General features: G+C 38.3%; 12 protein-coding genes, 1 long non-coding RNA gene and 1 other non-coding gene across 20 annotated transcripts in view; 9 read left to right on the forward strand and 5 right to left on the reverse strand.

The window, feature by feature from the left end:
- The window catches only part of LOC109061398 (interferon-induced very large GTPase 1-like), a 17,735-nt gene extending 11,496 nt beyond the window's left edge, over positions 1-6,239 (forward strand). For both annotated transcript variants that reach the window (XM_042719401.1, XM_042719402.1), the window contains exon 5: positions 878-6,239. In XM_042719401.1, coding sequence (XP_042575335.1) covers positions 878-5,671 — 4,794 coding nt within the window. In that variant the 3' untranslated portion in view covers positions 5,672-6,239. The remainder of the gene's footprint in view (positions 1-877) is intronic.
- Positions 6,240-9,035: 2,796 nt separating this feature from the next.
- On the forward strand, positions 9,036-15,031 carry pick1 (protein interacting with prkca 1). Of its 2 annotated transcripts, none has more exons than XM_019112623.2 (13): positions 9,036-9,206; positions 9,379-9,498; positions 9,806-9,917; positions 10,295-10,423; positions 11,179-11,245; positions 11,352-11,441; positions 11,631-11,684; positions 11,768-11,830; positions 12,093-12,226; positions 13,092-13,184; positions 13,301-13,351; positions 13,850-13,994; positions 14,079-15,031. In XM_019112623.2, the coding sequence occupies exons 2-13, from the start codon at positions 9,458-9,460 to the stop codon at positions 14,324-14,326; spliced, it is 1,227 nt and encodes a 408-aa protein (XP_018968168.1). In that variant the 5' UTR covers positions 9,036-9,206; positions 9,379-9,457; the 3' UTR covers positions 14,327-15,031. The 2 variants fall into 2 exon arrangements, with proteins under 2 accessions (XP_018968168.1, XP_042575371.1); XM_042719437.1 differs by having other exon boundaries at positions 9,385-9,498.
- Positions 15,032-15,647: 616 nt separating this feature from the next.
- trnar-ccu lies at positions 15,648-15,720 on the forward strand. Its single transcript has one exon. It is a non-coding gene; the product is annotated as a tRNA-Arg (tRNA).
- On the forward strand, positions 15,661-25,475 carry plbd1a (phospholipase B domain containing 1a). The gene is made up of 11 exons (XM_019112622.2): positions 15,661-16,004; positions 17,055-17,277; positions 18,258-18,341; positions 18,495-18,633; positions 19,636-19,776; positions 19,849-19,993; positions 21,048-21,248; positions 21,720-21,860; positions 21,968-22,153; positions 23,690-23,796; positions 23,869-25,475. The coding sequence occupies exons 1-11, from the start codon at positions 15,941-15,943 to the stop codon at positions 24,043-24,045; spliced, it is 1,608 nt and encodes a 535-aa protein (XP_018968167.1). The 5' UTR covers positions 15,661-15,940; the 3' UTR covers positions 24,046-25,475.
- A 214-nt stretch (positions 25,476-25,689) lies between these two features.
- On the forward strand, positions 25,690-30,806 carry LOC109099063 (tumor necrosis factor receptor superfamily member 13C-like). Of its 2 annotated transcripts, none has more exons than XM_019112626.2 (5): positions 25,690-26,321; positions 26,480-26,528; positions 27,468-27,572; positions 27,647-27,823; positions 30,120-30,806. In XM_019112626.2, the coding sequence occupies exons 2-5, from the start codon at positions 26,513-26,515 to the stop codon at positions 30,341-30,343; spliced, it is 522 nt and encodes a 173-aa protein (XP_018968171.1). In that variant the 5' UTR covers positions 25,690-26,321; positions 26,480-26,512; the 3' UTR covers positions 30,344-30,806. The 2 variants fall into 2 exon arrangements, with proteins under 2 accessions (XP_018968171.1, XP_018968170.1); XM_019112625.2 differs by having other exon boundaries at positions 25,708-26,321; positions 30,117-30,806.
- Positions 30,802-53,572, reverse strand: gucy2ca (guanylate cyclase 2Ca). Its single transcript, XM_042719408.1, has 27 exons — positions 52,848-53,572; positions 51,822-51,934; positions 51,298-51,365; positions 49,299-49,517; positions 49,099-49,217; positions 48,823-48,919; positions 48,633-48,747; positions 47,821-47,959; positions 47,611-47,693; positions 46,726-46,837; positions 46,558-46,639; positions 46,035-46,137; positions 45,877-45,939; positions 44,231-44,302; positions 41,254-41,358; positions 41,068-41,154; positions 37,024-37,156; positions 36,426-36,563; positions 36,070-36,158; positions 35,246-35,337; positions 35,002-35,160; positions 33,875-34,067; positions 33,576-33,750; positions 32,449-32,547; positions 32,272-32,366; positions 32,056-32,132; positions 30,802-31,168 (listed from the first exon to the last, which is right to left on the reverse strand). Exons 1-27 carry the CDS (start codon positions 53,041-53,043, stop codon positions 30,994-30,996), a joined length of 3,198 nt encoding a protein of 1,065 aa, XP_042575342.1. The 5' UTR covers positions 53,044-53,572; the 3' UTR covers positions 30,802-30,993.
- A 7,169-nt stretch (positions 53,573-60,741) lies between these two features.
- LOC109108375 (phosphomannomutase 1) lies at positions 60,742-70,293 on the forward strand. 2 transcript variants are annotated; one of them, XM_042719447.1, is made up of 9 exons: positions 60,743-60,792; positions 60,967-61,067; positions 62,552-62,669; positions 63,634-63,710; positions 63,858-63,949; positions 64,044-64,143; positions 64,871-64,946; positions 67,449-67,564; positions 67,785-70,293. In XM_042719447.1, the coding sequence occupies exons 2-9, from the start codon at positions 60,984-60,986 to the stop codon at positions 67,905-67,907; spliced, it is 786 nt and encodes a 261-aa protein (XP_042575381.1). In that variant the 5' UTR covers positions 60,743-60,792; positions 60,967-60,983; the 3' UTR covers positions 67,908-70,293. The 2 variants fall into 2 exon arrangements, with proteins under 2 accessions (XP_042575380.1, XP_042575381.1); XM_042719446.1 differs by having other exon boundaries at positions 60,742-61,067.
- On the reverse strand, positions 60,944-62,552 carry LOC122136434. The gene is made up of 2 exons (XR_006154127.1): positions 61,800-62,552; positions 60,944-61,650 (listed from the first exon to the last, which is right to left on the reverse strand). It is a non-coding gene; the product is annotated as an uncharacterized LOC122136434 (long non-coding RNA).
- Positions 70,294-71,129: 836 nt separating the features above from the next.
- On the reverse strand, positions 71,130-77,461 carry LOC109107943 (cold shock domain-containing protein C2-like). 2 transcript variants are annotated; one of them, XM_042719455.1, is made up of 4 exons: positions 77,271-77,461; positions 75,229-75,476; positions 73,263-73,385; positions 71,130-72,073 (listed from the first exon to the last, which is right to left on the reverse strand). In XM_042719455.1, exons 2-4 carry the CDS (start codon positions 75,405-75,407, stop codon positions 71,911-71,913), a joined length of 465 nt encoding a protein of 154 aa, XP_042575389.1. In that variant the 5' UTR covers positions 75,408-75,476; positions 77,271-77,461; the 3' UTR covers positions 71,130-71,910. The 2 variants fall into 2 exon arrangements, with proteins under 2 accessions (XP_042575389.1, XP_042575390.1); XM_042719456.1 differs by lacking the exon at positions 77,271-77,461 and having other exon boundaries at positions 75,229-75,622.
- A 771-nt stretch (positions 77,462-78,232) lies between these two features.
- LOC109107942 (DNA-directed RNA polymerase III subunit RPC8-like) lies at positions 78,233-81,994 on the reverse strand. Its single transcript, XM_042719453.1, is given in 7 exon segments — positions 78,233-78,613; positions 79,048-79,279; positions 79,393-79,456; positions 80,985-81,071; positions 81,266-81,332; positions 81,335-81,364; positions 81,544-81,994. Coding segments are annotated over 7 exon segments (642 nt in total). The 5' UTR covers positions 81,655-81,994; the 3' UTR covers positions 78,233-78,562.
- A 1,120-nt stretch (positions 81,995-83,114) lies between these two features.
- On the forward strand, positions 83,115-88,468 carry LOC109068514 (protein Tob2-like). The gene is made up of 2 exons (XM_019085297.2): positions 83,115-83,351; positions 85,315-88,468. The coding sequence occupies exon 2, from the start codon at positions 85,572-85,574 to the stop codon at positions 86,721-86,723; it is 1,152 nt and encodes a 383-aa protein (XP_018940842.1). The 5' UTR covers positions 83,115-83,351; positions 85,315-85,571; the 3' UTR covers positions 86,724-88,468.
- Positions 88,469-89,991: 1,523 nt separating this feature from the next.
- On the reverse strand, positions 89,992-95,662 carry tefb (TEF transcription factor, PAR bZIP family member b). Its single transcript, XM_019085296.2, has 4 exons — positions 95,409-95,662; positions 94,129-94,479; positions 93,139-93,359; positions 89,992-92,183 (listed from the first exon to the last, which is right to left on the reverse strand). Exons 1-4 carry the CDS (start codon positions 95,524-95,526, stop codon positions 91,968-91,970), a joined length of 906 nt encoding a protein of 301 aa, XP_018940841.1. The 5' UTR covers positions 95,527-95,662; the 3' UTR covers positions 89,992-91,967.
- Positions 95,663-97,505: 1,843 nt separating this feature from the next.
- On the forward strand, positions 97,506-104,673 carry LOC122136428. 2 transcript variants are annotated; one of them, XR_006154121.1, is made up of 2 exons: positions 97,506-97,817; positions 104,492-104,673. XR_006154121.1 is itself a non-coding variant. In XM_042719403.1 (2 exons), exon 1 carries the CDS (start codon positions 99,253-99,255, stop codon positions 103,801-103,803), a length of 4,551 nt encoding a protein of 1,516 aa, XP_042575337.1. In that variant the 5' UTR covers positions 99,224-99,252; the 3' UTR covers positions 103,804-104,093; positions 104,492-104,673. The 2 variants fall into 2 exon arrangements, 1 of the variants encoding a protein (XP_042575337.1); XM_042719403.1 differs by lacking the exon at positions 97,506-97,817 and adding an exon at positions 99,224-104,093.
- A 14,407-nt stretch (positions 104,674-119,080) lies between these two features.
- LOC109074878 overlaps positions 119,081-142,691 on the forward strand; it is a 23,746-nt gene continuing 135 nt past the window's right edge. The window contains 23 exon segments of the mRNA XM_042721108.1: positions 119,081-119,248; positions 119,396-119,459; positions 120,348-120,483; positions 120,485-120,759; positions 130,685-131,074; positions 131,152-131,223; positions 131,497-131,889; positions 132,378-132,761; positions 132,851-132,931; positions 134,053-134,487; positions 135,575-135,964; positions 136,046-136,117; positions 136,375-136,767; positions 137,254-137,637; positions 137,727-137,807; positions 138,082-138,201; positions 138,274-138,458; positions 139,784-139,941; positions 140,109-140,354; positions 140,581-140,743; positions 142,298-142,350; positions 142,352-142,398; positions 142,474-142,691. The exon segment at positions 142,474-142,691 is cut by the window's right edge and continues 135 nt beyond it. Of these exon segments, the coding sequence (XP_042577042.1) occupies positions 119,408-119,459; positions 120,348-120,483; positions 120,485-120,759; positions 130,685-131,074; positions 131,152-131,223; positions 131,497-131,889; positions 132,378-132,761; positions 132,851-132,931; positions 134,053-134,487; positions 135,575-135,964; positions 136,046-136,117; positions 136,375-136,767; positions 137,254-137,637; positions 137,727-137,807; positions 138,082-138,201; positions 138,274-138,458; positions 139,784-139,941; positions 140,109-140,354; positions 140,581-140,743; positions 142,298-142,350; positions 142,352-142,398; positions 142,474-142,577 (4,614 nt within the window). The 5' untranslated portion in view covers positions 119,081-119,248; positions 119,396-119,407 and the 3' untranslated portion in view covers positions 142,578-142,691.

The raw sequence follows: 142,691 nt of genomic DNA on the forward strand, positions 1-142,691 counted from the left end.
TGAATAAAGAGGATGGTATTCAGGATTTTAAACGAACAACGCCAAGAGCTCACGGAAAAGCGTGCACCTAGTTCGGAGTCATAACCACGCCCCCCGCAATGTGACTCTTTAGTTTGTGATCATGCTGTGCTCATTTCATTCAGAGTTTACACTCATTTGCATATCATACAATATGGCTAAAAATTCATATCAGTTCTGATTAAATGTGGTTTTACACTACTTTTTATTGTCTGAACATGACAAGGAAGCTGTAATAAAAACTTGTTTTCATGACAAATTTTAAATAATCAGTCAAACTGGTTAAGAAATAATAAAATGAATATGTAACAGTACATATATTTAGCAAAATGCTCCTATCTGGAGTTATTTTCCTAGCTGACTAATGAGATTATAGACACTGAATGGCTTTTTTGAGGAAAATTTTACCTTACGTGACATTATTGTTTTCAAGTTGTGTTTGTAACACTGATTGAGCGATTACAAGAGACATGATTCATTTCAGTACACTCTTAAAAATAAAGGTCCATCAAAAGGTTCTTCAAGCGATGACATATGAAGAACCATTTTTGGTTCCACAAAGAACCATTCAGTCAAAGTTTCTTTAAAGAACCACCTCTTTCTTATCTTTTTATAATTTGAACTTTAAACTTTAACTTTAAAACCATGACATCTCTGTTCAACACATGACAAGGAATGAGTGAAAGGGAATCAGTACATACACAAAAATCAATGACTCATGAGACTACTTTAATTAACACATCTGGAACCGATCTTTAAGAGGAAAGCAAACAGAACTAGTTTCAAAGTTCAGTGTCATTTTCATAAAATCTAAGAATGGTCAGATTTGAATGATTGTAAATTTTGATTTATTTAACAGGGAATAAACAAGGACTTGCTAACAGAAGTCGGAACAGATGAATCCCTACAACAAGAGACTGAAAAAATGGGTCTTCTTTTACACAGACTTCATCTTGAAGTAAGGCACCACAATAAACCGAGAACTACAGATGTTCTTCAGTTGACTGCACAGTCACTACATTCACAAGAATCTTGTGATAAGGAGGAGGTGATTCAGACTTTTATACAAAAACTACTGATGATGAACTACAGAGCAAGATACATTAATGTTAAGGCCAATAAACAGCATCATGCACAACAAAGACACAATGAATCTAAAGATCAGAGTGATGTTTTTGATGATATTTTAAAAGATACATCTTTGTCAAACAGAGGAACAATCCAATCTGAGCGAATCCACCCGATGGATGTTCAGATGGCTGTGTTTCATTGTGCTGATGGTTTCCTGAAGCAGCTAATGGTGACTAAACTGTCCCAGTGTCAGTACGCTCTCCCTCTGCTTGTTCCTGATCCATTCACACAGCAGATTGAGTTTCCTCTCTGGACATTCAGACAAATCAACAAGAGCTGGAAGAAGAGAAATACTAACAATGAGACCATCAGTCAATCCCAGCCGATCTACAAGGCACAAACTCCAATGGTGTTTTTCTTCAGGTTTGGATCTTTGTCTTCATCCAAGTCTCAGCTGATGAACAGTCTGATCAATGAGAAACACAACACGTTCTTCCACAGGAACTGCCCAGGCAGCAGCAGAACCAGAGTCCTGATGGATGGAGTGGTGGAGATCGCCTGGTTCTGTCCCTCTGGAACAAATGATGATAAATTCACTGACTGTGTTGCCTTCTGTAATCTACACGGTGATGCAGGAGACCATGAGAAACAGCTGCAGATTCTCACTGAAATGGCCTCAGTCAATGTTGTTCTTCTACCACGACTGGACAGGAACGACGGACATGCAGCAAAGATTCAAAACCTGTACAAAGACAGAATACCACTCATTTTCCTTTTTACAGAAGATGAATCTGAAATAAATGAAATGAGAGAAGGTAAAATCAAAATTGGATTGAAAGACAGAAATCAGGCAGATGTATCTGAAGAACTCAGAAGAGCCATAACAGATTGTCTTTCACAATCATCTTCCACTTTCAGACTTGAAGATGTGACCAAACATTCAGACATCAGAGTAGATGAGGAAGATGACGATGATTGCAGGAGAGGAAGAGAAGCAGCAAAACAATTGATGAGTTTACTGGAAAAGAAAAGTCTGAGAGAAATCAAAGACTCATTTCTGCCTCATCAGGGGAAACTGTGGCGTCAGTGGAGTAAGAAAAACAAAGAACTACATCGACTTCGAGGAGATGAGACAGAAATGGACATAAGTAGAAAACAAACAGAAATTAAGAAAATCCGCCAACAGCAGCATGAATCTGACACCAGCAAGTTCATGACATTTTTTATTAATGAAATTCAATCAGATACTGCAAATAAAAAAATATATTTTCTGAAATGGTTTGAAATCCTCCTGGATGAATATATCTCTGCGGACCTTTCTGCTATACATAACAAATATGACAAAAAGTGGTCAACGGTTGTAAGACTGAAAGAGAATTATGATAAATCTGAGCAACTGATAACTGAGCAAACTGAACTGGATAGAATATCTGAGGAACTTCAAGCTGCAGCCTTGGGTTTGGAGCACATCATGAGGGAGATCGGTCAGATCTATGAATCATGTTCATCAGTGAAGAAGAACAAGAAAGACCTGCAGGTTCACTTCTCTTCTCTCCCGAGTCTTGCAGCAGAGATGATGATCTCTGGATTTCCACTGGAGCTGATGGATGGAGATGCTGCTCATGTTCCTCTGATCTGGATCTCTGCTGTTCTAGATGAACTCATCCAGAAACTGGGAGACCAGAGAGTCTTTGTGCTGTCAGTTTTAGGAATTCAGAGCTCTGGGAAATCCACCATGCTGAACGCCATGTTTGGACTCCAGTTTGCCGTTAGTGCTGGCAGGTGCACCAGAGGAGCTTTCATGCAGCTGGTCAGAGTCTCAGACGAGATGAGAACACAGCTGAACTTTGACTACATTCTGGTTGTTGATACTGAGGGTTTAAATGCTCTAGAACTGGCTGGGAAATCATCAAGAGATCATGACAATGAACTGGCCACATTTGTTGTAGGTCTTGCAAATCTGACCTTGATCAACATCTTTGGAGAAAATCCTGCTGAGATGCAGGACGTTCTTCAGATTGTTGTTCAGGCCTTCATGAGGATGAAGAAGGTCAGACTGAATCCCAGCTGTGTGTTTGTGCATCAGAACGTCTCAGACGTCACAGCAGGAGAAAAAACAAAAGAAGGAAGAAGACGACTACAGGAGAAACTGGATGAGATGACAAAACTTGCTGCTGAAGAGGAAGTGTATGATGCTGAATTTTTCAGTGATGTCATTGCATTTGATGCACAGAGTGATGTAAAATATTTTGCTCATCTCTGGGAGGGAAACTTACCAATGGCACCACCAAACCCAAAGTACTGTGAGAATATTCAAGAACTAAAAAAAAATATCATGTCTCATGCAAGAAAATCAGATAAAATGATGCTGTCCCACTTAAAAATATGTATTAAAGATCTTTGGGAGGCTTTACTGAATGAACGATTTGTTTTCAGCTTCAGAAATTCTCTGGAGATTTCAGCCTACAGGAAACTGGAGACCGAATACAACAAGTGGTCCTGGAGTCTACGCAGTGCCATGATGGAGACTGAGAACAAACTGCACAACAAAATAGAAAATGAAGCAATTCATGAGGTTGAGGAAACTGATCTTAAAAGAGAACTGAAGAAGACAAGTGAAAAAGTGGAAAAATCAATGTCAGAGTTCTTTGACAAAGACAAAGACAAAGATATACTGATTCACTGGAAAGCATCATTTGAAATCAAAATCAAAGATGTTCAGGAAAATATTGCAAGAGAAACAAAGAGAAAATTAAATGAGATTCTTCAACAGCGCGACTTAAAGAAAAAGATTGATGCTCAGAGGACCAATCATGAAAACACTCTCTATGAAAAGAGCAAAGAACTTGCCTTAAAATTAAAAGACAAAGCAAATGATAAAGAAACTCTAAAGAAAGAGTTTGATTTGTACTGGGAACAGTGTGTAAAGAAGATCATCACAGACACTCCTCAAATTAAACACATTGACATATTGACGGATGTAAAAAGGCTTCTCAGTGACGTACATCAGGGATATCTCCCTCTAGACCACAGGAAAGAGGGCACTGAAGACAGTATTTTCAATGTGTTGAGGTTTTCTGAATATGTTATTATCAAAAGGTCTACAAAAAAAGTAATTACAGATGCTGTAATGGATGCTAGCCAAACAGTAAATGCATCATTTGGACATGCTCAGACTTTGTCTCCAGAGGATGAAGACAAATTAAGATCATTAGTCTCTCACATTGTTCAGCAAACAGACAGAATGATTCAGTCATTTAACATTTCAAAGATGGGCTACAACATCAGCACCATTCAACAACTTATAGATTACATCAATAAGAGAGTAAAAGAACATCAGGGAGGATCAGTGAAATATGTGTTCAAGAATGAATTCTTCATGGTTTTGGTTCTTTCAATCTTTAAGAGAGCAAACAAGATGATTGCTGACCAACACAGACTGTTTAGAGAAGCAAATGATCCTGTTCTCTATTTGAAGAGGAGAAGGGAAGAGTACTACAGTATTTTTCAGAAATACTGTCAAGGAGCTGCTTCAGCTGCCATTTTTGGAGAGATCATCTGTCAGAAACTTAAAGAGCCCATTGAGCAGAGTGTCTACAAGAAGACTGCCAGAGATCTGGCAAGTGAAATGAGATCAAACTGTGAATCACTGAATGGAAACAGATCAAATCTGGAGAAACACATCCTGAAGACACTGGCAGAAGAGGAGGATTTTGAGAAATACATGAACTACATTCATGAACCTACGGATCACTTCAAGAGTTTCATCAGAGATGAAGTCACTCAGTACATCACTGATAAGTTCAGTGTCAGTGTTTTACCAAAGATGAAGGAGAACATTGAACTCCTGCAGCAGAAGATCATGAAAGCAGCTCATGAATCTACTGAACATGTTCAAGAGAAGAGTGGAGATGTTGGTTTGTGGTTGAAGAGTTTCACACAGCGGCTCTCAGATGACCTGATCATCTCTGAAAAAGACCTAAGTGGAGTCAAACATGATGATTTTTATGATTTCAGCTCTCTAGAAGATGTGATAAGACAAGAACTTCCTGCTATAATGTCTGACATCAGCAATAGATTCAATACAAATACTTTTCCAGTAAATCTGGACTATAAGTTCAGGCCAGGTGAGCTTCTGATTGATCATTTCTGTCAGTGCTGTTGGGTTCAGTGTCCGTTCTGTAAAGCCATCTGCACCAACACCATAGAAAATCATCCTGGAGATCACAGTGTTTCCTTTCATCGTGTCAGTGGACTAAACGGAATATATTACAATAATACAGATTACCTGTGTGCCCATATCTGCACATCAGCAGTAGCAAGCAGCACTCTCTTTTTTTTCCCCAATGAATCACAAAAAGTCCTCTGGAGAGATTACAGAACAGCAGGAGAAGATTATGCAAAATGGAACATCACTCCTGATCTCTCTGAACTGCCCTACTGGAAGTGGTTTGTGTGCAGATTCCAGAAAGATCTGGAAAAAAAATATAGTAAAACATTTGAGGGACAGGGTAAAATTCCAGCTGAATGGAAAAACTACTCTAAGCAGGATGCTTTAGAGAGCTTGGATAAATACATATAATTGAATTTAAAGTGAAACTTTAAATCTCAGTTCACACAACACAGCAAATAGAAGAATTCAAGTTGTGTTGTTTTTTTTTTTTTTTTTTTCTTCTTATCTGTTGCACAGTCTAGTATCTGTAAAGTGACTTGTGTTAAAAGAATAAATGTTGGAACAAAATGCTTGAGTTTTGAGAAAATAAAGTTTGTTCAGTAATTTTAATAAATGACCTCTCAGTGATGTCATAGAATGTCTGTCTTTATTAATCTTAACACACCAACCAAGATTTGTTTTTCTTCTTCATTAATTGCCTCTTATCCAACACATAACAATTAACACAGTGCCATGCAGTGTCTTTCTAGAGTGACAGGCACAATCAGTGGATATCATCACATCCACTATGCTATAGTTTTATTTTATAACACATCTTTACTTGCACTAGTATAACATTTAAACTCAGTGCTTATGTTTGCACTTTTTATACATTTAATACAAATAATAAACTAAAAAGACATTAACATTTCCATATTGCTATACTTTTAGCAGTTTCTTACAGATTTATATCAGGTTTTTTAATGTGTCTTATAAGTGTGAATGTATGACAGTTTGATGTTTGCGTGTCTATGTGCGAATCAGTGTTGCAGTCATTTGTTGTGGACAATGCAGTTTAATCAGACAAAGCATTGCATAGATTCAGGTCTTTCACTTCTTTTTAGTCTTTAACAGATCACATCTGTTCCATCTGTAGATTTGTCTGCCATCTGTTTTCATAGCATAAGGTCCTGGATTTACTTCTTGCATAACTGTGGCCTTCTTCTGACAACATCATCCCTTACCAATGGTTGTAGATGCTTTGCAGCCCTGTCATACAGAACTTTTGTCTATCTCTCAGTTGCTTGAGTTTTTGTTTAATTTTCACACTCACTTTTTGTTCTGAACAAGACAGCAGTATAGTGCAAAGTTTCCGATTCATCAGTATCTCATCTGGGACCATGCCGCACTCTAACAGAGAGGTTCTTGTAATTGAACAGAGCAAGGTAAGAATCAGACTTGCTGTCAGCAGTTGCTTGAGAATGTGAACTCCTTTCTCAGCCTTAACTAAGCATGTTCTGGACATGAAGTGGCATATTTGAAGTAATATTGCACTGAACTCTTGACACTTTTTGCTGCTGAAACATGGACCTTTTGTTTTGTTTCCATGTGCCATGTGTCCTTCATGTCTATTGTCTAACCCCACCCACTTTGTTACCTGGTTATTGGTTCATTTGCCCCACCTGTGTTTGCCTCATTACCCTCCTCATTTGCTCCCTATTTATTCTCCTTGTGTTTGCAAACCTGTGCCAGTTTGTTGACAAATGTTTCCTGTGTATACCTTGCCTGTTCCTGTCCTGCCAACCAATCAAGCAGCTGTGGCCTAACGGTGAGAGATTTGGACTTGTAACCAGAAGGTCGCAGGTTCGAGTCTCGGTGCTGGCAGGAGTTGTAGGTGGGAGGGAGTGAATGAACAGCGCTCTCTTCCACCCTCAATACCCATGGCTGAAGTGCCCTTGAGCAAGGCACTGAACCCCCAGTTGCTCTCCTTCCACGCTGGATCTATAGCTGCCCACTGCTCCGGGTGTGTGTTCACGGTGTGTTCACTTCTCACTGCTGTGTGTGTACACTTGGATGGGTTAAATGCAGAGCACCAATTTCGAGTATGGGTCACCATACTTGACAAATGTCACGACTTTCACTTTCACTTTCACTTTCAAGTTGCCAGCCTGTTTCCCCCTACGGGGAAAATATAAGCCCTATTTCCTCCTGCGATTGAGTCCTATAGTTTCTATGCAGTGATAGCCTTCATGAATCAGTGTAGTAATTAAATCTGTATTTTGGTGTGTGGGTGAAAATATTCAGATGTAACCCCCTTTGTAATAGTTGACATTTTCATAAGTGACTAATTTAATATAACTTTTTTTTTTTCAGTAACTGTAACAGATCGCAGTTACATGTGTCATTCTTGTGTCAGCTCTGTTGTGTTATATCACCTTGTATTGTCTATATAACAATAAGAGTAATATAACAATAAGAGAAGAAAAACAACAACAAGCCTGGAGGACAGAATACACATGATGAGCATAATGCATCACAGCAACAGAGGACCTAAAGCTAGAATGATTACTGAACTATAATTATAAGAAAAATAGGATGAGAGAATATGTGTGTAATCAATGCATCCAACCACACTGGAAATCCTAAAGGAAATTCTAATTATTAGGTTACTTAAAGGTCGCAACCATATGTTATCAAGTGAACGCCATTTAAAAATGGTACCGTTCAAATAAATATGCATGTGGATATGGCAAAAATAAATAAATTAAATCAAATTAAATTAAATCCTCTCCTGATGTAAATGTAACTTCCTGCGAATTAATGCAGCCTCCTCATCTACAGAATTTATAAAAAGACATGCCATTTTTGTCACATTTACCATGTCTGCATGATGAAAATGAAAGTGGTCCAGTGAGAAAAATAATCTTGTCTGAAGTTTTAATATTGTGGGCTCTGGCAGCTAGCTATACTGTTGGCTAATCAAATCTACAACAGGCTTAGCTAACTTTACGTATTTAGATGGGAGAGCATGAGAAGAGAGAATAATTAAGTTGACTTGTCTCTGAGTTTAAGATGTTACGTTAGTTATCTTACCCAGTAAATGACCTGTTTCTCGATGATACAACCTCGCTCGCTCTTCTGTCAGACTGCGGCGGCAGTGGCAGGGATTCCGGGGAAACGGAGTGGGCGTGGTCAACCTGTGACTTCCATCGAGAGTGACCAATAGAAAAAGGCATTTCATCCCGGTGGGTAGAGACCGCCCACTGAGAAACAGCTTCACTCGCAAGCAAAACTTTTCAACTTGCAAACAAAAGTTTTAGACCCGCAAAAAAAGATGGCAGAAAAGAGAGCCACATTTGTGGTTTCACAATGAAAAGTGTTTGAAGCGTTTGAAGTGCACAAAGAAAAATAAAGATTTTCAAAGATTTATATCCACTGCAAATAATTTTGTTATCAATTTCTTTATTTTTGAGCCTTAAGTCCAGCAACCAAATATTGATAATATGGAAGTTACTGCGTTTTGCCTTGGTGTGACTTCTCACTTTTCGCAGACAATGCAAAGGCAGCAGAGTACAGTAACTTCAAAACAGGGGTAAAAATCAAAAATCAAGTTTAAGCTAAAACAATTTTTAATGTAGATCATGTTCGTTACTTTCATATAATTGGCAAAGTTCCAGCGTCCTATAATTAATCTGGCTGGACAAATAAAAAACTTTCAAGTCATTTTTTCTCGAACGAGAGTCTCACTCCAGTCCAGCAGGAGGCAGAAATGCGCTTTTTATGATGATTTTCCTGTCACAGAGAGAAAAAAAGAAGAAAAAAAAAAAACATCCTGCAGATTGGTGTTCAGATGCAGCAGCTTAATGTTTATCGAATTATCTTCATAACTCAAAACTAAAACATTATTTTAATATGTTCACGTGTTAAGAGCATCTTGACACTTCAGCTGTTCGTCAACAGAACGGTAAGAGACACACCTGCGTTATTAATCCGCATAACACCTGTCGCTAAGTCATAATAATAACAATAACAATGACAGTAATAATAACGAGCAGCTTTAAAAGTGAATATGTCTCAGAGTGTGATGTTGGTACAGATTATTTAAAGTTGGTTTTATTAATGCTGCTGTATTTCAGTAATAGAGTTCACCATCTGAATGAATGAATGAAGAGAGTTTGATCGTCAGATCCACATTAAACACGATCAGAGCTGATAATGTTCACAGACATGGACTATGAGCTCGAGGAGGACAAACTGTGAGTAGCACGAACATCATCCATCAATAACAAGCAGAACGGTAATATTCATTTGTTTACATGATGTCACATCCTGTGAGGTTTGTAAAGCGGGGAGGAAATAGACAGTCACACTTATAAATGTCTGAATAGCATTGCATGTTATACACTAGTGTGTAAATGCAATAGAAATAAATTGAATCTAACAGAAAGAATGCAGAGCAAGCAATCCAAGCAGAACATTGAGGCATCGTTGTGTGATGAGATGAGTGTGTGTGTCTTCATTGACAGTCATGTGTGTGTGATTTTGTGCTGTGTTTGTGTCCAGTGGGATTCCCACAGTTCCTGGAACAGTGACTCTGAAGAAAGACTCACAGAACCTGATTGGGATCAGTATTGGGGGCGGAGCTCAGTTCTGTCCCTGTCTCTACATCGTACAGGTCAAACACTCACACCCCATCATCATCATCATCATCATCCTGTCAATCACTGTGTCGCATTCAATGATGATTGTGTCTTATAAAAGCTATAGAATCTTCTTGTGTTTATAAGGCCAGATGCATCTGATTTTTATTTGTGTGGTTTATATCGTTGCATACATTTAGAGTGCATTTCAGTAGGAAAGTTTCTGAAGAGTTGAGAATCTTAAAAATGTTCATACACACAAATTTGGCGTGTGCATATTTAGTGAATGATACCCAGCATCCGGTTCTCATGTTAAAGTGTTCAGGAAAAGGCTTCAGTCTATCATGAAATACTCTTTCCATTACTCCTTTTATTAACTGAAGCTCATTTGAGGTGATTTTTGTGTGCTCAGGTGTTTGATAACACCCCGGCCACTCTGGACGGCACTCTGGCCGCCGGCGATGAGATCACAGGAGTCAACGGCAAACCGGTGAAAGGAAAGACTAAAGTAGAGGTGGCCAAGATGATCCAAGCAGTGCAGGTACAACATCTAAAACAGTTTATTCCTATAGCGATTTTCACTGATTCAAAGTTTTGTAATGTTAATGTTTCTGATGTCTTTATAGTCACGTTGAGCAGGTTAGAGCTGGATGAAAGAAGAGTTTATATTAGCAGACGATTTTAACAACAACAATCACACAACTCTGCACTTATTTGACATGATTTTAAGCGATTATTGACGCATAACAGTGTTTAAATTTTTAAGTAATCAGTCGATATCAGTTCAATCATTCTATCTTTGGAAATTTCTTCAGATTTTGTCGTGATGTAGTTGAAACTGTTATCATTTTTACATTTTGATTGACTTAAAGCTGCAATTTTGTCAACTTGATTGATTCAAATTCGACATTTAGAAAAGGAAAAAGGAAAGATCAAACTATAATGCTTAACAGTATTGTTAAGTATTACATTTGTTTATCTTTCGTTTGTTGCACTTAAAACATATTGCATGTTAATTTAGTGAATTTCTACTTTCCTTTGAGTTTTACAGTGTTAAATGTAGGTCTTTAATATGAATAATTTCATATGACAGTCTGAACTGAAGTCAAACATCACAAGAGTGACATTATCTGTATATCAACATGACTCTGAAATAATACTGTGACTGATATATCGTCAAAGTGAATAATATCTTATCTCAGATGCTTGTTTGTGTAAAGATCACATGATCTAGACTGGTAATTGTTTTGTAACTGAAAGGTTTATAGTAAGGATGAATGTGTTTGTGATCTGCAGGGTGAAGTCGTGATCCAGTATAACAAACTGCAGGCTGACCCGAAGCAGGGCAAATCTCTGGATATTGGTAAAAATGACCAAACTGTGCCAGCTTTGTGTGTTTGAAGGGATGCAGAAGTGTGTTTCTCTCTGATGAAGTAGCTCGTGTGTGTGTGTGTGTTTGTGTGTGTCAGTGCTGAAGAAGGTGAAGCATCGTCTGGTGGAGAACATGAGTTCAGGAACCGCAGACGCTCTGGGACTCAGCAGAGCCATTCTGTGCAACGGTCAGATCATATCCTCTGTTTAACCACTAATGCTAAACAACTACAGTACTCAGAAATACAGCACTATGAATTATTTTTTCACCTTGCACTAATGAGAACAAGTTCTGTTGCATGACGCAATCTGTGCTTGATGTGTGGATGTAATGTGTGTGTCATGAGAAATCAAGCGTGTGTGTGTTTGTGTTGTAGATGGTCTGGTGAAGAGGCTGGAGGAGCTGGAGAAAACCGCTGAACTTTATAAAGGTGATTCATTCGTACTGTTACTGCATTAAACCAGTGACTGAGAGAGTTTACTCTGGACATAATCTGTGTTTGTGTGTGTTTAGGACTGATGGAGCACACGAAGAGACTGTTGAGAGCTTTCTATGAGCTCTCGCAGACTCACAGAGGTACAGTAGATTTCATCTTTATTCATCATATGATTCGGTATAGGCTGCTATAAAGAGTTTCTCCTGCTGAAAGTTCATTTTATTGACAAAAAACCTGGTTTGTTTTCAGAATAGACTGGTAAAACATCCCTTTTGAGAGTCTAGTTACACACACACACACTAATAACATCAGGCTGTTTGGTAGAATAATGCAAGCTCTGACCAACAAAACACTCCATAAAAGCATCAGATGTGTGTTAAAATGTTTGTTTTTCTCTTTCAGCGTTTGGCGACGTGTTTTCCGTCATCGGTGTCCGTGAGCCGCAGGCCGCCGCCAGTGAAGCCTTCGTGAAGTTTGCTGAAGCTCATCGAAACATGGAGAAGTTCGGCATCCAGCTGCTGAAGACCATCAAACCCGTAAGACAGCAGATCTGAACGAGTTTGCATTCTTACGATGAGATTAACTGTGTAGAGTAACTGTGACATGCAGAAATTAAATATAACATATATGATGTAGTGCTGTCAAACGATTAATCGCGATTAATCGCATCCGAAATAAATGTTTTTGTTTACGTAATATGTGTGTATACTGTGTATATTTATTATGTATATATAAATACACACATGTGCATGTATATATTTAAGAAAAACATATTGTTTATACATTAAATGTATTTATATATAATATCAATTATATGAATATAAATGTATACATGTAAATATTTTCAAAATAATATATACTGTATGTGTCTGTATTTACATATATACACATAATAAATATACACAGACAGTACACATACATATATTATGTAAACAAAAACTTTTATTTTAAAAGCGATTTAGGGATTAATCGTGATTAATCGTTTGACAGCACTACTATGATGTGAAACAACTAAAAGTAACCTAAATAAAAACATTACAATAAGCAAAAAATAAATAAAAAATGTTTACTAAAAGTTATGTTTAACTGTATGTGACCATTAACTGTTGTCAGAGAGACAGACAGACAAATTTGTTGTTAAATGATATATTTAACTTAAGATATTAACTTAAAATCTCAGGGGCACTTAAAAATGATTATTTTAGCTCAAAGTGTTTTGGCTGATGAGAACGTCCAGAAATCCCTGATCTATACAGTGTTTAGAATGTAGAGTAACTGAAACATGCATAAGAAACATTATTTATGGTGGAGAACAGTTGAAAACAGTGTGAACCCTTGTGTAAAGATCATATAATGAGACAAATCTAATAAATAATAGAATGCTGTCTGTTTGTCTGTCAGATGCTGCATGATCTGAACACGTATCTGCACAAAGCAATTCCTGACACCAAACTCACCATCCGCAAATACCTGGACGTCAAGTTTGAGTACCTGGTATGAGATAGGCCAGAAGATTCACTCATCCTTGTCTACTGAATTGAGATTACATTAACAGGGGGATTTTGAGAGCGTTTATGTTGAAGTTGATTGATGTGTGTTTGTTTATCCAGTCGTACTGTCTAAAGGTGAAGGAGATGGATGATGAAGAGTACAGCTGCATCGTAAGTTCACTCAGTCTCTCCACTCATCATTTACTCATTAACTAACCAATAGTCCAACTGTCTAAATCACCAGAGAAATCAGCTCAAGGTCATTTGACTTTTAATACACTGTTACTGATTAAACCTCCTTAACCTGTTTACTGATAGTAATGAGTGTTTTGGAGGTGGAGGATCTGTTTCAGTGTTGAACTTTGACCCTGATACAGGTATTTGACCCTGAGACCAATTTTTTTTTTTTTTTTTTTTTTTACTGTAAATCATGTGCAAATGATTATACAGAAAGTATAAAAGTTAAAATGCTGCAACCCTTCTATACATAAATGCATATTGCGTAATATTCCATATAACATGTTTAGTATGTATTGTTGTATACTAACTAAAACCAGGTTTTACTATATATATATTAATGTTAATTATGTGATAATGAGTGATTAAAAAAGTAGTAATAATAAGATATGCTTGCTTGCTTATTTAACCCTCTGTGTTTGTGTGTTTCAGGCGTTAGGAGACCCGTTGTACCGCGTCAGCACCGGTAACTACGAATACCGCTTGATTCTTCGCTGTCGACAGGAGGCTCGCGCTCGATTCGCCAAGATGCGCAAAGACGTTCTGGAGAAAATCGAACTCCTGGACCAGAAACATGGTTTGTTCAGTTGAGAAGAAACGCATCAGAAAGCATCACATGATCTGTTTTACAGCGGTTTAACCCTTTCCATTCTCCCTTCAGTCCAGGATATCGTGTTCCAGCTGCAGCGCTTCGTCTCAGGGATGTCGCGCTATTACGACGACTGCTACGCCGTGCTGAAAGAGGCCGACGTGTTCCCCATCGAGGTGGATCTGTCCCGAACCATGATCAACTACAGCGGACAGAGACTCTCATACGAGGACGAGGAGGAGGAAGAGACGAGCAGAGGAAGAGAGGAAGACGCTCTACAGTTTGAGAACGGAGCCGAGAAACTCGTCGACGACGAGTGAGTGAGCGAACGGATGAACGAACGAGTCAATTATCAGATGAAATTATAAATCAATCAGTGAAGGGAAAGTATCTCATTGTGACAGAAAGAATACAGATGAGAGAGTATGTTCAGTGCAAGATGATTGATAAATAATATGAATAACAGCAGTATATATTACATATTTATAAATGATATTTAATATTAAATTTCTATATTTATAAACTACACTTTCAAATCACTGGTCAGACAGAAACGGAATCACTGGTTGCCGTGTTACATACTTCAGAATAGAATGTTACGTTTGGTTACTATGGTGACAGAATTTAAACTTTTAATCAAACATTCTTTTTTTCGAGTCTTTGCACTCTGTTTCAGAACATTTCAAATGAACGGGACCTGAAGTTGAGTTGTCTGTGGTTTTACTCTTCTGTGCCTTTGAAACACTAGATGAATGTCTTTAAGCTCCAATGATCTGAACATTTTAGGGTGTGTTTTTTTTTTTTTTTTTTTTTTTTTTTTTTTTTTTGGGGTGTTTGGGTTTATTTAATTTAACTCAGCTGTGTAATTGAGGTTTATGTACGTCCTAGTAAGATTAAATGTCTTGAAGGTTAGAAAAAAAGTTTGATGAAGAAAAACGCTTGTGAAACCTGCTATGTGTGAGTAAAAATGTAAATCAAACTTGTTTTATGGGCTTTCTCATTAAACGTCTTGAGTTTCAGGAATATTTGTGGTGTTTTCCATCTTCTTTCGTCTCAGTGATGCATGCCTGCATGATGAGCAGAAGCTCAGAACTGACTTCTCGTATTAACACTATTAGTTACACTTATATTATTAATGGGTTAAAACCATAGACTGTATAAAACAGGTTAAAACACTACACCCTTCATGAGCCAAATGAGCTGTACATGCTTTTTTTTTATTTATGTTGTTTTATTATTATTATCAGGCTTTGATTTGTTTTAACTTTGTATTCGAATAAAAGAAAATTAAACTAATTTAATCCTTTTAAAAAAAATAATAACACTTGTTTTAAGGGTGTAACTAGTTTACTTTTCATTTAACTAATTTAAATTCAATCGGTCACTAGTTCATATTTTCATTCGCCATTTTAGTGCTATGAAAACTTACAAGTATGATCATAAAAACAAAGTTTTAACCTCCAAAAAAAGTGTTCATGTACACAGTTTATTTTCAACTAGCATATTGGTAGTTTAATAACATAATTTATTAAACTAGCGACTTCGCTTCCGCGTCGAGCAGCAGCAGCAGTCACGTGATGCCTCACTGGAGTCTGATTGGATGCCTTTATAAGCGTCTCCGCCCAGATTGTGGTATCATCCGCCCCAGTGGCCTAATGGATAAGGCACTGGCCTCCTAAGCCAGGGATTGTGGGTTCGAGTCCCATCTGGGGTGAAGCTCGCTTTTCTTTCTTCGATGTGTGTCGGTGTTTAATGTCTCATTCAGTGTGTGTCAGTCGCGTCTTATAAGCGTAGATTCACGTTATCTCGTGTGTATCCCTGAGGATCTCTCCGGGATTTATGTGTGTTGTTTTGTCACAAGGAAGCTCTTTGCCAGCGGACTTCCCACTTTATTTTCAGTTTCTGCGCTGCATGTGACTGAACATCGACAAAACATGAAGAACGGCAGCATTTGTGCGTTATTTCTCGCGTGTTTTGCTGCAGCAGCGAGAAGCGACAGTAAGAAACTCGTTTAGTTTACCTTCACTTTCATAAAGCTTGTGTTGTTATATCGTGAAGTCAATGTTTTATAGGTTTAAATGGCCATATGTTAAGTGCAAATCCGCGTCTAGTCTCTTTAAAACACTTTGCTTTTGTGTTGCTCATAAGTGTGTTTTAAGTGAGTTAGAGAGGAATTGACAGACGCTGCAGGTTTGTCTATTATTATAATGATCATGTTCACGAGCAGACTGGAGAAGCACGTGATCCTGTAAACTCAGTCTGAAACCTGATATGTGACTGCAGTTACTTTACGGTTACTTAACACTGAGATCAAACTGAGGATATATTTAACCCACAGAATGTTATTGATGGAATAGCAATGCACAAAAATAAAATCAAAAAAGGAATTGTATGAATGAATGAATGAACTATGCATTTGCAGACGCTTTTATCCGAAGCAACATACACAAGATTTATTTAAAGTAATGTTTTTGCCTTCTATTTGAAGTAGCCATATGAAAAATTGAGAAAACTTTAATGTGCAAATGTATGCATCATAGCATAAAGTTTATTTGTTAACATTATCTATTTTAGTAAACATTTACTAACAAAGAAAAAATACTTTTAAATTATTTATTAATCAGTTAATTTCAGCATTCAGTAATACATTATTAAAATAAAAAATATTTTAGTATCTGTTAATATTTAATTATATAAATGTGTGTGTGTGTATAACCTTTGTTTTTTTATAAATATATAAAAATATATTGAAAAATATAAAAAAAAATATATTGAAAACAGACTTACTGTGTTTTATTATTTTATAGCTTTTATTTAAAATGCACTTAATGAATGTAGATTCACTTAAAGGTTGTCTGGAATAAAATATTAGATTTTGAGTATTAATTTCATATTTCACATCCTGAAAAAAGTTCCTCTTGTGGTTAAAATGGCATACAGTATTTTTAAGGAAGTAGCAGACGCCCACATGAGTCATAAGAATCACAACATTATTTATGTGCTTCATTTTCATATAATGTTGTGTGTTTCTGTGTGTGTTTAATCCAGAGCTGCTGAAGGCCACGGCGTACTGGGACTCGACCCAAAAGGCCGTTCTGCTGAAGCAGGGTGTCCTGGACCTGCAGGGCGATGCGTACGGTTATTATAACGACACGCTGTCGTCGACGGGTTGGGGCGTGCTGGAGATTCGATCCGGATACGGACAGACGGCGGAGCCGGACGACGTCACCATGTTCCTGGCGGGATATCTGGAGGGTTTCCTTACTGCACCGTGAGTGTCTGTAACACCAGACCATCTTCATCTTCTCAAGCCTTCATGCCTTCAACAACCTTTTTCATTTAAATGTAGTGAAAGTCAATCGCTTCCTAATTTGTATTCCAAAAACCATATCCTGCAACCTTATTGTTTCCTGTTTCTGTGAAGTGCACTTTTTTTTTTTTTTTTGCACTAAAAATGGTCAGTTAATTCAGTTATTCATGATCATTTAACACCTCCTTTCTGACCCTAAAACTGACCTTGACCTTTCACACACTGAGTCCGAAATTTTAATATTTTTCATTTTTTCGCATTCATGATACTTTCCAATAAAAATGCTTGCTATGGATGTGAAAACGCAGAGAATCGAACCAGATCCATTTTTTTTTTCTGACGGACAAAAGTTTTGGAGGCAGTGTGTAAACATGATTTACACAACATAATGTATTTATTTTTTAACATGCAAAAATTTCTGACAATAATTTCGACTCCAGTGTGCAATGACTTTTACTGTTAAACAGACTGTTTATGCTACAATCACACCTAGTCAGTCTATGTAAATATATGACTGTGTTTATGTAAATGAGCCCTCGGGGGATTGGCAAGCCTTTTTGTTTTTTCTTGAGTTTGATATGAGTTGAGACAAGTCAAATTAAGAAGAATAACTCACTAAAATGACTGGAAATAAAATTACAATTTTTTTTTTTTTTAAATAAAAACTAAACTAATAAAAATTACAAAAACACTAAAATAAAATTAATAACAGCTATATAGACATTTAAAAATACAAATTAATGACAGGAAAATTACTAAAAATTAAATATATATATTTTTTTAAGTATATAAATAAATATTGTATATTATATATAATAGTGTAAAATTATGTAACTATTAGTTATAGTGATAATATAAAATAATATAGCATTTAAATAATACTAATAATGTATTTTTATGAGTGAGTAATAATAGTGACTATTGTATTATGTGTGTTTCAGGCAGATTTTTGATCATTACACCAACATGTACCCGCAGCTGATCAAGAATCCCAAAACGCTGGTGGCCGTGAAGCGCTTCATGGCGTGAGTGACGCTCCTCTGTGTGTGTGTGTGTGTGTGTGTGCGTGTGTGTGTGTGTGTGTGTGTGTGTGTGTGTGTGTGTGTGTTCATCAGCGTTTGTTTTCTCCAGACAGGACGTGTTGATGGTGTGTGTGTGTGTGTGTGTATGTGTTGCAGTAAGCAGGACGACTGGTCTCGGAGTCAGGTGAAGCGTAACACCACTGATCCTCTGTGGATTCACACGGGTCTGATTCTGGCGCAGCTGGACGGACTGCAGGCCGGAGTCACCGACTGGGCCAAACAACACGGGAGGACGGTGAGACGAGGAAGAGCAGCTCATCTTCACATACTTTTCTCTTAGTTTTTGTCTGTTTTATTAGGGCTGCATTTCTTTTATTTTTTTCCTATTTCCTACTTTATAGATCTCTTTAATATCTACAGTAAAATATATTTACTCTATTTCCTTAATTTTTTTTTTCACATATTTTACTTAAAAATTACATATCTTAAAAGAGTCTCTTTCCTTTATTTTCCTTATTTATTTAAATAAAAATGAGTTAAACTTTGAAAAACAGTTTCTACAGGTCAGATTTTTCCTCTTTAGATGTATTTGTTTTATTAAGTACATCTTAAATATCTTAAAAGAGTTTTTGTTATATTAAGTCTCTGTTTCCTTTATTTTTCATATTTCTTATTTTAAAAAGGACTTAATCATCTAAAAAGGATTTGTTTCCTTTATTTGGCTTATTTCTCACTTTAAAAGTTACATCTAAAAGTTTTATTTGTTTTATTCAGGCTCAATTTCCCTTTTGTATCTTTCTTACTATAAAAGAGTTAAACGGTTAAAAAGTACTCTATTGTTCTTTTACTAAGGATCTATTTTTCTTTTCCTCCTATTTCTTTAAAAGTGACACAAACGTTTAGGAAGAGTTCTTATTTGATTTATGAAGGCTCTGCTTCATTTATTTTACCTATTCATTACTTAAAATTACTTAAACATCTTAAAAGAATTCCATTTGTATTATTATGGGTTGGTTTAAGGTTTTATTTTTTTATTTTTTGTAAGTTTTTACTAAAAGTCATTTAAACGTAACAACATTTAATTGTCTTATTTCTTACATTAAAAACAGCATAAACACTTAAAAAGAGTTTCACTAGATTATGTGTAAAAACAATATCAAGTTTATTTAAGTGAAGGTTTGTTAGGACTAGTCGGTGTGTTTGTGTTTGTATCTTGTCTCTCATGTTAAATCATGTTGGCATCTGTTGAAGCTGAAGCTGGTTTTGATCAGATGTTTACTCGTGTGTATCGCTGTAGCCTTTGTCCCAGTTTGCCATTCAGTTCCTGAATGCGGTCGGTGATCTGCTGGATCTGATCCCCGCGCTGGTTCCCGGCATGACTTCCAGCTTGAAGCAGTATAAAGCTCCTCCGATGGGCCACTGCTCTGCGCTCATAAAGGTACCAGACATCGTGATAACTGACATCAGAAGACAGTGGATGTGATGGTTTCTCATCTGTGGTGTGTTTCAGATGTTGCCTGGCTTTGAGAACCTGTTGTTCGCTCACTCCAGCTGGTACACATACGCTGCCACCATGCGCATCTACAAACACTGGGACTTCAGACTGAATGAGCCGCATACGGCCACCGGAAAACTCTCCTTCAGCAGCTACCCTGGTATACACATTCATTCATTCATTCATTCATTCATTCATTCATTCATTCATTCATTCATTCATTCATTCATTCACTTACTCATTCACTTACTAAATCATTCATGCATTCACTCACTGTCACTAATTTAATACATTGAGTCGTTAGGTCATTCATTTGCTCATTCATACATTAGTTCCTTAACTCACTCGCTCACTCATTCATTCACTCACTCATTCATTCTCTTGCTTATTCATTCATTCGCTTATTTATTCACTCATTAATTTGCTTGCTTGCTCATTCATTCATTCATTCACTCACTCATTTTCTCACTTATTCATTCACTCACTTACTCACTAACTCATTCATTCACTCACTCACGCATTCATTCATTCATTCTCTTGCTCACTCCATTCACTCACTCACTCACTCACTCATTCTCTTACTTATTCATTCATTTATTCACTTACTCACTCATTCATTCTCTCACTTTTTCATTCACTTGCTTATTCATTCACTCACTCATTCATATGCTTACTCGTTCACTCACTCGCTCTCTTATTCATTCACTTGCTCATTCATTTGCTTATTTATTCCCTCATTCATTCTCTTTTAATTCACTCATTCGCTTAATTACTCATACATTCACTCACTCACTCACTCAGCAATTGTCTCACTCAATTATTTGCTCAGTCATTCATTCACTAACTCATTCATTCATCACCCACTTGCTTACTCAATTATTAATTTGCTCACTCAAGTATTTGCTTATTCATTTATTCACTTGCTCATTCATTCACTCACTCACACACTAATTTTTTTCACGCACACATTCATTCATTCTTTCGTTCACTCATTATTTAATTCACTCACACACACACACACTCACACACACACACTCACACATTCCACTCTTTTTTTTTAGTTATTTTTAATGTACTGGTTTTAAAGTAGTAGGGCAGCTTTGTGTGGTATAATTTTTTAATATTGAAATCATATATTTGTAAAGTAGCATGCAGTGTGTAGAGTGTAGCTTCTGCAGTATGTGAATGGCTGATGTCTGTGAGTGTGTGTTCAGGGTTCCTGGTGTCTCTGGATGATTTCTATCTGCTGGGCAGTGATCTAATGATGACTCAGACCACCAATAACGTCTTCAACACCTCGCTGTTCTCCTACATCACTCCTGCCAGCCTGTTCTCCTGGCAGAGGGTTCGACTGGCACACGCACTGGCAAAAACTGGAGAGCAGTGGGCCAAAACCTTCTCCAGATACAACTCTGGTCAGAAATCAACATACACTGATTTTCAGTTTCTAATGAAGCTACTAATCAGCTGACGTTTGATTTGTGTTTTTGGCTTTTGTGACTGTTCGGTCTGGACTGTGTTTGCTCTGGTGCTGTCAACCAATTAATCACATCCAGAAAAAAAGTTTTTGTTTACATAATATATATGTGTGTACTATGTATATTTATCATGTGTATATATTAATACAAACACATGCATGCATATGTTTAAGAAAAAAAAAATGTTATGTTTATATATTAAATATATATAATATAAATTATATGAATACAAATATATACATGTAAATTCCTGTTGTTGTTTGTTTTTAGATATGTTCATGTATGTGTATATACACAGTACACATATTATGTAAACAAACATTATTTTGGATGCGATTAATCGCTTGAGAGCACTAGTTTGCTCGGTCACGAGGGTTTCTCTGATCCTGTGCTGTATCTGTCTCTCAGGGACGTATAATAACCAGTACATGGTTGTGGACCGGAGTAAAGTGCATCTGGGTAGCAGTCTAGAGGATGGAGCGCTGACTGTAGTCGAGCAGATCCCGGGACTGGTGGAGTATTCAGACCAGACGCAGACGCTGCGCAGAGGTCAGACTGCAGTAGACTTCACTTTCATTTTAGTTTTGACTGTGGGGTGAAATGAAACCAGGACATGTTTGTACATCTACTACTGTGGTAACTGTGTGCATCTGCAGGTTACTGGCCTTCCTACAATGTGCCGTTCCACCGCAAGATCTACGATCTGAGCGGATACGAGGAGATGTGGAAGAAGTATGGTGAGGACTTCTCATACGACCTTTGCCCTCGCGCCAAGATCTTCCGCCGTGACCAGTCGTCCGTCAGCGACCTGAACTCCCTCAAACACATCATGAGATACAACGGTAAATAACAGTCGCAACATTTACTAACTCCTGATGATGTCACTACTAGACTTCATTTCTTTGTTACCAAATAAAAAAAAAATTATAACCATTCTTAAAGAAAAAAAATTAGATGACCAAGGCTAGCCACACACTAGGTGATTTTAAGACTGATTTTAAGCCTGATATGCACCCCTGGACGATCGTGGGGTGTGGCCCAATTTGAGGCTTGTAGTAAGCAATTTATTTTTGTCAGAAAAAATCCTCTATTGTGTGGTGTCATTAAGATTATGTAACTTTTCCCGATCGAGACGGAGCATCCCTGAACTCAAATCGTAAATATTCATGTTTGATATTTAGTCTTGACCGGGCTGCCTCTGATCAGGGGCGCCGCTACGGTTTCTGGGCCCCCTGGAAACCATATTCTCTCGGGTGTGGTAGAAATCACGAATGCAGTACAGATCACATTCCTCTTGGTAAATCACGAGTAGAAATCCCCCTCAGTAGAAATCGCGAGTGTGTTACCCTTGGTAGAAAACGCGTTTCCCCCTTGGGGGGATCCACTCCATCATCGGGCTCTTAGAATCATCCAAACCGAGTCCCCAGTCTTCGTGAGATCTTGTGTCACTGTGTCACTCTGGTGTGGTCTTCTAATCGTTTAGTGTGTATGTTCAGACGATTATAAGGCTAAAAATCGGTTGAAACTCTCTTCATGTCTGTGGTCTCCCATGGTTTTAAAATCAGTTAAGATTTGAAAATCGTCTAGTGTGAAGCCAGCCTAACTTGTAAGACTGGTCTAAACCTTTTACGCAACCGGCGTATGATTTAAGATTTATTCACACACACACACACACACACACACACATAAATAAATATATATTATCCAGTGTCATCTTTCTTTGTTTTTTAATGTCTATAGCATTTTTTCTTTCCAGTTAGAATTTATTTTCATATTCAAAGTTAAACTAAATGAAAATGAGAAAAGATGCAAATAAAATTAAATATTAAAAAGTCTTTTCTTTTTTGGTGTATTTTCCAATTTCATTTTCTTCTGTTTTTTTTGTTTTGTATTTTTTTTTCTCTTATTTTGTCTATAGGTTTTTCCGTCTATGTCTATTTTTTTATTGTTATGTTATTTTAGTTATGTAATTTCTTAATGGTATTCATTTATTTTTATTTTATTTTAGTTATTTTACTACAAGTTAAATAAAATAAAATTGAGAAATGTTGCCTTTGCAGTTCGCTGAAATTAAATAAGTTCAGGTAATTTGAATATTTTACTTCAGTTAACATTTATTTTGTTTTTACTTTATTTTATTTTGCTTTGTTACCGACAATAATGCTAGTTGTATTTACTATAAATTGAATTTATTATAACTTACAATTCACAATAAAATATGATTTAAGTTTCTACAGAAATGAATAAAAGTTGTAAAAACAATGCATAAATATAAATATAGTTACTATATTTTGGTTCATTTAGTCTTTAAATATCACACAGTAAAAGTCATTATTTTACTGTTTGTATAATGAATCATCTTGTCAATCTGTCCTCAGATTATAAGAGTGACCCGTACTCGCAGGGCGACCCGTGTAAGTCCATCTGCTGTCGTAACGACCTGCAGGAGAAACAAGCCAGTCCCGGAGGATGTTACGACACCAAGGTCAGCTGACTGCCTGTCATAAACCAATCAGATTGAGTCTCAGCTCCTGATGCTCTGTTGCTCTCCGGTCAGGTGACAGATCTGCACTTGGCTCAGGAGTTCGTAGCGGAGGCGGTGAACGGCCCGACCACAGATGGAGGGCTTCCCGTCTTCTCCTGGGGGGCGTTCAACAGCACGTCCCATCAGGGTCTTCCTGCGAAATACAACTTCAGCTTCGTCCTGATGCAGCCGCAGCTCTTCCGCCCCTGAGGATCATGGGATTTCACATCTGATTCTCTGTTAGATATCTGCACTAAAACCAATCTGAACCCTTGAATCTGTTGAATCGCTGTGTTTTTTTGTTTTTTGAGCCATAAAATCAGCGTTAAACTCTACAGCTGCCATTTGACAATCAGTCCAGGACAGTTTACATCTCTTTTGATTGACTGATAGATTGAGTAAATCGTAATGCTTTAGTACTCGTTTCAACCACAAAAGGTAAAAAAAACATTAGTTGGTAAATTATTGGCATAAATAAAAAAAATAAAAAATAACAAAAACTTGAAATTGATATACTCAAGTCAAAATGATGTACTAAGTCAAAAATGACATACTAAGGTGTAATTATGTGGTAAAACGTCGAAATTTTAAAACAATAATTTGAAATTGAGATAACAGGTCAAAATGTACACAATAAGTCATACTTTTGAGGTAGAAATTATGACATACTGAGCTGAAATTGAGATACTATTCAGTATTCATCTCATAATTATGATGTTTTAATTCTGACTTTTTAACTTCATAAATATGACTTGTCATTTTTTTCCTGACACTTCACCTCAGGAATGTTACTATGGGTTTCCATAAATTACTGCAACACAGAGCATGTTAAAGTGCCCCTATTATGGATTTTTGAAAATTACTTTTCATGCAGTGTGTAATACGGCTCTAAGTGAACGAAAACATCCTGAAAGTGCACCGTGTATAAAGTTATTGCCTTTCACAAGAAAGAGTCGACTCTGAATCATTGAAACGAGTCGTTTTAAAACGAATCCCAAGCCGTTTCATGTCTGCCCACTTGTTGGTCTGAATGAAAAAACTAATTAATTCTTTGCCACTAGGTGCCGCTTTTGGAGCGGTAAAAACAGCTGTTTCCCCGGTAACACTGTACACTTCCTGTTTGTATACAGTGTATGTACACTACACAAACAGCACTGCACTCACAAACGCTGCTTTATCAGGCATTACATGCATGATGTAATGAAAATGAGACCAATCGGTTGGGAGTCGTTGAGCAAGTGAGGTAAAAATAAATGCATATTATAAGAAAATGAAAGTATTTTTTGACCATGCATGCATTTCAACCTGTACGGGACTCCCAAAACCAAAATATGAACCTTTCAGTACCCATAATAGGGGCACTTTAAAACGAGGACGTCAGTATCGTCGTAATTTTGATGGTAATGAACAACACAAACAGAAAAACAAAGTTTCTGATGTAAATGTCAGCGACAGGAATGTCTTGTTTGACGAGTCCGTCGCTGTGATATTTCTTTGCTGTATTTTCAGATTTCTTCTCTCAGGGAAGGTGACTCAGAAGTGCCTTTGTTTGTATTCGAGTGTCTTTTACCTTCAGCTTTGAATGTCTGTGAGCATTGCTGTCAATCAGGATGTTTGTAATCTGTGCCGTGTGATTTTTTTTAATTTTTTTTTCTCTTTGATTTGACCAATGAATGAATGAACAAGCCTCATTTCTCAGTCTTGAGTGTTTTTGTTGGACACTGGACACCACTCTCAGTAACAGCTGCAAATGTGTATATATATATAAAAAAAGCACACCTGATAAAATATTTTAGAACTCAATAACTTGAAAAATATGTTGATTTAAGATTTTACATACTTCGGTGAGTTTTTTAAAGAATTTTTTTTTTCATGACTTTTCCAGGTCTAAAAATCACACTTATATTATTCCCTCATATACATCTTGATGTTTAACAGTTTAAGCCTATTTGAAAACCTTGTTTTGTCTTAGCTCTTTATCTTTCGATGCCATCCGACTATTCTCAGTCCTTGCATGCCATGGTCTCATGGAAGGAATTATGAACATGAAGCCTTGTCTGTTCACAAACATCTTCCAAGTTTATTATTACATCAACAGATTATATGGATGTATTCCAAGGGGTGGTTCAGGGATTTATCCAATAAGAATTATACACTACATCTTTTATGAATGTAAGGGAAAAAACAAGTACATATAAGGAATACATTTGGCAAACCAAAGGATTTTCAGACGGGCCGGTTCAGGCCGGATTCAGTGAACCCACCAACTGGAGGGCCCTTATCCCCTTGTCCTCATTTGAACATTTGAACTCATGAGGAAATATACATATATATATACGCATGTGTGTATAAAAAAAAGGGGGGGAGGAGGGAGCGAGACACAGAAGACAAGGAGTGAGAAGGGAGGAGAGAAAACAGACAGGCAGACTCACAGCAGAGAGTGTGATAGTCTTATTTTTTAATCTTTCTAGGTTGCAGCCCGCAGGGTGAGAACCGCTGTATTATTAGACCAAATCCATCTGTGTTCTTTCTCCATCTGTTGACATTGTTTCCTCTTTCTCTCTGTTTAACTTCATTTCTTTTGTTCTGCTCTAATTTCTCTCTCAACCTCTTGACCTCTCGACCTTCTCTTTCCTCACAAAAGACTAGAAATGATAGAGTCGTGATGGAGAGATGAATGACTGAAACCATCAGTGAGTATAATGTATTTTGTCTAATGCATGTACACAGCAGTTTCATTTTCATGTTTCATTTTTGCACTTCAACATTTACTCTGCTACAGTAAATCATAAGTTTTCAGTTTTGGTTTTTAAACATTTCGATGAAAAGGAAAGAAAACTTTTTGTGGTGAGGAAACCGAAAAAGTCTGAATATGATGTTAATTTGTATTTCACAGGCTGATTTTAAGGCTTTTGTCAGTTTTGACTTTTATCTCATGATTTTGACTTTTGTTGTAATTGCATTTTTTCATGAATTTACATTTTTGACATCTTTTATTTCATAATTACAATTTTTACATTTTGACAGTTTGACTTTAACAACTTTTTTACTCTATTTTTTTATTTTTTTATTAAAAATTTTATTTACCAAAGCATGACCCCCGCAAACATTAAAATAATCTGACAGACCAAAATGTTTCGGCTTTGTAATGCTAAAACAACAGACGTAGTGTTGAGAATGAAGACAGTCAATATTGTGATTATTATGTTGATAGTTACTATGATTCTCTTGTGAGAACTTGAATAGAACTGACTTTCTATTCACTAAAAATATCCAAAACACCAGCCGATTCAAACACATCATTTAGAAAAATGGCAACAGTGAGAAAAGATCCCACAGATACAGACACTTGATCTGATGAATTCCATTCAGGCATTTAGACATGAACAGATGTTTTTTTGCAGCCACTGATTGTACTTGGTTTATATTATCTATCTTGAGAAGTAGTGCAGATAACAACACATGGATAAAAATAAAGTTCAGTTTCCTTCTGCTCGGCTGTTTCACTCTTTGTCTCTCTAGAGATTCGGTCAGTGATTCATTCTCTCCGACATCACAAATGAAGAAGTGAAACAGTGTTGTGTTTCTCTCACCTCCCATGATCTCTCCATCTCTGCCTTTATTCTCATCAGTCTTATCAGTAGTGATGGAGAGGAGAGCATGTGATCCTGGTTCTCAGTGGGATTCTCTGCTCAAGCATTGCATCTCCCACAGATCCCTGGGACTGACGCCATCAGGTGAGTGACACTCTTGAGAAGATCAGTGCAAGACGGCGTGTTTGATGTTGAGTTGGATGCTTTCGTTGCTCTAGCGGTTTCTCCGCCGGTCCTGGAGCCGGTGCTAAACACCAGAGGTCTGGATGAGTCCTGGTCCTCCATCAGTCCCAGCGTGTGGATCTGTGTGGGGCTGGTCGTGAGTGTGTCCGTTCTGGTGCTGCTGCTTTGGTTCATCATCTACAGACGCCACAGCAGGACCTCACAGAGCACAGGTAAGCTCCAAGACTATATAACTCACTTTCATTGTGAATCCCTTTCAGATTGCTTTTTGTCTGGCCGATGAACAAGAAAAACACTGACAGCCAATCGGAATCCATTTGACTTTAAAGAGCTCCTTATCAGAAATGTCCTGCTTATCACATCTGAAGTCGTAAATAATGTAGCTTCATTCTTGCCGGTTTCTTGGGGAAATCTTAATAAGCCTAAATATACTGAAGATAACTAGTTAGTCAATATCTGTCAAATAAATGCTGTTTTGGCTGTGTAAAATAACTAGCTTATACATGGTTATTTATATAGCCTACCTAAATATACGACTGTAATTGCGAGAGAAATATGAAATTGTTCAATTGGTAATTTCCAATTACCTTTATGAAAATTAAACATGGTTTTACTACAAAAAAAAAAAAAACTGTTTTACACTTTTTACAAAAAACTACACTTTTACTACCACGGTTAATTTTTATAAGGGCAGAAAACTCGTATTTTTACTAATTCCGATAGCAGGTAAATCAATAGACAGCGCTAAGAATAAACATAACATTATTATGCTCTAATGCGTATATAATTTACAGAATTTAAAGCACATCAGTGAACCCGTTTTTGTAGGACAGTGGAACGAAAACTACAAATCGCATATTTTAAAGTGACACACCGTTGTAGCTACTAGACGTGATCACAACAGTCAGACATCTAGCGCACATTTATGTAGAAAAAAAAATGAAGGAAAAGCAGCGCGATGGAATGCAAAACACGTTTTGTTTAGTAGCCTAAATGAGTTTCTAACCAATGATACCTCACGCACACACTTTAGTAAGTTTCGGTTCCTCGTTGGGGTCAAGAGAGTGGTGAGGCGTCTTCAGGGACGGGCCCATGTCTCATGTCTCCTTTCCACACACACACATGCATCCGTTACCTCAGGACGCAGAACACAGGTCTTAAGCTAGTGGAAAACCCAACGACACTCCTGTTTGCTAAATTTAACCCCTGCGGTTTCAGATTTAAGCAGGAGGTCAGTAAGTTGAGTGTTTATTACTGTTCATCACCCGTCTATGTGGTTGTGATTCAATGGTGTTATTCTGTGGTCAAATATTTGTGACTAACAAACGTAAGCTATAACTGAATTTTGCCTTTGAATCAGTTGGTTTCCCTGATGTATGTCGCTTGATCATTCCAGAAATGTTTTGTGACACCATATCTGTAAACCTGAACCGACCTGAAAACTCCTCACTGAAATCGTCGACCACACAGAACATTACTTTACTTTCTACCACGCTGGGTTTCCATTGTAATGTCAACTTTAAAATAACTTTAAGGACGTTCACATGGAAAACACAAGGTCATGTTTTCGCTGAACAACTCTGGACACAGTCTTCTAAAATGTGCAGCTCTTATGTGAGACGCTACAAAAAGTGCATGTTCCTCTAGTGCATGTTAACATGGAAAACAATAGAAAAACAATAGAAAATCAGTGGAGTGGGATTTTCTTTTTAAACAGTCCCTTATAGACTTCTGTATAGACTTCTGTATGATCTCACTGCACACTGACATCATTGAGATCAGGTGTGAAATCTGAATCATAATGGGACCATGATTCATAAGATAATAGGGTTTTTCTCGTCTGAGAAAGAAACTTTGAGTATTTTTACGAACATTTATCCCACTCAGAACTTAAAGATGGCACTCAACTTTATACTGTTTACATTAACAGTATGAAGTTGACAAGTGCCATCTTTCAGTGTTATCCATTAACTTTATAGCATTAGCTCAACTAGTCAGTCAGTACATTTACATGGACAACAATATTCCGATTTTAACACGATTAATACTCTGATTAAGAATCTACCATGTAAACAGATATTCGATTGCCTTAATCCAGCTAAACTCATACTCTAAGTAATTAAACACAAATCGAAATAAGACATGTGGAGTATTCCTATTTTAGTCGCATTATAGAAGTGCAGTATCGACATGTACATGCATTAATCACACTATTACCATCGTGTAGGACTTTTTGCTGCATTTTGCGACAGGATGCCGTTTTGACGGCAAACAAAAGAGCATGGCTTCAAAAAACGCCGTCGTCTGTTTGCATGTATGTAGCATGACAAAAAATTAACTGCACTTGAAGCTTTCTTAAAATAGAAAAAAATTACATTTAAATTTACATAAGGTAAAGTTTGATCGCAATATTGCCAAAATTATTATTTATTATTATTATTTATTATTATTAGAATTATTATTATAATCGCATTAAGAGGTTAAGAGTGTTGTCTATCTGTCCAGCAGGTGAAAAGGATTCTACGCCTCACACCCCGACAACCACAGAACAGGAAGAGGAAGCCGTGTCACCTTGGCCGCACATCAATAGCCAAACACAGGAAGTGCCAATCAAAGAGGGACCCTGTGGGCGGAGCCTGTGTAATGGATGGGCAGAGCACGGGCTGCCACTTCCTGCCACAGAATTGGGAGACTCCGCCCTCGTCACCACTAAAACCGGACAACCTGTGTGAGTCTGAAGAGTAATGTGAACAGCAGAATTAATACAGAGGGCAAAGAATCCAACATACTAGTTGTACACTTGATATGAATCCAGCTCGTATTCATATTCACTTCAACCTCTAGACCTCATGAAAATAAAAATGCAGTTCTGTGGCTCTCAGTTCATGATGTTGTCAGAGAACTTAACATGGAAGGAGATGCAGAAAACGATTCACCATCAGTGGCATCCGTCAGTCCTCAACAAAACCTTTTAAAGATGAATATTTTCTTGTGTATATTTTGGGAGATCTCCAGTACACAGATGAGAGCCATATTTGTTCATTAATGTTTACTTGGCTTTGTGATGAGTTGCTTATGTTCTGCTTGCTTTGGATAAAAGTGTCTGCTAATTGCATAAAAACAGATGTATGAATCCCCCCCCCCACTGATTGTTCATTAATGAGCCAGTTTGGTTAATAAACCATCTAAATAAAATACAGTTTGTTCTTTTATTGACTATGTGAGTAAGAAGCAGTTGTTTATGAAGTCATATTATACATTACATACATCATTCATATTACAATAAACACACATTCCGAATGAATAAATGATAGAATAAACAATCAAATCTAAGGAGTTAGGAATACAGTTAAATACATACAGGTGTGTGTGAGTGTGTTTTCTACAGGTATGTTGTGGGGTCGTTCAGGTGTAGGTATTCGGGCTGCCCGTCGCTGCTGTGTCTCTGTGTTCTCCGCTGGCGAGTGGAGAGAGTTTTTCGCCGCTCGTTCCCGCCTTTGTCCAGCGTGGAGACGATCCTCTCAGCCAGATCCTGCTGCAGGCGCTGGAAATTCTCTCTGAGGGGCAGAGAAAATCAGAGTGCCTGTGAGTATTACTGAGCTTACACATATGGAAGCTTGTTTCCACCACGGAATAAAAATATAAAACGGTAATTGTTCATTTTTATCCGACAATGATGACTTTTTCATCAGAATTCTCAGTTTATGCCTTGCCAAAAAAAAAAAAAAGGTAATTGTAACTTTCTTCTATTGTGAATTCATATTTCGTAATTCTAACATTTTTGTTTCTCAGAATTCTTAGTTTATATCTTACAGTTATAACTTTTTTCTAAGAATTCCAAGTTTACGTCTCACGATTCCTTTTTTTTTTTCTTGGCTAAAAAAAGGTTATTGCATGTTAAACTTGCACTTCTGACTTTTTTTCCTCAGAATTCTCAGTTTACATCTCACAATTCAGTTTTTGTTTTTGCCATATAATTAAAAAATGCTAATTGTGACTTTTTATCTCACAATCCAACTTTTTGTCCCGCAAATGTGAGTTTATATCACATTTGCTAGTTAACAGCTCCCCATCCCATTTTTTTTTTCAGAATCCTTGCAAATGCGAGATATAAAGTTGCAAAATTCCTCCTAAACAAGCTTCCATATGAATAAGTTTAACGGTATTTTGATTTGATAAAACTACAATATATTTTGTGAAAGGTATTATAAAAATAAATAGAGGGTAGAACAAAATACACTCTCTGTTCTTTCTTTTGGCTTATTTTTATTGGTGGAGCAAAAGAAGATATTGTGTCTGAAATGCTATGTTGTATTAAATTAACATCAGTTGTTGTGAATGGTGGCCTTATGTTGCGCTGATAATAACTCCAGCATGTGTAAAAGTTTTACTGATGTATTCTGGGAGTATTTTATGATCACATGATGCGTGCTGGAAGTCTTACGCTGTTGGTGGTATTGGCAGGTTGTATTTCTGCCCGGTGACTCCAGTCAACCAGTACGTCATCTCCTTCCCTTTACCCTGAAACGCAAACACACACGCTATGAGTTTCTGCTTTTATTTTAAACTCATCATTAAGAGTTTGTGATTGTCCAAGAGGTACTTAAATAAGAGGCTGTGATAGGCTGGAAGGTAATATAAGAGCCGACTCTCCTCTCACCTTCAGGTATGTTTCTCCTCGGTGCTCACACTCAAATTGACAGTCGGTTCGCTGCAGGATCTTGATGGTTGACTCGCTCACGTGAATTCTCAGAGCTGGAAACACATCAGTTGTTTCACTCAAAGAGTGTGGGTGTGTGTGGGTGTGTGTATGTGATTGTGGGTGTTTTCATCTTACGCAGGCCTGTAGACTCCATGCGTGATGCTGTGTTGACTGTATCTCCAAACAGACAGTAACGTGGCATCTTATTACCCACCACACCAGCCGCACATGGACCTACACACACACACACACACACACATGACTAGTGAGAGTAAGTTAGTGACTACACCGACTGCACATTATTATCTTGAGTCTATTTACCATCATTTACAATTTTATATTTACAAAAAAAGATTTTCAAGCTGATGTTGCTGGGCAGTTGCTGGGCCTCGCTATGTGCTTGCCAGGCACTTGTTAAAGCAGCACTATGTAGTTGCTGGGGCATTGCTATGTGTTTGCTGGTCAGTTGCTAAGGCATCACTATGTGGTTGCTGGGGCATTGCTTTGTGTTTGCTGGTCAGTTGCTGAGGCATCACTATGTGGGTTTGCTGGGCAGTTGCTGGGGCATTGCTTTGTGATTGCTGGTCAGTTGATGAGGCATCGCTATGTGGTTACTGGGGAATTGCTGTGTGTTTGATGGGCAGTTGCTGGGATATTGCTATGTGTTTGCTGGGCAGTTGCTGAGATATTGCTATGTGTTTGCTGGGCAGTTGCTTTGTGATTGCTGGTCAGTTGCTGAGGCATCGCTATGTGGTTGCTGGGGCATCGCTATGTGGTTGCTGGGACATTGCTATGTGTTTGCTGGGCAGTTGCTGGGACATTGCTATGTGTTTGATGGGCAGTTGCTGGGACATTGCTATGTGTTTGCTGGGCAGTTGCTTTGTGATGCTTGTCTGGTCAGTTGCTGAGGCATCGCTATGTGGTTGCTGGGGCATCGCTATGTGGTTGCTGGGGCATTGCTGTGTGTTTGCTGGGCAGTTGCTGGGACATTGCTATGTGTTTGCTGGGCAGTTGCTGGGGCATTGCTTTGTGATTGCTGGGCAGTTGCAAGGGTCTTCTGGGTGGCTAATTGTTTCAGAATGGCAGAAGCTTGAAAAGTCAGTATTTGACATGATGTAGCTTGATATTTAAATGGTTTTTGGTTGTTTTTAAGCATTTTGACTTGTAGGTGTCACTGTCACCATCCTCAAGATGTTATGGAAATGATTCTTAGTAAATTATACAAACATTGTCTCTTTATCCATCCTCCCATGTGTATGTACCTGAATGTATCCCAATACGGATCCACAGTGGGATTCCCGGCAGGTGTCTGAGCTGGTACGTCCCCATGAACTCCAAGATGTCCAAAGCCATGAGACAAATGTCCACTGCATGTCTGTTTCCGTTGCGTCTTGGCAGACCAGACGCGACCATGTATGCATCACCAATGGTCTCCACCTGAATACAGCAGCAAGTTCTGGCTATTTATTTTAAAATATTAATTTAGAAATATTAAAATAAAAACAATTGTCTGCTAGCTGTTATCTCTGAGCATCTGAACACATCTTGTGTTTTTGTGCACCTTATAGACGTCATGATGGTCGAGAATGCTGTCGAAGTTCTTGTAGATGTCATTCAGCATGTCCACCACCTCCATGGGTGTGCTGTGATGGCAGAGGGTCGTGAAGCACACAATGTCGCTGAAGTAGATAGTGACCTCGTCGTACAGCTCTGGCTCCACACGACCCGTTTCCTTCAGAGAGCGAACCACTGGACTAGAAGAGAGACAAAACAAAACCTTTCTGGTTTATGAGGGTTTATTGCATCAAATCAGGGTCACGTCTGCCACTTGCCTAGAAACACACGATGAATACCAGTTGCTATGTGGTTGCTGGGCTGTTGCTAGGGCATTGCTGCGTGGTTGGTTGTACTGGGTGTGAATGCTGTTTATTTGTCATGATTTTGTGGTTGGTATGTAATTTGTAGTTTGTATTTGGTTGTTGTGTTTATGTTGCATTGCTATATGTTTGCTAGGCAATTTGGTAAGTTTTCCTGGGTGGTTGTAAGATAGATGCTAGGGCACCACTATGTGGTTGCTATGATGTTGCTAGTGTGCCATTCAAGGTTGCTAGGCAGTTGCTAGGGCATCACTATATGGATCTTGGACAGTTGCTGTGGCATAGCAGTTTCAAGGGCATTGCTATATGGTTGCTAGGCAGTTGCTAGGGTGTCCTGGGTATATGTCAGGGTGTTGTAAGTCAGGTACTATGTCATTGCTATCTGGTTGCCAAATTTCAAGGGCATTGCTATACGTTTACTAGGCAATTTGGTAAGGTGTCCCGGGTGGTTGCTAGGGTATTGTTAAGCAGTTTCTAGGGCATTGCTGTGTGGTTGCTAGGCATTTGTTGGGTGGTTGCTAGGCAATTTTACAGCATTGCTATACAGTTGCTGAGCAATTTCTAGGGCATGGTTATGGGGTTGCTAGGAAGTTACTAAGATATCCTGGGAGGTTGCTCAGGTGTTGCTAAGCAATTATTAAAATGTCCTAGATGACTGCCATAGTGTTGTTAGGCAGCTGCTAGTGCTTCTGTGTGATTGCTCTGTGTGTGTGTGTGTGTGTGTGTGTGTGTGTGTGTGTGTGTGTGTGTGTGTGTGTGTGTGTGTGTGTGTGTGTGTGTGTGTGTGTGTGTGTGTGTGTGTCTTTCTGACCCCGGCAACAGCATGAAGTTGAGCTGGTCGGCTCGGTCTCTCTCGGCCTTATACAGAGCTGTCCTCTCCTCCACCAGGTGCTCCAGGTTCCTTGAGTACATCTGCAGCCGCCGGATCAGGTTGTCCATGTAGCTGGCGTTGGCCTGGTTGTGAAGGTTACTACAGAAACACAAAGCAGCACATCAGCACATGTCCACGAACACCAAACTCGATCAAACGCGAGCTTCTGGCGTCACTCACGCACCTAAAGATCTTCCCCAGAGCCCCCTCGATCCGCTTGAAGTCCGGACGCTTCTCTGGATCTTCCTCCCAGCAGCTCTTGATCAGCACGAACAGCTACAAAATAAATGTATTTAAATTTAAATGTGTTTTATATTTAATTAAAACCTTATATTATATTACATTAATATATTATATTAACCATTATTTAACCAGGCAAGTCACTTAAGAACGAAGCGTTTAAAGCATTTTCACATTTCAATATTATTTTTTTTAAATTTGCAATTAAATTTGACAACGCCTCATAAATGTTGTTTTCATGCTCTCAAATAGTTTTTAAAATGTGTATTAAAACGGCAATCAAATCTGACATAAAAAGCCTCATGAATGTTTATATATATATATATATAGTTTTATAGTTTTATATATATAGTAAATGTCAAAAAAAAATCACATTTTGATAACGTTTCAAATCAGCAATAAAAACTGAAATGAAATGCCTCATAAATGCTGTTTGTTGCACTCAAATAGGGTCACATAAACATTAATTTTTCTCATTTCAAATGAATAAAATTTGACGAGAACTATTATATACATGATGTTTCTTATGTTTAAAAAATACTAAAAAAGTGTTGATTTCAGGTTGGTTTAGCCAATGCTCATGTGCAGTTATAAGTGTGAGTCTCAGATCTGTTGCTATGGTAACAATAACTTTTAACAGAAACCGCAGTAACACGATTGGCTCTTTCATTTAGAAGGTGGGGCTTCCTTTGCTAGAGCTGTCATATATGAGCATTCCAGCTTCTGAACCATTTTTTTTATAACATACAGAGTCTCTTGTAACAGTACCTCTGCTTCAGTCTCTCCAACAGACTCGAAACTCAGATCGGGTCGGAAGACGTTCGGTCCCCGCGGATACTGAACACGATACAATTTCTCTAGAGGAGAAAAGATGATCAGCACACACAGAAAGAGCAGGGAAGAGCATTTATACAATTGATTTATACAGTAAAAATCAGACATGCTGTTCAAATGTTCCTCTAACTCAAAACAGCAGAGCAAAGTTAGATCCCCACACAATGCATTAGTTGAAACACAAGTCATTTTGCACACAAGCATCGGATAAATGTATAAATGTTCAGATTCTATATGTATAAAATACTCCATCTTTGGGATACAGGTGGACTGAATGGATGTGTTTGTACCTGCGGTATCGGAGCAGCAGCACGTGTGAAATGGGCTCTTCCTGAGAATGATCTCCTGCGAGATGATGGCAAAACTATAGACGTCACCCTTCTGAGAAATACCCTGAACACGCATGTGCTCCGGCGCCGTCCACAGGTCTGGCAGGACAGACAGACTTCAATCATTCATCTCTTGACATGTGTAGAGACTCTGAACATGAAATTAAATCTGGACATCACAGCAGCTATGAAACCAGTCATAAGTAGCACGTATATATTTGTAGCAATATCCACAAATACATTGTATGTGTCAAAATTATCGATTTTTCTTTTATGCCAAAAGTTATTAGGGTATTAGGTAAAGATCTTGTTCCATGAAGATATTTTGTACAATTCCTACTGTAAAAGTATAAAAACTTAATTTTTGATTAGCAATATGCATTGCTAAGAACTTCATTTGGACACTTTAAAGGTGATTTTCACCTAAAAAGGACAATTTGCTTTGGGCAAACTATTGCCTTAGTTTGAGATATATCTTATAACAATCTTGATTATTTCTGTAGCTGAACTGTATTACGTGTCTCTCATGCGCAAAGAAACAGGAAGTGACATCACTAACCTTTCCCGGGCGTGAGGATGGTGTTGCAGCCGAAGTCGGTGATCTTCACCACCATGCGATTGTCCACCACGCAGTTGGTGGATTTCAGCCGGCCGTGAACACCAACGTTACTGGAGTGCAGGTATGACATGCCCTGACCAAACAGCCATGGCAATGACATCATCAAAGGGCAAAGGTCAAGTGTGTCCAATCACAAATATAACAATTGTTTCCAAACATATGGAGGACTGTGTATGTCCTATAATTAATATTATTTTATTTTTTTATAAATATTGTTGTATACTTTTTATCTTTTAATATATTTTTTTTAATTTTTATTTTGAGATGCTCACACTTAAACTAAACTAAACTTAAACTAGCTGAAATAAAATAAGTTTAGGTATTTTAATGATTAAACCCTTACATATGAATTTTGAATTAGATTTTATTTGTATTTATTGGTTTCATTTTAGTCTTTGTAATTTTGTTATTTTATTATATGTTGTTGTTTCACATATTATATTGTTTTTATTATGTTTTATTTTATTAGTTTTAGTTATTTGAGTACTTCAACTAAACATAAATGAGACTAACTGAAATAAGAATACATTTAAATAAATATAACAAAAATAAAAATATATAAAATTATATTTTATTTCAGGTAATGTTAAAGTATTAAAATGTTTTAATGCTTTTAGTTTTAGTTAATGATAACAACCCATATGTGTATACATTTAGTATCACTAACATGCTATCAGAGTTTTTGTTAATATTTAGGATTAGGTTTTATTTTAATATTTTCTGTTTTCATTTTAAATTTAGATTTTTTAATCTAAATTTAATCTTTTATTAATCAAAATGTTTTATTAATATTGTTATTATTGTTTAAATATTATTATATAGGTTTTTTATGTTGTTGTTGTAATTAGTTTGTTATTTTAGCAGTTCTATATATATATATATATATATACACACACACACAGTGCAGTCAGAAAGTATTCAGACCCCCTTCACTTTTTCAATTTTGTGATGTTGCAGCCTGATACTATAATTTTTTTTCTTTTCATTAATCTACACTCCGTACCTCATGATGACCAAGTGATTTTTTTATTTTTAGAAATGTCTGTAAATTTATTAAAAAGCCAAAAACTGAAATATCACATTTACACAAGTATTCAGACCCTTTGCAACAACACTTCAAATTTAGCTCAGGTGCCTCCCATTTCTCTTGATCATTGCTGAGATGTTTCTTCACCTTGATATGAGTCCACCTGTGGTAAATTAAATTGATTGGACATGATTTGGAAAGACACACCTCTCTATAAAAGGCCTCACAGCTGACAATGCATATAAGAGAGAAAACCAAGCCATGAGGTCAAAGGAACTGCCTGCAGAGCTCAGAGACTGGATAGTATCGAGGCAGGGATCTGAGGGAGGCTACAAGTTTCTTTTTGCTGTGCTGAAGTTTCCCAAGAGCACAGTGACTTCCATAATTCTCAAATGGAAGAAGTTTGGCACAACCAGGACTCTTCCTAGAGTTGGTTGCCCAGCCAAACTGAGCAATTGATGGAGAAGGGCCTTGTCTAGACTGGTGACCAAGAACCTGATGGTCATTTTAGTTGAGCTCCATGATCATATATGCAGATGGGAGAAACCTACAGAAGGTCAAACATCACTGCAACACTTCACAGATTTAGGGTGGTGTGGCCAAACTCAATGTTCTCCTCAGTGAAGACATGTGAAAACACACTTTGAATTAACAAAAAAGCACCTAAAGGACCCTCAGACTCTGAGAAACAAGATTTTCTGGTCTGACGAACCTAAATTCTAAGCATCATGTTTGAAGGAAACCAGGATCTGCTCATCACCTGCAGAGTACCATCCCAAAAGTAAAGTGTGCTGGTAGCAGCCTCATGCTGTGGGGCTGTTTTTCAGCAGCAGTGCCCAGTTGCATAAAGCACCTTGAGTGTAATTTTCCCTTAAATGAAAAACACACATAAACCATATATTGTTGCAATCATGAGTTTATTGTGTTTACAGTTCTCCTTTTTGTTCAGTTAGGTTACTTCTATGCATCCGGTTTGGACTTTCAGTGCGAGAGCGCCCGCCAGCTTCGAGTATGAATGAAACACACACTGCATGAGAGTTTAGTGCTATTAATGTTCACATCGTTTTGGATACGAACAAAACGTCAGCCATAGACTATATTTTCTTTTTGTATTTAAATATATATTTATTCACACTAGTACCTGAAATTATGAAAGATTTTTATTTGTTGTCCAAAGATGAATAAAAGTCTTATGGGTTTGAACTGACACAAGGGTGAGTAAATTATTTTTCAGAATTGTCAGTTTTGAGTGAATTATCAGTTTGAGTCTGGTCCTTCTCTTTCATATTTGGTTTTCTTTTTTGTTTTCCTTATCCATGTTGTATTGTTTTCAATGAAAACTTACACTGCTATCTGCCTTAACAAATAAGGTGACCATGGCAACAGTCAATTTTTTTAATGGCAAAACCTGGGTCACTGTCGTGAAATACTTAACGGTTTCCCTTTGCTAAGGGACGTGTTTAAGGGATTATATGCAACACCCTTAAGTCATTTCCTTAGGTAAGGTAAATCACGCCTTGAGTCTCATACTTAAGGGAAAAACTTAAGGTTCTTTATGCAACCGGCCCCAGGGACTGGGAGACTGGTCAGGGTTGAAGAAAAGCTGAATGGAGCAAAGTATGGAGATATATTCAATGGAAACCTGCTCCACAGCACTCAGGACCTCAGACTGGGCCAAAGGTTCCCCTTCCAACATGACAAACACCCCTAAGCACACAGCTAAGGCAACACAGGAGTGGCTTGGCAGTCTTAAATGCAATAACTAAAATAATAATTTTCCTAAATAACCTTTCTTGTCGGCTTACCAACAGTTTAATATGTAAATAGAAAGAATTCATTTATTTGTCTTACCTGAGTTATTTTCCACTTTCTTTTCTTCATGTTTTCCTTGGCTGCATTCATCACTCTAGAACATTCTTTTAGAGCTCCTGGGATGCAACCTTATTTTCTTCATGCATGGGGAATGCATAAACCTAATTGTAGCCTATATGTTCAGTTATATTATTGAAGGGGATCATGATTTCGATGTTTAAATGCTGAAAATAGACTCCTGATTTTTTTTTTTTTTTTTTTTTTTGCATTTTGAATTCTATTATCACAGTTAAAAAGAAATTTTGTTTTAAGGAATAATACCCTTTAAAATCCTATATGGATTTATATTTTAGTTTAATTTTGTCAGCTCTGTTTGTCTGATTAGGTACAACTTTGTGAACGCCCTAGAGTGGCCCAGCCAGAGCCCTGACTTAAACCCTATCGAACATCTCTGGAGAGACCTGAAAATGACTGTCCACCGATGGTCCCTATCCAACCTGACCAAGCTTGAGAGAAAGAAAAGGAAGAATGACAGAAATTCCCCCAGTCCAGGTGTGCAAAGCTTGTTGCGTCATGCCCCAAAAGACTTGAGGCTGTAATTGCTGCCAAAAGTGCTTCAACTAAGTACTGAGTAAAGGGTCTGAATACTTATGTCAATGTGATATTACAGTTTTTTCTTTTTGGTTAATTTACAGACATTTCTAAAATGCTGTTTTCACTTAGTCATTATGAGGTACAGAGTGTAGATTAATGAGAAAAAAATTAATTTAAACAATTGTAGTATCAGGCTGCAACATAAAATTAAACAAAAAGTAAAGGGGTCTGAATATTCTCTGAATGCACTGTGTGTGTGTGTGTGTGTGTGTGTGTGTTTGTGTGTGTGTGTGTGTATGTATATATATATATCTGGAAACACACGTGTGATTTAAATCAGTCTTTCTGGGGTTTGAACCCACAACCCTTCAGTGATCTTCTGAGCTCTTTACTCATGTCTGCATCAGATGTTTTTCATGATTTTTATGTTTCCATTCACTGACTCATCTCTGATCATCATAAAACCATCAGTGAGTGTTAAACTGTGTTTTTATGGATGCAGCAGTAAAAGACAGCATATGCTCCGTGTACATGATGAAACACACACTCACCTTTGCAATGTCGTACATGACAGAGATCTTAAACTCCAGATCCATAAAACTCTCATCAGGATACGAGATCTTATCGTTCAGCACGTACTGAAGGAACACACACACACACACACATACACAAATGAGTCATGTGATGATGGATGGGATGGTTCAGTCTGTGATTTATGAGTGTGATGATTGTTTTACCCGCAGCGATCCTCTCTCACAGAACTCAAACACCCCGAAAACACCACAGTCGAACTTCGCCGTCCCGTAAAACTTCGTCAGATTATAATAATCAATACGCAACAACTGAGAGAAAAAGACACAAGCTTTGTTACAGATATTAAGGTGACCATATAATGTGTAAAACAAAATAATTGACTGAATCTCACAGATTGCATCCAAAATAAAAGTTTTTGTTTACATAATATCTGTGTGTATAGTGTGTATATTTAATATATATATATATTTTTTTTTTTTTTTTTTTTTTTTTTTTTTTTTTTATTAATAAACACATGCATGTATATGTTTAAGAAAAATATGTAATGTTAAATATTAATGTAATATAATATGTAGGTCAAAAGTTTGGAAACACATACTATTTTTAATGTTTTTGAAAGAAGTTTCTTCTGCTCATCAAGCCTGCATTTATTTGATCAAAAATACAGAAAAAAAATGTAATATTGTGATATATTATTACAATTAAAATAATTGTTTTTAAATTTATTATACTTTATCATTTATTTCTGTGATGCAAAGCTGAATTTTTAGGATCATTATCACATGATCCTTTAGAAATCATTCTAATATGATGATTCATTATCAAAGTTGGAAACAGTTCTGCTGCTTAATATTTTTTCAGAACATGTGATACTTTTTTAGGATACTTTGATGAATAAAAAAAAGAAGCTATGTTTTTAAAATATAAATATTTTGTAATAACAATATACACTACTGGTCAGTAATTTGGGGTCAGTAATTTTTTTTTTCTTTCTTTTTTTTTAAATAAAATCAATACTTTTATTCAGCAAGGATGTGTTAAATTGATAAAAAGTGATAGTAAAGAAAATATATTATTAGAATATATATTATTAGAATCTTTTTTTTTTTTTTTTTTATAAATGCAGTTCTTTTTAACCTTTTATTCATCAAATATATTAGACAGCAGAACTGTTTTCAACACTCATAATAAATCAGAATATTAGATTGATTTCTAAATGATCATGTGATAGACTGGATGTTACATGTGACACTGAAGACTGGAGTAATGATACTGAAAATTCAGCTTTGCATCACAGGAATTAATTATTTTTTTAAAGTATATTCAAATAGAAAACTATTATTTTAAGTTGTAATAATATTTTACAATATTACAGTTTTTTCTGTATTTTTGATCAAATAAATGCAGGCTTGATGAGCAGAAGAGACTTCTTTCAAAAACATTAAAAATAGTAATATTTCCAAACTTTTGACCTGTACTGTATATTAACCCCTTAACTGTCACTCACATTTTTGAACATAGATGTGAAAGTTTATGACGTGAATATAAAATAAAAGAATATAAATATCTAAACGTATATACATGTAAATATTTTCAAAATATATACTGTATGTGTGTGTATTTATATATACATAATAAATATATACAGTACGCATACATATGTAAACAAAAACTTTTATATTGGATGCGATTAATCATTTGATAGCACTTACTATTAGTAAGTATACTACCTTTAGAATTTTTTATATTTCTGTATAAATATGACCCAAAACATAATTTGATTTTCACACAAATCCTGAAAGTAGACAAAGAGAATCTAATCAATCAAAGGAGACAAAAATATATACTTTGTCATCGCTTTATTGAAAAAAATGATCCAGTGTTAAATATTTGTGAGTGGCAAAAGTATGTGAATCTTTGCTTTCAGTATCTGGTGTGAGCCCTTTTTGCAGCAATAACTGCAAGTAACATTTCTTGTAACTGCTGATCAGTCCTGCACAACGGCTTGTATTAGTTTTAGCTCATTCCTCAGTACAGAACCACTTCAACTCTGTGATATTGGTGGGTTTCCTCCTACTAACTGCTTGCTTCAGGTCCTTCCACAAAAGTTTAATTGGATTAAGCTCCAGAATTTGACTCAGTCATTCCAAAACATTAGCTTTGTTCTCCTGTAACCATTCTTTGGTAGAATGGCTTGTGTCCTCTCTGGAGATTCAGTTCTCGGGCAAATGTCCTGACATTTTCTTTCAGAGTTTGCTGGTATAATTCAGAATTCATGTTCCATCAATGATGGCAAGCCATCCTGGACCAGATGCAGCAAAACAGGCCTAAACCATGATACCAGCACCACCATGTTTCACAGATGGGATGAGGTTCTTATGCTGGAATGCAATGTTTTCCTTCTCCAAACATAACGCTTCTCATGTATACCAAAATGTTCTGACTCATCCATCCACAAAACATTATTCCAGTATTCCTCTGGCTTGTCCACATGATCTTTAGCAAACTGCAGGTGGACAGAAATGTTCTTTTTGGAGAGCAGTGGCTTTCTTCTTGCGACTCTGCTATGGACACCATGTTTGTTCAGTGAAAAAAAAACACCTCTGAACAGATGGTTCTCGAACTAATTTCACCTTCAAATTAACAGCTAATCCTAGAGATTCACATACTTTTGACACTCACAGATAAGTAATATTGGATAATTTCCCAGAATAAATAAATGACAAAGTATATATTTTCCATCTCAAATATTGTTTGTTTGGGTTCTCCTTGTCAACTTTCAGGACCTGCATGAAAATCTGAGATTGTTAGGATAGCACAATATTTGGCCGAGATACAACTATTTGATAATTTGGATTTTCATTGATGTATGGTTTGTATAGTGGTAAGAAAATAGTATTTGAAGTTGTGGAATTTGAGTTATTATCTATGTAATTTACTAATCAAAAATTAAGTTTTTATTTATTTATGGTAGGAAATTTTTAAAATATTTTCATTGAACATACTTAATATACTAATGATTTTTGGCATAAAAGAAAAATCTATAACTTTGACCCATACAGTGTTTTTTTGCTTATTGCTACAAATATACCCCAGAGACTTAAACTGGTTTTGTGCTCCAGGGTCACATATATACTTTTTTATTAAACTGAAGTATTAGAGTAAAATTAAGGATTTTACAGCATTGAGCTCGATGCGTTGCTCTTCTGAGAAGTTTCCATCAGTGTTTCTCAACTCCTTCAGAATGACGGGCTGTAGAAACACACACACATAAACACCCATAATATACACACACATGAGAGGACACACTAAGGGAGGGGGGTGATCTTATATCGTGATTGATCTATCGAAGATGTCTACGATCTATTTTTTAAATGAATCATAGATTGTGATCTTTTATGTCCTCATAAAAATTTTAAAACTACCACAATGACTGCCTTTTACATGATTGTGACTGGACAAATTAAATAACGCGTCTATATCATGTGTCTTTCATGCTTAATGTATTTAAAAAAAATAATAATAATAAAAAATAAAAACAATTTAACAGGAACTAGCAGCAGTAGTGCGATGAATGAATCAAATTTTTGTTTCAGTTTTGATTTTATTAAAACGATCATTGTGCCACATACCGTTCCTTCTATTTAAAGCGGTGCGCTTACGCCTCTCTTTAAAAACCTACCGTCGTAAAATGCAGTCTACTTTAGGACATGCTTTATTTTTATATAGTTATTACAAGAGCATTATCTGCAAAAGAGAAAATGGAAGAGTAATGTATACTTGGGGTTCCAGGCACTCGCATAAATGGTCAAATATACATTAAACAATTGTCAAAATGTCTGTCTTGGCATGTATTTACATAAAGACAGTTATGTCTTTAGTGAACATGAACGATTGAGACGGAAATCGGATGTATGTCAGTACATTACATTCATGCATTCAAGGCTTGAAGAGACAGCAGCCAAATAAACCTTCTGCTGTCTGTGTCATTAATGTTAATCAAACAACAAAATACAAACTGCTTTTGACTGAATCTCTTTATAACTTTAATGAGAATCATATTTTATACAGTAATGCATTGTTTTAAAGTTTACTGACCATTTACACAACTAATTGTTTAATGCAATGCTGTGTTTTTTAACCTTTAAATGCAAACCTTGGGTCTTTAGCGACCCGGGACATCATTCTCTATCCTCTCCCTCCTTCATTTTTTAAGTTAGACATACGCTTTCTTAGTATTCCTCAATCTATTCATTATAAACAATATAACAAGAAAAAAAAATGTTAAATATAAAAAAAGCCTGTTTTCTTAATAATTTTTTTAAAAAAGTGTATAGGGTCGCTAGAGACCCAAGGTATGTAAATGTGTAAGTATTTTATCCTGCACCACTATATTTACATATCACTCAATTTGAGCAATGCATCTTTTTTCCTCAAGGTGGCACTGTTTAATACACAATAATGATGTGAAGTTTCACTCATAATTAATGCAGGCATAAAACAAAAGAATATCATCAGCAAAAATTGAATTCAAATTTTTTTTTTTTTTTTTTTATGCTATTGCAGCAGTTAGAGGTCCATCCGTGCTGGATATATAGGTCCGGGTTGCTAAAGACCCGAAAATGTAATAATGATTGCCGAAACATTCATGCATTTAAGGGTTAAATTGTGTAAATAGATAAATCAGGCTTGTTCCTGTCTGGATATTCTCAATAGTGCATCTCAAAATTTGGAAGATCACAATTCAGATCGTTGATCATGTTTTTGTGTTATAAGATCGTGATATGATATTTTGGGATAACCCCATTTAAGGACAACACACACACCTTTTTGTCGTATCGGCCCTTGTGTATCAGGACGCTGTTGTCGCCCTTCTTCTCCTCATCAATCTACAACACAAACACATACAAACATCACTCAGAGGCTGACAGACGACCTGCAGTCGTAAGCATGGAAAGACAGACAGATGGATGGTCGCTTTTACTGTCAGACTGATGTGGTTTCTCTCTTTGTCGTCCAGCAGCATGATGAGTGACGGGTTGATGTGAGACCATTTCTTTTGATCGAAACGCACCCTCCTGTTCTGCCTGAAAACACAAACAGAGGATGTCTTAACACATCTGTGTTTGTTATGAAATGAATGCAAATTAAAAATTTCATATATATTTCATATATCATATGAATTTCATATATATATATATATATATATATATATATATATATATATATATATATATATATATATATATATACTTTTTTATTGATTAATGCAATATTGTAATGCAATGCATTTAAAGGTAACTTTCTCCAACACTGGTGGTGACATTATTTCCTTTTTTCAAGAAATTTGGATCACATCCAAAAGCCAATAATATTTAGTTTACTCTCATTCCAGAGAGCATCTGATTGGACAAAAAAAACCATCTTAAAGCTACAGATGTGAACTATAAGTCCATAAAAGTTTAATTTATCATTGGATTTGGGGTGACCCATATGACATTTTTTACCTGTATAAGATGAAGGCGATGGCGGTGGCCATGACCACACTGATCCCGAGAACGATCATGATGATGTTCTGAGCCTCCATCCCTGAGAAACACACGTTAGTTAGCGTTAGTTAACGTGAGGCAGTCTGTCAGTCACATGACATTAATTAGCGAATGTGGCCAGTTTACTGTGAGCGCGTTTATCGGTGGGCAGCCGCGATCCATCCCACACAAGGTCGGGATCCGTGTGATTGACCCACGTGATGTTCAGAGACGTGCTGAAGGTGAACAGCGTCTTATACTGAAGAAAAACAACAGACAACTGTCAAAACAAAACATGCTTCAAATATACAAACAACACTAAACCTATTTTACTTCTGAGGTGTAGAATAAGGCTTGACTTTTTTATATCATGAATAGATTATTTTTTTTATTTGCATTTATTCTTTTAAATGTATGTTTTTCAATCTTTTAGATCTCACGGACCCCCCCAAAAATTCATTAAAAAAATATTTTTCATTATTTATTTTAAAATTGTCATCCCATGCATATTTTCATGTATAAAAACCCAATTTATCCTTTGAATAAATAATGTTATAAATATGTGTAAAACATTATTTGAAAAGAAAAAAAGGGATTTCATTTCTAATAAATTACATAATAAATGTTCTACTCACAGGTATACTGTAATGTTAGATGTATTATTTATTTATTTAAATCATTTTTTTTTTTTTAGTTTGTTAATTCAAACCTATTTATTTTTATATTTTTAATACTTCCCTGGACTTCAAAACCACTGATTTTGGAAATGCTTTTATAAAACGTCTTACAAATGAGGGAAATGACTTATGCCGAGTTCACACTGCATGATTTTCAAAGTTGTCAGATCTAAATTTGAATACATATTTTAGTCACTCTAATCTTTTGAATTAGTTAACCAAAAAGGTTTAGTGAGATTTTGTGGATTACCATTTCTTCATACTTCACATTGACGCCAGTATATGAGTGAGTCATTGAACTGATTTGTACCAAAATGCAGCTTTGGTTTTAAGAATTAAGACAGAATGGACTCACCTTGTATGAGCCGGTTGTGTAAACCACAGACAGATTGAGGTCTCTGTCTCCGCTAGCGTCTAATTCATAGTGTCCTCCCATACCTGAACAAACACACATCGATATCACATTAAATTTATCATAATGTATGGGTGAAGTATGGGTTCTAGTGAATGTTACATGATATGAGCGATGATCCAGTGTGATGCTGTTTTTTTAGGACACACTTACCCTCAAAGCTCATGTTTCTGAAAGGCTGTTCAATGATGCCACTGAACGGATGCTGTTTTATCTCCTTCAGGTTTTGTCTCATCATATCGCCGAAGAGAACCACGGCATCATGGTAAGCCACTACATAATCATTAAGTGCCTGTAGGACGGGAATTGTCAAATGAGACAGAACAATGCATTAAGGCCCGTTCACACCAATAACTATAACTATAACTATAAGTGGGGGAGATTTTCCCCCGATCACAGCCCAACCTATCGGCAAGATCGCTAACTTGCAAATCGGGCTTAAAATCCTATATTGTTAACTACGCAAGAGAACAAAACCATCACTTCCTGGTAATCTGGCACTAAATATCACTATGAAAATTAGGAGAAGCCACTGAATATAATAATTTTCATATATGATCAATTAATTGTGCCTCATTCGAATTTAAAGGACTAGTGCATTTGAAATAACAGGCGACAGAAGCAAACAGACATTGCACAGCAAACAGAGTGCCATAAAACATAAAATTACGTCAGGTATTCAGTGCTAGTTTCTCTGAAGCTGCAGTAGAAAAGACTACGTATTGTCTTTATTCCACTACATTGACTGGGTTAGAGATCAGACCCCAGATAGATTACGCTAGATTCACTGTTTATATGTGTTTGAAACTTGCATGCTTAGGACATCTACTTTGAAGTTTAGTCAATTCAACAAGAACTACAAAAACAGACTGCTATCGTTTACTGGTGTGGACGCAAATATAGTTATCACTGTATTTATAGTTATCGCTCTTGGTGTGAACGGGCCTTAAAGATGCTGCACTTACCGTTGTGTTTGTCTTCCAGGACGTGTTCCTGGAGTAGTTTCTGAAGCTGTGCATAGTGACCACCAGAACATCCCGCATGTGCTCGAAGCTGGACTCGTTGGTGTGATAACCATCACTGCAAGACACCTCACAGTCAGCTGGAAATATTCTCACGTGATCTGAGACAGGATTATGGGGATCACAGACTCACTTGTACAGGTCGATCAGGATGAAGACCACATGCGGAGGAATGGTGGTGTTTTTCTTAATGGCGAGAACGTCATCTGGTGTCCCACATAGGACAAAAACTGCAAAGTGATGGATGGATTGATGCATAGGTACACAAATGGATAGATGGATAGGTGGGTAGATGGATGCATAGGTATGCAGATGTGTATAGATAGATAGATAGATAGATAGATAGATAGATAGATAGATAGATAGATAGATAGATAGATAGATAGATAGATAGATAGATTTTACTCACTGTTGCTGTGTCGGTCCTGAGCTTTCAGCTTGTCTTCCAGGTCCCCTTGGCTCCTCAGCATCTCTCTGGATATGCTGGAGGCGAACAGAGCAGACGGCGCCTCCAGAGCATTGATGTACCTGACAGACGAATGAACAGACGTCTCAGTATGTGCGTCTGTGTTGTGTCGTGTTGTCATTTACATGTTGTATTGTGAATACCAGAAGCATTCCTCCGTGTTGTCAAGTTTTTTATAGATATATGCTGTCTTCCAGATAGGTTTCAGATTGGTGAAGGACACATTCCAGAAATGGACGAAGAACTCTGAGATTTTGCGTGCCGGAGGAAGCAGCCGGGTGAGTTTGTCCTTGTAGTCGCAGGAAAGACCGAAACTGCCAGCTGAGATGATGGGGATAGTCAGGGTCAGACCCACCTCCTGACTGACAGACAGACAAACGGGATGTTCAAATAGTGCAATGACCTACTGATATACAGAACTAGATTTCTCTCTGTTATGTGTGTAATGCAGATCAACATAACGTTTATATATGAATGTCTGCATTTCATTATAATCATCAGTGATGGGGAAAGTTACTTTTTTAAAAAGTAATGCATTACAATATTGTGTTACTCTCTGAAAAAAGTAACTAATTGTGTTACTTAGCTACTTTTTTGGAAAGTAATGTGTTACGTTATTTTACATTACTATTTCTCATCTTGGCTGGGCTTGCTTTTTTGTTCTTAATAATAAAAAGTTATATTTCTGGCAAATGTAAAAGCCCTTTCACACCAAAAGTGAAATGAATAAGCCTCAGGCTAAATGAAATGTAAATTCACATCTGTACTGTAGAGGATTCATGAGAAGAAAGTGTAACACTCTTCAGCAATAAAGAAAAATTTTATGTTTATCTAAAGTGATTTTTGCTTACTAGTATGGTTGAATTGGATCATTGAAGGTCAGCAGCAAAGACATTGGTTAATAAAACCTGTCAATACTTTTCCCATGTATTGATTGTCAGTCAGTACATGGGAAACAAAGTAACTGGCATTACTTGTCTGAAAAAGTAACTAAGATATTTTCTTGTAAATTAAAAAGTAATGAGTTACTTTACTAGTTACTCAAAAAAAAGTAATCTGATTACGTAATTTGTGTTACTTGTAATGCATGTAATTACAGTTTAATATACAATTAGCTATACTGACAAAAAACAAAAAAAAACAAAAAAAAAACGTTTAACATAAATTTTGTTGTTTTTGAAATTATCAGATTCTCTTCAGTTTGTTTTAAAATGTTTTCTTTTTTGTGAAAATGTTCTTCTTGGCCAGTGTTGGGCATAATGCATTACTGAGTTATCAATTACTTTAATTTAATTACCTTTCCCTTGAAAAAGTAATGTAAGGGATTGTTCTTCATTTTTCTGTAATTTACAACAATTTTATTGTTGAAGATGTAGCTAATAAGTAGCTAGTAATTTGTTACTTTTTAGAATAACTTATCCAACACTGTTCTTGGCACAAATGTGCTGCTGATTATATTTGTTAGCTTAAACTAGCTCAAATGAATGTACTAATTTATTCGTTCAAATATGAGCTAGTAGCCTACGTGATGTATTTTGACGGGGGTGAAATAATGCAGGCCTTTATGGTTTGGTTTAGGATTAAGGATAATTTTTGTGTTTTTTTGTGGGTTATGTAATTGAGGTGTTTGTGGTTTGTTTTAAGCTACTACTAAATATTGTAGAAACTTAATTTTCTGTAAAGTTGCTTTGTAATGATTTGTATCGTAAAAAGCGCTATACAAATAAACTTGAATTGAATTGAACTGAGTTATGGTAGTTTACGTGATGTATTTTGACGGTGGTGATATATTTGTTGGCTTTGTGGTTTGGTTAAGATAATATTCAAAATACATTCTACTTAAAAGCATGCACTGCGAGAATCTAGATCATGTTTTAATTCATGTTCTGAATTTGAACGAAGGTCTTACAGGTTTGGAATGAGTATGGGCAAATATTACTGACAGCATTTTCATTTTTGGATGAACTATCCCTTTAAAGTCAGGTGGATACTGACTGACTGTTTATAACATTCAAGCTGTTGTTATCGTTGTAGTCTTGGTGTGAACTCCGATATTACAGCGTTACAATAATTAATAGACTGTATGTAATATTGGGAATAACATTTTAAGAAAAAGTCTTTGCTCGTTTGAGTTTAACTTACTCCACCAGTTGAAACGTTGCATATGTGCAGGACGGACCCAACATCATGCATCCAAGCTCACTGCTGTTCTAACGGACAAAACAAATGGAAAACAGCATTACATTTAACCACTAATCAGCTCCGGGCTTTACCCACCCCTGATAGCACACATACATCATGGAGACGTCTATATGACGTCTGCATTTACATCTGGAAGACGTATTTTTTACGAGTGTTTGCTCATCTGCAAGATCTTTTAGATGTCAAATAGACATCTATTAGATGTCTTAAGGATGTTTGATTTAAAATGCATGTAAACCTGTAATCTTACAGACGTCTGTCAGATGTTTGTACACAGCAGATGCTTTCCAGATCAAGAGATCATTAACAGACATCTTGGAGACGTACATGTGCTATCTGGGAAACTAGCACAGGTTTAAAATTTTCACCATAATGTTTCAATGTGCCTGAGGACGGACGGCATTAATAAACCGGAACGTCCTTCAAAATGTACTTTCGGCAGATTTTTATGAAGCAGAACTCACATGCAGCGATTTGAGGATCTCCACGGCCTCGCACGTACTGCTGCCGCAGCCCCTGCGCCGGTAATGCGTCGTGTTAAAGCCGCTGAAATGCACCTTGATCTGAAAGTCCAGACCTTTATAAACAAAACCACCACCATGTTCGATTAGTCAAATTTCTTTAAATGCAGCTCAACCTCATACGGTGTTTGTTTTCTTCTAATTCTGAATGACTTCATGCCTTTGTTATCAGGGAATTTAAACAGATTGTATTTAGCTATTTACTGGACACTGACTTGAGAAGAGGTCACGTTAGCCTTGAGTAATGCGCAATATTTAAATGATCATAACAAATATTAGCGATTTAATCGACTGCGTCAGTTCCATGATAGTAGGTCGTGTATCAAAGCTGATTTTGACAAATTAAAATTTTTATAAGTAGTTTTACCATTTCTGAAGTATACAGTCAGGTATAAATTTACATTTCAAAAGGTTAAGCATCTTTGAGGTCATTATAGCTATAGAATACATTATGTTGACTATTGCATTGAATATGTTTGTTTACTTTTATACAAATTAGCTCAACATACCCCTTAACAGATCCTAAAACTTGGATAAAGTGAATCACTTGACTGTTTTTTAAGACTACTGTCTTATTATTCTTTGACTTAAGTCACAACGCTCACTGTCTTCTATTGTATTGTATTGTGTTCTATTCTATTTAACAAATAAATGGATATTGTTACCTTTGTTGTCTTTCTCTTTGCCTGGAGGAGTTAATCTATAATTTAAGATTAATCTATGCTTTGTTAGAGTGTATTTTTGTGGGACAGAATGACCCTGCAGAAATACAATGTTTTTGTCTTTTAATTCCAGTTTCATGGACTCTTGAGATCCACACAAGTGACAAGAGTCATTCTCTGAAATCTGGATGGTCTCATCTGATCTTCATTGGTTGAGAGGTGGGTCACCTTTACTAGTACTGGATTAAAAGCCTGCGTGTACCTAATTGTTATTTTTCATAACTAAATGTTCTTGGAATCTACTCACTTTCAGCCTGGTTTTTTTCATTCTCCTCTTCAACAGCCATTTCCACCGCATCCTTCACAAACTTCAGACTCCAGGGTGAATTTTCATCCTCTAGCAGAACCACGTTTAACGTGACCGAGGAGTTTCTGCAGCTTAACACATCAAACCCAGAGACAGAGAGCACAGAACCGAACCAGAACCAGAACAATCCCAACATCACGTCCACAACCAATGTCCTTCAAAAAGACGCTGCTCAGTTTAATGCCACAGTCATCCCTGAAGCCGGTAAATTCTGATTAATTACATCAGACAGATCAGATCTATCCTCCAACAACACCGTCCACATGATGTCTCTGAAAAGACATCATACACTGACTGCAGCGAGAGATTTCTGCGTTTGTGTTTTTACAGGAACCTGAAGAGGAAATGCGCACTCAGGTGTGTCTCTGCGTGTTAATGAACAACCGACAGTGAACAAACAAAATCCGCCTGATCTGAGAGAGAAAAAAAAGCTTCATCCCTCTAGTTTCAGCTTTCTGTTTAATCTGAGGTGACATCTGCTGACCGTATCAGTGAGCTTTATGTAGGTCCATCAGCTGCAATTACAATCAATAAAATCCAAATATCTCTGAAAATGTCCCATAAACATCAAACCAACTGGTTTCAAACAATCCACAGGTGGTTTTCCTCCAATAAATCTCTGTTTCTGCGGCTCACAGAATGTGCTAGAAGGTCTGAGCCGATCGTAAGTGTTCTGGAGGACCTTAGAGGGGCCAAAGGTCCTTCAGGGCTGTAAAGCAGAATGTGTGGCAAATAGATTGTGTGCTATAAAAGCTGACAGATTGCGGTCTGTAAATCTACTCATGTAAAATCTCTTCCAAGAATCAGTGTTTACAGACGGATGAGAAATCTGGGTGTGATGACCGTGAGAAATCAGGTCCCAGATCACAATAAGTTATTAAGAAGTTAAAAGCATACTCTTCATATGATCATGTTGAACGTTGCTCACAAATGGAATGAAAATCTGATGATGGCCTTGACAGCCTTGAATTATATTCACGATGCTCTATGTGATTCTGCTGACATTTCTCACATTTTAGAGAAACAAAATACAAGAAACTTAGCCTATATTGAATTTTTATTATTTTCGAAACAAGTGGACCGAAAAGTTCCCCTAGCTGAAGAAGAAAAAAAAGTATAGGCTAACAAATTATTTCGTTGTTATTTAGTGAGTAGTTTTCATCTTTTAGACGCTGACTAACCCAAATTCACCAATGACAGCTGACTCTAAAACAATTGCATTTGTCTAGAATGTGTCTGGCCTGATTGTTTTGAACATGAACAATCATATTCAGTCAGAGAAGTAACCTGGGTTCCTTTTTAAACGCAGGGCCCACTTTAACCTTCTCTTCCTTTTCTGTGTTTGTCTGACTAATGGTGATCACTCAAATCCAGCTCATATTAACTATTAGATGAGGTTTAGTCGAGCCTAACGGCCGTTAGTCGTTTCCAGTGATTTGGTAACTAATTCAGCTCCGGGGCCTGTTTGTTCAGTCAGGTGCTGATGTTGAATCGGCCTTTTTCCTCCCATTTCATATCATTCCCATTACAAAAGTTTTTGTGAGCGAACGCAAAAACACTGAAATACCATCTTTCCTCTTTTATAAACATCACTGTACTTTTGCATCAATACATTTAATCCAATTTAGAGCTAAAGAGAAAATATTACACATAATTGCGGTATGTTTGTTCATTAAACAGCAGGTGGCGCTGTAACACTGACAGCACAAAACACCTCACAGATACCGACAGCAGAGATCTGATGCTCTCACTCAGCAGTTTCTCTATTGTAGTGAACCTCTAACCTGAAAATGCTTAGAAATTTGCCTTTGCATACAGTGATGCGAAACTAAAACCAAAATCTTTTTTTTTTTTTTAAGATTTGTTTGCTCCTGTTTGATTTGTTTGCTCCATTATATCCATTAAAATCCAGGAAAATGAAGTAGATCACAGTTGATTTATTAATCTTGAATGTTACAAAAATAAACTGATGCAACTTAACATTGAAACTAAAATACAGCGTAATTCAATGCTGCAAATTATTAGAGCACCAGAAAACACTGAAAGGGAGAAAGAAGGTCTAAAGACTGTGTCCTCCCAGCAGACCACACCATCTCATTAGACACCTGTGGCTTTATCTTATGGTTTGTCCTTTAGAGGGCGCACACAGACTCCAGAAAACATACAAGATGGGAAAACATATAACAATATGGCAAACCCTATAAATGGCTCCTACAAAACCGGCCCCTAATTGTATTTGGCTTATCACAAAACAATTATCAACATTTATCAAAAGGAGCCTTGATATAATTAAAGGAAATCAATATAATGAAATTAATTTTATAAGTAGAATTAATTCAACACTCATCTTTTTTGTTACTGATACTGGAGGGTGTAGGGCATTATTCTGTATTCGCCAATAATAAACATATCTTAGTTACAAGCCTCTCTAGGATACTGGTTTGGGTCTTCACTATGATGGTTCGGACTAGTCCGTTATGATCATGAATAACTTCTGCAATTCGTCCTAAGATCCAAGAGCCACGTGGGGCGGATGAATCTACCACCAACACTACATCACCAGCTGCAAAGTTCCTTCTTCTTTCATTTCATTTTTGCCTCTTTTGCATTATGGGTAAGTATTCATGGACCCAACGCTTCCAAAAAATGTCCGCGCGGTACTGCACTTGCCTCAAATGTCGTCTTATGTACACATCAGTTTTACTGAATAACTCAGGTGGTATGATGGACTGCGATTTGTGAAGACTGCGAGAATGTGGTTAAAAGAAGAACATTCAAAATAGCTTCTACTTTGCATAATAGCGTATGTAGTCCTTCCTCAGTTAACACTTGTTGCTTTAAAATGGAGAGAAGTACTTGTTTAGTGGATTTAACCCCATACTCAGAATTTGTGCTCTGCATTTAACCCATCCAAAGTGCACACACACACACAGCAGTGAACACACACACCCGGAGCAGTGGGCAGCCATTTATACTGCAGCGCCCGGGGAGCAGTTGGGGGTTCGGTGCCTTGCTCAAGGGCACTTCAGTCGTGGTATTGCCGGCCCGAAACTCAAACCCACAACCTTAGGGTTAGGAGTCAGACAGACGTCCTCCTAACCTAAGGACTCCATGCTTTAACACTGGATCAAGTCACTATAGAGTACTTGACTTTTTTTATGAACGACACTCTGTTCGCCACAATGGTATGGAACCTGGTATCTTCATTGGATATATATTTCAGTACTGATTCGCTGTCAGACCAAAATATTGATGTTTCTAAATCTAGCTGTAATTCTGACTTGAGAACTTTGTCTACCTTAGTGACTAGAACTGCTGCAGCTAACTCCAGTCTCGAAATTGTGATTTTCTTTCTAGGGCCACCCTTGACTTTCCCATCAGAAAGCTGACGTGTACTGCATTCCTCTCATTTATGAGTCTCAGATAGCTTACAGAACCATAGGCTAGTTCGCTTGCATCAGCAAAGTGATGAAGTTGTGCCTGTGCATACATTAACATGGTTTTATACATGGTTTTATGGATCTGCTGACTTGGAAGTTTGTTATTTGCTTAAGCTCATATTTCCATTTAGTCCATTTATAACTTAAAGACTGAGGTATCTCTTCATCCCATCTGACATTCCTTCTGCACAGGTCTTGTAATAGTAGCTTGGCAGGTAAGATGAAAGGAGCAAGGAACCCTAAAGGGTCACAGATAGAACTCACAGCAGACAGTATACCTCTTCTGGTATGTGGCTGTGGCTTATTAGTGACATCAAATGTGAAATTATCATCTTCCACACACCACTGAACTCCTAGTGCTCTTTCTGTTGGAAGTTTGTCTCTATCCAAATCTAACTTCCCTACCTCATTTGCATAGCCAAACTCTGAGATGCTAGATAACTAGTTTAATTTAGCTAGGTGGAAACCTCCTCTTTCACAAGCAGCTGTTACTTCCTGGATAAGCAATATTGCTTCTTCTTCTGTGGGTACGACAGGATTGTGTCAATTACTTTAGACCTCGGAGTAACTCAGAATTAAGGGCAGTACCTCTGAATGATTGCCCAGCAATTTGTTGATTGCAGGGCAATGAAACATCCTGATTTTTGAAGGGAAGTTTGAGGCTACAATATCCATCCAGTATTTTGGCAAACTCATCAACAATTTTAATGAATTGCTCGTCTTCTCTAGACATCTCCATTTTCTCATCGTATGCATTCTCACTGAACTCAGTATTGTACTGGGATATCATTAAGTCATGCAAATTGACCAGTGATATACGGTTGACATTGACAGTGTTGCTATCTATTGTCTCCTCTTCTTAATGGGCCGTTACTCACCCAACCAAGCAACGTTCTCACAACATATGGCCCATCTCCCTAGCAGTTGATTATATCCCAGGGTTCTAATAATTTAGAGGCATTGGTGCCAATTAACAGGCCAATGTCTGCTTCTATGGTGGGAAGTAAAACTCCTTTTAAGTAAAGCCATTTGGATACTTCACTCTGATTAGGGATGTTGTGCCAGACACCACATTACTGACCATCGTCTTTTCTTGATTCATCATTCGCAACAGAATGTTGGTCTTTTTTCCAGTTATATCAAGCTGATTCATGAGGTCTGTGGTGCAAAATGTGGAAGAACTGCCGGGGTCCAGAAATGCATAGGTTTGCACTATTTTGTTTCCTTTGTTCGCCTTAATCTTCACTGGGACACTTGATAGTTTCACTTTCTTCCTCACCGGCCCCAATGTGTCCACAAGCATTGGAAGAAATTGATGGTTTGTCATAATTAGGATGAGGTACTCCAATAGTTGCCCCATTTTCCACTTTTCCTATGCAGAGTACTGTTGGGTGTTTTTTACTATAGACGTCACAGGTTTTTTGCCACTTATTACAGGTTTTACTCATGTGTCCTTGGACTAGACATCTAAAGCATATTCCTTTTTCCTTTATAGACTGGATCTTATCTTTGTGCATCTTTCTTTTAAACTGAGGACAGACATCTAGCAAATGTTCATTTGCACAGAAAAGGCAAATGGTTAGCATATTTGTAGTTTGTGGCTTTTCCATAGACACACTGATAGCAAAACTGCTGCTGCAAGACTATGGCTTGCCAGATTTGACTGCAGATTTAGTTTTAATGACATTTTGAATAGTTTGATCAATTATACTGCCAACTACGTCAGTTAGTATATTAACTTGCTTCTCAATAAACTTGACTAGGTCACAGAATCTCACCTAGCTGTGTCCTCTTTCATGGAGCTCAGAAACTTCATTTCACCATCATTCTCTGAATTTGAATGGGAATTTAATGGTCAGTTATTGAAGATTAGAGGCAAGATCAAGTTCCTCCATAAATGCCATCTCTTCCATAACATTACAACAGCTTGCAGTCATTTTGGATAATCTGGTTTAATGGATGGCCAAGACAGGGCCTTTTCAATATATGCATTAGAGATTCTTCCAAAATGTTCTTTGAGAAGTTTTTTGGCTTGCTGATATCTGCTGACAGGATTCATGTGAAGGCAAGTCTTGATCAATTATTTAGGCTGCCCTCTGGTAAACTGTTCCAAAAAACACAGCCGATCTTGATCATTGCCAGTTTTACTCTCAACGGTGTCCTCAAAAGGTATAATGAATGCTCTAATCTCCATCAAAAACTTTGACTTCCTTCTGAGGCAAAGAAAACAAGAATGTCTGTTTCACTAGACTGTCGGTGATATTAGTTTGTTTACGTAAAATACTGTACAAAGCAGTGTCTGCTGAAGGTGTTGGATTCTTTTGAGGTGCTGCCTGAGACCTTGAACTGGGCGCCTGGGTGGCTGGGTGCGTGAGTCTGAACTTGCACCAGGTGGTGTCGCACATCAGGTCTTGGTAGTTCAACAGCGCTGGATACTGGTTCAAGATGTTGTTGCTCCTTTCTAAAGGCAGTATGTGTCTCTGCCTGTGCAGATACAAGTGAACCTGCTTCCAAAGTGACTGGCCTGCCTTTGGGAAGTTTCAGAGGGGCTTTGCTTTCCTTTTGTTCTCAGAATGCTGAATGCGGCTCTTTAGGACCGACACTTTGAACCATCATTGCACTTTTCACTTGTTGTTTTCTTATGTCTTATTTGCTCCTTCTGCAGGTTTAGCTTCTGCTCCTTTTCCTCTAGTGCATGTTTCTCTTTTAATGCAGCATAATGGGCCTTTAGAGCAGCATGTTCTGCCTCTGCTTCAATCAATGCTGACAAGTGTGAACAGTGCGAGCTCCGAGAACTGTGCAAGGTCCATGAAATGTGTGAGCTCCGTGTTTACTCTTTTGACCTGAAAGATACTATGGAAATATTGTCAGCAGGAGCATCAACCTCAGCGTCCACATCTTTTGTAACTGCAGTACTAGTCAACCAGGTAGTCGCACATGACATAAAATCTTGAATTGCGTCCGTTTCAGGCTGGAACCACTTTTCAAGATCAATTCTATGCTCTTCCTCACTTAAAAGATGTTGGATAGACTTCTGAGCATCCTTAAATTCCGGAAAATAACATTCAGTCAATTAAAAGTTTATTTTACAAACTGATAGCAAGGTTGAGGGTTCAGCAATTAAAATTCATGCATTTGCAAAGTCAATCGTGGGGCATACTCATGCTTAAACATCTTCTGACTTTTCCCTGTTTCCACAACTTATCGTGTTTTAAGCTTTACATAGCGCCTTGCTTTGTTTGTGATCATCAGCTGGCTCCTTGTTGCACTCAAATAATCCAAATCCAAACGATTTCAAAGTGGGGTCTTTAGACAGTGTACAGTGTAGTGGGCACACACCAACTCAAGATAACATACAAGTAAGAAGGAAAAACATAAAACAATATGGCAAAACCTATAAATGGCTCCTACTATATATTATATATATATATATATATATATATATATATATATATATATATATATTTATATATATATATATATATGTGTGTGTGTGTGTGTGTGTGTGTGATATATTGAAATGACCAAAATACAGTGTATAAAAATACAATGTAAAAATAAACTGTGAAATAAATGTTGTAAAAAATAGTTCTCTTCCACTCTTCTTTTGAACTTTCCAACTGATTGTGTGTTTGTGTGTGTGTGTGTGTGTGTTTACTATAAACTTTTTTGTGGAACTACATGAACCCGACACTGTGTTCTGTTTTTTGATGTAGTGTCTACATCAGTGTGTATATTATTGACTAATATGTGCATGATTTGGAAGCTTTGTTTGATTTTGACTACAGGTTTTGAAACAATTGTTTGATTTTGCCTGAAGAGTCAGGGGTTGTGTTCATTTAGTTTTAAGATTTGGATTTGTGTTTAAGGTTTTTAGAAAATGAGTGAGGATTTCAAGAAATGTGTTTTAGGTATTAAGAAAAACTGTATACTGTATTTCTCTCTCTCTCAGTGTGTGTGTGTGTGTGTGTGTGTGTGTGAATGTACATAGGTTAATTTGTATGTTGACAGTTTCACTCTGCTCCCTAGAGGCGGAAAGCCTATATATTTCCTTTGTTCTTTTGCAGAACATAACCTGTCAGTCAGATACTGAATGTATCTTTATTCGTGCTCAGAATTAACGCCGTTCATGCCCTCATTACAGTTAATTGAAAATACCTTTTCAAGTATGTTCTTATTTTGTTATTTTCCGGAATGCTGTCACAGTTGTTGTTGTTATTGTTATGCTCAGGTGTATCTCCGAGACCGTGCTTGTTACGTGACGCTTCCGAATTCCATGTACTCATCTCACAGCGCGGTAACGCCCCCTTCACGCACGTGACCAGACTCCGCGCATTTGATTGGCTGAGGCCGACCCCTCCCCTGGGCGGACAGTGCTGCAGAAAGAAGCACATGTGCGGATCCATTCACACTCAGCAGTGATCATGTAGCCTGCAGTATACACTGTAATCATAGTAAATAATACTCGTCAGTATTGACGTCTTTATCTTTCGGTTTCAAGAAAGACGAGACACTGTTTATATTTTTATGCGTTAACTCATCTTGAGTCATTTAGAGTCTGATTTGTATATATTTAATTGTCTTATTTGATTTTTAATTTTATTTTATGTCTACTTCAATTGCTGGACAAGAAGAAATGGATAGAAAGTCTCGTGTAGCCGGAGGTCGAAATGTTTTGTGCTTGTTTGATGTGGACGGAACGCTGACACCCCCGAGAGAGGTAAAATCATGCGAGCCTATAGTTTATATAGGAACCTCTTTTTTTTTTTTTTTTTTTTACCCACAAGATAGCTATGAGATGACATTAAATGTAATAGTTAAGCGAATGCATAACAATTAAAGGATTATAAAAGATGCGTCCTTTATGAGATTGACCTCTTCATCCTGAGGCTATGTAACAATGTTTCTTTCTGCAGCGCTGCTCTGTGTGTGTAGGTGAAGCATGTCTCGTGAGTGTGTGTTTGTGTGCTTGTACATCTATGGAACACACGTTCTGCACGTATACATAAGCCAGTGTCCCATACAACAAACAACATTTTAGTTTGAGTTCCTAAACATTACCAACAGGCGCTTATAGTATAACAGGATGAACATTTTGGAGGAACGTTAATTGTGTCCAGCGGTTCGTTCTGTTGCATGAGCAGTTCACAGTACTGAAATCTGAAGCTTAACATGCCGTTCTGGCCAGGTAGTAGTGTTTATTTACGTTCAGATGCGTTGGTATCAGATGTTGTATCATCATCCTGTCCTCAGCCGTCCCCGTCTTCCTCCAGAGAGCAGTTCCTGGAACTTATGTGAACGTTCTAGCAATGCAAAAATGAATTAAAAAAAAAACTTTACAGCTTAATAAGGATTTTTTAAGACAGTTTTAAGAAAGAATGACGTTTTTGAAGTTTTAAAAGGTCATTCACACCAAGATGCGATAGCGATAAAGGTTTAAAACCGTTCTTACTTCAATAGAATAGCGGAAACGCCGAACCGTGCCGTTTGCATCACTATTACAGCGTTGATATAAACACTGACAGCCGATCAAAAACGATGTCTTCTTTAAAGCGCTTTATTATTCCCACACAATAAGTGCAGCGCGCGTTTAGAATAAACGGAACATCAGTTGATGTGGACGTTAACGCTGATTCATTATCGTTCTTGTTGTGAACGGGGCTTTAGGGTAGCGTTCTATTTTAATGCTTCGCTGATTAATCTTGCTGGGATTAATTGCTCATCTGCCACACTGTCACGATACTCTTAAACTCCCTCATTAAACGCCTGGAGTTGTTCTTATACGTTCATTAAAACGTCCATTCATAGCATACTGTTATGATTCACAGATGTGTGATAGCCCGAGTGTACTATGGCAGTCTGCAGCTCTGACAAAAGAACACACAGCGTTCCGTTACGCAACCCGTCGGTAAAGAACACAGCCATAACCAGCTCTCTGCCATTAACGTGACTAACGTGCACTTTAAACGTCTGCTGAAAACATGCATAAACGTAAAGTAGTAGAACTTACAGAGCTGCAAACATGATGTTTTATGAAACTAGCCAATGTTGTCTACTTGTTAAGTGGGCACAAAAATACTCTGAATCCTGTTGAGCAGATGGATGCCTCTGTTCAATGGACCCATAAATCAGTTTGAGTGGCACTGAAGTCACAGGTCACATCAGAAACCCTCCAGTGATGTAACACTGTTTGTTTGTCTGCAGAAGATCGACCCTGAGCTGGATGATTTCTTCCAGGCCTTGAGAAAGAAGGTGAAGATCGGCGTGGTGGGCGGCTCAGATTATTCCAAAATCGCTGAACAGCTCGGAGAAGGAGATGAAGGTTAGAGAATGTTAAGTAGGCCTATCATACATTTCATCATGGAAGCCTGCAGACGGTCTCGAGGCTTTAGGGTCATTAGTCAAGCATGTGTTTAATGGGTTTTGGATGTTGCATGAGATGTGGAATCTGGAGGAACTGGTTTGACTGGATCGCTGAGTCAACTCAAACATTAGCACAACAGCTGATATCCCACAATTCCCCCAGTAGAACCCAACGGATGAAATTAATTTGTGGCCATTGGAATGAACGGTTATGAAATCAACACCAGAAGATGTCACTACCACGGCTGACCAAAGTAAAAGATAGATAAAAGACTGATTTTTTTCTAAAACAACAGAGGAGACACATGTGAGATTACTAGGGTCTTTTTCTTGTGAGAAACATCTAAGAAGAAGTTGTTGCTTTGAGGAAAAAGCAACTGCAAAATGCATAAATGTAAAATGCAAATGCTAATTTCATTGCTGTATACACAAAAAAGTTGAGATTCTGTCTTAACTGTGGCTGTTAATTTCTGACTCAACTCCATGTTTGAATTTCTCTTATTGATCAGTTTCTAGTGTCATCAGCATGTGGCATACTGGCATTTGAATTGTGCAGATCTGATTAGATAAACCAAGAAATCATGATTGAATCAGACTGAGAACAGTACACTTCAGAACCGAATGCAACTGCATTCTCACTCGAACTAGAGCAGAATCCAGATCTGATGTTATTGCAACAATGACAGCTATTTGTTGCCATAAATTGTAAAGTTATCCAGTCAACACAAAAACAGGTTTGATCTTGAATGAATCAGAGCAGTGACGCCCTCAGAGTGTAAATGAGCTTGTTTACATCAGTACGTGTGTGTTGTGTAATACAGGTAAAGGTCACCAGAGTGATGATAAGATGTTCACCAGAGCAGATGTGTTTAGAGCACTTTGATTGCGTCTCATGCTGTTGTTTTGTTCTTTTCTCGCTACAGTCATACACAAGTTTGACTACGTCTTCGCAGAAAATGGAACCGTACAATATAAAGACGGCAAACTCATCTCTAAACAGGTGTTTGATTTTCTGTTTCTGTAGATCCTGATATGTTTCAAATATCATAGAAGTTCTTTAATGGTGCTGTTACCGAATTGGAATTCTTTTTAGAACTTTCATTGAAAGACTCTTAAGTGTCTTTAATTTTTTCAATCTGTTTTCCAGGCCATTCAGAATCATCTGGGTGAGGAGTTACTGCAGGATCTCATCAACTTCTGTCTCAGCTACATGGGGCTCATCAAACTACCCAAGAAACGGTAACAAAAGCTCCAGAGCTGGTGACCTGTGATGTCATTACAATTCAGCAAACCACATTTAATAACTTAAACCAAATCTCTCACTCTCTCTCAGAGGGACGTTCATTGAGTTTCGTAACGGCATGATCAACATCTCACCCATCGGACGCAACTGCACGCTAGAAGAGCGGATCGAGTTCTCTGAAATCGACAAGGTATTCTCAGTTTACAAGAACTTTTGTTTTTCCACAATGGGGCTTTTTCACATTTCCGGGTTTCTCAGCTGCGGAAGATGTCATAACTCCATGTTCAAGAGCAGTGAATGGGAGAGTACCACATATATATTTATTTGCATTCCCATTTGCTCAAAAAACAAAAGAAAACTCCACGATAGTGTTTTCATGACTTAAAGAAAAAAAATTGAGCGAGACCGATAACGGCAATCAGAAGAGAGAACGATGTCAAATTTACCGTCCCTCCCAAAGACGCAGCATTAGAAACACCCTCACATTAGCGTTTGTTTTTTTTTTTTTGTAATTTGATGCAAAGGAGATATAATACAAAGTATAGTGTTATAAATGTACATACATTTTAAAAACAATCTCAATAAATAAAAAAAATTGAGGATTTACGATGCCGTTAAATGCATCATCGCAGTCTTGTGAAAAGGGTTCATAGCAAAAAGTTCACACAAAACCCAAAATGGGCTTCATTAAATGGTCTGTATATTTCAAGAGCGATGAAACAGACAGTCAAACAAATTGGCAATGAAAGGTGTATTTACATCCAGAGTTAAGCAAGTTGGGCAGTTGTCACTGGACGATCTGTGTTCCTGTGTGAACAGGTGCATATGAATTGACTGTTTTCATTTAGAGCAGTAATGAACCTAAACGCACATTACTAACAACCCAAAACTTCAATCCAAACTGTCCTGTCCCGCAGAGAGAGAAGATACGAGAGAAGTTTGTGGCTGCTCTGCAGAAGGAGTTTGCTGGAAAAGGCCTGCGGTTTACCAGAGGTGAGCAGGAAATGACATCACCAGCTCTCTGATGATCTGAAGCAAATGATCTGTGCTGAAACAGAGCTGTTTGTACCTGCACAGCACATAAGACACACACACACACACACACACACGCGGTATCTGTGTGAAAGGTGATTGGCGAGCGCTAACGGATGCACTCGTGTGTGTTGACAGACCAGTGACCTGTGAGAGAAAACGAGTGTTTACTCAACAACCTGTTTGCGTTTGCTGCATATGTACACACACACACACACACACCCACACACGCACGCACGGCCGTGCGTTAGCTTTGACGTCTGGAGTCCATTTTCAGCAGTTTTGCCTGTAAAGTTCAGCTCAGTTGCTCACACCCCGGCTTTGTGTTTTTCTTTTCTGTGTGATGGACAGTCGGAGGGGGAGGGGCCAGGGGTGTGAGGTGATCAAGCCCTCTGATTGGCTGTTGCTTGAGCAACCGTTGAGTCAGTGCTGGAATGCAGTCCAGTGGAGGGACACTAATGAGTGTCTGTGTGAGTTGAGGGTGTGTGTGGGACTATAATTAATTTTTAACGACTGATTTCGGTCCTGCAGAGTTTCTCAATCTGTCTGAGGACAAACAGTCACGCAGTTCACGTCCCTGAAGACAGAGCGTCTCACACACAAAAGGGGTCATTGCTGTGAGAATGAGCCTCAGGGCTTGTAAACTCGTTAAACTCTCTGTTTCACTGCTGAGCTGCGGCTTTAAAACCACTGAAAGGGTTCATTTTGGAGGAACACACTAAATGACAGATTAACTATAAAACCTATAAAAACTTATTGATACATAAGATATTGTTCGTAATATTCCCAGATGAACACTTACTGGACTAAAGCTACTTACTTACTTACTTACTTGATTCTCTTCCTCCCCAGTGGGACATAAGGCTGCAACTTTATTTTACTATCCAGACATAATTTTTTAGAAAAATCAGTGAGTGTCAAATATGATCATCAAGGTTTTCACAAAAACAAAGTTTTATAAAATGATTAACTTCACATTTCAGCCTTTAAAGCGTGTTTTTAAGAAAAATGGAAGCAAAAGTGTCATTATATTAATTTAAACAACTATTATGAATCATTTATAATGTTAATTAAATAACATAAATATATTACTGACTTAATGATTTTTTCATTTTTTAGTGTTAACTGGGGATATTTGTTATTTTTACAATTGCAATAGCTTCTGGTTTTGGATTAGTTTGAATTTTTATTTTTTTACAACTTTTAAAACATTTACAGCTCTGTGTTTCCTGCATAAAAATCATAGGTTAATTTTCACATTGTTCTGAACAAGAACGGCAGACAAGTTTATAAAAAATGAACATTCATTCTCTGCCAGCAGGTGGTGCTTTTGGAATGGTAGAAATATAGTGGTTTCCCGCTAACAGCGGCACAAAAACCAGCCCAGCAGCAGACTTTGAAACAAGCAGCATTCATATTTCATGAAATTACAGCCTTTAATCGTCACATTAGGCCGTATCGCAATTCTTGTCTTACCATCCCCATATTTAAGACCTCCTTAAATCATAATTAAGATTTTTTTTATTTTTTGTACCATTTTAGACTTTTATGGTGTCGATACAACTAAATTTAAGACTTGTTAAGGACCTGTCAGCTTTTCTAATTTTTGAGAATTCCATGCTCTTCACTCACTGAAAGTTTCCTCTGTCTGCGTGCATGACTGACTGTAGCAACAGTTAACTGTTGTAGCAACCCTTGGCACCGTAGGACCCAAATGCTACTGAGCTGACCTTGATGTGTGCTTGATATAAATTTGATTTTGTTAGAAAATAGAGTTTGGCATTTATTTATTTCACTATGTCAAAAGGCTTCGCGGTCCAGAATGACGTATCTCACGGTCCGTATACTGTTATAAAGATCTTATTGATTTACAGTACAAGCATCAGATTTTCATCTTACTTTTTGGCATATAAATATCAGCATCTGCACCAAATTGCACAATTTTGCTAATTTTGGGCCCTGTTTTTTTCCTCTGTATTCTCACTATATTATACTGTTTGAGGCATAAAAGCTTGATGGATCAAATATGATATTTAACAAACACATATGCAAACTTTATTATTATTATTATTATTATTGTCTAAAGGTTCAAAAATGGTTCCATTTAAAAACATTAGTTTTTTTTTCTCCATATATAAGGCTTTACAGGGTTAACTGTCAGAGAAGCAGCCTGAATTTATTTATTTAATGTGTAAATATTATTGTTTGCATATTATTGGTGGGATTGTTTTGGGAGGGTTGTTTTTTGTTATAATGTGTGGGATGAGAGCAGGTTGAAGTTTCAAACAGCTAAAATGTTTCACTACACCTTTACTGAACATTATCTCCAAACCTTTAACTTGGAAAAACACTGCAGGCATCCTTGATAAAACTTTTGATGCTCAAGGTTACACCAATGTTAAATGAATCAAACTATCTTTTCATAAACTTCCTCTTAATTTGGGATTTTGTCATTGTCTGCAGGGGGTTTGATCAGTTTCGACATCTTCCCAGAGGGCTGGGACAAACGCCTCTGTCTGGAAGTCCTGGAGCAGGAAGGACTGGACGCAATCTACTTTTTCGGCAATGAAACTTCATTGGTATGTGATTGAATGGTTGTGTATGTGTGTGTGTGTGTGTGTGATATATATATATATATATATATATATATATATATATATATATATATATATATATATATATATATATATATATATATATATATATAATATTATTATTATTATTATTATTATTATTATTATTATTATTAATATTAATGTGTGTTTGTCTATCTATTTTTAATATTTGTCCATGGTTTAGGGTGGAAATGACTATGAGATCTTCGAAGACCCTCGTACCATCGGCTTCACCGTCTGCTCCCCTGAAGACACGGCACGGCTCTGCAGGGAGATGTTCTTTAACGCTCCACCCAATGAGGCGTGAAAGCGTTTGTGTGCACCTGCACGTACACCAGACTGCCTGTGTGCAGCGCTACTGCGCCCACTGCTGGTCACTGTGGGTAATGCAGTCTGCTGCACCAAAACCAAACCACTGCTGATCCGCGGACTAAAGGGACTGTATGTAAATATCACTGACAGAGCTTTATCAGTGTGTTCATAGTTTTATAAAATTTTAATTTTCAAATGTAATTTTCATATCTAAAGATTTACCCTCTTTTTATAATAATACCTGTTTTCCTGTGGCCACATTCACACTGCAACATTTCCGGAGTGACAACTGTATGTAAAATACATTGAATCCTCTGAATGATGTACAGGACACAGGACTCACTCCAGAAATTTTGACAAAGCTGTGAACTTAAAACATGGAAGCTAACTATTTTAACTCAACTTTTTTAACCAAAGTAACATTAGCTATCAGTTATTAGTAAGTGTTGTGTTTGTTTGTTTACCTAGTGTGCTCCATCACGTAACGGTGCTAATTTAGTTAAATGAATTAAATAATTACGTTTTTTCAAAGGAATTAGGGGAATAATAGAAATGTTGTACAATTTATGATAAAATAATGCATTTTAAATTTTTACTTCAAAAAATATTCGCACATACACTCTTAATATGCCAAAAACGGCTCATTTAATATTGTCTCGCCACATTGACAATTACAAACATTACAGGAATCACATAGACTAAATGATATCTTTACAGTAGTAGTACAGTAGAGTAGTTTGCATACCTGGATATTACTGTCGGTCATTTAGCATTTCTGTTGACAAGAGTTAAGATACTAAATGTTTACTATAACCTACATCTTACCTCACATTCTTCAACCATTAAAACTTAAGCGTAGCGCTGGAGTTCCCGCTCAGATTCTTTGAACGGTAAACGACTGGACATCTCAATTATTTCACACTGATGAGCGTCTTTGCAGAAAAAAATAAAACGGGTCATAAACAGAGCAATAGAGTGCAGCTGAGCAGCAGAATATCAGAAACTAAGAGACAAATTTGGCCATATCTGATTCTTAATCAGATCTACAGTGGGTACGGCCCTGTTTGGTGAAATAGCCTACTGAAGACACACATTTGTTTCTATAGTTCTCTAGCACCTCCCCTGATAGCACACGTACACCACAGAGAATCTATTTGACGTCTGCATTTACATCTGCAAGACGTATTTTTTAGAGTGTTTGGTCATCTGCATGTCTATGACGTTTCCTATAAGATGTCAAATAGACGTCTATTAGAAGTCTTTAAGATGTTTATGATTTAGAATGTATGTAAAACTGACATCTTACAGACGTCTGTCAGATGTTTGTAAGCAGCAGATGCTTTCCAGATAAAGTGATCTTTAACAGACGTCTTGCAGATGTATGTGTGCTGTCTGGGTCAGATGAGCGGTTGGTGTCCAAAACAGTTTTCATTTTAGCGCTCTATCAGATTTAATACAAATGCTCCTGGCACCGCATTAAGTGTTCATGCAGGAGTTCATTCGTTTGTCACTCGTTTAAATGGACCCAGTCGATGAGTGACATGCGATCCGTGGTGTAAACGTGACCAATCGCAACGTGACTATAGATCTGTTCCATGTTGAGTTCAAGTTTTGTTATGCTTTTCTGATCTTATTTACTGTCGCAGGTGATTTGAGCTTGAGATGTTCGTGCTTAGTTGAATGTGGATTGTTCATCCCTCTTCTGTACTCTCGGACTGGACTCCGAGATATTTACAAGATTGTGACAATTCTGCATATTTAATGAATGGTTTGGCGCTACGTGTTTGTGTAGTAAGAGGATATGAGATAAATCTTGTCAGATTTGACACTATAAGTTCATTAATAGTTGATTGATATGTCGCATTGCTCTCTTTTACGTGATATTTAGGTGTTAATCATTCCAGACAGAATCCAGACGTCGCTTAAACACTCCTCTTGATCCCTGAAAACATGGTGCTGATCCCATAGATTTCCAGGGCATTGTAAGATGTTTTTTTTTTTTTACTGGACATCAAGTATTTCTAATTCAGAATCCATAGTCCAATTGATCTCATGCTATGAATGTTGCTTCATATCTGATGGCATAAATGCACTTTATCTTGAATTAATTCATATCAAAAAATTACACAACTGATGTGAACGGTGCCAGATTAAATAAAATATGTGACCTTAATTCTAAACAAACTCATTTATTTAGCATCTCTCTCTGTATTTTTTTGTTGTATCACTTCACTCAAAAACTGAAACAGTAATGTTATGTTCATGGTTCAAAATCTGAAAGAAAAAAATCAGTGTAAAATGCACATGCTGATATGCCTTGTGATGAATCATGAATATGTCTGTTTATTTTAAATACAAGTGTGTTTTTTTTTTTTCATGAATTGTTATAGAGTCTGGTCTGATTATGGTGTATTTTGTGTATGTGCAGGTGTTATAACGCATGCAGTATTGCCATGCAAACATAAGTCTACTTTTATGATTAATAATGGGTTGTGCAGTAAGATAGCCTACAAACGTGTACATCATGAATTAATTTTATTAGTCCTGTAAAGTTCACATGGTGATGATGTTGACCACAGTGATCTGAGCTCTGAAAAACAAATGACGTTTAAAAACAAACATCAGTTAAAACCCAAATGAGGGTTCAGAAGCACAGAAATCTCTGACGATCGAATCACTAAACAAACTGAAGAACATGCTCACGATCATGTGACCAAACAAACAACGCAACAGTTCTTCACGTGACTGGATCTCTGATCACATAATGAACACCACATACAGTAAAAACAACACAAGATCTTTAAAGTCGCTACTGCTGTTTTAAATGGTTTTGCTAGCTGACTGTTATTGTTCAGCTGACTACAAAATGCTGCTTTTTACCCTGTAAAGCTCCCAAGAAAGAGTTCTGGGAGATGAAGTCAGTTTGGCAGTTTATATTTGGGGTTTCAAGTTTCAAGTGCAATATTAGTCCATGATGCTTCAGTTCCAGCATATATAACAGAGCTTAATGGATGAATCCCTACAAACCTGCCAAGATCATGATTCATACTTCACCCTGAAATCTAATGAAAAATATTTTGCGTAATGAAAATTAAGGTTAACTTTAGGACCGTTATGATTTTTTTTTTTTTTTTTTTTTTTTTTGCATTGTGACTTTTTTTTTTTTTTTTTTTTTAATTGTTAATTTTGTGATTGATTTTTATAAAACATTGTTTATTTTTTTATTGTTTTTATCAACATTTTTAGACATTATTTTTATTCCCTGTAATGCTTCTCATAATTTTTTAATTAAAATCTGTAAAATGCATGGATAAAATACCTCTAACTGCATAAAGTCAGTACAACTAATACAATTATGATATTTAAATGTTTTACAATTGAAATAAGATATTTTTCTGCAGTGTTATGGATTTGGGGGTAAATGTTTAATTGTCCTGAAAATCTTTATGCAGGACATAATTGCATAATTTTTCCATTTTGATTTTGGGGTGAATATAACTGTGAATATGATATGTCCTGGACAGGTTTTTGTGAGATCCATCCTATTACCTATTTCCCTATTACCATCAATTTAACATTAAAAATTAATGCATAAATAAAGAAAAATAAGAGCCAAAAACAGCCACAAGTGTAGCGTGTGCCTCCGAATCTATGCGTTTGATTCTTTCACAGTCCAGTTTGAGGATGTTCAACCATGATTTCACAGTTTCTCACACCTACAGATGATTCATTTAACCAGAAACAAGCTCTACGCAAACTTCTGTAATGCTGTTGCGAATGCGACGTATATTCTGAGACTTCTCAAACCGCATGGACATGTGAAATAAATACTTGCGTAGAGTCTGTTTCAGGTCTAATGTTCCCGTAACCTTTCTCGTTCTGCAGAACTCAACATTCTCTGCTCCCTTCTACTTTCAAAAGCCTTCCCATGATGCTTTGCTCTCTCTTTCGGGAAAAGCCACCCTCCTTCCTCCCTGCAGTCCTGCTCCGACTGGATCCTAGGAGCTGATGATCTGGCCTGACCAGGTCTCGTGTTTGCTTCCTGGTTTGAGGTGCGTGATGATCACCTCCACGGCCTGGACCTTCACGTTCTTGGGTGGGACCGGACAGACCTTGTATGTGACCTCATCTCCCTCCACAGGAACATACTCTCCTTCAATACTGCCAGAGAGAGAGGGACGAGCGATTAACACACGACAGCAGGAAAACCTCTGAAACACTGTGAGATTAGAGATATGAAGCTGCTGCGTCTGACAACATTTTACCGTGATTCTTCATCAGAAAACAAACATGACATTTTCTTCCACAGTAAACAGCACAGCTATTTCAAATAAATATCAGCTTGTATGTAGAAACTTTTTTTTCTTGATTAAATGTTTGATTTGTATAAAAAAATCAGACATAAGCAGACATAAATGTGCCATACAACGTTTTATTTTTTTTATTTCAACAGATTTAACAAAAACAAAACCAGTAATTTATTATTATTATTATTATTATTATTATTATTATTATTATTATTATATTGTTATTTTTTGTAGTTGTCTCTTAAAATATTCTTCTTTTATTTTAAAAATTTGTTTTCTTAAACCACAGAATTTAATTATTAAAATTTATTAAAATTTTTAAATATTATTAAATAATTAAATTTTTTTACTAATTTTTATTTTTTTTTTTATTTTTTTATTATTATTATTATTGTTATGTTATACTTTATACAATTATTATTTGTTTGTTTGTTTTTTTTTATTTTGGATTTTTTTTTATTTTTTTTTTTTTTTTTTTTTTTTTTTTTTTTATTTTTTTAAATCTGTTGTTTTATTATGGTTTTGTTTTTAAATGATAATTATTTTGTTATATTTTATCAATTATTGTTCTTATTATACTTCATGCTACTACTACTACAACTAATTTAAATGTTTAAATATTATTAAATTGCATTGTTGATTTATCATTTTTTGATTGTTAAATAATACTTTAATATATATATATATATATATATATATATATATATATATATATATATATATATATATATATATTTTATGTTTAATCATTGTTCACACACACACACAAAAGTTTTCAGTCAGAAATTTCCAGTGAATTTAACATATTTCAGTAGTGACACATTGAATTAAATGTGGAATTTAGAAACACTAAAATAGAGTTTTTCTTTATACTCCAATAATGTTTGTTGTACCTACAACTTTGAAAATCATTTTTGTAAGGTTGTTGTTATACTTTATTATTATTTACTCTTGGTTTTGAAGTGTGACGTGAACCTGATTCTGATGACAGTAAAAGCAGAAGATCACAGCATCTGATGGCTTCCGTCTGAACTCTGACTCACTCTGAGATGTGTACGAAGATGTCCTCTCCACCGTGAACTGGTCTGATGTAGCCGTGACCCTTCGACCGCGAGAAGTTTTTACACACGCCCTTAAAGACGGGACCTGCGTTTGCACGAACAGTCCTGCAGACACACAGAGATTGCTCATATGACAGAGTGTGTTGTGTTCAGAATAGCTAGTTCCTGTAAATTCCACTAGCGGGAAACACTCTTAGAACTTTGGCAAGTTTCTCTCATGAACAAACGTATTCCAGTAACATTAATAGAACGTCTGTTCAGAATGATCTGGGCTTTAAAGGGGTCATATGATGTGATTTCAAATGTTCCTTTCTCTTTGGAGTGTTACAAGCTGTTGCTGCATAAAGAAGATCTGTAAAGTTGCAAAGACTAAAGTCTCAAATCCAAAGAGATATTCTTTATCAAAGTTAAGACTCTGCCACACACCCCTAAAACAGCTCGTTCTAACCCGCCCCCACATCTCTACGTCACTATGTGGAAATATTTGCGTAATGCCGCCCAAGTGTTCACACAAAGAAAGAAGGCGTGGTTTCAGTAAGCACAGTTAATGTTGAATGTCAGGGAGATGCTGTGTGTATCTGGGCGAAAGCAAAAACACTTTATTTGGCCTTCCGAAAGTAGATGCATTTAGGAATCTTTAAGATTACTTGCAACGCATTTTATGGAAGACCGTTTTGTGAACCTAGGAGAGGAGGTAATTCTGACTTTGCTACGGGAATCTGGCGCTTCTGTAGTGTATGTTTTTTTTGTTTTTTGTTTTTGTATTTTTTGTTGTTTTCTTATGATGAGTTTTTTTGTTCGTGTTTTTGTGTGCGCGTGCACGTGTGTGTGTGTGTGTGTGCGCATGTGTGTGTGAGACAGAGAGAGAGACAGGGTCACACAGTGGAGTCAGATGTCTTAACCGTCCGTGGCTTGTGTACTGTAAACACATACGAGCTTCTTTACTGTGTCTGTCACGCAACTCTGTTCCTCTTTCAACTTGTACTGATGGTAAAACTAAGGACATTATTAACTGTCTTTATGTTTATTTTGAAAGATGAAGCTCGTGATTATGGAAAGGGGCGTTACATTTCCGACGAGTGCTTGCGGTGCTCGGGCCAATCACAATGCACTGGGTCAGTTGGCCAATCAGAGCAGGCTGCGCTTGTCAGAAGGAGGGACTTTGTAGAAAATTATGCTTTTGAGAGAGGGGGGGCATAGAGGACCTACAATAATGTACAGTATTTGAAAAATAATGTGTTTTTTTTTACATTAAAGCATGTCAACATATTCTGTTACACAAAATAATGATCTTTAAAAAAGCATCATATGACCCCTTTAATAACATTATCAAAACGTTAAACATAATTCATACAATGTTCATCTTACATTTTATTTTAACATTGTAGTGTTTTTTTAATGTTACTTGTTTCAGATGGCTCAGAGAACATTAAAGTTTCACGCCATGTTTGCAAAATGCTAATGTTTAATCTAACATTCACATAATAAGGGGAAAAAACATTGTTTAAACCTTTAAAAACTTGATGTTTTGAATGTTCTGAGAATGTTCATTAACATAATGAGTAAGCAGAAGGTTCTGAAAGCATCAAATGCATGACTGTAACTGTAAATGTGCAGAAACGTTAGCAAAATTTCGTAGAAAAGAAAGAAATCTGTGGTCCATTGTCAATAGTGAACCCATTGTGAAAGGGGAATCTTTCACCCTCACGCGAAGTTCCCTTTCTCCCAGCTAACAATGATTGGTTCGCTGAACGTTCTGGGAACGTTAGTTTTTGGTTCACAGAACGTTCCCTGTTGGTAAGCCAGTTAAGTTTTCTTGACTTGACTAGCCAGTTAAGTTTTCTTGAAAATAGAACGTTCCCTTTAGGTACCGTTAGGGGGAACGTTCCGGAAACCCTTAAGGGAACGTTCTATTTACGTTCCAAAAAGGTTCCCAGAACTTACTTACGCCGAGTACGTGCGCGTGCGTTTGGTGGGCAGAGGACTCGGTAACTCCCCGGGCTGCAGCGCGGCGCGTTCCCAAACGCGGCTGCCTTCTCGCAGGAACGGGAATGACAGGGATAGCGGGGCCGAGCGCGGAGACTGCAGAGACGGGTCCGCCGCGGGCGACAGCTCCGGTTCCGCCATGGTCACGGCGTGCAATGCGGAGATTGCGTCGGTTTGCTCTCTGAACTCCGGGTGCTTGCAGAACACGACCTGTGGAGAAACACTAAACTCACATCACATCCAACGCGTTATTTCTGCCAGCTGCAGCTTTCCCCTCTGACGCACGCACAGAGTGTTTATTGACAAATGCTCCGTGCGCGCACTTTGCTCTGTTTTTTTATTTGCAGTGGCACAGATTGTTCTGTGAGGAGCGACGTGCAGTAAAACAGCTTCTGCACTGACATTTAGTCCGTGCTTCACAAAGCCTCTGTGTAGCTTATGTGTGTGTGTGTGTGTGTGTGTGTGTGTGCGTTAGTTTGTGTGAGTTTACATTCAAGGCGGTTTGCGCCCGGGGCGCGAGTGCTGCGTGCCCGGTTCCTCGCGCACAAAAGCCTGCATTGTCTTCAGAGAGGCCTTAAAGAACACAAGGCGCCGTTCTGCGATCAGACTGAACTGTGCATCTCTTGTAGGCCTGCTGGCCGTCAGATGTATATTTAATTAAAAGGATACTATTTGTACTATTATGTGCAGTTTATATGTATTGTGTGCAGTAATCTGCTGGAAAAAACAACAACAACAGAAACCATCACAATTTGTACCGCTTATAATGGGACCTGTATTGGTTTTAATGGAAAGTGTAATAGACTCTCTGGGTTTCTACTGTCGCCTTCTATTGGTGGCTTGTTGAAACCACTAAATCCTAATGGAATATGGCCAAAAACACACTACATAAAACAATTTTTAAATGGTTTTACTGACGAAAAGTTGATGGTTATGGTATTGTAAAATCCAATTAGTTTCTATTTTTATTTTTTTATTACTTGTTATTATTGTTATTTTTTTTTTTTTTTTTTTGCAGCTGTGCCTAATAATGTATCCCACAATGCAATGCTTACATTTCCATATAGTTGACCTTATATTGCATGCTATAAACAAACCGAAATTAAATATCAGTTGTTTTTGTTTTAATCATCTCTATTTTGATTTGATAAAGGGATTGGATTTTAGTTGCAAAGAAAATAGTGTTCATTCTGAACAAGATCAGACCTAACAGTATGCTACATCAGGTGTCAGGTGTATATTTATGTACAGGGCTCGCGCGCAAGTGAATGTGTGACGCGAAATCTGGCCTCGGGACGTCAGAGCTGCTGCTGGTTCTGCCATTATGCAATAACTTTAGCATCACCGCTAATGGAATTAAATTCCTCATATATTGACAGCACAAGAAATATAGTAGGTCTACGATATGATCTGCATTCAGTGTACTAACCAACTTTTAACTAAAAGCGAACCAAATTCGCAATGACGCAATCACGTACAAGAACGAGACACAAAAAATGTTTACAATTTGACATGATGACCAAAAAAAAAAAAAACCTGCAAAATTAATAGAACTGGTGCCAAACTCGTAAACGTCACGTTTAGGAATGTTGAGGAACGCTTGATGGATTGCAAGATGCGGTTCCTTTCATCTTCGGCTCAGCATCAGCCGCTTCCAGAATGTTCTTGACGGAGGGCAGGGACCGTGCCTCACAATCTCCTCGGCTGACTCACTAGACAGCATTTCTGGCGAGTCATCTACGCGTTTATATGCGCACAATCAATGCTTATAATAACTGCAGTCCAGGAAGGCGCACTAAGTTTTGAAAAACGAGCGGACATCAACAAAAAATGGGCGACGGGATGGATCACGCTTATTAAAAAACAAGCACTAGCCTAACTGTAATAATTTTAATTCGGTTTTTAGATTACATATTCGCTTATTCATAGTACAAACATTACAAGTATAAAAACAGACAAAGGAAAGAAAAACACCCTAAAAATGGATCAAATGCAGAAACTTACAGCCGCTGTCTGGTGCGGACCGATGCTTCCGTCCCGTCCTGTCGACCGCCGTTATGTAAGATGAGGTATAGGCTACGGTGCAGATCCGCAGTGAGGAGCTCGTGTGATGGAGGAGACCCCCGTTAGCACGCTTTTACCGGGAGAACCGATGCGTTTGTGCATGCATCAACGACTCCCGAAGATGACGCACTGAAGCCGTTCAAACGAGTCACTCCCATCACTAGACTGTCTCGTGCCATGTGAGATTATGTAAACAGCAGTCATAAAGATACATAAAGCCTTAGTAACATCATATATATATATATATAGGAGAGAGAGAGAGAGGAGAGAGAGAGAGAGGGGGGGGGGGGGGGGGAGAGAGAGAGAGTAGTCAACATTTGAAGTGGATCAAAAAAAGGTTGTCCTAAAGGACTTTGATGAACTTTTTTTGATCCACTTCAAATGTCGACTACTGTGCATACATATACATTTATGATGATGCAAGTAATACTGTAATTATAAACTTTAAATTATGATGGTTATCATAACAATGTGGGGACAGAAATTCTGTTATAAAACATGACACATATTTACATATCAATACCACATTATTTGAATGTTCAGGTACAAAGCAAGTTTCCTTATTTGTTTACTATATATATATATATATATATATATATATATATATATTTTTTTTTTTTTTTTTTTTTTGATTTATATATATTATGATGGAGGAAAAGTTCAAAAGCCAATAACCTAAAATAGAGACATTCTAAATAATAAATAAAAAAGGTTTAGCAATCTTATATGTATATATACCATTTATAATGTAAATAGAAAAAGAAGAAAAAAAAATTGTTAGGCTGATTGCACTGTAAGTCCCTTTGGATAAAAGCGTCTGCTAAATGCATAAATATAAATATAAGTCGCTTTGGATAAAAGCGTCTGCTAAATGCATAATACAAAATACACAAAAAAAGTAATATTTTTTCATTTCATTTTTAATGTTGTATAAAGCAGGAGAAAACAAATCCGAAAACTATATATACATTATCACATGAAAATATCCCATTCAGTGTCAGAAAAAGACTATTTGCTAAACATTTTTATAGAATTTATTTATAAAGTAAACTCCATAAGACACAGCAATACAACACATTAATCCCATTTAAATGATTATAAATGGCTCTTTTATTAAGCATCTCCTATTGGCCGGCACCAGCTGCTCACTGATTGAGCTTCAGTTCTGTGTGTAGATGAGTCTTATGAGAAGTTTCGGCTGATTTTCATGCTTCACAACACAGATGAGACCGTTAACTGTTCCACCAGGACAGAAGACCCAGACCTGGTTCACTTACAGATCCCTGCAGAAGAAAACAAGAGTGGTATACCTCTGAGCAAATCATCAGTGCATGATATCGCAAAGACAAATGGTGGATGGAGCGGATTATATATTCATTGTAGCTTCATTTAAAGTGCCCCTATTATGCCAGTTTTAAGGTTGCTAATATTGTTTTATGAGTCTCGTAAAACAGGTTTGCATGCATGCAAGCTCAAAAAACACTTAAGTTTTCTCAGAAAATAGATTTAATTTGACCTCATATCTAAATGATTCATAAACGACTCGTGCGAAGCAGTTCAAAGACTGATTTGACTGATAATAACTTTATCTATCGTGCATTGTCGGCGTCACAACTTTGCAGATAGTTTACGTTCACATACAGGTACACGACACACTGCATGAAAGGTAATAGTCGAAAAGGCATAATAGGGGCACTTTATGGTCTAATATTCTCACTATGAGTGTGTACGGAGCCTCTTTCTGCTGCGCGCTGTCCTCCGCTCCTGCAGGTGGCGCTGTGGGGGCTGTGCTCGGCCCTTCCTTCTCTGCGCTGGGACCCGTGGGCGAGGTGTCGATGAAGACCTCGTCCACCACCCGGAAGCGGATCTCCTCGCCCTGGTCCATGTAGAGGTCGTGAGCGCCCTCGTCCGTCTCGTACTCCCACATCCACACCTGCTCCGCCTCATCGCTATGCCAACCGTGAAGGAACAGAGCATGCTGGGTACGTGATGCTACAAGTACACTGGTAGCTAATGAACAGTGTCAGGTTAATGTGTGGGTAGAAGCGATGATTCAGGATACAATTTAGCCGGTTGCTGTAGCGACTCTGGCGGGATTATGATGTCATCGAAGAATCCGAGGCTCACTGTGGAACCGACACGCATGAAGTCATTATTCACCTCATAACAACTTATGACAACATGCAGACTTTTACATTTTCCATTTCCAATGAACTTCAGTGTTCTAATTAAGATCATTCTAAAAACAAAGTTCTAATGCTCTTAAACTACTTGACAATGAATATGAACCCTAATGATCTACAGTACATGTAAATGTGCTCATTGTGTTATTTCAATATCACTCAGATACTATTATAGTTATTAACACTTTGGATTTGGTTTTATTTTAGTATTTTCTGTTTTCATTTTAATTTTAGTTGTTTTTTATAATTCTGTTTTTGCAATTTTTTAGTATTTATTAAAATATTTTTTAAATATATATATATTTATTTTTCATTTCAGTGTTAGTACAAGTTTAAAAAATAGCTAGAATAAAGTTAACTAGCTAGAATAATGTTTTTAATTTTTTTTCAGTTAACATTTATTTCAAGTAACAAATGTTTGTTTGTTTTTTAAGTTTTAGTTTACTTTTTGTTATTTTAGTAGATCAAGCTAAACTAAAATGAGAAATGTTGCCTTGCCAACTAGCTGAAATAAAAATAAGTACACGTTTTATTTCAGTTAATGTTTATTCTAACTTTTTATTGTTTCATTTATGTTTAGTTGTTTTAGTACTTAAACTAAATGTTGTCATTTTATATTTTTATTTTATTTGAATTAACAATTATTTTATTCCAAGTAACAATTTATTTATTTTTGTTAATTTTGAATTATTTTAGTATTTCAACTAAAACTAAATGAAAATAAGGAATGGTGTCTTGGCAAACAACTAAAATAAGATTAAGTGTATAATTATAATTTTAATTTCAGTAACATAATTTGTTCTGGTTTTAATTACATTTTTTCATTTTTAGTTGTTTTACCACTTGAACAAAGGAACTAAACGAAAACGAGAAGTGGTGAAAATGTTGCTAGAATATATTATATATATATATATATTTTAAGTAGGAACTAAACGAAAATATATATATATATATATATATATATATATATATATATATATATATATATATTTCTGCATATACACACACATATATACACACACACACATATATATATATATATATATATATATATATATATATATATATAAATGAACTTTTTCACAATATGCTAATTTTTTGAGAAGGACCGGTTCAGTTATTTCACATTAATGGCAATGAAAAGGGCCTGTTTATTGCCATTAAACTAAAATCACTGAACCTAAACATAGGAGCCTGATAAAAATGAAATGATAATTGAAATAGAAAATTTCAGGCAGCACTTAGAGGCTTTTGCATCTGAAGTCTTCATATATATATATGTGTAACATAGGAGATATATATATATATATTTATATTTGTGTGTGTGTGTGTGTGTGTGTGTGTGTGTGTGTGTGTGTGTGTGTATAATTTCAGTTAACTTTTATTCCAAGTAAAGATTTTTTTTAGTTATAATGATGCCACCAGTGATGAACACTAGAAGAGAAAAGCATATATTTATTTCCTCTCTTACCATGAACACCTTCAGCACTACAGCCTTTAATCTTTCCCACCAGGATCTCATCCAGGAACGGGTGGAAGACCACATATCGAAAGTGAACTGCAGGAGGACAGAGAGAGAGAGAGAGAGAGAGAGAGAGAGAGAGAGTGAGAGAGAGACAGAGAGTGAGAGTGAGAGAGAGAGTGAGAGAGAGACAGAGAGTGAGAGTGAGAGAGAGAGGGAGAGTGAGAGAGAGTGAGGATGTGCTGGACACAGAAGAGAGTCTCGGTGTGAAGGCAGAGAGGAACACTCACCTTTAGTGTGAGACGCTCCGTCTCCGGGAAAGATGTAGGAGTCCTCCAGCTTAGTGACGTCATACAGGCGCACACACACAAGCCCACATTATACACCACCTGCAGACAACACTGTTATAATTAATACCCCACAATATTACTGCTGTTGGTCAAACAAGTGCAGCCCTGGTGAGCAGAAGAACATTTTGAGAATTTCATTCTGGTATTTCTGCATAAATGATTCTTTACTCATGTATTTCATGATTTGTTTCGGTGCATGTCTGAGTTCCTCGGCTCACCTTGTTGGCGAGTTTCTTGTTGAGCTCCTCGGCGATCGCGTCGTTCAGCTGTCGGTGGAAACTCCACGGAGGAATCCGGACCGTGTCCACCATCTCCACCAGCACAAACATCCCCAACCAGATCCGAACCAGAACCAGAACAGAAGCGAGCACCAACTCTAAACCCACGGAAACCGGACTACGAGATCTTACAGAGCTTATATACTGAGTAACGTTACCTGTAACTTCTATTAGTCACTGGTTTATGAATCTGTCACTCTTAAAGATGCTGTTCTGCAGCTTAGTCATATAACCAGCTTCAGCAGCCTGTGTTTCTGTGCAGACAGATGATATCCAGCAGCTCCGGTTTATACATTTACGCTATTAATAACCCGAAATCTCTCATGATTTGAGCTCACAGCATGACAACATGCGCCGATCCACGACAGCGGCTGGCGCTTTACGGCACTGACGTCACGCGACCGCATTCTGCAATAAACAGAAACTTGCAAAATAAAAGCACATCTTCTTTATTTTTATTTTTTTTCAAATATATGTCGATATAGATTTGAGTTCTTTTAAGACTTAAAAACTAAACTGCTCTTAAGACTATTTTATAGTGTAATGTAATACTTGCGATACTTACTAAAAACTAAAATATAATACACTTTAGTTAATTTCAGAATTCATGTATTATTTATGTGACCATTTTATTGTTGGCTTTTGTCTTGCAAAACATCATATAAACTAATATCAACTACTGATAATTCATCAATTATGCATAATTATAATTTTGTTTTGTGTCTATCATAATGTGAGAGAATAAGGAATATAACACTTGCAAAATCGTTATATTAATATCTGCATGGCTATAATATTGCTTTTTTACATAGCGCATGTTCAAATTCAATGTTAATATAATAGAGAAGACTAACATATTCTTTTCTTCTAATTCTTATTATTTCCTTCATCATTTTCCTCTGCCCCTAATTATTTGTGTTTGGGGCTTATGTCACTTTCCATTTAATCTGCTTTTCATTTCATCTTTTAACTTAAAACTCATCGCTTCGTTATGTTGTCTAGAAACTTCAATTCCCATCATGCACGTTGTTACGCGCTGAACCTACGTCACCACGCCCCCTGCTGAGTGGACGCTGCGCTCGTCCAATGACCGAGCGCTCCTCGAGTTCCTCAGCCAATGGCTGCATTGTTGCCATGACAGCTTTTATTTTTAGCCTTCCGTCGCACAGCCTCACATTTGGAAACATTATTACGCCAAATCAAATAGAGACGAAGTGAAACAAACACACACCTGCCTCAGTAATACCTCTAAGACCAATAAAAATGTCCAAACAGCATGATTTTTAACATATGGATTATAAATTAGTCAAAACATACTATAGTATTAAAGGTAAACGCTGCTTAAAATTGAGCATTGTATCATTTTTATAAAGTTTAAAGGCGTTCAGAGCGTTTTAAACTTTTTACCGCTTAGCCATCTGATCTGATCAGTAAGTAGTTCCAGCTGAAAACACGTCATAGCGCAGGGCGGAGCGCGCGCGTGCGCTGCGATATAAATGCGCGAGGTTGTCAAACAGTTAAGTTTCCATGGGCGCGTGCGGGAGCGTGGACACGTCACGCCATGCCATGAATAAAACATACAATTAAATAAAATACAAATATAAGTGCGTTTCAGTCAAACGCAACACTAGAAAGCGGTTCTCTGAGAAGGATTTTTTTTTTTCAACGGCACAAACACGAATAATTATTGATATCAGTGTGATTAATGAATATGACAAGCACAGGACAAAAACACGAGCTTTGAATCAGTAAGTACTTGATTTATTTGTTTAAATTACCCACTGCTTTCATCAGAATGACAGCAGGATTTATGACTTGATGTTGAAAGGATAGATTCATAATATTTGTTTTTGTTTTGAATGAGTGAGGAGTTGTCGTCCATTTTCGATTGTCATAAAGTAACAAATTTAAAGATACGATAATAAGGCGCTAAGTGATCATATTTGAGGCACTTGCATCCAACACTATTGAAACCCTGGATGAGTCTGTGTTTGCACAGATGTCCTTGGCTTTAATGGCGTGCTGAGATGACTAAAACAGGCCAAAGGTTTGCAAAAAAAAACACACATTCGCTCTGCTGTCAGTGTGTAACAGAGCTGCTGGACATGTATAAGCTCTTTTCATATCTGAGTGTCAAAAATAACTTTATGGAACATGTTGTTCTAATAGTGTTTTTGTGAATTGTGAACACATTGCAACATGGATTATAATGTTAGGATTTGTGGTTTTTAATGAAACCCTTTAGGATGCTCTTGGAGTTAGATAATTAAGTTTTCTTAAAAGAAATTGTTTTTTTTTTTTTTTTGAGGGGAACCCCCAACACACACACACCCCCACCCAAGCACACACAGCAGCCCAACATGAACAGCAACTTCCAGCATCCCATCTGCTTTAGTTGTTTTTTTTTTTTTTATTATTGTCATGCAACACCATTATCATAATATTTGAATGTGCTGTTTTGGATAATAGTGTTTGGTTCAATTGTTTAATACAAGTTTTGTTTGATTGGTGTTTCATTGAAGCTGATGTGGTTTAGTTTAGGGAGATAATGTGAATCAGCTGGAAGTTTTGTCACAGATGGTGAGCGTAAACAAACAATCAGGTTTGTTGATAATTGTTTAGTAACAGAATAAATAATTTCTATCTGTCGCCTAAATGTTTAAAGTTGTGGCATTTGATCAAACTCTGACATTGAGTGACATTGAATGCATGAATTGACTTTTTAAGATGGGCTACATGACTCGTTTAGTTTTTTTTTTATTTTTTTTTTTTTTTATTAATGACAATTAGCAATATCAACATATTAAATAACGTCATAATCTCGAATAGAGATTCTATTAAACGTTACAACTGTCATTATTCAGGCGTTGTGAATAAGATAACTGCACAAGGAGAAAGTCAGATCACTTAACATCTATGTCCATATATCTAAACCGCGTTTTAAATTTGTAAATTGCTGCATGATGAAATAATTGTTGGTATTAATGATTTATTGGCCCGTCTGTGTATGAACGCGATAGTTAACGCGTCTCTTTTCTGAATAATCATAATCCGTTTCATGAAATTTACCGTCAGGGACTGTCCTCATGTGTGCTGCAACTCATCGCAAATCCGCCTCTATTAGAAATATAACAGGTGGTGCATTTATAAAACGGGTTTTAACGGAGCTTAACAGTGTTTTGGAAATGCGGAGGCGTCACGTCAACATTCACACGCGTGGTGATGACGTCTAAGGCGGCGGTGTGGTGCATGCTGGGAGGTGTAGTTTTTAACCCCTGCCTTCATCAGCGCCATTTTATCAACAGTTTATAGGGTTTCCCCTCAGATGGTTTTAACGGAATTGCACAAATAAGATCTTTAGGCAATTTATGTAGAATATATTACAGTAAGTGTACGTGATGCCGTTACATGAGTGACTTAATGATGTTATTCACTGGGTTTAAAGTATAAATATATCCTTGTAGAGCATTCCCTTTTAGCGTTTTGAGCTAGTGTGAGTGGACCGAGTGCATTTGGTGGTAAATTTCCCTCTCTTAGCACGTGTAATCCTAAGTGCCTTAGCCAGAGGGACGGAAGAGGGATTATATGAAGATAATCATGGATTGCCACCTTGGCCTCAGCATCTGCTGAAACAAACAAACATGCACACTGACAGTCAATGAATTGAGTGTTAATATTCTGTTTAACTGGTCTGTCTTTGTCTTTCTAGAGGCTTTGAAGAAACTGGATCTTGGGAGAGCTGCTGTCTTCATACGTCAGCGCTTCGGGGTGAAGATTTTTTAAAAATCAGCTGGTCTCTGACAATCACTTTTAAGCAATTTCCAAGCAAAAATCCAAAATCAGAGGCCCTTGCTTTTAAATTGATGCTTAAGGCTAAGACTAAAGACTTTCACCTTGATGTTCGCAAGAGATGTTAGGGCTGTTGCAAGTTTAACCAAAGGAACTTTCAATACATAATCAAATTCATCATGCATCTAGAGGTGAAGGTTGCGTTGAACTTTATCGTGTCCTACTTGTACAACAAGCTCCCTCGCCGTAGGGCAGATCTGTTTGGCGAGGAGTTGGAGCGTATCCTGGTGTCCCGCTTCGAAGGGCACTGGTACCCTGAGGCTCCTTTACGTGGTTCTGCCTTCCGCTGCCTCCACCTGGGAGCTCCCAGGGACCCTGTGGTGGAGCTGGCAGCCAGGAGGAGCGGTCTGGACACTGAAGAGGTCCGGGCCAACGTTCCCCCTGAGCTCAGCATTTGGATCGACCCTTACGAAGTGTCCTACCAGATTGGGGAGAAGGGTTTCGTGAAAGTCCTCTACACGGAGGATCCGCCAGGTTTAGGGGGCAACGCCGAAAGTTCAGACATTGCTCTCAAAGCAGACGTGGAGTTTGAGGATATCAAAAGTCTGGGCTTTAACCCAGAGGCTCAGGTGTTCATACCCATCTGTGGCCAGGTGTCGCCGGTCATGCTACCCTCACTCTCCAGTTCGCCAACTCCTCTTTCTACCTCATCTTGCCCGGGACTCTTTGGTTACGCCACTCCCACCAATCCCAGTGCTCACTCCTCCAATACATCCACCCCGTCGCCACCAAGCGCAGGTCTTTTGTACTCTGCTCCCAACCCCCGGCCCACACCTCAGCCGATCACCTTCACCACAGCCAGCTTTGCCGCCACCAAATTTGGCTCCACCAAGATAAAGAAGTACGGGAACCCTGGAGTTGCTTCCGGTTCTGGTGTCGCCACGACCACACAACAGAGGATGATCACGCGCTCCCCCAGCACCATCTCCCCACCAGGGCTGGTCAAGCACAAACCCCTTTCCCTCTCCATGCACTCTCTAGCTGGACCCATCCCAAGCCAGTTGTCTCCTAATGCCAAAGAGTTTGTGTTTCCCGCTTCCCAGAGGCCTGTCTACTTTGAAGCCGAAGTTCCGCCAATGACGCCGTTCCAGGCTCCACACCCACATGCCTCCTTCGATCCATTCTCTAGTCCACAACCAGGTCAGGCTGTGGGAATCATTGGAGGCAACAACGGAATTTCCTTCATGGATAAACCTCCATTCGTGGAAGGACTCGGATACAACCTGCAGTATTCCGGCCAGGCCTTCCAACCTGTGGTGTTGGCCAACTAAAGTCTCAGAGTCGAAGAGATCCCAATGCTGAAACACTTTCCTTGAGGACATTTTTTTCCCCTCAAGTGAATCACTGTTACTACCACCATGATAAATCAAGAGTATTATGACTACTAATTGAGTATTACTTGTGATTGTTATTTTTCCGTTCATTTGTTTCTCATTTCATGATGTTGTTTATTTTTTATGAATTGACTATCTCTTGGAGTAACCAGCCTCCTGTTGCACAGGTGTTTTTGTGTTTGTTGTTTTCAGTAATGGGTCACTTTATCGCCCAAATGTTTCTCTCTATAATCTTTGGTTAATGCTACTTTTTAAAATTGATTCTGGGAAAAAAAGCTAATATTCTTAGAGAAGATTCTAGATGCCTAAAAGGGATTTTTGGGATGGTGTTTATGTTCAGAAACGTGACGCACTGGAGATTACAGCCATATTAACAGTTCGGTCACACCTCGGTTGTCATAATTGAGGATTAATGGTAATTTTATGACATGCTCTCTGCACCGACATGGGTCTGGTGTTCTTGAGCTGATGATTAAGAGGTAGCTCATATCTGGTATGTTGGATTAGTTTTAGAATTCTCCTTTTCATTTTGAACACATCGAGCCAAATCCTGATGAAACCAGCCAGAATTTATACCGGTTTCTAGTGAGTCAGATTGGGAATTGATGTATATTTTTATTCTGGCAGATCTGGTAAGTTCAGACACCGTAGACGAACAGACTGAATGATTGATTGCTGGATTGTTGTGAGTCTGATTGGTTTCGCTCTTGGGTTCCTGGTCAGAAGTGCGTGAAGGTACTGGTTGGCGGTTTTGATAAACTGCTGAGTGTCATTGAAGGGATGGGACATGAGATTAAAGGTCATTGGTGCGGAGATGCACAGATTAGCTTTCCGTCACAGATGTGTGTTGAATTTAATGCTTTATTTTTACATTCCAGAGGTTGAAAATGGTGGTTTGCAAGAGATGCTACAGTGAAAATTGCACTTTGTTTTCTCTGATCTAGGACTCTGAATGTTACCTCATATATTCTGACTACAGTGGCTGTGTTTTGTGTAGCGTTTTATTGTGCTAGGATGGAGGCTGGCGTTCTAGAATCTTCTTGAAGGTAGGAGCCCATGCTGGCTTCCTTTATGACATCACTTCCCCCTCAGCATACCGCCCCATCCAGCTGTGCTGCACTTTATGCACGGGGCCTATGGAAACTCCCGCAATGCCTCACAATAAACACTATATGCTAGATGCTAAAGGTCCGTTACTCACCCTTTAATGGCCAATTATGACTGAACTATAGCTTGGTAATGTAGTTTAAAGATTGTATTAAAAAATGAAGAACTTTCTTAGTTGTTTGGGTGAGACTGTACTTCTTGTGATGTCCTTCCTCGTCATTTAAAATGTGAACATCAGCTTCTTGAATATTCATTTGTTTCCATTGGTTTCACTTGGGGTGGGCGGGGTTTAGATTTCTCTATAAATGCTACGACTGGGTGTATTTTTACATTTGTTTGTAATTTTATTTACAATTTTTCTATTATTTTTGTGTGTTTTTTCAAAAGAGTTCTCTACGGCATTTATAAAGCAAATTAAGAGATATATATACGAAAATGACACGAATATGTATATATTTCTTAGGTTCCAGATCTTTTGTTTAGTTTCTTACGTGCTGAAGTTATTTTTTCAGAAATAACTATATGAATATAAATATATATGCAAGATGAAATGACTAATAAAGTGTTTAACAAAATGCTGAATGTGTATTGTACCTTCTACTGGAGTCATTTCAATTTAACATTAGTAGTTTTTGGTTTGATGCTTTTGAGAATCAGAACACAGAACAGTCTTTATGGGCCATTTAGTTTTCCAGTCATGTAATGTATATTGATTCTGTTCATTATATTTCTATTGGAAACAAAGCAAGTTTAAATAGTACATAAGCCCCTATTATATGATCTTATTTGCACATTTTTTTTTTTTTTTATTGATGTTCAAAACGTCTAAATTGGCTTTGATCGTCAGAATGCAGTAATTATGTCTACATGAGGTTTATGTGGATAGGATCAAATTTCTTTCCCTTTAAATCTATATATGATGTCAAACACAGTGAAGGTAATAACACTACTACTAGCACTAATGAAAAAGTTAAATCACACTTGTCTCAATGAAACGATACCAGAAAAAATGGCAACACTTAAGACGTTTATCTGTGTGAATGAAACAAATAATTAAGACAGAACCTTATCTCATTCATCAGATTGTCTGGGCATCACAGTCTGAGTGATCAGTGTAGTATTTGGCGCCACATGAACTACACCTGTTTTCCAGCATGATTTGAGATTTGAAGCAGGGTTATGATTGTTAACTACAATTAAATTAAAATATACAAAACCCTGATTTTATTTTAGTTGTTGCCAATATTTCTAATTTTAAACTAACCCACAAAAATGTATATAACAATTAATAAATGGACATCAGATAAGCTTTTATTATTCTTTAAATATTTAGCATTTAGAGTGAAATGTGACCCAGACACAATGATCAAGTACACTTGAACCTCTCTCTGTGAAATATTTAGAACATGAATGACTTGAAAAAATAAACTGAATGATTCCATATTCATTGCATTTAAAAAAAAAAAAAAATGTAATACAATGTATGTGTAATAATATAGATTTATATGTATATGCAGGAATTTAGACATTAAACAAAAATATATAATATCAATATATAAAATATATAAAAACAACAACAAAAAAATTATACATATGTATAATTGTGTATATTAAACATATACTATATTAAAACATTATATATTAAAATGTAAAAAAAAAAAAAAAAAAAAAAAAGCAACTTGATTTTCTAAAACATGCTGGTTATTTTCAGGTTGTATGTGATGTATATGATTTTTATTCTGTCTCAAGCATATAAAGGTGATTTGAATCTCTCTTTTCAGATGTTATGTAACGACACTCCAGTGTGAGGATGATTGTTATGTAACATCAGACTGAGAATAATAATAACAATGAACCAACACAATGGAGGAAAACACACACACATCCAGAGGACGCTGTACAAACAAAAGTGCATTAAAAGCACATGTTGAATGATGTTTTTGTACAGTATTATTTATGTGTGTTTCTGTACAGATGCTTGTAAGGTCACTGATCGTCTCTGCAGCGAGAGCCATACTGTACTGCAGATGCGTCTCACACGTGTGATGTCATCAGCAGCAGCCAATCACAGCGCAGATCCATCACAACCTCAGCAAGGTCAAATCACTGATATCCAACTTTATTAATATGCATTATACAGGAGAGTCATAACATACTGCGTTACACCAGAGGAAAATGACTTTGTAAAAACAACAGGACTCTTTAAAAAAAAAAAAAAAAGTTATTTTAAAAGTGTGTCCATCAATATATTTAAAGATGCATGTTTTATTAAAGACAAAAACATAAAATGCTACATTTCAGTTTCACAGAGTCCAACACAGAACTCAACGTCTGGAGTTTATATGACAGAGTAATAACAAAAACCAAAGGCCAACGTTACAATTCAGATTAAATCACAAAATTGCCCTATAAAAACAAACACAAACAAACTTATTTCTTGTAAATCTGAAACACAGTGATAGACGTGAAAGTTTTGTTTGGTTTGTAAAATGAAATCAAACAGGAGTAGAAAGAGTTAAAACAACAAATTTATAAAAAAAAATGTTATGTATATACGGAAGAGAAGGACACACCCACTGCACAACGTCACCATGACAACAGCATGCACCAACGACTCTCAATTTACAAAATATTTTCCTGTAAGTGCTAGAGATCCGTTTTGCACGCAAAAAAAACGCATAAACGCAAAACAAAAAACTGTGTATGTATATATATATATATATATATATATATATATATATATATATATATATATATATATAAACTATAGAGAAAGAAAATGAGAAAAGTAATATAAATATAAAAAATTATCTGTTAAAAACACAATTTAAAAATGTAAAGCGCTGATCTGTTAAAAATTTAATTGTAAGCACAGCATTAAAAACAAACCATGATTAGTGTAATCTATTAAAATCCATAAACACTGGAAGCACATTATTTTCTACCATTTAAAATAATAATAACTTGGAAAACCAGTGAAAAACAGCAATAAACGTGAGACTCTGGTGATGCTAGAGCTGTTTGTGCTAATGTCACTGACTAAAACAAATCATGCTCACGCCACAATGGTTTTTTACCAATGCAAAAATGTATCTAAAAATGCATTATTATTATTATTTTAGTAATTCATTAAAAATGCAATGATGAACATCTGAGTTGGTAATATTAATAATAAAAAAAAATTTACATTTTACACAGAAAGTCATTACGTTTGTGTTTTTAACTAATGCTGAGCTGCCCGACTAAAACATTCATTTTAAATAATTGTACAAAAAAAAACAACAACACTCGTTAGAAATATCTAATCTGAGGTAAAGATGAATCGCACATTATTGCCCTGGATTTAACCCTGAAAACAAACCAGATCCAGTCGCTCACAGTTAACTGCCGTGAAAATGCGCTTGAACGCAGCATCGTCGCTACAGTGTTGAAAATCTGCACAATAGAAATGATGTGTTTTTTACATGGTAAGATCATTCTGGAAGAACAACGACACTAGTGGACGGATACAAGCGTGTATTTACAGACTCTTCTTTCTTTCAAATCTTCGCAAACCGCAATCCGCTCGTTTTTGTAGAATAAAGAAAATAATTGCTTTGTATCAAGGGTCATGCTCTTGTTTTCTGCGAAAAACCTCTTGTACACAAACACCGATGACATGTCAAGTACAAAAAGGTAGAAACAGGTTAAAAACTAGCCGAAAACAGTCGTAAAAGTCTTCCATGACCAAACACTCTCAGACTGAACGCTAGCTTGCCGTCTGCTGTGCGCGACTTTTCCAGTCGGCTGCATTATCTCATTTTCATTCCGAATAAACTTCTAAAAACTCACTGCTCGGGTCATATCGGGGTCGTGGAGAGGGCAGAAGGAGGTATGAGGAGGTCAGAGGTCAAAGGTTATGCTGTTATCATGTGTTTTGTGTCTTCTAGACCCTTAAAACATCCTCTTAAAAACACGCGCTCGCGTCATTCTCGTCCACTTCCCACACGGTGCCACATTACCCACAATCCCCGGCCGTGTAACTGCGGTGTGAATTATAGAGAGACTGCTGCGTGTCAGGGTGAAGCGCGTCCCTCACAGCGAGCCGTATTTGGCTTCGTACAGTGACATGATCTTCTTGCAGCGGCCGCAGTCTTTGCGCAGCTCGGCCACTTCCTGTCGCAGCGCGGCGTTTTCTCGCTCAAGGAAGGTAGCGCGGACGGCGATCTGGTTCTCTTTCAGACGGCGGGCTTCACGAGAACGCTTTGCTGCCACGTTGTTCTTCTTCCTCCGCGACCAGTACTTCTCATCCTGCGGAAAGATGCAAGCATCTCGTTACTGAGGCAGGTCGAACAATATTAGAACTTCACGTTTTATGTTGTAACATTAACAAAAACATACTGTGAATGATTATTGTCATAGTCTGACTCACACGTATTATGATAAAACATTAGCGATTATATTTTAAACAAATTCATGTCTACAACAGTGTGTCTATGAACTTTTTCAGCAGCCTTGGTTCAAACCAGAGACGAGAAGCATCACAACATTACAAACTTTGTCTTTTGGTCTGATTTTCAAATAATTCTATGCTCCAATCAAAGATGAAAGAGCTTTAAGGAATAAACTACAATCCCATAAAGCACTGCAAGCGATGTACTAAATCAATGTACAAATATCAGTGTTGTTTTAGTATCACTAACATACTACTACAGTTTCTCTCAATATTAGTTAGAGGTTTAGTAATTTTGTTATGTGTTGACATTTTTATTCATATATTTTTACTATATCTATAGAATTTGTATTAATTTTTTTTTTTACTTTTGATATTTTAGTATTTCAGAATACTTTTAAAATATTGCTTTAGTAGCAAGTTTTAGTTAACAATAATAATTTCCCTAATTTATGATCCAGGACTTATTCCGAATAATCAATCAATCAATCAATAAATCAATCAATAAAAGTATGATATGATCAATATTGGTACCAAATACCAGCTGCATCTTATCCAATCAATTTGTGACATAAAAAAGTCTTTATCAGAAGTTTAGATTAATCAGAAGTTGGCAAGCAATAGTATAGCGTGTGATAATGTGCTCTGCTTATGCTAAATAACAGCATGTTAACTTCTAAGAATCAGATTTAGTCATTATAATTAAAATATATTTCCTGGATGACTAGCGAGAGGCCTGTGGGATCAAACATGTCACGAGGGCCACAGGTTTGCTACCATATCACTGTTTCCTGCCTTGTGGTTCAGTCTCACCTTTGCATCTTCAGGAACGAAGACTTTCTTGGCTTTCTTGATCATGGGCTGTGGTTTGAGCTCGTCCTCAGAGAAGCGGTGTTTCCGCGGATTGAAGAGCTCTCCTCCGGGAACGCTGGACAGGACCAGATCTGTAGGGTCCGGCTGGAAGGCCACGTTCACCTCGATCTCCTCCGGGTCGATCGGAGTGGGCGTCACGCGGTCGGGGTCGACTTTGGGTTCTGGCAGGTAAAAACAGAGCGATGTATAAAATCAACAGAATAAACCCATGACCAGAGATAACACGTAACCGGATGAACATTCATTCACCAGCAGAAACCTTCAGTCAGTCAACAAATCAAATCAACTCCCAGCAGCTAGTTGAGTTTCGGGTTATTTGCTGGTTAAAGTAAGCGTGCTTTGACTGATAAATGAGCGGTCTGTGGGTTCAAACTGCACGGACTGATGTAGAGATGAGTGAAAAACAACAAAATGCTTCATGTTAAAGATTCTTACGTTAATGCCTATTTTTAGATACACCAGATCATTCATACTTTATTATTATTATTATTATTATTATTTTAATTTGGATCTTGATGGATCAAAACATCAGATGAACACTTGCGTTTAAAACTAAAGATTTTAAGCCGTCAAACTGATATCAGAAAACTGTGGAAACTTATTTCTCCAGTTTTTTTCCTTTTTTTTAGAATTCTGACTTTTTTGAATTTTGATTCTTCTATCCTGCAATTCTGAATTTCATTCTTAGAATGCCAAGTACATACATCTTACAATTCTAACTTTTTTTAAATGAAATCTGAGTTACAATCGTACAATGCTTTTTTTTTTTTTTTTTTTTGCGCACCACATAAAAAATACTAAATAATAATAAAAATATGGCAATTGCAACTTTTAATCTCACAATTCTAACTTGAGCCAAATTTGAGATAAAAACTCAAGAATTGCACTAAAAAAAAAAGCGCAATTCAATGAGCTTGTTTATCATCTCACCTGCTGTAGTCTCAACGCTCACAGACAGTGAGTCATCCTCAGGCTCTTCATCGTCCTTGTACTCCTCCTCAGGCACCTGCGGCTCATCTGAGGAACCCTGCGTGTCGCCGCCGCTCCACTCGTCGTTTGGACCCTTGCTCAGCTCCTCCTCCAGTGTGATGGGAATCTCGTTCTCCAGCAGGAACTCGTCCAGGTCCATGTACTCCAGGTGGAAGGTCTCGCCGTCGTACGGGATGGTTTTGTCCCAGATGGCGGGGGTGAGAGAGGCGGAGACGCTCCCTGCTCCACCCGAACCGCCGCTGCCGCCGGACGTCCCATCGGCGACCAAACCCTGTTTCTCCTTCTCGATGTCTGTGCATGAAATCACAGTCTAGTCAATTTAGTCAAATATCAAAGAAGCAGTAGAAATCTCAATGGTATTCAATTTTCTACAGTAAAAACTGTTCACAAGGCACATATTAATTCGTTTCCAGTACTAACTACCCATGTTAGTTATCAGTTCAAATGTCAGAAAGAGTTCAGACCTTTAAACATCCAACTTCACTTCAATTTTCTGCAGTTAAAACAAGGACTTTAGACACTTACATGAGATTAGATTTATGAAATGACAAAGTGTTTAACAGACTGACACGCCTACACATGCCTAATGAGGGTCGTTTTCAAGCGAGCTGATGAGAATAACTATTAATAACGTTCATAAAGAGCAGGTCAAACCACAAGATAGAGACATTATATCCACAAAACATGACCAATAACTAAAATATTGTCTTAAAAGCCAGCATGCAGGAATACAGCTGTCAAATCTACAGATCCTAAACGAGTTTCATATTAAAGAAGAGGAGAATACCACACAGTACATGCCCAAGCATCCAAATATACTTTGTAAGAAACAACCGCATGTTGTACTATTGCATCTTCTGATACATAGTTTCATCATTGTTTGTAGCATGTTTGCCATTCAACATGTGTTCGCACTATATTAAACTCGACGACGTGCAAATAAGGATTTTCTGGATGCATACCATGATATTTTTTAAGCAACTTACAAACCTCCATTTCAAAACGAAAGCGTGTTAATACACCGCGGTATTTAAGTGCGCTGTGAAGGACAAGGCAGCACTCTTCTGAGGGAACTTTCTGTTCTTTTGAGCGACCAATGAGCGCGCGGCTGTGGAGGTGAAGCCAAGTGCACGACTAACGTTACAAACACGCGCTGAACGGAACGGTTTCTACATTTGATGTACATTTGATTTGCATTTTGGCAGGGTTATGGTACTCACCATCGTCTTGCTCCTGCAGTATGTTTGGAGGAGGAATATTCATGATCTTCTTTAAAACAAAACCGGACGATTTTTGCGGGCCGATGGCCACCGTCACCAACGTCTGACCGGGCATCATTAGCGTGATATTATCCGAGGAGATACACAAACGTCGCTTGTTTCCGTTAATCCTCCTGTTTCTGTCGTTTGAGAAAATACTGCCAAAACAACACCGCCGCGATCCACTCCAAGCGTACAGGGCTTAAGCATTCACATATTCATGACGAACGCGAAACTCGAAGCGCTGATTGGTTGCCTCGCCAATGGCTCATGAATGTTGAAACAGAGTGGGCGTGTAGATACGGTTCATGGCGGATTCTCGCTCTGTGATTGGTCGACGGTTTATCCACATCATCCTGCTCTACAACAATAAGCGGAACGAGGCGAACGATCCTCTTTGTTCCGAAAACAAACGAAGAATGTCAATATAAATACCGGAAACATGCTAACTACACTCTTAATTAACTGTAAATGCATCAGAAATTATTTTCTATATTTACATACATCAACGGCGATAATTCAATATCCATATAGCACGTTTAAGTGACACTTTAAAGCATCTTTATTCAACACAAGAAGTGTGTTAATGTACTACTGCAGTAGTATTTTTCCACCATAGTGATGAGCTCATGTCTTCACACGTGCCGACTGCGCGCACGTACACTGGGTGGGCGGGGCTTCTGCACGTGCCGAGTACAGCTGCTGCCAGACTGGCGAGACACTGCGTGTTTATCATCACTGCAAGGTTCTTACTATTCCCCATATGAACAACACTTAAAATAACTTGGGAACATGTGTCAAATGGACAACTTCTGTGATGCCCTTGTCATTTTGGAGCCACCCATTATCTATAAGATAGATCTATTTCGTGTGTGTGTTTTGCAGAAGCCAGAAGTCATACAAGTTTGAAAAGACATGAAGAAATGATGTAAATAATAAAAGTGAAAAATTTTCAAAACTTTACTATAATATAACATAACATAAATACCGATAAGTATTGACATAAGTAGTAAATAAATTGTGATTATAAAGAAATGGAGATGCTGAAGTGCCTTGTAGGTATTTTATGAGTGAATCTGTTAAAATAGTCTATTGTAGAGACCAGACATGTGCCTACACTGTGCCTACACTGACAAGTACTTATTACTACAAAGAGAAATATGAAATGCCTAAAATATTTTAACAGACAACAAAGGCGACAAAATAAAGGCTAGATATTGTAATGTATTTGTCATTTCAATTTTGTGCATACAGTGGAAAATGACATACTTAAACTTAATTATTTCATTTTATGAATGCTATGTAATGTAACTGAAATTAAAACAACATTACAGAAGCTTTAATTTATTTGAAAGAAAATTAAGTAAATTTAAATAAGCAGTTAACTCAAGCAAGAACGTTCCACGGTGTCAGTGTTGCCAGTTAAGATGTTATAAAAAGGCTATTTCAAAATACTACATAAACATCACGGGTTAATACACAGTCGTTAACGAGTGATTGTTACTTCTATATTGATCATTTCTGCTCCTCCTCTTTGTGTCATTTCTGCTCGTTTTTTTATAGTGATTTATTATTTTTGAATGTTGAATTTTATTTTTTTTTTTTAGTATTTTTTGAGATATTGTGATTTTTTATTTGATGACAATTTTATTTTATTCTAACATTATTTTAATCATCGATCATTACTAAAATTATGTTAACTGTCAGTGTAGAAGAGGAACGTTAACTGCACCATCTGCTGGACAGTCTTAGGCATGCAAGTTAACAAGCATCCAGGCCACCGTAGTTATCATGCACTGATCACGCAAAAGTACAGCCAATCAAATCACAGTGTTGTCGGATGACTATTAAAGTAGAACCTTTAAGCTTCGTTTTGCTTTGTCAGAAAGAGATGGTTTGTGTGTTGTTTTCTCCTGATTCCTGTCAAAGTTGTGTGCGTTAATGACCAAAAGTAAGTGTTTATTTATCTTGTATAGTGTTGTTAATGCTGATTAAGATTATTTGTTGAGATGTTTATATATAAGATTAGACAAATTCGCTGAAGATCCGCGGCCTCGCAAGATCGATAGTTTATGTAAACATAAGCGCTGTAAACCAAATATGTATACGTAAAATCATCATATTTAACTCATTATTGTGATTGTGAGATATTTCCGCCTAATGCAAATGCTAATTAGTTCAGAGGTGTGGTTAATGTGTCAAATTTACACTTAATGTATATCTACCCATGTTTACATATGCTGTTTAGTTTCTAAAGTTTATATGCTATAAGTTTAAATGCTAATCTGATAATTTACATTTGATAATGTTATCCTGTTTGTTCTAAATCACTTAATTTATGTAATTTTATTTCTCCTTTCCTTTGTTTAGGTGAGTTAATGGCATATATCCACATGACCATGCACAAGTTTGTATTGACCAATGGCAACGTACCAATGTAACCAGTAAACTTGATGGATATTAAAATAAATTAACTGGAGTTCCTGTCTCCGTGTCCTTACCGACACTCCATGGCGATGACCAAGTATACCTAAGAATCAGCACACCTTCCCTTCAAATTGGTCCTTCGAGCCGGATCCGGGTCGTTACCATGGCAACTCCAGAGTCTGAAATATCTAAATCTGCTCCTGCCTCATCTCAACGTCCACGCAGAGCAATCCAGAGGCCTGCATACCTAGACGACTACGTTGTCAACTATACTGGGAACCCATCAGGACAGACTGTTAAACCTAAACAGAAGGTAATAATGACTTCGACCCCCATCTCCTCTCACCACCTATTTGGAACAGCTGGTGCATCAGAGGACTTCATGCTGCAGATAATGGAAGTTACAAGGCAACAGAGCGAGACAGCTAGACGCCAAACAGAACTCTTGGAGAAAGTCCTGCTACACAGTACTCCTCAAACATCTGCTCACTCCTCACAAGCATTATCTCGGCATCAGACACCTAGAACCCAGATCCTGAAATCAGTGGAAAAGGGACAGCTAAAATCCGATGCCAGTCCTGATGCTGTAACCCCCGATCGTCATCCTTGGCCACAGCCTGGGAAAACCCAACCCCCTTTTGTTGAGGAGCTGTCACAAATGCTGAGGAAAACCCAAATCAGAGACACTAATTTCCAGTCACCACCCCCTGTGAGCAGAGAGACTAGTCTGTCAACACACCATTATGCCTCACCTTGCTGCAGCCCCTCATCAGATCCGACTAGAACACGTGTGCGTACCAGTGCAGAGCCCTGGATGAAACCATTACCTCCTCTCCCCGACCAGAGACCGAGCCAAACCACCCAGCTCCCATACTATCAAGTACCACCGCCCTCTGAAGCTTATCCAGTACACAGTCAGTTTGCTCCAGAGACTGAGCCAATGTCAAGAATTTTGTACCCAATTACAACATCTCAGCTTAGGGCTGATGCAGTGCCCTACATTCCCCATCCCTAATCATACTGGCCTCCAACAGTAGAGGGCCCCACCTTCCCAGATTTCATTAAAGAGGACAGAGCCCAGTATGTGGAACTTAGGATCGCCCTGGACAACCTGCTTCACCCCCAACTACCAGAGCATTACAAGTACTCCATCCTGCTTAAACATGTGAAGGTACCTAATGCTCACAGACTGGTGCTGGCACATGCAGAGTCAGTTACGCCTTACACTAATGCTCTGCAAGCCCTTGACAGAAGGTATGGCCGGCCCTACCAGTTTGTGTTAAGGGAAATAGAGACTTTGGAGAATCTGCCACCTATTCGTGTTGGTGATGAGCGGGCATTTGATGACTTTTCCCTTAGAGTCCAAGCCATAGTCGGTATGCTCAAAGCCCTGAAAGAGGAGGGGATTGAAGAACTGCACAGTGGGTCAAATGTGAAACGCCTTCTGAACCGTCTTCCTCGTTCACAACAAACCCAATTCAGGAGGCATCACCTCAAAAGAAACCCAGATAAGACTAAGTTCTCCCTCCTCGAGTTTGCAGACTGGCTACAGCTAGAAGCCAACTGTATGGAATTCGACCCAACTGATGAGACAAGAACCTTAAAACGAGATCAAAGGGCAGTGATTCGGGGACAAAGCAAACAAACGACCATACTGCATGGCGTAGAACAAAGACAGGCCACAGAACCATTACCTAAACCCAAAGCAGTTCATCCCAAAGTACCTACCAAGCCCAAAGCCGTCTGTCCATACTGTCGTGCAGAACATTACCTCAGCCAGTGTACCGTATTCACAGCATTAACTAAGGAGCAAATGGTTGGATGGATCAAAGACAATAAACGATGCTGGAAATGTGCACGCTCCCACATGGCCAAAGACTGTGACCTAAAGAGACCTTGCCATCTTTGCCAAGCCAAACACCTCTCCATACTCCACGATATCAACCAAAGGAAAGGTGAGGTTACCAGTGAGAACAATAGCCTGTACAACTCCACCACAGAGACTCTTTACTTAGACCAACCTCGTTGTGGTGGGAAGGTGTTCCTGAAAGTTGTTAAGGTTACCATCCATCATCAACAGAAAACTTTGGACACGTTTGCTGTACTGGATGATGGCTCAGAGCGCACCATTCTGCTTGACACAGCTGCACAGCATCTCGGATTAAAGGGCAAACCAGAGCAACTTAATTTACAGACGGTACACCAAGACATCAGGACATTGCATGGCACTTCTGTAGACTTCAGCTTATCCACCCCAAGTAACCCTAGGAAAAGGTTCAGCATCCAGGGGGCCTTCACAGCTGATCAATTTGGTTTAGCAGAATACATCTATCCTTTGAATACCCTGCAGGAAAGGTACAGACACCTGAGAGGGATTCCTATACCACCTCTGGTTAAAGCTTGTCCGCTTCTTCTTATTGGTTCGGATCACACTGAGCTCATAACCCCAATTGAACCTGTGCGACTGGGTCCACCTGGGGGTCCAGCTGCTGTCAGAACTCGCCTTGGCTGGACCTTGCAAGGCCCTTCCAAACATCTGCAGGATCAACTCTCAGTATCCCATTGTCTGTTCACATCCAACTGCTCCCCATCTGTAGAACTGTATCATCAAGTTGAACGGTTATGGCAGATGGACATCCTACCTTATCGCTGTGAAAAGATGGTAATAAGGTCACAACAGGACAGAGAAGCACTGAACATGCTGGAGGCACAAACTGTGCGAGTAAAAGTAGATGGAGTTGAACGATACGCCACTCCGCTTTTGAGAGTTAAAACTATGCCCCTGTTACATGCTCCAAAGGATGCTGTGATGTGCCACCTCCGTAGCACTGAACGTCGGTTAGCAAAGGACCTACCATTAGCTAACAAGTACAAAGAAGAGATCCAGAAATTGGAGAGAGCTGGTTATGCCACTAAGATATCATCTGAAGAAGCAGCCCAATCTACAGAATCATGGTATCTACCCCACCATCTTGTCACCCACAATGGTAAACATAGAGTGGTGTTTAACTGCTCATACACCTACAATGGTCAAAATCTAAACAAGTTTCTGTTACCTGGACCTACGCTGGGCCCCTCTCTCCTTGGAGTGTTGATCCGCTTCAGAGAACATCGAGTAGCCATCAGTGGAGACATAAAGGGAATGTTCCATCAGGTCCGCCTGCTCCCCAGAGACAAACCCCTCCTAAGGTTCTTGTGGCGAGATCTAAAGCCTGAAAACCCACCTGATGTATATGAGTGGCAGGTTCTTCCATTTGGCACAACCTGTAGCCCCTGTTGTGCGACATTCGCAGTACAGCGACACGTTTTTACTCATTGCCAGCCGGGTGATAAGTTACGGCAGTCAGTTGAACGCTGCTTTTATGTCGACAACTGTTTACAGAGCACTGCATCCTTAACTGAAGCCAAGGAGCTGATTAATGGGTTAAGGTCCCTACTGGCTTCAGGCGGGTTTGAAATCCGTCAGTGGGCGAGCAACGAAGCCTCAGTGGTTAGCCATCTTCCCAAAGAGGCTAGATCAGAGAACACTGAGTTGTGGATTTCCCTCAGCCAATCAGATCCTCAAGAGATGACCCTGGGATTAAACTGGCGGTGCGTTCTAGACACCCTCCATTACCGTCATCGTCCTCTATCCTACCATGAGGTAACAATGAGAAACATTTACCGTGTTCTCGCCAGCCAGTATGACCCCTTGGGTTACATGATACCTTTCACAACCAGGGCTAAAACCTTAGTGCGACAACTGTGGGTGAAGGAAAGAGAATGGGATGACCCCCTTCTTCCTTCAGAACTGCTACGGGCCTGGCAAAAATGGGAAGCAGAACTGGAACATCTACCACTGATCACCATACCTTGGTGTTATGTGTCAGCCATGCTAGATGTCCCAGAGGCAGAACGAGAACTTCACATCTTCTGCGACGCCTCTGAGACAGCCTATGGATCAGTAGCATACCTCCGTACTGAACACCAAGGCCAAGTGGAAGTGGCATTCATCCACGCCAGATCAAGAGTATCTCCAAAAAGGCAACAGTCAATGCCTCGGCTTGAACTCTGTGCTGCCCTCACTGGAGCACAGTTAGCCAAGATACTTCATAATGAGCTCTCATTGGAAATTAGGAACACATTCTTGTGGAGTGACTCAACAACAGTACTCACCTGGCTGAAATCGGAGTCCTGCAGATTTAAAGTTTTTGTAGGAACCAGAGTAACCGAGATACAAGAACTTACAGAAGGTCATTGCTGGCGCTACGTAGATTCAGTTAACAATGTTGCAGATGACATCACACGTGGCAAAACCTTGCTTGAATTATCCCAACCCAATCGATGGTGTAAAGGGCCAGACTTCCTCTACCTACCACCCGCATCATGGCCAGAAACTCCTGCCATTGGGCTGAATGATGACCCCACCAAGCTTCGTAACACAAAGTTTTGTGGCCTCACTTTGACTTATACTGGATTATCACTGCCAGATGCTACCCAGTTCTCAACCTTTGAGGAACTCCTGGAAGCTACTTGCAGATCCAGTCAGGGGTTGGTGGGGGAAACGGGTGACCCAGGAGCACCGGAGTACCAGCAGTCTGAATCAAGTCTTTTGAGGCAAGCCCAATTAGACAGTTTCCCCACAGAATATCAAGCTTTAACAACTGGCAAGCCGATCCCTTTGTCCAGTCGTCTGCTCACATTGTCACCAGAGTTGGATAAAACGACTGCACTCATCCGTGTAGGAGGACGACTGCGCCGAGCTACCAACCTGAGTTACAGTACTCTGCACCCCATAGTCTTGGACCCAAAACACCCTATTACCCGCCTCCTTATAAAGCAGTATGATACCAAACTCTGCCATCCTGGTCCAGAAAGGGTATTTGCAGAAATGCGAAGATATTACTGGATACTCAGAGGGAGAGAAGCAATACGGCGCCATCAACATTCTTGTGTCGAATGCCAAAAGTGGAGAGCTAAACCTAAAATTCCAAAAATGGCAGAACTTCCCCCAGCCAGACTCCGCCTGATGAAACCAGCTTTCTATTCCACAGGGATAGATTGCTTTGGCCCATTCCTAGTAAAGCGAGGAAGGAGTAATGAAAAGAGGTGGGGAATAATTTTTAAGTGCATGACCACCCGCTGTGTCCACTTGGATTTACTGAGTAACATGGATACAGACTCCTTTCTGATGGCCATTAGGCGTATGGTTGCTCGTCGTGGAACGCCTTTTGAAATCTTGGCAGATCAGGGCACCAACTTTCGAGGAGGTGATAAGGAGCTACAGATAGCTTTCGCTTCCATGAGCCCACACCTCCAAAACCAGTTAGCAAAACAGAAGATCCAGTTTCATTACAATCCCCCAAATGCCCCACATTTTGGAGGTATGTGGGAGCGTGAAATCCGCTCAGTTAAAACTACCATGCGTACCATCATCGGGTCCCAGACTCTCACAGAGGAAGTCCTCAGAACACTCCTTATAGAAGTGGAGACTATACTCAATGCAAAGCCATTGGGTTATGTTTCTTCTGATGTAGCTGATCCAGATCCAGTGACCCAAAATTACCTGTTGATGGGGCGGCCAGATGCATCACTACCACAAGTGATTTACCCAGAATCCGAAATTCTTAGTCGGAAAAGATGGCGGCAATCACAAGTACTGGCAGATCAGTTTTGGACAAGTTTTATAAAGAATTACTTGCCCACCCTGCAGCCACGGCAAAAATGGATGAGAGACTCCAACAACCTCACACCTGGGACTTTTGTGATAATTGACTACCAGCTTCCCCGAGCTCTTTGGCCTGTCGGCAAAGTAGTAACCATATACCCTGGATCAGATGGCAATGTCCGTTCTGCAGAAATTGAGGTAAAGAACAAGCACTACCATCGACCAGTGTCTCGTCTCATCACACTGCCCGCCATCCCAAATAATGACCCTGCAACAGACTAAATAAGGAGGATAGAAAGTACATTTGCAAAGCAAATGTAGGGGCGGCTGTAGAAGAGGAACGTCAACTGCACCATCTGCTGGACACTCTTAGGCATGCAAGTTAACAAGCATCCAGGCCACCGTAGTTATCATGCACTGATCACGCAAAAGTACAGCCAATCAAATCACAGTGTTGTCGGATGACTATTAAAGTAGAACCTTTAAGCTTCGTTTTGCTTTGTCAGAAAGAGATGGTTTGTGTGTTGTTTTCTCCTGATTCATGTCAAAGTTGTGTGCGTTAATGACCAAAAGTAAGTGTTTATTTATCTTGTATAGTGTTGTTAATGCTGATTAAGATTATTTGTTGAGATGTTTATATATAAGATTAGACAAATGCGCGGAAGATCCGCGGCCCCGCAAGATCGATAGTTTATGTAAACATAAGCGCTGTAAACCAAATATGTATACGTAAAATCATCATATTTAACTCATTATTGTGATTGTGAGATATTTCCGCCTAATTCAAATGCTAATTAGTTCAGAGGTGTTTAATGTATATCTACCCATGTTTACATATGCTGTTTAGTTTCTAAAGTTTATATGCTATAAGTTTAAAATGCTAATGTGATAATTTACATTTGATAATGTTATCCTGTTTGTTCTAAATCACTTAATTTATGTAATTTTATTTCTCCTTTCCTTTGTTTAGACCACACACACGCATATATCCACATGACCATGCACAAGTTTGTATTGACCAATGGCAACGTACCAATGTAACCAGTAAACTTGATGGATATTAAAATAAATTGACTGGAGTTCCTGTCTCCGTGTCCTTACCGACACTCCATGGCGATGACCAAGTATACCTAAGAACCAGCACACCTTCCCTTCATTCAGAAATTATTTTGCTTAATATATGTGTGCAGAGTCACAATGGTCACAAGAGGACGCACTTCCGACAAAAAACAAACAAAAACAAAACAAAACTGGCTATGTCGCCTATATGCCACGGTCTGGCCCTGTGTAGGCCTATTCGTATTTACAGTTCTCAAAGTCACCTCAGTGTTGCTTTATGTTATAAGAAGAAATTATGAAATACAATGTCATGATTAGTAATGCAGTGCTCATACGTACACAGAGACTTCAATTCTTGGTACACAATTATTAGTAACATTCTGTGGTTCGTTTTTGAGTGTGAATCTATCATTTTGAGTAGAAAATTAACTCCAGATGTAAAACAAATTACTAAACCTTACAACAAAAGCAATGATAAATAATTATAATAATAATAAAAAAAAAACAGGGAAAAAAATCTACCTTATTAATTATGCCCCAGTGCATGATGGGAACACCAGTATCAGAAAAGTTTAGTAGGTTTGACGTTTATTTTTATGTTTATATAACTTCTAGTCTACAAGCAATATTATTGGCTCACCTAACTTTTTCATATAGGAATGACATTTGTTTTGCTGTAGTATTCACTTTACCACAGAATCATTTTCATCAGTGTGGAGTTTAAGCAGCTTTATACTGAAGTCTGTTGTGCATAGAATGGCAATGGTTAGGTTAGATGGGAACATTTAGTTCTAAGTTGACATAATCTTGAACCGCACTGATCTTGAGAATGTGTAATGACTGATCAGATATCAGAACTATTTCACAGAGATTACAGCAGATTCAAACAATCCCACAGCCAAATCAACCAGTTTCCACTGATAAACATGAATGTGATGCATGTGATGGAGTCAGATTGAGAGATATCTGTACTTCGTGTGCAAAGATGCTTGCATTTTGCTGCTATTCTGTGATGTTGAATCATCATTATTTGGTCTGAAACATAAGTTACTTTTTAAAAGTTTGAAATATTCACCCTGACAATTATATTAGGCCTACATTAATTACACTAAAAATGATGTGCTACAACATAAAATCTTTTTTAAACATTTAATTGCATAGCAGTTCAAGGAAGTATTTCTGTAAAAGGCTGACTTAATAGCAAATGAGAAATATGATGTTGTGGTAGTAGAAAACTACTGCAATATGATGACTTTCTTTAAAAATTGGGATAAATATCTCTTAAATTCATTTATTATAAGACATGTGGCCTCATTGTCTGTGTTTTTAATGAGTTCTTTTTATTTTCTTATAATTGCTTTTACATAACACCAATGATCATGATGTGTTATCATTTTACTGCTATCTTTTGTGATTGTTTTGCTCAGTTTCCATATGTTACAATAACATGAACGAAAAGTGTCTTGCTATGGTATTTTCAGTTTTGAAGATTGTTACAGCACTGGTTGAATTGTTCTGTCATAGGTTTTTTTAGGGGATTTTTTTTACCTAATTATATTTATAAAGTAGTGAAAATACACTTATTACCTGTTTATCATTTTTTGTTGAACACTTTTTGACCTGAAAAGGGAATTTCCAATTTAAACTTAACCTTAAATCTTGAATGCTTTGGAATGCAGAATTAAGTTTGATCTCTTTTTAAAGACTGTAGGCAGTTTATTGAAAATTGTAACAACAACAAAAAAAAGTTTCATGATTATTTGTAAAACTGATTTGAAACAATATCTATTGTTCTAAAATTCCATTGTATAAAACTTTCAGTTTCATTTATCTTCATTGCTCACACACACAAAAAAACTGGTTTAGGATGTTTAGAGACTGAATTCAAATGTCAGTCCACCCACTCTTAATAAAGGCTGAGGAGACTGGGAGAGTTTAAGTTCAGCATCACTGTATTCAGCTGCTGAAGAGAGAGAGAGAATCTGCAGCAGCATCAACTTTTTATAAAAAAGTTCATACATATCAAGCGATCTGTAAGAAGAGACAAAGCAACAGTGACCACGTAATGAAAACAGTTAATCCCACTTGTGTTGCAACATTACTATCGGATCCTATATAGTCACACAGCATCTTTTAGTTTCAATCTTGCATTAAATTGTGCCTTGTTTGTAAACAAATCTGTGGTAAAATGAAGTGAACAAAGGACCGAACTCTTACTGATGCAGTCTGGATCTTTATTAAAAATAAAGTTATCACATATAGTGATGTAGGCGCACGTTAGAACAAGCCGTTTTAGGAGGATGTGGTTGACTCTTAACTTTTATAAAGAATATCTCTTTGGATTTGAGACTTTAGTCTTTGCAACTTTACAGATCTTCTTTATGCACCAAGAGCCTGTAACACTCCAAAAAGAAAGGAAAAATTGAAATCGCATTATATGACCCCTTTAAGAGCTGCTGGTGGCACTTCAAAGGTGGCTTGTCCTGGGAACTATGTTTGTTTTGTGTTTGATTTTTGGTTTTGGTTTTCCTTATTCTCTTTTGTTTAAGGATGGTGAGTGAGTGATTGCTTGTTTAGTTACCACACGGTACAAAGAAAGCAAAGGTAAGTGAGCTGACCCAGAAGACTTTTGCTGTGTTTGATTTCTTCCTCAGGGGATAGGAAGTTTTCTTAACTCTTGAGTTAGTGGTAGTTTAAATAATAAGTCCTTATTTATGATTTATGTTTAAATATTTTATTTTTTATTTTTTGCTGTTTTGCTATTTTTTATTATATTCTTTTACCCATACAATTAAAACCTTAACTTTTTTTGTCCCGTGGCCACTGTGGTATTTGTTGTCTTTAGAACGCCTTTTTTATGTTGGTCCGTAAACAGGGTTGTAACACAAATGGGGGCTCGTCCGAGATATGAATTGCCTTTTGTTTGAAGAGCTACTTTTGGTTTTACTTAGTCTGCCTTTTGTTTGCAGAGCTACTTTTGTTTTGATTGTTTTTTTGTAGTATCTTTTGTTACTTAATGGTTTTGGTTGAACTGCTATGTTTGTTTTGTAGAATGTTTTGTAATATTTACGCAGTTCTACTTTTGTGTCATGTAGATTGCTTTGTAAGTTGATGCATTGCTACTTTTGCTTTCTTTGTAGCATGCTTTTGTGTTTAATGTATTTCTACTTCTTTTTTGTATTGTAGCATGCTTTTTTATTTGATGCATAGTTACTTTGGGCATGTGCTTTGTGTGCATTTAGTTGTAGTAGTTAATTTGCTGTTCTTTTTGCGTAAACTACATTTGAGTGGCCAAGGACTGGAATTGTTTTATGGGGTAAAATTCCTGTATTTGCTTAATTTTATTTTATAGTATGCTTTCTCACTACTCTTTGTAACCTTTTTTTTTTTGTCAGGTGAAGATTTGTGATGGAGGATTTTGAAGAACTTTGTTCAGTCTCCTTCTTTAGAATAGCTTAATAGCTGCAGGAAAGCAGAACTACAACAAATTGTAGATTCTGATAAAACCGATTGTTCGTGGTAGTCTTCAGGCTAGAGACAAATTTTATCTGCATTAGTAAATCAAAAGATATTTTCTAGAGATGCTGCTTTAAAATATTTGCAAACTACTTGGTTTGATTTCTGGACATCAACAGTGCTTAAAGAACCCAGGGTTCTGAACTGAGGAACTCACCTGAGGGGATTAGCGCACTCATCCAGTCAGTGGAGTGGAATGGCGCAGCAAGCTGATTGACACCGAGCAGGTCCTGTTACTGGCCTGAAGGGGTGAGTACCTGGGAGGACACAGGCTCTACACAGAGTTTATAAAATCTTGCAAATGTTTTAGGTGTCGCCCAGCCTGCAGCTCTACAGATGTCTGTTAGCGAGGTGCCATGCGCCGGCGCCCAGAAGGAGGCTACACCCCTACTTGAGTGAGCTCTCACCCCTAGGGGGTATGGCAGGTATAAAGCCTGATAAGCCAGGACAATAGTCAAGTCAAGTCATCTTTATTCATATAGCGCTTTAAACAAAAAAGATTCCGTCAAAGCAACTGAACAACATTAATTAGGAAAACATTGTGTCAATAATACAAAATGACAGTTAAAGGCCAGTTCATCATTGAATTCAGTGATGTCATCATGCAGCTCAGTTCAGTTTAAATGGTATCTGTGCAATGATTTGCAATCAAGTCAACGATATCGCTGTAAATGAAGTGTCCCCAACTAAGCAAGCAAGAGGCGACAGTGGCAAGGAACCAAAACTCCATCGGTGAGAGAATGGAGAAAAAAACCTTGGGAGAAACCAGGCTCAGTTGGGGGGCCAGTTGTCCTCTGACCAGACGAAACCAACAGTTCAATTCCAGGCTGCAGCAAAGTCAGGTTGTGCAGAAGAATCATCTGTTTCCTGTGGTCTTTACCCGGTGGTCGTCTGAGACAAGGTCTTTACAGGGGATCTGTCTCTGGGGCTCTAGTCCTGGTCTCCGCTGTCTTTCAGGGCTGTAGAGGTCCTTTCTAGGTGCTAATCCACCATCTGGGCTGGATACATACTGGATCCGGGTGACTGCAGTGACCCTCTGACTTGGATACAGACTGGATCTGGTGGCTACGGTGACCTCGGAATAAGAGAGAAACAGACTAATATGAGCGTAGATGCCATTCTTCTAACGATGTAGCAAGTACATCGGGTGTTATGGGAAATGTTCCCCGGTTCCGGTTTACCTATTTAATGCATCCTTAAAATCCTTTAACGGATTTGGATATTAGAAGTGTATTAGTATGTTATGTGTAAGCCAGGTTAAAGAGATGGGTCTTTAATCTAGATTTAAACTGCAAGAGTGTGTCTGCCTCCCGAACAATGTTAGGTAGGTTATTCCAGAGTTTGGGCGCTAAATAGGAGAAGGATCTGCCGCCCGCAGACCCCGCAGACCCAGAGCCCGCCTGCAATAGCATCCACTATCCAGTGGGATAACCTTTGCTTGGAAACAGCCTTTCCCTTCTGCCCTTCTCCAGGGGCAGCGCTTGCAAGTTCACCACTTGGTCTCTAAAAGGAGTGGTGGGAACTTTGGGCATGTATCCAGGCTGGGGTCTCAAAAAAACATGAGAGTCAAATATGTAGAAACTGGACTTCATGTTGGCTGTAGGGACCGGCTCTATAGCGCCCTTTGCCAGCAGGGTTGCGACCTCCGCGTGCATGACGGGAGCATCCTTGCCCACCATCGTCGCATGAACACCCCAAAACCTGGGGGGACGCTGGGCAAACTGAATCGCGTAGCCGAGCCTGATCGTTTGGATGAGCCAGCGGGATGGGCTGGGGAGCTCTAGCCAGGCTCCCAGACACCGATCCAGCGGAGTCAAAGGAACTACAGGTGTACCCACAGAGGGGAACAGACGGCCCCGGCATGGGAGGCATAGCGTCTAAAATAAGACTACAATGCTCAGACTTTTAGTTTACTGAAACTTGACTAGACTAAAAAGAGTATGAATGTGACTAAAACTAATAAAAACTGAAATGACAGCTTCACACAAAGACTAGACTAAAACTAAAATTAAAACAGGCCGCCAAAAAAGTTTACTGAAATTAAATTAAAATAAGAATTTAATTGTGTATTTTGTTTTTGGTGGTTTGCTTTGTGAGTGGCTTTCAGTTTTTTTGCCATTTCTGTGTGTAATGAGTCTGTTATGTTGGTTGGATGTCATGGGCGGGTGATGTAGCAAACAGGAAGCTTAAAAGCATGTATGGTGAATCCGGCGTCAACTTTCTGTCATTCAGCAAGCACTCTGTGTGTTTGTCAGTCTGATATCTGTTTGTGAGTCTTATTTAATGTTGTTTGTCATGAAAAATCATATCAAAAGCACAAGGCAAAACCAAACACCTCAAGGGCGAGGGCAGGCAGTGTTTAAGGCTGTGTGTTCCTCCCTGCACACGATATATTATGGGTGGGGATACCCACAGTTTGTGTGTTATCTGCCTGCAAGCAGAGTATTGTGAGCACCTCTCTATGCATGTTCTCCGCTCCCGGAAGTCTCTGTTTGTGGAGGGTGCCTTCTGTAGCATTCCTTGCAGCACTGGTCCCACTCCCGCCGAGGCGGAGCAGTGATTACACTCGTGGGGTTCGCAGATGGATCTGGTAGAAGGGGAGGAGATGGGCAAGTCCCTATCTTCTTCCTCACCTGCCAGATCCAGCGCCCGCTCCCTGGGATTGGAAGCACACTCTGCGGTTACTTCTCCCCGGGGAACGTGCTCGATGCTCCGCCTGTTTTCCTCCGAGGAGGTTGATGTGGTGGGTGTCAATGAGAACTCGCCCCCTCAATCGCCCCAGTTTGAGGAGCTTTAGGAGTTGGTAACTTGTGTCTTGGACAAGTTAAATATTGATTGGCCCTTAAGAAAATGGCTGAACCACAGAAGAGTAAACTGGATGAACGTTTTCTGCATACTAAGTCACCTCTGTGCCAGAGCCTGCCTTATTTCCCCATCTTCCACACCAAGGTGCCGAGGTCATGGGGAAGACCTTTCTCAGCCTGCCTTTTTATCCTTTTTATCCTGCTTCTGATTACTATGGCAATGTGGCGGGGATGAGTGAGCGTGGTTATAAGACGATGCCCCAGGTAGAACAGACGCGGCATTGTCTTTAAAGGCTCCGGCATTGCCCTCCAAACCGCTGCATACAACATCAGGGGTACTCGGCAGCGGGTCAGGCAGGTGCGTTTTTGCACACCATGGCGGTGTTACAGGCATACCAAGCCGACCTGCTCAAAGAGCTAGACGAGGGTGAGCAGGTAAAATCCAAGGATATTAATGAGCTCAGAAGAACTGCTGATTTTTCTCTCACTAAGGAGACCACCCGTGCCATCGGCTGGTCTATGGTAGCTATGGTGGCGGTGGAGAGGCATTTTGGCTGACTTTATCTGGCATTGAAGAAAGATATAATGTCTGCCTCATGGACGCCCTGCTTGAGCATTCTGTGTGTGTCAGCGTGGCTGTAAATTCTGTTGTGTTTGGGTACGATGAGGCCGTAAACAGGTGGCACCGTTTCAGCGGTTCCTCCCTCACAGCTCTCTAGCTCATTTAGTCATTTTGCAGATGCTTTTATCCAAAGCAACTTACAGTTGGGGGATACATAAAGCGATTCTTCTTAAAGAGGCAAACAGACACGGGAAGTGCTTGTAATACCAAGTTTTAGACATTGTTCAACTAAGTACAATCTAGAAAAAGAGGGAATAAATAAAGATTTTTTTTTTTTTTTTTTTTTTTTTACGATGAAGCCAAGTAGTTTCGAAAGAGATAAGTTTTCAGCTGTCACTTGAAAATTGTCAGGGATTCAGCATTCTGGATAGGGGTGGGAAGATCATTCCACCAGCCAGGAATGGTGAACGAGGATGTTATGGAAAGTGATTTTGAGCCTCTCTGTCAAAGTACACCAAGGCATCACTCACTAGCGGATATCTGGAGGGGATGTAGATTCGTAATAGTGAGTGGAAGTCGCCAGGAGCTGAGCCTGTGACTGTTCAATAATCAAGCATCAATGTCTTGAACTTGATGCGAGCTGTAACAGGTAGGAAGTGCAAGGAGATAAAGAGAGGTGTAACATGGGCTCTTTTGGGTTTGTTTAAGACCAGTCATGCAACTGCATTCTGAATCATTTGTAAAGGTTTGATTGTGCCTGATGGAAGTCCAGCCAGAAGAGCATTGCAGTAGTCCAAAGGTTACACTAAGATTTCTGACTGAAGTTGATGGGAAAAATTGTAGAAGAGCCTAGAGACGACAAGAATCTCAGTCTTTGCCAATGTAGTAATTCTTAAGTTCGTTGTGTGAGAAACGAAGGAGACCGGGGACGGCCTAGAGAAGACAAGAAGCTCAGTCTTTGCCAGTGTAGTAATTCTTTAGTTCGTTGTGTGAGAAGGAAGGAGACCAGGGATGGCTGTCTGAGGCTCGTGGGTATTTATTTACAATTTTTAACAAAGAACAATCGCGCCACATGCTGCACACACACTTATTTGCTATCTCACAATACTCGTCAGCATTCCTTTGTCTTCCGGTTTAGCAGGTCCCCATGAGTCCTCAGCTCTCTCTCCTCCTCGCCGGATTCTGACTGGCTTATATACCGTCTCCCCATGCCAATTACTGCAACAAGACCCAGGTGTTAGTATTTTGGCACTTGAACTACTTACCGCCACTCGTCTCCCTGCTCTCTCTCCCGTCGCAGACCTCTCTGAACCACGCCTCCCCCACCACAGCCAGGTTGAGCTGTAAGTGACATTCTTTCATCCATGCCGAGATATCTGCCAGGCAGCTAACGTTGGATCGTCTGGTTGAAATGAAAGATTAAGCTGTGTGTCATCAGCATAGCAATGGTAGGAGAATCCATGTGCCTGTATGATGGGACCCAGTGATGTCATGTATATGGAGAAGAGGAGGAGTCCAAAAACTGATCCCTGAGGAAGCCCAGTGTTGATGTTGATGTGCTTTGGATACCTCCCCTCCCCAAGCCACCCTGAAAGACCTATCAGTAAGATACCAGTGAAGTTGTATCCCTGTGATGCCCAGTGATGAGAGGGCAGACAGAAGGATCTGATGATTGACAGTGTCAAAAGCAGCAGATAGATCTAGGAGAATAAGAACTGATGATTTTGAATCAGCTTTTGCAATCCACAGGGCTTCCATGACTGACAGTACCGCAGTCTCCATGGAATGGTCACTCCTGAAACCTGACTAGTTAGCATCCAGTTTGTTGTTTAGTGAAGAAACTATAATATCTAGTTGAAAACAACTCTTTTGAGGGTTTTCGCTATGAATGGAAGGAGAGAGACAGGTCTGTAGCTATTTGTAAGAGAAGTGTTTAATGTAGGTTTTTTGAGCAGTGGGGTTACCTGAGCCTGCTTGAATTATGTGTGTGAGTGCTGGTAAAAGTCTAGGAGAGATTGCTTGGAGGAGGTGTGAGGGGATTGGGTCTAGAGGGCATGTTGTAGGATGACTGTAGAGGAGAAGTTTTGATATTTCTGCCTCAGTAAGGGGAAAGTAGGAGAAGATGGGAGTTTTATCATCAGCTGTTATAGAAGTGGTGGGAGGAGGTGGAGGGGGACAGAGAAGAGAATTGAATGTTTTAAAGAGATTACGTGTGTCTGACTTTGCTGCAGCCTGGAATTGAACTGCTGGTTTCGTCTGGTCAGAGGAGAACTGGCCCCCCGACTAAGCCTGGTTTCTCCCAAGGTTTTTCTCCATTCTGTCACCGATGGAGTTTTGGTTCCTTGCCGCTGTTGCCTCTGGCTTGCTTAGTTGGGGGCACTTCATTTACAGCGATATTGTTGACTTGATTGCAAATTATTGCACAAATACTATTTAAACTGAACTGAGCTGCGTGATGACATCACTGAATTCAATGATGAACTGCCTTTAACTGTCATTTTGTATTATTGACACACTGTTTTCCTAATTAATATTGTTCAGTTGCTTTGACGCAATCTTTTTTGTTTAAAGCGCTATATAAATAAAGGTGACTTGACTTGACTTGACTTGGAGTGCTGTTGATCTTGTTGTGGAAATATGAAGATTTTGCAGTATGGACTTCAGCAGAGAAAGATGAAAGTAAAGACTGATAAATCCTCAGGTCTGAAAGGTCTTTTGAATTGCACCATTTTCTCTCTGCTGCCCTGAGTTTGGTCTGGTGCTCACAAAGAACATCGGATAACCAGGGGTTAGAAGGGTCAGCCCATGCTGGCCTGGAGGAGAGAGGACAAATATTGTCTAGACAAGAGGTTAACGTAGAGCATAAAGTGCCTAGAATTTGCCCAGGAAGGCGGTAAATTACCCCAACCTGGAGTTTTATGGGAGCTGTTACAATAATCACATGAGATTCAAATGAGTTATAATTGCATAGGGGAGAGTGGGATGAGTATTTCCAATACAAATGTATTTCCCACACCCCGGCCAACCTGACAGGGGCTGTAAGAGAAAGAGAAATTGTAAGAGAGAGAGCAGAGAGGGTTGAGGGTTGAGAGGGTTGCTGAGTCTTCTGGACAAATCCAGGTCTCAGTCAAGCCCAAGATGCTGAGTGTGGAGTTTTAGGAAAAAGCTGAATTTATGTCTGCTTTGTTAACAGCTGACTGACAATTCCAGAGACCCACAGAGAAAGAAAGAGGATGTAGGGATAGGATGCAGGTTCACAACATTGCTTTGCCAACTTAAATCAAAAGGAGAAATAGGCAGAAAACAAAATATCCTTCCTAGCAGCAAGTAATAATTAGAACAGCAGATCTATAAGCAAATATTACACAAAACACGCACTCGCAGCTGTCCGTCTCTTCTGTAGACTAATCGCTTGTCTCGACTTTGCGCCCGGTCTGGCCAAAGCATTTCTGTACCCTCGAGCGGAGTATGTTCCTAAGGTCCCCTCCTCTACACTACTGCCTGTTGTACTCCAGGCCTTCAGTCCACCTCCCTTCCTCCCTTCAGGGAGCCAGACCAGCAGAAGCTTAACACTGGACGCATACGTCCACAGAGCTGCCCTATGCAGAAGGGCGGACCAACTGCTTGTTTGCTATGGTCCCCCTAAGAGAGGTCTTTCAGCTACAAAACAGACCCTCAGTCAGTGGATAGTAGATGCCCTTTCTATCACTTATGAGTCCTCTGATCTCCCTCAACCTCTAGGGGTCAAGGCTAATTATTCTAGAAGTGTGGCGGCCTCCAAGGCCTTCTTGACAGGTGTCTCGATGCAGGACATCTGTGACACTGCTGGATGGTCCACGCCCTTAACCTTTGTCAGGATCTAATCTGGATATGCAAGCCACTCCTGGCTCTTTTGTTCTCTCACCCTAGCTGTGCAGGCTTCCACACTAGGTGGAGATTTGAAAGTCTGGCGGCGTGGGCATATTCGTTCCCAAAGCATCCTCTGATGCAGCTCGAGTTCCTGAAGAGGAACGTCTCAGGTTACACATGTAACCATGGTTCCTCGAGGGAATGAGATGCTGCGTCTTAGGGCCATACTTCCGGCATCTCTGCCAGAGCTTGCTTTACTCCTAGAAGCTGACGCCAGTTTCATCAAATGTGTTTTTAAGCTTCCTGGTCACTACGTCAACCCGCCTGTGATGTCTCACCCACCAATTGGACTGATTACACACGTGGTTCAGAGCAGGTCATGCTGAAGAGTGTTCCCAAAGCGTCCTCTGATGCAGCGTCTCGTTCCCTCGAGGAACCATGGTTAAATGTATATCCTGAGACATTTTCATCTATGGATGGTGAGTATTCCATTCATTAAAAATCATTTATTTAAATTATATTTAATGTTTTATTGGTGGGGGTGTTACAAGCCCCCTGCTCTTTCTCTTTTTTTCTTTCTTTCCTGAGTGCAGCTGCTAATTGGATGGGGACGGAGACTCATACAAACACCTGAGGCCTCTTTAAGAGCTGCTGGTGGCTCTTCAGTGGTGGCTTGGCCTGGGAACTATGTTTTGTGTTTGATTTTTGGTTTTGGTTTTCCTTATTATCTTTTGTTTAAGGATGGTGAGTGAGTTTAGTTACCACTGAGTACATAGAAATCATAGGTAAGTGAGCAGACCCGGAATACTTTTGCTGTGTTTTATTTCTTCCTCGGGAGATTGGAAGTTTTTTTAGCTCTTGAGTTAGTGGTAGCTTTAATTAGTTCGCTTACCAGTCCTTATTTATGATTTATGTTTAAATTTTTTTTTTGCTGTTTTGTTCTTCTCTCCACATCACCTTAGCACCATTTTGGAGAATGTCCGCTGGACGCAAGCAGCGTACGCTCTTCTGTCTCAGCCGCGCTGCATGGATGCATGGTTTTCATTCTAATCAAAGCGTAAATACACATAGAAAACGTATCCTTGTGTCGTGGCTGACACAGAATAGTGTATGCAGTTTGCGTTCAGTGGATATTCTCCAAAATAGCGCATACGGTGATGCAGAGAGACAGAGGAGACAAATTGTTGAATAAGGTCGTTACTAAGCAGTCAATGGGACAGTTACAAGCCTCCCGGTTCTTAAAGGAGCTATAAGGTAAAAACACATACTGTACATTATTGTTGTTCCTCTATACCCCGCTTTTTATGAAACACAATGATTTTTACCGAAAAGCGAGATGTACGCTGATTGGCCAGCTATCCAGTGCGTTGTGATTGGCCTAATACCTCAAGTGTGTGACAGAAATCGAATGCCCCTTACCATACTGTGATGCTGTGTCCCGGCACGACGAGATGAAACCCATTACAAACGAGGCATTTGTTGCATCCAGTGGGGACATAATTACTGATTATAATGACTTATACTGTGTTTTTATGTGTTGCATTGCATATCGCACCGCATAACCATAAAACCATGTCTGCATTTGTGATAAGAGAAATGACAAACAACAAGCACTACTCTACGCTGCTCAAAACTCGCATTTGAATCATCATTGGCAAATTCTTTAAATATGAAAACATACTTACAGACTGTGAGGAGGGCCAGACTGTCCTTGCAAAGTGGGAATTACCCCACTTTGTAGAAACAACTCTCTAGGTTTAAGAAACCGTCCTCCGTAAAATGTACTGCAAAAATCTGAATATTTGGGTTGAACTGTTCTGGAACAGTGTTGTAAATACAACTTAACCACTGATTTCTATTTGTGTCCTCTTTTGTAAGGTCAAACAGAGTAGTTTCACTTTCACAATGAAACACAGCATCTCCACGACATGGCGGCGGCGGCAACTGTGAGAATAAAAAAGCTGCGCATTCTTCTACGACATGTCTAATATCTCAAGTGACATGTCTCAAGTCTATGACATGGGAGTAAATGATTAATGACAAAATATTAATTTTGGGGTGGAATAATTCTTTAAGCAAGATGAAGTAAACAAAGAAGTTAAGTTAACTGCATGTGTGGATTATGTAAGCAACTGCAAGAAACTTAGCAATGTAAAAAAGATGGCAATGCTGACCCTCTCAGTCAGAGGACTGATTTTTTTATTTGACTTATTTATTTATTTTTACCCCATTTCATCCTTTATATCATTATAAAGCTTTTTATATAAGGGTTAGTTCACCCACAAATAAAAATTAATCTGCGTTTTAGTTACCCCTGAGGCTTCCTTGGTGTATATGACTTTCTTCTTTCAGACAAATCCAATTGGAGTTATATTAAAAATTGTCTTTGATCTTTCAAGCTCTATTATTGCAGTCAATGGGTATTGCATTGCTTCAGTCCAAAAGACCTGAAATAAAAAGCGTCTTTCCATAAAAAAAGTGTCTCAACCGCTCCAGGGGGTAAACAAAGGCCTCCTGTAGTGAATCTATGCATTTTCTGAAAGAAAAAAATCCATATTCCAAACGTAATAATCACTTGAATCTAGCTTGCTCTCACTGTTGTAAATGGAAGCAGTTCTGGGGGAATTACGTATAAGGTCAGCTTTGCTTTTTGGAAAACGCAGGTTCAATGGTCACTAATTACAAGTGCAAAATGAGGATTTGTAAAGAAGAATGTCTAAGGATTTCGATAGAAGCCAAGAGGAAACTTGCTTTCCTTTGCTAAAGTAAGAAAACTTTGCTTCTTTTGATCCTGTAAACAAACGTTGGTTTTCATGAGACTCACCGGCGCATGCGCAACTTTTGACACAAGCTACATTAAAGTAATTATTATGTTTTGAATATGGATATTTTTCTTACAAAATGCATCAATTCGCTACAGAAGGCCTTTGTTCACCCCACTGAGCCATGTGAGACAATTTTTTTTTTAATGGAAGGGCACTTTTTATTTCACATTTTTTGGACTGAAGCAATGTAACACCTGCTGACTGCAATGATAGAGCTTGAAAGATTAAAACAATTTTTAATATAACTCCAACTGGATTCGTCTGAAAGAAGAAAGTCATATACACCTAGGATGCCATGGGGTGAGTAAAACAATTCGTTTTGGGTGAACTAACCCTTTACGAAGGTCGATGCAGATTCAGTAATATAAAAACAGTTCTGCAAATTTACACATAAGCTGCAAAATAAATTAATTTATACTGCAGTATGTGAGTAAATCAAAACTAGGTAACACTTTACAATAAAATGTTATTTATTTTACAGGACTAGTGAATCAACGTTAGTGTTAATTTAGGATAGATACTTTTGTTAATTGTTTGCTCTTAATACATTAATGATAATTTACTGCATTTAGAATGCCAAAACCATTTAATTGAAATTAAGAATACCCTTAATAATAATAAAAAAAATGCTATAAAAGTATTATTGATTGTTTGTCTAATGCATTAGCTATTGTTAACCCATGAACCTCATTCTAAAGTATTACCCCTAAATTTACAGAGCCAGATTAACAGAGTGACACATTTAGATCAGACATTAAAGAATAGAAGTTTAATGATTATTAGTAAAGCTGCTTTGAAACTCAATCTCAATTGTTCTAAACTTTCATTGTATAAAACTTTTGTTTCATTTATCTTCATTGCACACACACACACACACACACACACACACACACACACACACACACACACACACACACACACACACACACACACACACACACACACACACACACACACAAACTGGTTTAAGATGTTTAGAGACAGCTCCCAGTTCAAATGTCAGTCCACCCACTCTTAATAAAGGCTGAGGAGACTGTGAGAGTTTCAGTTCAGCATCGCTGTTTTCAGCTGCTGGAGAGAGAGAGAGAATCTGCAGCAGCATTTGAACTCAGGTAGACTCATTTTTTTTTTATTAATATTTTTACATACATTTTCATAAATATTTTTGAATGTTCTAACTTAAGTTGCTCTTACAAATGTACACCAAAAACAATGTAACATAGCAAAATAATTAAGAGACATATTTTTTCTGTGTGCAGGTGTTTGTCACAATGAGGTTTCTGATCTCACTGTGTGCGTCGCTGCTGCTGTTGTTGATTAATGGTGAGCATTTTATAATCTGTCTTTTGCATCAATTGATCTGCAGTTAATTGAACCAATGGACAATAATAAATTATGCTTATGCATTTAACAGGTGAAATGATCCATGGACAAACATGTTTATAATGTTTTGTCACTTTAACTAATCCTTCCATCTTTCCATCATGTGCTTTGTATTAAAAAGAAATAATTTAGTGACAAAGTCTTTTTTTCTTTTGTATTAAAGCCTCTCAGACTTCAGGTTGATATACATAAAGAGTGCACAGCAGATCAAATTATAGTTGAAATTTCTGTATGAACTGTTATTATGGACTTTTCATCCATACTAATGGTTAATAGAGATAATATAAAGTATTAATTGAGTTTCATGTAGTGTAGGTCATCACTGTAGCAAAATTAAGGATAATTTTCATTGCATGATTTAGAAACACCCAGCAGTTTGAAAACACCCCCAAAAATCAGAAAGGCCCACTTTTGCACTGCAGAGACCTCAATCTCGATTAACAGCAGAACAGTAGCATCATCTTCCCCTGATGGACAGAGGAGGAACAGCAGGGCCCAAAAAACAAAAATAGAAAGATAATAGATTAAATTTTGTTTTTTATTTTTTTTTATTGAATTTCAATGGCTTTTGAATTTAAATATTTATATAAATATGCAACTTTCTGCAGTAAATCTTTTTCTGCACTGGAGAAAACAAATGCAGGTGTGCTTCTTAGAAAATGTTCACTAATGATCTAGGTGGTAATTAGTGAGAGAGGAGTGCAGTTTATCCTCAATCCACACTTTCTCTGTCATACAGACACAGATGTTTACCTGTAATGTAGTGTTAGTGTGTTTGCCGTCTGTATTCTGAATAATAATCACACAATGCTTTTTTTTTTTCATCAGGTTCTACAACTTCCAGCTCTGATCCATGCTATAATTATACCATTCTTGATGAATACTGGAGAGACATAGCAAACTATTACTATTCTTCAGGTAATGACAGTCTTGTTGAATGGAGAGGCTGGTATCGGCTGTATCTGAGGACTCAGCGCTCAAATGTCTGAGTGGTGTGTGAGTACTACACATTGTGGTGGTGAAACTGGATTGTCTCTCAGTGGTTCTCATCCAAGACTTCAGGATGGAGTGGTGACCCGTGAAGTGGTGGGAACTAATGATTGGGTGTGGATGTGGTCGTCTTCCTCTTGTGGCAGCTACAAGTCCAACTCCATTCGAGTCAAAGCTTGTCCTGGAGATTATTACGTCTATGAACTTGTCAAACCCAACGCATCAATCCCCAGGCCAATGTACTGTGCAGGTGAATTTCAAAAGTCAGTATGAAGACAAAATGCTCTATGTATTAGGTCGTTTTACATCTTTTAAACAATCAGAATCAGTGCTGTGCAGTCAATTTATAACCCACCATTACTGTAGTATTCCCTCACAATCTCACAACTCCAAACCTCAAATCACACCAGAAAGGCTTTTGTGTTCAATATAAATGAAGGAAATAATCAAAACGTTTAAAATAATATATCGGGTGTGGTTAGTGCAGGCATAAGAAGGGCTTTATTGTTCAAATAAGGTGGCATCAATTTAATAATTTGAATTAAAATTATAACTATATAATTTATATTTACACTATAAATATTAATTATATTAATTAGAATATTTTAATTAGGCATACTTTTTTTATAATGTACTACAATACTGAGGTTGAGATATTTGCCACTATTTGAAATAAGTAGTATAAATAGCAGAAAATATTGCTATTTTAACATGGAGTAAATATAACATATATCTATTTGCACCTTGCGTAAATAGCATATCATTTAAAAATACCACTGTTTTCACTTAGCGTAAATATAATCCTTTGCAATTTGCACTTAGTAAAATAAATAGCATATGGAGAGTTTCGTTTCATAATGCTAAAAATCAATTTTGATTAATTTGATTAAAAATGTTTTTTTTTTTCTCTGTACCAAGAAAGTGGCGAGATGAAAACCATTATTTTCTGTTTCAAACTTTCACATAGCATCTTTAGGTTATAATAACATTAAAAATTTAAATCCAGATTTTAATTTACCAAAGATTTCTTATAAAATGTATTTTTTTTCTCAAAATACAATAAATCCGACAATTTTTTTTTTTTTTAATGCAATAAATCCATTCAGTTGTAAAATACATCTACGATGCTGCCATACACCCATTTCTAATGGATGAAGCCTTGGCCTAGGAGAGAGGTCATCAGGTGGTTCCCAACCTTCACTGGGTGTTTCGACCCTTAACCACAACACCCTCCAGTTGGCGAGTCAGCAGTGACTGGCCAGGTCACTGCCCCTCTCCTCCAGGCTTCCAGTTTGTGTCCTCTCTCTTATGCCAGAGCCAACAGGAGGCTCTCTCAGATGCTTCTCCCAGCCTACGAATGGCTGCTTTCCTCAAGTGGCCTCTCAATCCAACCTTTGTCAGTAGATTCCACGCAGATTGAGCTGGGAATCCCCTACATCCGACTTCCACCGTCATCAGCCATGCCATCCACCCCTTGTCCCGGCAGTCTTGGACAAGTTGCTGATATTTGGCTTTTTTCCTCTCTGCAGCTTCCTCACAGCCCTCCTCCCACGGCACCGTTAACTCCAACATAATGATCTTCTCTCCCCCTGAAGACCACATGATGATTTCAGGCCTTAGAGTTGTGGACAATACCACCTCGGGGAAGTGGAGTTTCCTGCCAAGATCAACCTCCATTTCCCATCCCTGGGCTGACTGCAGGAGATTCTGCCTGGCTTGGCTGTGGACAACAGGTCTTTGGTCCTCTTTCACAAAGGCGATGCTACTCAACAGTGGTCTTGCTTTGGCTAGCTGTTTCTTCCTCCTTTCTTGCTCCAGGATGTCTGCAAGCACTGCCAACACCTTGTCATGGCGCCACCTATATCTCCCCTGTGTCAATGCGGTCTTACAGCCTGACAGAATGTGGTCCATTTTTCCTTTCCCACCACACAACCTGCACAGTGGGTCCTCTCTCATCCCCCACCTGTGCAAGTTTACTGGGGTTGGCAAGGTGTCGTACACTGCTCGGAGTAGAAAGGATATACGGAAGGGCTCCAGATGCCACAGTTCACTCCATGTGATTGCTCTCTTAGGGAGGTTCCACCTCGTCCAGGCGCCTTGGGTTGTGAGCTCGATGGATTTTACTCTTCTCGCTTCTTCCTCAAGGTTTCGAACTTCATCCTGGATCATGGTTCTCTTCTCCCTAGGGGTGGACTTTGACCACTGCTGAAAATATGCTGTTCCTAGACCCTGTCTTCCAATGCAAGGATTTCCGATGATATCTTTGGTCATAAGGGAACATTCTGCCTGGTTGATTGCCGTGCTGGCGGCCCACTTGCGGCCAGATCTTGTCCTGACTCCTGCTTCTCTGGTGAGTTGATCTTGAGAGTCCCTATATGTCAGGGACTGTCTGCATTTGGCGACTTTAAACTCCTCCACCACAGATGACAGGGGAAGCTGGAGCTGGCCTGACCTCATGTAGAGCCCCAGGGATGTAAAGCTCAAGGGTATTCCCAACCATCTTCTAAGGTGCTTGTTGAACTTCCTCTCCATCGCTTCTACAGTAGATAGAAGCACCTCATATACTGTGAGAAGCCACATGACTAGTAAGCCAATTCTCAAATAACTGCTATGATGGCTTTTGTTCTACCCGCTTAAATGTTAGAAGTACTTGCGCTGTCCAGTCTATTAAGACTGTGTCTGTTCCCCGAATAATGAGGTCAAAATATAAATTTAATGTAGGATCTAGAAAAAATCTTATCGTGATTAAACCAGAAAAACGTAAAATAAATGAACAAAAACAATTTTTAAAGTTTGGGCTCATAAACATTAGATCACTCACACCCAAAGCAGTTATTGTAAATGAAATGATCACAGATAATAGTTTTGATGTACTCTGCTTGACTGAAACCTGGCTAAAACCAAATGATTATATTGGTCTAAATGAGTCTACTCCACCAAACTACTGTTATAAACATGAGCCCAGTCAGACTGGTCGTGGGGGAGGTGTTGCAACAATATATAGTGATATTCTTAGTGTTACCCAGAAACAGGATACAGGTTTAAATCATTTTAAATACTTATGCTTAATGTTACACTGTCAGATATGCAAAATAAATCTATTGTATCTCTTTCTCTGGCTACTGTGTATAGACCACCAGGGCCATATACAGAATTCCTAAAAGAATTTGGAGATTTCCTTTCAGACCTGTTGGTTACTGCTGATAAAGCGCTAATTTTCGCGAGATTTTAACATTCATATTGATAATACAAATGATGCATTAGGACTTGCGTTTACTAACTTATTAAACTGTTTTGGAGTAAAGCAAAATGTCACCGGGCCCACTCATCGTTTTAATCATATGCTAGATTTAATTATATCGCATGGAATCGATCTTATTGATATATATATAGTACCTCAAAGTGATGTTGTTACTGACCATTTCCTTGTATTGTGCATTCTGGGTATTAATGATAATAATAACTATATAGCTTTGCGTTATGGTCCGGGCAGAACTATTGTTCCAGCCACCAAAGACAGATTCGCAAATAACCTGCCTGATTTATCTCAACTGCTCTGTGTACCCATAAATACACATGAACTAGACAAAATGACTGGCAACATGGGCACTATCTTCTCTAATACATTAGAAGCTGTTGCCCCCATCACATTGAAAAAGGTTAGAGAAAAACGTACTGTGCCATGGTACAACAGTAATACCCACGTTCTCAAGTATGAAGAAAGATACTCGTAATCTTGATCGCAGATGGAGAAAAACTTGGAAGTTTTTAGTTGTGTGTGGAAACAGTATGTAGTGTTTTAGGCAGGCTCTAAAAACTGCCAGGGCAGAGCATATCCACAAACTCATAGAAAACAACCAAAACAATCCACGGTTTTTATTTAGCACAGTGGCTAGATTAACAAATAACCAGACGCCACCCGATCTAAATATTCCCTCACAGTTAAATAGTAATGACTTTATGAATTTCTTCACTGGTAAAATAGATAACATCAGAAATACAATAACAAATGTAGATTCTACAGTGTCTAATACTTTAGTTTTATCCATCGCACCCAAAGATAAACTGCAGTGCTTTACAACTATAGGACAGGAAGAGCTTAATAAACTTATCACTGCATCTAAACCAACAACGTGTTTATTAGATCCTGTACCCACTAAATTACTGAAATAGTTGTTACCTGTAGCAGAAAAACCGCTTCTCAATATTATTAACTTGTCGTTATCTTTAGGTCACGTCCAAAAAACCATTCAAGCTGGCGGTTATTAAGCCTCTTATTAAGAAACCACAACTAGATCCTAGTGAACTGGCAAATTACAGACCCATTTCAAATCTTCCATTTATGTCAAAAATTTTAGAAAAAGTTGTGTCTGCTCAATTGTGCTCCTACCTGCAAAAAAATGATCTCTATGAAGAATTTCAGTCGGGTTTCAGGCCCCATCATAGCACAGAAACTGCACTTGTTAAAATTACAAATGACTTGCTTCTTGCTTCAGATCAAGGCTGCATCTCATTGCTAGTTTTACTTGATCTTAGTGCTGCGTTCGACACCATAGATCACAACATACTCATAGATAGATTACAAAACTATACAGGTATCCAAGGGCAGGCTTTAAGATGGTTTAGATCCTACCTGTCCGATCGCTACCACTTTGTTTATTTAAATGGGGAGTCATCTCATTTATCGCCAGTAAAATATGGAGTGCCACAAGGATCTGTCCTAGGTCCTCTGCTATTTTCAATATACATGTTGCCCCTTGGTAATATCATTAGAAAATACGGGATTAGTTTCCACTGTTATGCTGATGATACTCAACTATATATCTCAACAAGACCAGGTGAAACTTCAAAATTATCTAAGCTAACAGAGTGGTGTTAATAATGTAAAAGATTGGATGACCAATAATTTTCTCCTATTAAATTCAGATAAGACAGAGATATTACTTATTGGACCAGAAAACATTACACAGACTCTCGTAGATTACAATTTGCAACTAGACGGATGTACTGTTACTTCCTCTACTGTCAAAAATCTGGGTGTTATATTAGACAGTAACTTGTATTTGAAAATCATATTTCCCATGTTACAAAAACAGCATTCTTCCATCTTAGAAACATTGCCAAGCTACGAAACATGTTAACTGTTCCTGATGCAGAAAAGCTAGTTCACGCATTCATGACCTCTAGACTGGACTATTGTAATGCACTGCTAGGTGGTTGTCCTGCATCCTCAATAAACAAGCTACAGGTAGTCCAAAATGCAGCGGCTAGAGTCCTTACCAGGTCAAGAAAATATGATCATATTACCCCAATACTACAGTCTTTGCACTGGCTACCTATTAAGTCCCGTATCAGTTACAAAATATTATTACTTACTTATAAGGCCCTTAATGGCTTAGCTCCTGCGTACCTAACTAGCCTTATACCACGCTACAACCCATCACGCTCCCTAAGGTCACAAAACGCTGGACTTTTGATAGTACCTAGGATAGCAAAGTCCACTAAATGAGGTAGAGCTTTTTCGCATTTGGCTCCCAAACTCTGGAATAGCCTTCCTGATAATGTTCGGGGTTCAGACACACTCTCTCTGTTTAAATGTAGATTAAAAACACACCTCTTTGGCCAAGCATTCAAATAATGCATCTCATAATTTTGGACTGCAGTTATATCTGATCAAATGCGCATTATTATTTTTTAACTTGGGTTAAACTAATTAATTTTACTTGGCTGGAACAGCAGCTACGCTAATTATGTCTCTATTTGTTTCTCTGCTTTGCCACGGGATTTACATCCCGTGGTAACTAGGATTTACACAAGCTCCAGTCTGGATCCAGAACACCTCAGAAGAGATGATGGCAACCCCTCAGAGGACCTCAGATGATGCTAACCCAGAGACAACATACAGAACTACCACATTTTTGCTATAAGTTTGATTGCATAATTGCTGTTAATAGTGTTAATCGTCTGTTTGTTTACGTCTTTTATTGATTTTTCTGAACATTTCTGCCATATGCACATGAACTGACAGTCACCACTGATAAGCTACTACTAAATATTGTAGAAACTTAATTTTCTGTAAAGTTGCTTTGCAATGATTTGTATCGTAAAAAGCGCTATACAAATAAACTTGAATTGAATTGAAAATTGAACATGAGTCTCGGGAGCAGGCCATGTTAGTAGATACAGCACTTGTACTTCCCAGGCAGGCCCGACTTATCAATCTTTTCCAACCATTCTTCAACTTGCCTTCCGGTGCTGGAGATGCTGTTTCTGTCTGACAGGGAATCATCATACCACTTTCCAAGGCATCTAATTGGGTTCCCCTGGATGTTCGGGATCTTTTCCCCTTGAACAATTAGCTTGAACTTTCTGTTGTTTTGCCCTTTTGGATCACCAGGCTCCTTGATTTTTTTGGCTTGAAGACCATCTTTGCCCAAGTGGCCATGCGATCCAATTCGGCCAGGACCCATCTTGCCTGCACGTGAAGTTGGTGTTATAACAGTAAGGTCATCCATGAATGCCCTAATTGCTGGTTGCTGACATCCTGCTGCGGTCTTCGGCCCTCTTGACTTGGTACTCGCTGCAGTTATGATCAGGTTCATTCCCATAATGAACAAGATTGGAGAGATTGTGCATCCTGTCACTATCCTCTTCTCCACTGGCTGCCACTTTGTCATGAACTTGGCAGACTGGAATCGTAGCTTGATGTCTCTCAGGTAGCTGGTTATCATACTCTGGATGTTATATGGGATATGGTAGTAGTCCAAAGCGACTTGGATCAAGTTATGGGGAATAGACCCATATGCATTTGCAAAGTCAAGCCAGACAACTGTTAGGCTGCCTTTCTTCTCCTTTGCTTCTTGGATAAGTTGGCTGAGTACCCCTGTATGCTCCAAGCATCCTGAGAACCCTTCGACACCACCCTTCTGGATAGACGTGTTAATATATCCATTCTGGGTCATGTAAGTGCTCATTCTCTTTGCAAGCACGGCAAAGAAAATCTTTCCCTCCACGCTAAGTAGGGAAATAGTTCAAAACTGGCTGATCTGTGTGGATCCCTGTTCTTTAGGTAAAAAGCACCCTTCCGCCCTTCTCCAGCTAGTTGGAATGGTTCCCTTGGACCAAATTACCCGCATAAGCTTCCATAGCCTTCGGAGGAGCTTGGGGCATTTTTTGTATACTTTGTACGGTAAACCGCTGGGACCTGGAGCAGAAGATGATCTTGCATGCTTGACTACCTCTTGAACCTCTCTCCATGATGGACACTCTATGCTTAGGGATTTTGTGGGTGGGTCAATGTTAATAAGCCCATGATTTCCTTCCAGGGCATCGTCTCTTGTAGGGTCACTGAATGCCTCCTCAACAGACTGCTCCACCGCCTCTTTGGAACTTGTTAGAGTCCCAGACCTCGCCTCCCCCAGAAGTGATTTGGTGAAGCGCTAAGGATCCTTTATAAACTGGGCTCAAGCAGCTTCCTGCTTCTTCCGCTTCTTCTTGAACCTCTCGGCTCTTCCTATTCTGATGAGCTGCTCGCGGAGGCTGGCTGTCAGCTCTTTTATTCCTTCTTTTTCTCCTGTGTTTGCCAGTTTGAATTGCTTCCTCAGGGTTTTGATCTCCTTCCTAAGTTGTTTGATCTTTCTTTCTCTTCTGTTTTCCTGCTTTTCTGGTCTTGCTTTATTCTCTTTCCTTGGCACTGTTCCAAACCATTCCTTTGCCACATTATAAGTGAAGGCTGTCAGTAAATCCACCTTTCTTTCTGCTGATCCTGCTCGAACTGCTCCAAGCTCTTTGCCCAGATCTTCATCCAACATGAACCACTCCTTCCCTTCACTCATTTTGTGCCACTTGATTATTTCCTTTGTTGGCTGGGGTTGGCTTTCTGGAATGCGTTAGAGGCACTCGTGCGATCTTGGGTGATTGCCGGCACTGAGAGATCACTAGGACTATGGTGTGCTTCCTGCCTAGGGTTCTCCTGCGTCTCACCAGACGGTTTGTCTGAGCGATGTGCCTGCGTCCATCCTTGTCCACACGTGGACTTGCTCTGGTGTATTTTGAGCCCTCTTATGCCCTCTTACTTGTTTCGACCCTTAACCACAACACACTCCAGTTGGCGAGTCAGCAGTGACTGGCCATGGCACTGCCCCTCTCCTCCAGGCTTCCAGCTTGTGTCCTCTCTCTTATGCCAGAGCCAACAGGAGGCTCTCTCAGACGCTTCTCCCAGCCTACGAATGGCTGCTTTCCTCAAGTGGCCTCTCAATCCAACCTTTGTCAGTAGATTCCACGCAGATTGAGCCGGGAATCCCCTACATCCGACTTCCACCGTCATCAGCCACGTCCTGGAAGTCTTGGACAAGTTGCTGATATTTGGCTTTTTTCCTCTCTGCAGCTTCCTCACAGCCCTCCTCCCACGGCACCGTTAACTCCACCATAATGATCTTCTCTCCCCCTGGAGACCACATGATGATGTCAGGCCTTAGAGTTGTGGACAATACCACCTCGGGGAAGTGGAGTTTCCTGCCGAGATCAACCTCCATTTCCCATCCCTGGGCTGACTGCAGGAGATTCTGCCTGGCTTGGCTGTGGACAACAGGTCTTTGGCCCTCTTTCACAAAGGCAATGCTACTCAACAGTGGTCTTGCTTTGGCTAGCTGTTTCTTCCTCCTTTCTTGCTCCAGGATGTCTGCAAGCACTGCCAACACCTTGTCATGGCGCCACCTATATCTCCCCTGTGTCAATGCGGTCTTACAGCCAACTTTAATCAATATGAATGTTGTTTTTTATGTATGGTTTGTTGAAGTTATGGATGATAGTTGAATTTGGTCAATACCAATCTCAATACCACTGGTCTTCCGAAATGAATTCAAGGGGTCATCTTGTTAATGCTATAAATTAATTACTGCAATAAAATAACATTTCATCATGAGCAAGGACATGAACAACAATATTAACCACAGAAATTCCAAAATAACATTTCCTTTACATTCAAAGTGCATTCATCTTTGCCATGTTGCATTCATTTAGATGACTAGTGCTATGTGCTGTATTAACAAAAACATTAATGGCATTAATAAAAAACACTTACACTGACAAGCTATCCAATATCGTGTTCATAATCGAATGTGATTCATCTGTTATTATCTGCAGCTATTTCATAGCTTTTCAGTGCTCTATAGCTCTGTTTATTAAACGCCACTCCACCTGAAAGCATGTGGTGAAGATTTACTATAAATCACAAAACCGGCTTTACTGACGAGATGTGCTAGACAATCGCATGCGATTTATCGTGCAGCCCTAAGTTTGTTTGTTGATCACAAAATACAAAATAGATGAGGAAAACTAGGATGCCGGGTGTATTCATAGTGCCTCCATTACTGTCTAGAGTGCGTTGAATGGTGCGCTGTGATTGGCTGAGCACATATATCGCATTCTGCAAAGAAAAGCAAAAGAAGGGGAAAGAAAGGGAGAAAACATGGCAGAATAACTCAGCGGATATCGCATTTGGCGTAAAATTAAAAATTGACTTCAATACTGAACAGATACAATACTGATTTTGGTGAAAACCTTTTTTTAATGCCGTTTATCGCATTTTGGAACCAAACTCTTCATATATTTACACTTTGAGCAAATAGCTGCTGTCATAAAAAGAATAATAATAAAAATATTGTAAACAAAAATATAAAGTAAATCCAGAACACTGGAAAACATAGGAAGATGTAAGAAAGCAAAATGTAACAGCTAAACACACCATGTGTAAAGCAGATAACATTAAACACAAGCACTTAACTACTGAACTAACAAACTGACAAGAAACAAATTCAGTCAAGGACTATTTCGACAGGCATACAGTTTTTTAGGAAAGACAGGCATACAGACGATGTTCACACACATCTGTGAAAGCAGCTAAAAATGCTATATTGCAATGATGCAACTTTGTAAATAAACACAAAGCGCCTGCGCATATTCCTATAGACTGAACACATAACACACGTGCATGATGTCAGCAATTTCACAAATCCACTTTTGTAGTTTAGTGATAATTATATCATTTTCACATCCAGACTCAGATGTAAGATTACATTAAAATTACTGTGGTCATAATATGCTTTTAGAACATTCTAAATTGTCTTCAACATTATTAAATTTTTTTAACATTACTTTTGCAAACTCCATGACAGTTGCTTTCCAAAACATCAGCAGCGATCCCTGCTACAACTATAAGTCTCTGGATCGTCCCTGGAGAGCCAACAATGAAAGTGGAAATAGCATTTGTGATTATTCTTTCTCCTGGAATGGCTGGTACCGGCTTTTCTACCGTGGAATGAACATCCAGTTGCCAGAAACCTGTGTTAGTATATACAGATGTAACACACAGGTCCCCCTGTGGCTGAACGGTCCTCACCCTCGGACTGAGGACGGAGTGGTGATCAGAGAGGTCTGTGGAGGGACCTACGGGACTCAATGCTGTGATTACAAAACAAGACCAATCAGAGTGAAAGCATGTCCAGGAAATTACTATGTCTATGAACTTGTGAGGCCAAACTCGTGGTGTGCAGGATACTGTACAAGTACTGTGCCTACTTTTTTGAAGTATTTTAAACCATTTAAAATGATTTCTGTCATATCATGAGCTATCTTTTTTCAGATATTAGCACCATTTCACAGCCGATTTCCACTGTAAGTCCAGCTATAACCACTAGAACCAACAACACTTTGAGTAAGTTGTCAATCAGGCTTTGAAAATTAAGTTATTACAAATATTTTTTAATATATTTTTTTTTTTTTTTTACTTGCAATGCAATTTAAAATCACTAATATATCACTAATATTTTGTGTCTTCACATGTAGCATCACTATTACACAATTCTGTTAAGTATGAATGATCTAGGAATCTCGTTATCTTTATGCTTGCCCTGTTCAGATGTGCTCTCATGAACTTCCTCGTTAAAAATGCCTTGTGTGTTTTGATCTTGTCATCTCTCACTTTTAGATTATGACCCATGCATTAACTACAACACACTCAATGACAGCTGGAGAAACATACTCAGTTATGGGTATATTTATGGATCCAGTGCTAAATATGATGACACAGGTGTTAACTGGGATGGCTGGTATCGACTCTTCCTTAATGGATTGAGTGCTCAGATGCCTGAATGGTGTGTGTCTTACTTGACATGTGGAGGGTTTAGTTCTCTGTGGCTTGCTGGCTCTCATCCTCGGCTAGAAGATGGAGTTGTTACTCGTGACATTTACGGCTCTTACTTTGAGCAGTGCAGTTACTACCGATCCGACCCAATCCAAGTCAAAGCTTGTCCTGGAAACTATTATGTCTACAAATTTACCAGGCCAGATCTTTCAATCCCATCTCCTGCATATTGTTCAGGTATATTCATTTTTTAATATACCCTATTACTTGTATTTATATGCTTATGGCCCATTCACACCAAGGATGATAACGATACAGATATAGTTCTAAAAATCGTTCTCAGTATTAAAGAATAGCAGAGTCCACACCACAGCTGTGATGAGAAAGGCACAGGGAAATGATATCATTGGAATCACTTTCAGAATATTTTTTTTTTAGGTTGATGAATGATACAAACATTGGCTTCCAATCAGAATCCATCCTGCTATTATGAGCTCAAGAATTTAAAGCAGCAGACACACATGCGCTTACAACTGAACAAATCATTCCATGGTGTGGACACTAATATCGGTGTCTTTATAGTTATCTTCATAGTTTTTGTTTCTTGGTGTGAACAGGGCATTATTGTGAATTATTGCAGGTTTTCACATTATTATCCTGAATAAATTCATCTGCTGTATATAATATTCTCTATTTTTATTTTTATTTTATTTTTTTCATAATAGTACGTTTCACCACCCCAAGTGTTGACCCTTGCTACAACTATAACAGTCTGGATGAGACTTGGAGAGCAACAAACAATTCTTACAATAGTAGCAATATAAGGCGTGACTACTTCCAGGGCTGGTACAGGCTGTTCTACAACGGTCAGAGTGCCCAGATGCCAGAATCATGTGTAAATCAATACATGTGTGGCACTTATTACCCAATGTGGATCAATGGCTCTCATCCACGACTGGAAGATGGGGTGGTCACCCGTCAGGTCTGTGGCTCTGGATGGAGTGGCTGTTGTACTTACAAATCTCTCCCTATACAAGTCAAAGCCTGTCCAGGAAATTACTATGTTTATGAGTTTGTCAGGCCAGTATTTCTTGGAGCTTACTGTGCAGGTGAGCATTTATTAATGTGTATTTCAGTCATTTACCTTTCTGTGTTATTTAAAATTATATTGATAAAAAACAATTGTTCCTGATATCAGATGTCACAAGACTTAGTGCAGCCTCTTCGACAACAACAGCAACACCAACAGCATTCATTACTCCAACAGTCACAAGCACTGGTAAAGTATTGTCTTGCTTACTTCATCAACTCTCATGAGCATCTTTTTGGACATTTTAATTACATGAAATCTTAACATTTTTCTGTTCATCCAACTACACATGCATGATGTCAATTCATATCACAAATAATTTCTGTAAGGACCACTGTCATAAAAGATGAAAGCCAATTAGGATACAATTTCTAGTGGCAGTATGTTTATGTTCAGTTTCTGTAAGGACCACTGTCATAAGTCCATGCATGGATGCCTAGCATGGATAAGTGCAGGGGGAGCAATGATAACCCCCCAAAACAAAACTTATTTGTCTACATTCCCCAACCACAAACTAACAGAGATAAATCTGAATGCCAAAATTATTTCCCCATTTCCCAGATATGGATAGAGTTCAGGCCTGAATTTGAAGATGCTGAATACTCATTCAGTCAGGTCATGTCAAGCCAAATCACCATTTTTATATAATGCTTTTTACAATGCAAATTGTGTCAAAGCAGGGTTTTTTTTTCTTGCTTTTTCTCAAATATAAGCATTATCTAAAGATATGTCTGATAAATGCACTCCTTGTCATAACAATGCCTTTTGAATTAAAAATACATTTTACATTTTAGAGGTCTTCATAAAAGGTTTAAGGCAGGGATAGGCAACTTCGGTCCTGGAGGGCCACTGTCCTGCAGAGTTTAGCTCCAACCCTAATTAGACACACCTGAACAAGGCAATCAGTGTTTTAGGGATTACTAGATAGATACAGGCAGGTGAGTTTTTATGAGGGCTGAAGCTAAACTCTGCAGGATAGTGGCCCTCCAGGACCGGAGTTGCCTATCCGTGGTTTAAGGTCATACAAACAATACTTCTATAAATATGCAACTTTCTGCAGTAAACCTTTTTCTGCACTGGAGAAAACAAATGCAGAAGTGTGCTTCTTAGAAAATGCTCACTAATGATCAAGGTAGTAATTAGTGAGAAAGGAGTGTAAATGATACATTTGTTGTAAGTGTAGTCAGTTTATCCTCAGTTCACACTTTCTCTGTCATACAGACACAGATGTTTACCTGTAATGTATTGTTAGTGTGTTTGCCGTCTGTATTCTGAATAATAATCACACAATGCTTTTTTTTTTTCATCAGGTTCTACAACTTCCAGCTCTGATCCATGCTATAATTATACCATTCTCGATGAATACTGGAGAGACATACAAGCAAACTATTACTATTCTTCAGGTAATGACAGTCTTGTTGAATGGAGAGGCTGGTATCGGCTGTATCTGAGAGGACTCAGTGCTCAAATGTCTGAGTGGTGTGTGAGTACTACACAATGTGGTGGTGAAACTGGATTGTCTCTCAATGGTTCTCATCCAAGACTTGAGGACGGAGTGGTGACCCGTGACGTGGTGGGAACTAATGCTTGGGTGTGGATGTGGTCGTCTTCCTCTTGTGGCAGCTACAAGTCCAACTCCATTCGAGTCAAAGCTTGTCCTGGAGATTATTACGTCTATGAACTTGTCAAACCCAACACATCAATCCCCAGGCCAATGTACTGTGCAGGTGAATTTCAAAAGTCAATATGAAGACAAAATGCTCTATGTATTAGGTCGTTTTACATCTTTAAACAATCAGAATCAGTGCTGTGCAGTCAATTTATAACCCACCATTACTGTAGTATTCCCTCACAATCTCACAACTCCAAACCTCAAATCACACCAGAAAGGCTTTTGTGTTCAATATAATGAAGGAAATAATCAAAAAGTTGAAAATAATGTATCGGGTATGGGTGCAGGTGTAGGGAGGGCTTTATTGTCCCAATAAGGTTGCATCCATTTAATAATTTGAATTAAAATGATAATTTTAATACATTATTATTGCCTACAGTATACTACGTTATAATAGACTACTGTACTGAGGTGCAGTTATTTGCCACTATTTGCAAAAAGTAGTATAAGTAGCAGAAAATCTTGCTATTTTAACATAGGGTAAATATAAATTACAGCTATTTGTACTTTGTGTAAATAGCATATTGTTAAAAAATAACGCTATTTTCACTTAGCGTAAATATAATCCATTGCTATTTGCACTTAGTGTAAAATGTAAATAGCATATATTTACACTTAGAGCAAATAGCCGCTGCCATAAAAAAGTAAACAAAAAATATAAAGTAAATCCAGAACACTGGAAAAACAGGAAGATGTAAAAAAGCAGAACGTAACAGCTAAACACACCACGTGTAAAGCAGATAACATTAAACACAAACACTGAACTTCTGAACTAACACACTGACAAGAAACAAATTCAGTCAAGGACTATTTCGACAGGCATACAGACGACAATGTTGTTAAATTGAGTCATGTTCACACAGATCTGTGAAAGCAGCTAAATGTGCTGTATTTGCAATCATGTCACTTTGTAAACACACACAAAGCGCCTGCGCAAATTCCTATAGACTGAACACGTAACACTCATGTGCATGATGTCAGCAATTTCACAAATCCACTTTTGTAGTTTAGTGATGATAATTATATCATTTAAAAAAATCCAGACTCAGATTTAAGATTACATTAAAATTACTGTGCTCATAATATGCTTTTAGAACACTCTAAATTGTCTTCAACATAATTACAATGTTTTAACATTACTTTTGCAAACTCCATGACAGTTGCTTTCCAAAACATCAGCAGTGATCCCTGCTACAACTATAAGTCTCTGGATCGTCCCTGGAGAGCCAACAATGAAAGTGGAACTTACATTTGTGATTATTCTTTCTCCTGGAATGGCTGGTACCGGTTTTTCTACCGTGGAATGAACATCCAGTTGCCAGAAACCTGTGTTAGTATATACAGATGTAACACACAGGTCCCCCTGTGGCTGAACGGTCCTCACCCTCGGACTGAGGATGGAGTGGTGATCAGAGAGGTCTGTGGAGGGACCTACGGGACTCAATGCTGTGATTACAAAACAAGACCAATCAGAGTGAAAGCATGTCCAGGAAATTACTATGTCTATGAACTTGTGAAGCCAAACTCATGGTGTGCAGGATACTGTACAAGTACTGTGCTTTTTACCATTTTTGAAGTATTTTAAACTATTTAAAATGATTTCTGTCATATCATGAGCTATCTTTTTTCAGATATTAGCACCATTTCACAGCCGATTTCCACTATAAGTCCAGCTATAACCACTAGAACCAACAACACTTTGAGTAAGTTGTTAATCAGTCTTTGTTAATGAATGTATGTAAGTTATTACAAATAATAAAAACTGTGAAATTTGGAACTGAATTCTTGCAATGCAGTTTAAAATCACAGCTTTTGTCTTCACATGTAGCATCACTATTACACTGTCCTGTTAAGTATGAATGGTCTAGGAATCTCGTTATCTTTATGCTTGCCCTGTTCAGATTTGCACTTATGAACTTAATGCCTTGTTTGTTTTGATCTTGCCATCTCTCACTTTTAGATTATGACCCATGCATTAACTACAACACACTCAATGACAGCTGGAGAAACATACTCAGTTATGGGTATATTTATGGATCCAGTGCTAAATATGATGACACAGGTGTTAACTGGGATGGGTGGTATCGACTCTTCCTTAATGGACTGAGTGCTCAGATGCCTGAATGGTGTGTGTCTTACTTGACATGTGGAGGGTTTAGTTCTCTGTGGCTTGCTGGCTCTCATCCTCGGCTAGAAGATGGAGTTGTTACTCGTGATATTTACGGCTCTTACTTTGAGCAGTGCAGTTACTACCGATCCGACCCAATCCAAGTCAAAGCTTGTCCTGGAAACTATTATGTCTACAAATTTACCAGGCCAGATCTTTCAATCCCATCTCCTGCATATTGTTCAGGTATATTCATTTTTTAATATACCCTATTACTTGTATTTGTATGCTTACGGCCCATTCACACCAAGAATGATAACGATACAGATATAGTTCTAAAAATCGTTCTCAGTATTAAAGAATAGCAGAGTCCACACCACAGCTGTGATGATAAAGGCACAGGGAAATTATATCATTGGAAACACTTTCAGAATAATTTTTTTTCCCAGTTGATGAATGATATAAACATTGGCATACAATGTGAATCCATCCTGCTTTTATGAGCTCGAGAATCTAAAGCGGCAGACACACATGCACTTACAATAAACTGAAGAAATCATTCCATGGTGTGGACACTAATATCGCTGTCTTTATAGTTATCTTCATAGTTTTTGTTTCTTGGTGTGAACAGGGCGTTATTGTGAATTATTGCAGGTTTTCACATTATTATCTTGAATAAATTCATCTGCTGTATATAATATTCTCTATTTTTTTTTTTTTTTTTTATAATAGTACGTTTCACCACCCCAAGTGTTGACCCTTGCTACAACTATAACAGTCTGGATGAGACTTGGAGAGCAACAAACTATTCTTACAATAGTAGCAATATAAGGTGTGACTACTCCCAGGGCTGGTACAGGCTGTTCTACAACGGTCAGAGTGCCCAGATTCCAGAATCATGTGTAAATCAATACATGTGTGGCACTTACATCCCAATGTGGCTCAACGGCTCTCATCCGCGACTGGAAGATGGGGTGGTCACCCGTCAGGTCTGTGGCTCCGGATGGAGTGGCTGCTGTACTTACAGATCTTTCCCTATACAAGTCAAAGCCTGTCCAGGAAATTACTATGTTTATGAGTTTGTCAGCCCAGTATTCTGTGGAGCTTACTGTGCAGGTGTGCATTTATTAATGTGTATTACAGTCATTTAACTTTCTGTGTTATTTAAAATTATATTGATAAAAAACAATTGTTCCTGATATTAGATGTCACAAGACTTAGTGCAGCCTCTTCGACAACAGCAGCAACACCAACAGCATTCATTACTCCAACAGTCATAACCACTGGTAAAGTACTTAATTCTTGCTTATTTCATCAACTCTCATCAGCATCTTTTTGGACATGCATTTTAATTACATGAACTCATCCCACTATCACACATGTGTGCAGTCAATTCATAGCAAAAGTCATTTATGTAAAGACCACTAACATAAAAGATGCATGACAATTAGTAACAGTGTGGATTGGCATGGTCTGTTCTTGGCAACAGAATGTTTAGCTATGCCTCTGTTCAAATGACTCTTTGTGTTCTATTTCATTTATCTGTGCTTGTCCTCTCAGGTGTGAGGGATCACTGTTCTGAACTCAGTTGCTCTGAGGATGAACACTGTGGGGAAAAAAATGGTGTTTATGGCTGTTTATGTAACACAAACCATTCCAGATGGCATTCTGAATCTTTCGGTTGGTATTCTTCATTTTTTTTTTAAATAACATTAAAAAGCCAAAATATAAGACTTTTTTTCTTTTTCTCAGATTTCTCAGAAACCTGTGAAAGCAGCTCTGGCTCCATGTCTGTGTCTCGCTGTCAGCTCTTTGAGGCTGGTTTTTCAGCTGATATCTTACATCTCAATGATCCAAGCTGTAAAGGAACAGTGCGCAATGGCAGAGTGGAATTTCATTTTGACAACAATGAACACATCTGTGGTACAAATCTTGTGGTAAGATTCATTTATGTATAATCTATTCAAGTAAACCATCAAAACTGGGGGTCAAACTCTCACTGATGATTCAGTCTGTGACATCAAATCAAAGGACTATAAACCTCACTAGACATTCTGAGAAGGGTTCAGGAATATACAGTTAGTGTTTTACTCTTCTGCTGATGTTAGCCAGGAGAGTGACAACACATTAAATTTGTTAAGTAATGTTAAGTAAGTCACCAAGACCATAACTCACTTGACTGCTCCACCTGTTTGAGTTGTGATTTTTATTGTTGCTTTCATTAAAACAAATTTGAATCATTGTATCATTGTGCATTTGTATGGTACAACTACATGTATCATATCTCGTGCCAAAATGATCTTCTCTTAATTCCTAAATATTGGTGTATACCATGTCCTCATAACTTGCACCACAATTACATTGAAAGGATCAGTGTTTAATGGCACACAGATCTAGAAGCTGAACAGCCAGTTGGTGTGGAGCTTGATGTCCAGCTTCCCCTCATTTGACATGAAGTGTGGCGCTAAGCCAGGGATCTCCAACCCTGGTCCTAGAGATCTACCATCTTGCAGATTTTAGGTCTAACCCTGCTCCATCACACCTGGCTGAAATTATCAAGAAGCCGTGAACGCCTTGATTATTTGGTTTAGGTTTGTTTGATTGAGATTGGAGCTAAAATCTGCAGGATGGGGGCTCTCCAGGATCAGGGTTGGAGACCCCTGCCCTAAACAAACTAGGTTATGCTATACCCATTTGACTTATTTGGCTCTGCTGTGAGCACCACTTGTACAAACCTACTAGCCCACTCTGTATATGTGTAAGTAACCAGTCACTCATGACACACACACACACACACACACACACACAAAAACCGTTGCCCGCATTCTCAACCATTAATATGTGACTTATACAACTGTTTTAGCTATGTAGTGGCTTCACCTTACTTTGATGGTTCCTTTAACACATTCTGTGGACTATAAGTAATGTTGCACTGACATGTCTACTAACTCTCACTAGAGTGTTAGAAGAGTGTTAGTAGACCAGTAGGGTTAGAATAAGTTATATAGTCAGTAGAATGCCTGTTGGGAGACCATTACAATAAAGCGTTAACAGATATTAAGCAGACAGTCTACTAATACTCTGAAGAGAGCTAGTTGACATGTATGTGCAACATTACTTGTAGTCGACAAAATGTTCTAAATGGACCATCAAAATAAAGTGTTACATGTGTAGTTACTATTTCTCTCATATCTTAAATTCAATTAGGCTGAATTACAAAATTTACTTTTTTTTTTTTTTTTCCTTTTTTTTTTGTAAACAGGCCAATGGCACCCACTTCATCTATGATAACTTCATTCTGGGAACACCGAGAACAGAAGGCCTTATCAGCAGAGAGAAGATTCTGAAGCTTTCTTTCAGCTGTGCTTACCCCCAAACACAAACACTTTCCATGAATGTGGAAATCAACCCACTGGAGAGGTGAGAGTCAATACACATTTCAGATGTAATACCATAGATCTAGTGCAGATGTCAACATTTTCAGTAAATTCAAATTTTGTGTATGTGTGTGAACTAATTCTTTAAGCAGAAACATAAATAACAAAACAGGGTAACTCTTAACATTGATCTAACCTTGATTTTAACAGCATTGTGCACAAGAGCCTTCCAGCAGGTGAAGGCAGATATCGAGTTCGGATGATTCCATATCAGGACAATGAGTTTACCCGGCCCTTCACTGGTAGTTTAGATGCGGAGCTCAACCAGGAGATGCATGTGGAAGTTCGCGTTGAGGGGGTTGACAGTCGACAATTTGCCCTGGTGATAGACACATGTTGGGCTACACCTGTAAAAGATCCCGATTACAGTCTCCGCTGGGATCTCATTGTTCAAGAGTAAAAAAAAGAAAATTCTTTCAGTAATCTCTTTTCTATTCCAAAAAGATCTTATGTCACTGTAAAACAATATTTAAAAAAAACACATACATTTAATAAAAAATAAAACATATACCTGTTGGATACTTTGCTCTTCAGTATTTCAGTGCTAAAGCACAGGGCAACTTTGGTATAGAATGTCTTGCATGAAAAAAAATTATTTATTGATTATCATTGATATTCTCAGGTGTCCCAATCCAAATGACGACACAGTGGAGCTGCTGCAGAACGGCGTCTCGACATCCAGTGGTTTCTCCTTCAGGATGTTTATCTTCACTGCAAACTCCACTAAGCTTTACCTGCACTGTGCTGTTCAGCTTTGCCTTCTGTCAAGCAATCACTGTTCAGTGGTGAGATGTGACAATTACAATATGGTTGTAAATGTAAAGGTTTTAGATTCTACCACTGACAATTCAATTCAAGTTACAAGTTTACTTACATGTTTATTTGTATAGCGCTTTTTACGATACAAATCATTGCAAAGCAACTTTACAGAAAATTAAGTTTCTACAATATTTAGTAGTAGCTTATCAGTAGTGACTGTCAGTTTATGTGCATACGGCAGAAATGTTCCGAAAAATCAATAAAAGACGTAAACAAACAGACGATTAACACTATTAACAGCAATTATGCAATCAAACTTATAGCAAAATGTGGTAGTTCTGTATATTGTTTCAGGGTTAGCATCATCTGAGGTCCTCTGAGGGGTTGGCATCATCTCTTCTCAGGTGTTCTGGATCCAGACTGGAGCTTGTGTAAATCCTAGTTAAGACGGGATGTAAATCCCGTGGCGAAACAGAGAAATAAATAGAGACATAATTAGCGTAGCTGCTGTTCCAGCCAAGTAAAATTAATTAGTTTTACAGAAGCTAAAGAATAATAATGTGCATTTGATCAGATATAACCGCAGTCCAAAATTATGAGATGCATTATTTGAATGCTTGGCCAAAGAGGTGTGTTTTTAATCTAGGACAACCTCCTGTTGATAAAACACTAATCTAAATACTGGTAGGGAAATATCATCATCATCATAGCCGATAGTGATAAGGTTTAAGGCACCGATACTTCAAACAAAATCTTATATATAAACTTATATGATGCCATTTCGCACGAAATTGGGGCCAAAACGAAGTTCGTTTTGAGTTTGCTTCAGCAGTTCGAAACTTTCTGGGGGAGTTTGTTTTGGCTTCTAAACACCTTTGAGCTACCATTGGTCAGTGGCGATTATGCAATCGGTGGGTGAGTTCTGGAACCCCCGTTTGTTTCTCATTCAACAGAGGTGAGGCAGGAGAACAACATCTCCTATACAACAACATAAATACACTGGAGTGTCGAATAGCTGAGCTGCCATAAATATATCCGCACCTGTACTTTAAAGATTCAGAGAACGTATTTAATTCCTAGAAAGAAATTGTAATGAAGCTTGGTGTAATTGATTAGTAGTCTTGTGCAAGGTGTTGTGAAGAATGAGATAAGGTGAAAGTTTTGATGCAAGTTTTCCAAAGCCATGAAAAGAATGAAAGTAAAACAAGGTAGCAAGTAGCAAATATATGTGTTTCAGATAAATGTTCAAATAAAAAACCATCACTGCATCATTGTTGTGTTTAGGGCATACGCGCAAGCGTTGTGACAAATGCTTAAATAATCTACACCCCGCCTTTAGCAGCGCGGGGGTGTCGGAATGTTCGAAAACAGTATACCGTCGCTCAGTCCTTTCGAATTTCTTTTTGCCCCCAAACGAAGAATGAGAACGAACTTCATTTGAAATATATCGGGGGCCTTTAATGTCAGGGATGCTACAATCCTTGTTTTTGGAGACTTTGTACTTCCCTTTATGTCTCATTTTTGTTCAGTCATATTTAACGGGGACGTACAAAGCTGGATTCTGTCTTTTCCTTCTGTAGAACTGTAACTCTGGGCAGCACTGGAGAAAGCGCAGGTCTCTGGACTTCCACGACAGTTCCCATATCCATGGGTCCTCTGATGTTGTCAGAAGGAAACACAGGTGAACATTTCATTCAATTGTTTTCATTGCTAATTTCATAAATATATTACATTTCATTATATTCCCTGTTCACAGATAAGTGGGTCAAAGACAAAGTGAAGGTATCCAAGGCTTCTTCTCTGTGTGCTTCTCTGATGGTGTTGTTTGTCTTTATGATGAGTTTCTTGATCCTCTTTTAAAATATTTCTGCAAGAAAATTGGAAGCATTTAACATGCAGATAATCTAATGCCAATGTAATGAAGGTTGCACTGACGTCATGCTGGTTGTGGGTTTCTTAATGTTTCTTTACTTC

Source organism: Cyprinus carpio, chromosome B3, assembly GCF_018340385.1.
Source record: "Cyprinus carpio isolate SPL01 chromosome B3, ASM1834038v1, whole genome shotgun sequence".
In the NCBI taxonomy this organism is placed as follows: Eukaryota; Metazoa; Chordata; class Actinopteri; order Cypriniformes; family Cyprinidae; genus Cyprinus; species Cyprinus carpio.

Excerpts from the sequence above, each read along its gene's own strand:
- pick1 (XM_019112623.2), top strand. The coding sequence starts at position 9,458 with ATGTTCACAGACATGGACTATGAGCTCGAGGAGGACAAACT. Across the intron at positions 9,499-9,805 it reads GAGCTCGAGGAGGACAAACT|TGGGATTCCCACAGTTCCTG; the intron begins GTGAGTAGCACG and ends GTTTGTGTCCAG. Across the intron at positions 13,185-13,300 it reads ACGTCAAGTTTGAGTACCTG|TCGTACTGTCTAAAGGTGAA; the intron begins GTATGAGATAGG and ends TTGTTTATCCAG.
- plbd1a (XM_019112622.2), top strand. The coding sequence starts at position 15,941 with ATGAAGAACGGCAGCATTTGTGCGTTATTTCTCGCGTGTTTTGCTGCA. Across the intron at positions 19,994-21,047 it reads CTCCTTCAGCAGCTACCCTG|GGTTCCTGGTGTCTCTGGAT; the intron begins GTATACACATTC and ends GTGTGTGTTCAG. Across the intron at positions 23,797-23,868 it reads GAGGATGTTACGACACCAAG|GTGACAGATCTGCACTTGGC; the intron begins GTCAGCTGACTG and ends CTCTCCGGTCAG.
- LOC109099063 (XM_019112625.2), top strand. Across the intron at positions 27,573-27,646 it reads CCTGGGACTGACGCCATCAG|CGGTTTCTCCGCCGGTCCTG; the intron begins GTGAGTGACACT and ends TCGTTGCTCTAG. Across the intron at positions 27,824-30,116 it reads CAGGACCTCACAGAGCACAG|CAGGTGAAAAGGATTCTACG; the intron begins GTAAGCTCCAAG and ends CTATCTGTCCAG.
- gucy2ca (XM_042719408.1), bottom strand. The coding sequence starts at position 53,043 with ATGTTGGGATTGTTCTGGTTCTGGTTCGGTTCTGTGCTCTCTGTCTCT. Across the intron at positions 44,303-45,876 it reads AGGGCCGATACGACAAAAAG|CCCGTCATTCTGAAGGAGTT; the intron begins GTGTGTGTGTTG and ends GTGTTTCTACAG. Across the intron at positions 32,548-33,575 it reads CCGTATTGGGATACATTCAG|GTCCATGTGCGGCTGGTGTG; the intron begins GTACATACACAT and ends GTGTGTGTGTAG.
- LOC109108375 (XM_042719446.1), top strand. The coding sequence starts at position 60,954 with ATGTCTACTTCAATTGCTGGACAAGAAGAAATGGATAGAAAGTCTCGT. Across the intron at positions 63,711-63,857 it reads GCAAACTCATCTCTAAACAG|GCCATTCAGAATCATCTGGG; the intron begins GTGTTTGATTTT and ends TCTGTTTTCCAG. Across the intron at positions 64,947-67,448 it reads AGGCCTGCGGTTTACCAGAG|GGGGTTTGATCAGTTTCGAC; the intron begins GTGAGCAGGAAA and ends CATTGTCTGCAG.
- LOC109107943 (XM_042719455.1), bottom strand. The coding sequence starts at position 75,407 with ATGGCGGAACCGGAGCTGTCGCCCGCGGCGGACCCGTCTCTGCAGTCT. Across the intron at positions 73,386-75,228 it reads CGCACGCGCACGTACTCGGC|GACTGTTCGTGCAAACGCAG; the intron begins GTAAGTAAGTTC and ends GTGTGTCTGCAG. Across the intron at positions 72,074-73,262 it reads ATCTTCGTACACATCTCAGA|TATTGAAGGAGAGTATGTTC; the intron begins GTGAGTCAGAGT and ends TCTCTCTGGCAG.
- LOC109068514 (XM_019085297.2), top strand. The coding sequence starts at position 85,572 with ATGCATCTAGAGGTGAAGGTTGCGTTGAACTTTATCGTGTCCTACTTG.
- tefb (XM_019085296.2), bottom strand. The coding sequence starts at position 95,526 with ATGATGCCCGGTCAGACGTTGGTGACGGTGGCCATCGGCCCGCAAAAA. Across the intron at positions 94,480-95,408 it reads ACTGCAGGAGCAAGACGATG|ACATCGAGAAGGAGAAACAG; the intron begins GTGAGTACCATA and ends TTTCATGCACAG. Across the intron at positions 93,360-94,128 it reads GAGCGTTGAGACTACAGCAG|AACCCAAAGTCGACCCCGAC; the intron begins GTGAGATGATAA and ends TTTACCTGCCAG.
- LOC122136428 (XM_042719403.1), top strand. The coding sequence starts at position 99,253 with ATGCTCAAAGCCCTGAAAGAGGAGGGGATTGAAGAACTGCACAGTGGG.